At 42.2% G+C, this 144,179-nt stretch overlaps 1 protein-coding gene across 2 annotated transcripts; it reads left to right on the forward strand.

Annotated features, from left to right (window-relative positions):
* The first annotated feature begins 8,431 nt into the window (after positions 1-8,431).
* On the forward strand, positions 8,432-95,486 carry SFT2D1 (SFT2 domain containing 1). Of its 2 annotated transcripts, XM_033937294.1 has the most exons (9): positions 8,432-8,695; positions 43,973-44,059; positions 52,578-52,660; positions 65,642-65,723; positions 79,716-79,751; positions 82,099-82,157; positions 85,192-85,221; positions 86,711-86,767; positions 92,773-92,888. In XM_033937294.1, exons 1-8 carry the CDS (start codon positions 8,633-8,635, stop codon positions 86,721-86,723), a joined length of 453 nt encoding a protein of 150 aa, XP_033793185.1. In that variant the 5' UTR covers positions 8,432-8,632; the 3' UTR covers positions 86,724-86,767; positions 92,773-92,888. The 2 variants fall into 2 exon arrangements, with proteins under 2 accessions (XP_033793185.1, XP_033793184.1); XM_033937293.1 differs by lacking the exon at positions 86,711-86,767 and having other exon boundaries at positions 8,438-8,695; positions 92,773-95,486.
* Positions 95,487-144,179: the final 48,693 nt, after the last annotated feature.

Below are 144,179 nucleotides of genomic sequence, written 5' to 3' on the forward strand. Positions count from 1 at the left end.
TTTCAGTGTCCTCCACTCTGCCCAGCAAGTCTGCAAAGTCCTGCCTTATCTCTTTTACAGCCTCTTTTATTTTGCCTTTCACAGCCGCCACCTCTTCTTTAATTTCCGTAGCCCACAGTTTCAGGTCGGCTTTCGTAACTGCCGCCGCCGACCCTGCTCGCCGTAGCATCGGGGAAGCACCGCGCTCCGATTCTTCTTCCGACGCGCTGTCTCCCGACTCGCGCGCGGACAAGCCCGAGGTCCCGCGCACGTGGCGGAGGCCTCCCTGCTCACCTCCACGCTCCGACAATCTGCCGGGCTCCACTCGTTTTTTTGAAGGCATCACGCAAGCGCCCCGAGCTTCCCCCACACTCTTCCGACCTCGGGCACTCTGAATTCGGCGTCCCGCAACGGGAAAGTAATGCGCTCTGGAGGGGAGAGTCAGAGCAAAGTCTCTAACCCTCCATCTTGGATCGTGACGTCACCGGAAGTCCATATTCTCTTTTTTAGCTTTCTTTATCAATGCTTTGAATCTAACTTGCCAGTGCAACCAGCCGACTGGTAGTCCTGGCTGAGCCAGGAAGGAGCCAAACATCCTGCACTCAAACTTCTGAGTAAATCAGGGATGCAAACTCAAAAAATATAAAAGCAGGCTGACTTGCTAGGTTTCCCTAAGGGCTGATCCTGTTAGCAGCAGACTTCTGCTGTGCGAGTCTATGTCTTCTCCCAGGCAGAGTTCCCACCAAATGGGAACCTCTCGGCACCTAGCCTCCAAAGATACCCGATAACAATGCAGAGCAGAGTAGAAACGCTCCTGAGCAACTTGCTTGCAGAAAACAAACTGAGGGGGCAGGAGCAGCTCTCTGGGAAGGAGGTGGAGTTGAAAGCATGAATAACAACCCTAGCATTCAGGACCACTAGACAAACTGCACTAGAATTAACATTATAAGTTGCATGCCTATCTCCAAAATCTAAGCACACGTATTGCATTTATATTGGCTAAATGGCTGGTGTAAAGGGTCACACCTAAGTACATACAGTATGTGCGAACACATGTAGTTACACTAAATTTCCTTTATAGAATATACTTCAATTAGGCACCCATTTATAGAACTGCCCTCCTCATGGTAGTTTGTCTAATTCAACTGCCTGTATTGCTCATTGATGTAATGTATTTTAAAGAACATGAGATTGCTGCAAAAGCTGGAAAATTATGCCCAGATCCTCTCATTACAACTACTACATAAAGAAAACATTACCAGGATCTTTTTAATATGGATAAGAAAAACAAAGATGAAGGACCTAATTGCCCATGAGTCTTACCTAAGACTTTCCTTTCTCTGTGTTTTCTTTGATATAGTTCATTTGTGTTCTCACCACAGGTGTTACAGAGTCAATCTGTAGGGATTACTACCCATTCTTATCCATAATAATGTACAAATAGTTCCATTATTACAGTTTGCTTAGTTTAGTATTTTATGAAGTTGTAGAAATACTTTAAAGCACACTCTGTAGTCTCCCTAATCCTGTTTGTTACGGGCTGGTATACACCCATGTTTTTGGTATGAATAGTTACTCACATTGTTTTGCTGATATATCAATGAGTCCATGTGATGAAAACAATATTGTGTCTATGTCTTTTGATACTGTTGCCACTGCCAAGTTTTGATGTTTAATAACAGCTATGTTCCCCTTCTGTACATCCAATATGGTAGGAGAACACCAGATGGTGTGGTTCAGGATTAAGATAAGTGTGGAGAGGGTTCATTCTAAAGTGAAGGTTCTAGACTTCAACAAACTAACTTTGTGAAATTGGGGATTAACTCAAGGAGTTGTTAGCTAGATGGGAACATCTGGAAGAAGTAGGAAAGCAGGGAGGACAACTGAGAGGAGCTATCTTAAGGGTAACAAACCTTTTTGCATGTCAGATAGAATACTGTTTTTTAACTTTATGAGTGTTATACTTGTTTGATTGCATTACCTTCCTTTTATTATCGGTGTTCTTGTCTATGAGATATTAATTTATGTAAGCCGTTTTGACCTATTGCATTAAGTGGGGTATCAAATGAACTATGCTTTCCTGAACAGGTTTTGTACTGAAAAATAGAAATCCTCTGAATGGCCAAACACTGTTGAACTCACTTTGAGTTATAATTGTACGAAGCTCCTATTCATTTAACCCTTACTTCTGTAATCTTAGTGTTATCAGCCAGACTCTCTGGCTCTTGAACACTTTCTTTAATAGCATGAAGAATAAACACTTACAATTGGTGTTTTCATGGCAGTTCAACTTTGTCACAGAATCTTCTTACTCTACCAGCCCCTCTTATTCAAAAAGGAGCTGGGAATGTGTCTACACCTTGTGGAAATAGCACTGTTCTCCAGTCTTAGATATAAAACTAAGCTATGTTAGATTGTTAGAAATAAAGGATGAAAACTTGGTGGGAGAACAATGCTAAATTCAGGTTTTCATGCGATCAACAAATATGGCAACTGTTCTCTCTCAGACTGAAGAAGGGCGGGCTTAAGCTCTGTGGATGTAGCCTAGCTCTCTGGGAGAAGCAAAGCCCTCTGGGGATTTAAGTCCACAGAGCACACCTCACTTATACATCTTAACATAAACACTTAAATTTGTTCTTATACAAGAAACATTAGAGATATTTGAATCTGAAAAAGTGAAAATTTGCATAAATGCATAAAGCCATATTTTTTGGATGGTCATATCTTCAGCTTTACTTGACTGTAAAAGCTCATACTGCACATCTTGGAAGTACCTCATGGTACATGTCTGCTGGCAAAGTTGTACCCTCAGCTGCCTTACCTACCAGCAGCAGTATGGAGCCAAACTGTGCCAAAAATGTTCATTCGTGAATTTTTTTTGCATACTTTGTTGACCTGTAGAAATGGAAGCACGTTTGCAAAAGATTTCAAACTTGGCACAGAAGCTTGTCCCAAGCTGTTGTACCAAACTGCAAAATTTCAGACTCCTAGGTAGTTTCCTTCTGCCGCAGTGCTTAAGCAAAGTTTGCTTTGATAGAAGAGTGTTTTGGATTACAAGCATGTTTTCCAAACAAATGCTCGTAAACCAAGGTTTTAATGTACTTGAAAGGTATTAATAATAGAACCAAATCTTTTCCAGAGAAGAAAAAATGGTAAAACTAGATATCATAATTTGAGGTTACAGGGAGGAAGACTTAGGAGCAATGTTAGGAAATTCTTCTTCATGGAAAGGGTGGTAGATGCCTGGAATGCCCTCCCGAGGGAAGTGGTGGAGAGGAAAACGGTGATGGAATTCAAAAAAGCATGGGATAAAAATAGAGAATCTACAATTAGAAAATGAAGGATGTAAATTAAAGAACTAAGGCCGGTATTGGACAGACCTGCACAGTTTGTATCCCATATATTGTGATTCAGTGTAGGATGGGCTGGGGTGCGCATCAATGGGAACTCCACTAATATGGAACACGATGATGTTATTGGTTAGGCTTTACGGTAGTTATCCTGCAAACAGCGGGATGGTTGGTTAGGCTGGAGTGAGCTTGGACAGCAACATCAGCATTTGGAACGTATAAGTGATTCATCAAATTTCAAATAAACTTGAAACTTGACAATACCAGACTTTACAGTCTAAAGTCCAGAAATATCAAAGAAGAAACATGTTAATTTAATCATATATTTTTAATGGGTATAACTTATGGGCAGATTGGATGGACCGTTCAGTTCTTTATCTGCTGTCATTTACTATATATGTTACTATGCTACTATGTATTTATTCCAATCACTTTTAATAATACAAAAAATTGGATGTTGTGTAGTTTTGCATTGATTTCACACACAGCATATTAAGTCTCAACATAAAAGTAGGACTAGGAATTGCCTCTCTATTAGAAATAAGAAAAATTTTAGTGTGCCCGGTTTCTCATATGATTGAAGTGATATACTAGAAAATGGACAGTGGATGTATTCCTGTAAGATTTGGAGGAGAGTATTAAAAGACCCTATACACTGGGGCTGTAGCGTGATATGATTAATTTTGCTGGAGCTAAATTATAAATTTATTACCCGAGCCAAGAAATGATTGAATTTTGAATTTCTAACTTGGCTTTTGAGACTGATGATATCTGCCTTCAGACAGTGTTAAGTACACCTATTCAGGGGATGACAAAGAAATGGCCAGATACAGTTCACAATCTTCTCAGACTAATCAACAAAGCAATAGTGTGAAATACCTCTGGTCTGCAAGGACAATACTTGGTATTGAAAATCTAATCAGGCCCTACCTAGCTAGAACTTAAGCCACTCAGACAAAATTTAATCAGATGACATCATCCTCCTAAAAGCTGGAATTGAAATACTACTTAGTGATTGGATGCAATGCCAGAATCAGGGAGGAGACATAGCCCCCAAGTTCCTGCCTAGGGATTGGACAATTGCTCCTGGTGCCTCATTGGACCAAATTTCAATCCACTAACATCCATAAAACCAGAAGATTCATCCATGCTCTCTCTCTCTTCTCTTGGGGATCATCATGGGACATGTACCACAACTTACTGCAACATCACTTCTACATGCCATAGGCCCTCAGCTAATACCATGTGTTCCTGAAAAGCTCTCTTTTCCTCAGACCAGCGCTGGAATCATGTCTCTCTCTCTCTCTTCAGACCATCACTGAAACATGTGACTAGCTGTACCATGCGGTCTCCTCTGCAACTAAAGGTTTTTTCAACCAGCAGGGCCTGCATCATTGTGAGTAACTTCTGAACCCAGCTAAATTAATCATTCTGCTTTAGCAATATCTTGTCTTGTAGCACATTTTCCCTTGTTTAAAGATCCTATATGTAACTGCTCTACCTGCCTGATTTTATAATTCTGCTCTGTAAGGAGGGAGTGGAAAACACAAAAAAGGATCTCATATCTGGCAACTAAAATTCAATGCAAAGAAGTGCAGAGTAATGCATTTGGGGATTAGAAATCAGAAGGAGCCATATGTGCTGGGAGATGAGAGGCTGATATGCATGGATGGGGAGAGGAACCTTGGGGTGATAGAGTCTCTTTGCCTTCAAATCTTCAGACAATGTGACAAGGCAGTGGCTGTTGCCAGGATGCTGGGCTGCATAGAAAGAGGCATAGCTAGTAGAAGAAAGGTATTGATGCCCCTGTACAGATCATTAACCTTACATATAGGTCGCAATCTTTCTTACCTTCTCCTTTAGGCTTAGCCATGATTTCATGATTATGCTTTGTTACCCTCCAGATGTTTTTTCCCTAAATGTTTCTTTATTTTCTTTAAAGATTGCAGTTCATCCCCCCCCTCTCCTTTTGTATCGGTAATTATTTGTACGTATATACTGTATGATTATTTGTATAAAATTGTTTTATTTTTTCTCCTATTTTTAAATTGTCATACGTATTGAAGTACTTGACATTTCGTGTACAACACATTTTTAATAAACTTGAAACTTGATTGACGAGGCCCCACTTGGAGTATTGTGTTCAATTCTGGAGACCGTATCTGGCAAATGATATAAGAAGACTTGAAGCGATCCAGAGGAAGGCGATGAAAATGGTAGGTTTGCGCCAGAAAATGTATGAGAGACTTGAAGCCCTGAATATGTATACCCTAGAGGAGATATGATTCAGATGTTCAAATACTTGAAAGGTATTAACCTAGAACAAAATCTTTTCCAGAGAAAAGAAATTGGTAAAACCAGAGGGAATAATCTGAGGTTGAGGGGTAGACTCAAGAGTAATGTTAGGCAATTCTGTTTTACAGAACGGTTGGATGATGACTGGAATGTGCTCCCAAGGGAGGTGGCGGAGAGGAAAACGGTGACACAGTTAAAAAAAGCATGGGATGAACACAGAGGATCTCTAATCAGAAAATAATGGAATATATTGAAGAATTAAGGCTAGTACTGGACAGACTTGAATGGTCTGTGTCCCTTATATGGTCATTCAGTTTAAGATGGGCTAGGATGGTTTACATGAGCTAGAGTGAGCTTCGACAGAGACTCCAGTAGATGCACAATACTAGGCAGAACTCTGTGTTTCTAGCCCAGAAATATCTAAGAAAAAGAACAATTTAAATTAAATCAAATTATAGAGAATGTATGTTTGGGCAGACTGGATGGACCATTCAGATATTTATCTGCCGTCATTTTCTATGTTACTATATGACAGCAGATAAAAGACCTGTGTAGTCCATCCAACAGTCACATTCATTATCGAGGCAATATTGAACCAACAATCCAGTAGTACTTGCTACTTAAGTTCCCTACATGATGGCTTCCCCGCCCCTGAAATATACAGGACATGTAAGATCCTTTCAATTTTATTCTTCTCTCTCCTGTCTTCAAATACTTCCTCCCCTGTATCTAGAACCCAATTTCCTATGGCAGCACAAAACTAGATTTGACATACAGAAACATAGAAACATAGAAGATGACGGCAGATAAGGGCCATAGCCCATCAGGTCTGCCCACTCTACTGACCCACCCCCAAGCCTACTATCCTAGGGATCCCACTCCTGGTGACAGGTTCCCTTGGCTTAACCCTCTAAGGGATCCCACATGGGCATCCCATTTGCTCTTAAATTCTTGCACGCTGTTTGCCTCGATCACCTGCACCGGGAGCTCGTTCCAAGATCAACCACTCTCTCGGTGAAGAAATATTTCCTGGTGTTGCCATGACATTTCCCACCCCTGAGTTTGAGTGGATGCCCTCTTGTGGCTGAGGGTCCTTTGAGAAAGAGAATCTCTTCTTCCATCTCGATACGGCCGGTAATATACTTAAACGTTTCAATCATGTCTCCTCTCTCCCTACGTTCCTCGAGTACAGCCGCAAATTTTTCAGCCTTTCCTCGTACGATAGATCCTTTAGCTCCGAGACCATCCTGGTGGCCATCCGTTGCACCGACTCTACTCTCAGCACATCTTTTCGGTAGTGTGGCCTCCAGAATTGCACACAGTATTCCAAATGAGGCCTCACCATGGTTCTGTATAATGGCATTATGACTTCAGGCTTCCGGCTGATGAAACTCCTGCGGATGCAACCTAACAACTGTCTTGCCTTAGATGAAGCCTTCTCCACATGATCAGCAGTTGATGATCACTCCCAAGTCTCGTTCTGTTGAAGTTCTAGCTAAGGTCTCACCATTCAAGGTGTAAGTTCTGCACGGATTTCTGCTGCCGAGGTGCATGATCTTGCATTTCTTAGCGTTGAAGCCCAGCTGCCAGGTCGAGGACCAAAGCTCCAACAAATGTAGGTCCTGTGTCATACTATCGGGTGAATTGCCATCTCTCACTATATTGCATAGTTTGGCGTCGTCAGCGAATAACGTTACCTTATCTTGAAGCCCCTGAGTTAGGTCACCTATGAATATGTTGAAAAGGAGCGGGCCCAAGACTGAGCCCTGCGGTACTCCACTGGTCACCTCCGATATTTTAGAGAGGGTACCGTTAACCACCACCCTCTGAAGTCTACCAATCAGCCAGTCATTGACCCATGTAGTTAACTAGTGTTTCTCCCAGCCCCATTGATTTCATCTTGCTCAACAGCCTGCGATGTGGGACACTATCGAAAGCTTTGCTGAAGTCTAGGTATACGACGTCCATGGATTCTCCCAAGTCTAACTGTTTTGTTACCCAGTCAAAGAAGCTGATGAGATTGGATTGGCAGGACCTTTCTGGGGAGGGTGAGATTTTCATGTTTGGTGATGGGCAAGGAAAAGTATAAAGAATGGGGTAAAGGAAAATTCAGAAAGAGATATGGAGAAAGGGGGGATTTGGAATGGGAAAAGGGTGATAAACACAGATAGGAAAAGAGAAGAGAAATCAAAGAATAAAAATAAAGGAGACAGAAGGTCAATTATGGGAAACTAGGAGCAGAACTGAAGCCAAGGGAGGGAAAGACACCTCCCTAACCCCGTTGAACCCCCCCCCCCCAAAAAAAAAACCCCAAACCTACAAAAGCATTCTATTTCCTAACTTTATTTTCCCCTTCCAATACACCTTTTACCCACCTTATTCCCAATCCTTCATTTCCTTATGCTAGCTCCGAGACCTTTCGTCTCCTTGAGGCACACAAGAGATGTCACCCCACCTCAGTAAAAATATGGAATACAAAGTTTAGGAAATTACTTTTTAGTTTTATTACACAATAAATTTACTTTATTTCAAATGCTACATTATTCGAATTTTATGTCTAAATATCAAAAAGTCGGCTACGAAAGAATATAAACCCAGAGTTAAGAAAACAGATTCTTCCTATCTCTTTACGCCAATATCCTTAGAAAACCCCAGTCTGGCCAACACAGAACGAGCTCACAGGCGAGGAAACCTAGATTTAGAGTTTTCATGCTTTTAAGAGAACCTAAATGAAAGGATTAAATCTTGAATAGCCACCAACACTACGATAAGCGCGTGCCGAACACGTCACATCCGGTCACGAGATTCTCTCGCTGTTGCTTTTCTAACAATACTGGGACAAACTTTCTGTGCCGGACTTCCGCTCTGCGCGGTGGAGCGAGATTTCCTGTTTAAAGTTTCACTCGGTGGCAGCTGAGAAAACAGTCTACCGTTAAGAGAGGAGGGGACGGGCGAGAGTGCCTACGCAGCTCATTTGGTGGTAGCAGGCTGTGGGCGCGGTGCGCACCATGGACAAGCTTCGGAGGGTGCTAAGCGGTCATGAGGACGAGGAGCAGGGGCTGACAGCTCAGGTACTACCAGCCGCCACGCGCATCTGTCTTTCGCCTCGCGCTTGCGTGCTGCGGTCACCCGGTTGCAGCAGCCGGGGTAGGAGGGAGGATGCTTTTATAGCACGAGCCTGCACTTAGTTAGCTAGTGCTTTCCTCCGGGTCTGCTTCTTTTGGGAGATAGCGTGTTTTCTAGTTGAAGATGTAGAAACCAAAAAAATCGGAGAGCACATGATATTCTTTTCTAACGTCTTTGACTATACAGTATGTATGTATATATATATATATATATATATATATGTTTTTGAACGGCCCTCGTATATATATATATATATATATATGTTTTTGAACGGCCCTCGTATATATGTATGTATGTATATATATATATATATATATATATATATATATATATATAAGAGGGCTGTTCAAAAACGTATCAGACCTTTATTCATAAAAGATACTCGTATTCAGATACAACAATCTTATACTAAACTCCTTCAAAGCAGTCCCCTTGAGCTGCCACACACTTCTTCCAACGATTCTGCCACTGTCAGAAGCAGCGCTGGAACTTCTCTTTTGAGATTGCTTGCAACTGGTCCGTTGCATTCTGCATGATGTCTTCTCTTGATTGACATCTGGTCTCTTTCAGGGGCATTTTCACCTTGGGAAAAAGCCAGAAGTCACACGGAGCCATGTTGGGAGAGTAGGGAGCCTGAGGAATCACAGGTGTGTTGTGTTTGACAAGGAAGCTCCATATCAAATGTGAAGAATGGGCAGGTGTGTTATCGTGATGGAGCTGCCAATTGCCTGCTGCCCAAAGGTCGGGGCGTTTGTGTCTCAAAGCATTACGAAGGTGACACAAAACCTCTTGGTAGCACCCCTTGGTAATGGTGGTGCCATGTGGTGCATACTCGTGATGAACCACGCCACTGGAATCAAAGAAGACAATCAGCATGACTTTGACATTGCTGCGGACCTGCCTTGCTTTTTTTAGCCTCGGGGATATTGAATGCTTCCATTATGATGACATCAACTTGGTTTCTGGGTCATACCCATAAACCCATGATTCATCGGCAGTGATCACTGTGCTGAGGAAGTTGGGATCACAGTCTCCAGCATGTCCTGTGCGATCTCGGAGTTGTTTCTGCTCGATCGTTAGCAGCTTTGGCATGAACTTCGCTGAAATTCTCCTGAAGCTTAAATCCTCAGTCAAAATGGAATGAACGGATCCAACGTTGATGCTCGCCTCGTCTACAAGTTCTCTGATCGTGATTCAACGATCATGCATTACCAGAGTCCTCACTTGGTCAATGACGATCTGATTTCTGGATGTTTAAGGCCTAACAGAACATGCTTCACTCTCCACTGATGTGCGGCCATCTCTGAAGCAGTTGTACTACTCCTTTACCTATGTGGTGCCCATTGGTTCGTCCCTGAAGGCCTGTTGAATCTTGCGGATTGTTTCCACTTGGGAATCGCCAAGCTTTACACAAAATTTAATGCAGTAGTAGTGTTCAGCTTTTTCTGTCATTTTATCAAAAACAAAAATTGGATTTCGCTCACTTACACTTCCTCACTCGGCAGTCTGTCGGCGACTGACAGCTTCTGTAGGTGGGAAAAAAAATTCAAGTATGCGCATTAGGGTGCACATCTTGTTTACGCATGAAAAATTAAGGTCTGATACTTTTTGAACGGTCCTCGTATGCATTACAATATTATAACCTTTTGCTCTTATCTGATTTGAACAAAAGGGCCCATGCTTTGAAAGCTTGTCCAAAAAAGTATTATGTTAGGAAGACAAGGAATATCTTTGACTTGGAATACAATAAAATACTTGTATTCTGCTGCAAACCTTAAGGTTCTGTGCAGATAACAATAAAAAGGATTTAATAGTAGCCAGTTCCAGCGAAGTACAATAAAATGGTTCTTAACATTTTGTTTAAAAATGTACCGCCTTAAATTATGTGTTTTGTGTTACCCAAACATTCGCTTGGTTTGGATAAGTATTATTAAACAGGTGCAGTAGTAGCTGCATGTTGTAAGTTAATAGGACTGTTAAGTACGTTTTGAACTGAGTGGCCCAGTGGTTAGAACAGTGTATATTTCTTATTTTTGACTGGGAGAGTGGCAATCAAGGAGGAGGCAGTGTGAAAGGTTTCTTTAACGGTTAACCACTGTGTCTGAGTTTCAATGCTCATAAGCTGTAGTTTCTTCTATATAGAAGTGCCAGAACATTTGTGTGGCATCTTTATGGTGTTAAAGATATTCCTCTTCAGAAATTAGAGGAGTTAACTGGAATTTCTCTCCTTCATAATTCCAATTAATATTTTCAGGAGTGCTACAGATAAAAATAATTTTGTACAGAAGAAAAACAGTTCAAGTATGACTATTGTGTGCACCTATCCATATAGTTTCTGATACTCATCTATTGTATCTGAAAACTATGGATGGAAAATGTATTTCAAGTACTGTAACTGCGATAATATCTTAAATTGGCATCTGTGAGAGAACCTTCTTGTGACAGGCAGGTAATTTAGTGAAAGACTGAATTTTTGCTTTGTACATGGAAATATACAGATTTCTAGTAATAGTAAATGTTGGCAGATAAAGACCTGCATGGTCCATCCATTCTGCCCAATAAGGTGGTCAGAGTTGTATCTGGCACTCTGCACAGGTTCCACTTCTTATTTGTGCAAGAGAGAAAAAAAAAGTCCTCGGACTAGGATTTATTTATATACCACTTATATCCTAAGGTACTTTATCATATTTACCTATCTGTCCTGGTGGGCTCAAACTCTATTAGTGTATCTGGGGCAATGAGGGGATTAAGTGACTTGCCCAGGTCACAAGGAGCAGCGAGGGATTTGAACCCACAACCTTGGTGTGTTAAGGCTGAGTAACTCTAACTACTGCGCCACAAAGGAGAGGTGCTGCTTCTAGGTGACTTCAGTCTACTGGAAATTATCTGGAGCTTACCAGGTACAGCATCAGCTAAGTGCGGAGAAGTCCTAGTAATCTTACAAGGAACATTCCTTAGGCAACTAGTGGAGGATCTCAATAGGAGAAACTAGACTAGTTGTACTACTAACCAAAGGGCATGCTGCCACTGGACACAGTCAAGGAAAATTTAGTACGAGTATGTAGTGATATAGTCACAATCCTCCACATAATTTCGATTGAATTCCTCACTTTTAGCCACAGGAAATTGGAGGACTATGAATATATCACTACATACTCGTATTAAATTTTCCTTGACTGTGTCCAGTGACAGCATGCCCATTGGTTAGTAGTACAACTAGTCTAGTTTCTCCTATTGAGATCCTCCACTAGTTGCCTAAGGAATGTTCCTTGTAAGATTTCTAGGACTTCTCCATGCCTAGCTCACGATGCCCCTGTACATTTGCGTCTTTTGCACATGTTGGCATGTACATTTTACTATGCTAAAACAGTAAGTATTGTGTATGTACTCAAGTATAAACTGAGGTAAATTTTCCCCCTCAAGAAGAAGAAAAACTGTTAACTTGAATATAAACAAGCATTTCTTCCTCCACACCCCCTCCCTCAACTGCTGCAGTTACCACCATTTCTTCTTCCATAACCCCCCCCCCCACACACACACACAGTTACCAATATTTTACTGATAGTTCCTTCCTGCCTTCCTTTGGCTAATGCAGATAAAGTAAGTTTTGGGCAGGGTCAATGCAGGGCCTTAAGCTCAAGGCCCTGCACCAACCTTGCACTGGCCTAATGCATAATTTACTCCCCCCTCCCTTTTTTTTTTTTTTTTTACAAAATCATAGTTCAGTTTTTAGTTCCAGCTGTGGCGGTAACAGCTTCACTGTGGTCAACACTAAAAACCGCACTATAGTTTTGTAAATTGGGGGGGGGGGGAATTTGTAAGCAACTGCCAATAAAATGAATAAAATGCTGGTAACTGCAAGGAAGGAAGAAATGGCAGTAGCCATGGTGGCAGGAGGTGGAGCATAGAGTCAAATATAAACAGAGACCTCCATATTTGGGCCTTTTTTTTTTTGGCCTAAATTTTACTTTATATTTGAGTACATATGGTAGTTCAGGGGTAGTATCTTGAGGTTGGGGGGTAAGAACACTAGTCAGTCCTGAGTTTGTTGCATTACATACAGGTTTATTTCCATTTGATATACCACTATATGAAAATTCCAACATAGCATTTACGATAACTAGATGATAATGACTGAGAGAAAAGATGAGAAACAAAGAACGAGGAAAAAGTTGCAATTTTCTCTCTTCCTTTTTTTTTTTTTTAATGTAGAGTGTAAGTGATGCTGAAATTACGTTGTATCCCCAGACCTTCGGCTGGTTCTTTCCCTCTTTTGTGTGGTAGTACCAAAGACCTATCTATCATCCTTGGTCATAAAAAAACATTGTAAATAGCAAGTTCAGTTAAACAGAAATGTTATCTGTTACCAGTGTAGGGCTGTTTGTATTGGTGGGAGTTTTTACAGGCTGTAGATCATTATCTTGACAGGCACAGTCAGATGTTTTGGGATGATACTCAGAGGCAGTGTAGTTGAGAACAGGGAATGAGGAGCCCAGCAAATGCCTCACGGGCTCTTTACTTGCTTTTCTGTATGTGTCTGAGAAACCTGGGCAGTTGGTTTTGGTAAATTAGCTTATACTTGAAGGCATTCTGTCATAAAATTCATAATTGACCTAGACTTTCATTATGTGTCTGGCCATTCCTCCTTAATCAGTTATTTTGCTCACACCTTTTTTACTAGTAGCTCAAAGTAAGTTAAAGTACAGTGGCTTTTTTCTCCCAGAGGGAGGTCTCCTTTTACTAAGCTGCGTTAAGCGCAAATGCATGCCTAACACAGCTAATAATGGCATCTTGTGAGATGCACTCAGGTGTCCAGTGGTAACTTCAAAATAGTCGCTTATGTTTATTAAGAACTTTATATACTGCATAACAGCCCAAAAGGATCTAAATGCTTACTAACCACACACTAAAAAATGTTTCTATTTTTGAAGGGGGGCACCTCAGGGGCAGAGAGTAGGCATTCCTGTTCTAACCAGTTAGTGTAGGGATACTGCATGAGACCTTACACCTGCAAAATACATGGAAACGAGGGTGATAATACTCACGTGGATTAAAAACTGGTTGGTGGATAGGAAACAGAGAGTGGGGGTGAATGGAAATACTGGACTGGAAAAGTGTCACGAGTGGAGTGCCGCAGGGTTCAGTGCTCGGGTATGTGCTCTTCAACATATTTATAAACGACTTAGAAATTGGCACGATGATTAAATTGGCACGGTGATTAAATTTGCGGACGATACAAAATGATTCAGAGTAATGAGGACAAGGAAGGATTGCGAAGACCTACAAAGAGACATAAATACGCTCGAGGAATGGGCCGTACAACGAGAGGCTAGAGAAACTGGGCCTCTTCTCCCTTGAGAAGACTGAGGGGGGACATGATCAAAACATTCAAGATATTGAAGGGAATTGACTTAGTTGAGAAAGAGAGAGACTGTTCACCCTCTCCAAGGTGAAGAGAACGAGAGGGCACTTGCTAAAGTTAGAAGGTAAAAAATTCCGTACAAACGTAAGGAAGTTCTTCTTCACCCAGAGAGTGATAGAAATCTGGAACACTTTTCCAGAGGCTGTTATAGGGGAAAGCATCCTTCAGGGATTCAAGACAAGGTTGGATAAGTTCCTACTGGAACAGAACATACGCAAGTAAGACTAGACTCAAATAGGGCACTGGCCTTTGACTTAAGGGCCGCAGTGTGAGCGGACTGCTGGGCACGATGGACCACTGGTCTGACCCAACAGCGGCAATTCTTATGTGGTAATAAAAATTTTAAAAATGGTTGCATGCTTATGAAACATAGAGTCAGAGCCCAGTTGATAAATTAAGACTCTAGGAGTTAATGCCAGGGGCCCAGAAATAAAAGTGATCTTGGGCAAAGCACTGACCGAAACCAGCGACCAGCACTCTTTGGGGCCCAGCACCGGAACATACAGAGCACTGCTCCGATCCATAGGAAAAATCTGATAAAAAACCAATGGTGCCCATGGCCCAGCCGATAGATTCCTGACCTACTCCATTCAGTGAACGACCACGCAACGCAGACCGAATCTCACCAACCTGTCGGATAACCAGCAAGGCAAACCAGAGTCCGACTCCATATGATAAGTATAATTAACTATGAACCACAATCAACTTGCATGACCTTGCATGACATTGCATGACTATGTGAACTCTATATCACTATCTCAACCCTGATAAACTGAACCACAACCAGCTTGCATGACCTTGCATGACTTGGCATGACTTCGTGAACCTTATATCATTATTTCAACCTGTCATTATTTACGTGATTGTAAAAACCGCTTAGATAACCTTGATAGGCGGTATATAAAATCCTAATAAACTTGTAAACTTGTAAACTTGTAAACTTGTTAAGTCTGTAAAACCAGGAAAAAGACTGCACATCTCAACATGTTTAGACTGCATATCGTAACCTGTTTACACTAACCTGATAGGACTGTACATTGTAATCTGTTTACTTCAACCTGATAATTGTAATTGTAATTGTAACTTCTTTCTTATATACCGCTACGACTGTACATCTCAATTTGATAAGCCTGTACAATCCAGGTAAAAGACTGTTATATCTAAGAGGAATACTGTTCCCTCGCCACCCCGCAATCTACCACACTCCTTATACCAGCTCCCCCAAAACAACCACCTTGCAAACCTCCAAACACCATCATGACCTGGCCCACCTTTCACCAATGCACATCATTGCTCCTAATCTATCTAATCATCACCAAGATCTGCACAGCCGACCCAACATACTCTGCTCCTATCCCAGTCCACTACTCCCTACACCGCACAGTAAAATCCAAATTCCATACCCTCACACACCATACTCCATATGACGTCCCAGCTACAGGTCCCCCCACAGATACATCCCCGCCACCCATCCCAAATCCTCCTCCCCCCCATAGATCAACCAAGCATGGCACGAAAAAACAAAGAACACTAAAAAAGCTAGCCTACTCCCATTACTCTCCAACAGTCCACACTAACTACCAGAACCTACAAGGATTCTACCTAAACATCAGATCAATGAGAAACAAGTCCATTCTCATCAAAGACTGGCTATCTGAAACCAACTCTGACTTTGTACTATTCACGGAAACGTGGCTACTCTCAGACAAAGATATTATTATCAAAGACTGCCTCCCCCCAGGCTTCAAGATTCTATCCCTAGCTAGAACCTGGGGAAGGGGAGGAGGGCTAGCAATAATCTTTAAAGACCACCTAAACTGCACCGTACTCAATACCAAATCCTCTCCTAATTCAGAAATCAAGTTTCAAATTCAAGTTTATCAAGTTTATTCAAATTATTTGATTAAACGCTTTTTCAAATTACAAAGCGTTGTACAAAAGATAAAAAAATATGATTTTAAAGAAATCACTTATAAATACTAGCCATCTCTCTAACCTCAAACCCCTTTGCCTCCTCCCTAACAATCACCTTATTCTATATCCCACCAAAAAAATGGACCCTAGCCAAAGAAGACTTTGCAGAATTACTACTAACCAACTCTCTAACAAGTCCATACAACCTACTATGTGGGGACATCAACATCCACCTAGAGCAAACAAAACAACCAGATGTATCTGACTTCTGGTGCTAATCTCCCAACTAGGTTATTCCAAACCCCCACCCATCAAAACTCACCAAAAAGGACATCAGCTTGACCTGGTGACATTCTCCGCCAAAGAATCAACCAATCCCAAATTCCACTGGAAACAAGATAACTGGACAGACTCCCTATGGTCTGACCACAGACTATGTAGCTTCTCTATTGACTGCCAACAAAAAACCACCAAAAACAACAAAACAAGAAACAAAAAAACTCACAATACTAGAGGTAAAATCGACCCAATAGTATTCTGGTCCCACTATGAAACCATCACAAAACAAAACGAAGAAACAGCTCAACTTATGACTTCCTGGATCAAAGACAGCACAAACATTCTAAACGAAATAGCTCCCATAAAAACTCGCAGAATCAGAACTCCTAATCTGGAGGGATGGTTTGACTCAGAACTACTACTAGTAAAAAGGGACATTAGAAAATCTGAAAGACTTTGGATTAAATCTGGAACCCAGGAACACAGAGTGGCCTGGAGACTCAAATTAAAAAACTACAAATACCTCATCAAGGAAAAACGAAAAAATTTCTACACCCATAAAATTGGAAACGTCACAACTAACAGTAGCAACCTCTTTAAACTGGTCAACGACCTTTACAATCTTGAGACGCTCACTGATAATCATGAAGAATCCACACTAACCGCTAACACCCTAGCAGACTTCTTTAACAACAAGATACAGAAACTAAGGTTATCTATAACTGCCCCAGCCAATCCCCACGAGGACTTTCCAATACTCCCAGACACCGACATGTCTAAACCTGACCTCGGGTCCAGAACAGATCTAAGCTGGAACCAATTCAAAACTATAGACTGGCAAACCTTCAACAAATATTACAATAAGTACTCCAACTCCTTTTGCAGACTGGACACCTGTCCCCCAAACATTATGAAAACTGCGCCAATCCATTTCAAAGCCAATATGTTGGCATGGGTAAACCTTCTACTATCCACAGGTAGTTTCCCAACAGAGCAGGGCCACATCTCGATAACCCCATTAATAAAAAACACGAAAGAACCACCCAATGACCCATCCAATTACAGACCGATCGCTAGTATCCCACTATTCACCAAAATAGCAGAAGGGATGGTAAATGCCGAACTTACCACACACCTGGAAAAATTTAAAATCCTAAATGATAATCAATCAGGCTTCCGCTCCGATCACAGCACTGAAACCATTATAGCTTCTCTACTCGACACCTTCATACACTCTTCAGCCAGGGCTCTAGTGCCCTGATCGTCTAACTTGACCTCAGCAGTTCTTTCGACCTAGTCAACCACACCATTCTACTAGACTGCCTTGCTTACATTGGCATCTCCGGCCAAGTTCTCAACTGGTTTCATGGATTCCTACGAAACAGATCATACAGGGTGTTTAAGAACAACTCTCTTTCATATAGCTGGGACAACTCCTGCGGAGTTCCACAGGGCTCCCCCCTGTCCCCCACCTTATTTAATGTTTACCTTACCTCCCTAGGAAACCTCCTGCAAAGCCTCAAACTCAAATTCTTTATCTACGCGGATGACATCACAATAGTCATCCCGCTAACCAATTTCACACCAGAGTTCCTTACCTCACTCTCAAATATACTCACTCAGATAGAACGCTGGATGTTATCCTACAAACTAAAACTAAATCCCGACAAAACAAAATTCTTACTAGCTACCCCCAATGACAAAATCAAAGACACCACAATTCAAGTGAAAGGATCTACTTTCCCCCTCGAACAAACCTTAAAAATACTGGGAGTCACACTAGATAAACATTTATCCCTGGAGAAACACAAAGATATCACAGTCAGGAAATGCATCTCGGTGCTATGGAAACTCCGCACCGATCCAAGATGGCCGCGATGGAATGATTGTGGGTGAGACGCTCTCGGAATAGCTCCCTACTTTACCTTTCCGCAAAAATGCCGAAGAGAAGGGGTAGAAGCGCAGTCGGAGCCTCGCGGCATGCAGATACCCCTCCTACGGTGGCTATAGACGAGTTCCTGAGGCGCCTACAACGGGATCCAGTTTTGTCGGGGATTCGCCCGCTGGAAGTTCCGGCAACGAGTGAGGCGACAGTGAACTTCCCTGGGCTCGAGTCGACGCTGAGCCCCGACGTAAGATCCCCGCCTCCACAGCCCCAGAGAGCCAGCTCACCGAGGGACGACAGTCTAACCGAAGTGGTGGACTCTCTACCCCGGGAGGCTAATTTGAGCTTGGCTCCGGAAGTTCTTAATCTTGAGGCAGAAACAGCGGTGGAGCAGTCAGAAGAACAAGGCAAAGGAGAGATAAGCCCTGAGACTGGAGGAATTCAATCAATACAACCAGGTACATTTGCTTCAATAAGACCTACTAATATCACCCTGGATTCAATTTGGGACCTAGTTGCAAGCTTGGGACAGACTTTATCTCCACAAATATTAAATTTGGAAAAGAAAGTTTTGGAACAAAAGGAAGAATTTAAAGTTGTGAAAGAAGATACTTCATTATTGAAAACCAAAGTGGACACAATTGAGAAGGAATTATTAGAAGTAAAACAGGTACAGGGTACTTTAATCAGAGATAACACCAATTTAAGAAGGAAAGTTGAAAGTTTAGAAAATACTTCGCGTTTAAATAATCTTAGAATTTTGAATTTTCCTAAAACTTCAACGATATCCGCAAAAGAAATGTTGAAAAAATATTTGATTGAAATATTAAATATTCCTGAAGATATGCTTCCTCCTTTCCTACAAGTGTTTTACTTGCCAACAAAAATAAAAGAAGAATCTTCTCAGTTGGAACAAAATCAGAATTCCCCAATGGATGTAACAACAATTTTGGAAACTTCTCTTAAAGAAATAGTAAAACCTGCTACTCTTTTACTTACGGTGGTATTAACACCTGATAAAAATTGGTTACTGAAATTGTTTTTCAAAAATAGAGATAAAGAATTTCTTGGACATAAAATACAGATGTTCCCAGATGTGACAAAGGAAACCCAAAAACGTAGACGACAGTTTTTGCTTCTTAAACCAGGGGTGGCAGCAGTGGGGGGAGTTTTCTTTTTACGATATCCATGTAAATGTATTGTAAAATATAGATCCAATACATATATATTCTTTGAACCATCTCAGTTAACAGGTTTTCTCACCATGAAACGCCTTGAAGGGGGTCCAATAACATCAAGTTAATTTAGTAGTTAATCCTGTAACCACAATCAGGAAATCGCTATCTTATTGTTTAATTGGATGATTCCATTTTCCTCTTTTTTTTCACTCATTAACATTCTTGGATCTATAAATAATGGACTAAAGATTGATTAAGAAAACTATTTTCTTTGTATTTTATACCCTTTTATTATATATTGTAATGTCTTTCTCAATAATCTGAACAAGAAAGTTTTTTTTCTTGATGGTTTCCATGTTAAAATAAATAAAGAATTAAAAAAAAAAAAAAAAAGGAAACTCCGCACCATTAAAAAATACTTTGACGAGACCTCATTCCGCCTGCTAGTGCAATCCTCCATTCTTAGCATACTAGACTACTGCAATATTATTTACTTGAGCTCCACGAAGAAAACCACTAGAAGACTTAAAATGATCCAGAACACTGCGGTCCGCCTCATATTCGGCCTGAAAAAATGGGAACATGTCACCCCTTTCTACCACAAACTTCACTGGCTACCCTTTGAATCCAGAATCCTATTCAAATTCGCCTGCTTCTGTTATAAAACAGTATTTGGCCTATCCCCAAGCTACTTAAACCCTCACTTCTACCTGAATCGCATAAACAAGCACTCCCGCAGAATTCAGCTCTTCGCCTTCCCCTCCCTAAAACTATGTCACTTCAAAAGATTCCTTGATAAAACTTTCGCCTTCCAGGCTGCCAAACTGAACCCATGGCTAGCCCAAATTGTCCTTGAGGCCCCCACCTACCTCGAGTTTAGAAAATCTCTCAAAACTCACCTATTCCATGGACAAGACACCTAACACCCCTCTCCAATGAACAACAATCTCCTCCTGCTCCCTTCCACCTCTCTTTTCCCAACCTACCCACCTCCAACCCCCCCCTGACCTACACTCCCCCCTCTCTCTCTAACTTCAACTACCTCCTTGCTCCTAATATTGTTCAATTGTTTCGAACCACTTGTAATTTATTGCTTGCTTCTAATAGTGTTCAGTTGTTTTTAAAATACTTGTAATTTTTTTTGTTAATCAAATGTAAACCGCCTAGAACTCCTTGGGTATGGCGGTATACAAAAATAAAGTTATTATTATTATTAAAATAGGCCATTTTATGGCCATGGTAAAAATGGTCTTAGTGCATGGAAAAGATCTATGTAAGGGCCGTTAAAAGCCATTTTTTTGTTTACATTTGTGTAAAGAAACAAGTTGATACCAGAGATTACAAAGGGTGAATTGACTTATCCAAGTATACAATAATATAATAATAATAATAACTTTATTCTTCTATACCGCCACAGTCAAATGACTTCTAGGCGGTTCACATCGAAGAAGGCTTGACAATCAGCGAATTACAGAATGCAAGAAGTGAGGGTACAACTTATTACATAAGAAATAGATAAGAGGAAAATATGAATCTTAAGTATGTAGTATAGATATCTTGTATGCAACCCAAGGAATAAAGCTGGACAGTCTGCGAATTTTAGAATAGAGCTGGACAATAAGGCGAATTGCAGAATGAAGTGAAATACTGGATAAAGCGAATTACAGAATGCAAGTAGTGAGGGTACAACTTATTAACAGGAAATAGTTAAAAGGAAAATATGAATCTTAAGTATGTAATTTAGGTCTCATGTATGCAACCCAAGGAATAATGCTGGACAATCAGCGAATTGCAAGATGCAGAAAGTGAGGGAACAACATATTACACAGAAATTGACAGAGGGAAAATATAACTTTGTAAGTAGTGAGGCTTCTGTTTAGGAGATAAATTTGTCAAACAGTATGGTTTTAATTGCTCTCCGGAAGGCGCCGTAGGTCATTCTGGCTCCATTGATGTAATTACCCAACCAGGACTGCTGTTTACTTGCTTGGGACATGAAGGACCTGTCCAAAAAGGATTTGTATTTGCAGCCTGTGATCTTTGGGTATGTAAATATGTTACGGTTTCTGGTTGACCATGTGGGGTTGTGTAGTACGAAATATGATAGTAGATAAGAAGGCGCTAGTTCCCAGACCTGCTTGAAACAAGTACAGGCAAACTTGAACATTATTTGCACCTCCATTGGCAACCAGTGCAACCTTCTGTAGTAAGGGCTAATGTGGTCGTTTTTTCCTCAATCCGAAGATCAAGCAAACTCTAGTGTTTTGCACTATTCTTAATTTTTGTACTATTTTATTTGGGCAGTAGTCTGGAATTGATAGGATCAGAGACTGCACCAGTAATCTAAACGATGTAAGTCAGTGGTCTCAAACTCGCGGCCCGCCAGGTACTGTTTTGAGGCCCTCAGTATGTTACCATGTTTCTGGAACGCTGTAACCTCATACAAGCGCTTTCCTGCATCTGTACGCAATTGTGTGGTAGAGAGGACAATCGCGTACAGACGCAGGAAAGCGCTTGCTTGAGGTTACAGAAGTGAGGCGGGCAACGTTCCAGAACATAAGGTAACCATTGGAGGCAGTGCAGCTTGTGCGTGTGTACGTAATCTCGTGAACTCTCGCGAAATTCGGCACCTCTCCTGGCGGTGACTGCTTGATGTAAGATGGCGACTATGTCCGGTGCTGGAGGAGGTGAGAGCTGAAGGCGGTTTAGGACGCGATCACCAGACGCTTAAGGCACACGTTTTCCAGGCACAAGTTGAATATTGATTCTCCCCCTCTACAAAAAAACCTAGAGGACTACACCAAAATCGTGTCTCTTGCAGTTGATACTTTAGAATCTAAATCACAATTTTGCATGAGGTAAAACTCATTATAGTTTATAAATCTTTCCTTCTGATAATTTCAGCTATACACAGCTGAAAGCAGTGCAACATGCAGAAAGTGAAAAACTATCTAAACTTCACTTTCTGTGTATAGCTGAAATTATCAGAAGCAATTAAGGAAAGATTTATAAACTACAACGAGTTTTACCTTATGCAAAGTTGTCTTTTCGTTAATAAGACATTAACTATTTTTTCTGAGGCCCTCCAAGTACCTACAAATCCAAAATGTGACCCTGCAAAGGGTTTGAGTTTGAGACCGCTGATGTAAGTAGACTCAAGGAGAGTAAGTACCGGTAGAAGTTGAACCCTGGATTTTCTGATTTTCAGCTCATTGCTGTACTCACAAGACTGTTTCTGAGTAATATGCAGGGTTTAGCAAGGTTATATGTATGTTCTGGAACTTTCTAATAAAAAGAATAATTAAAAAAAGTACTGAATATATTTGTGGAAGGCATCTTCAATTTCAACAGCAGTCCATTTCCAAAAGAAATTATACAATGTGACACCTACCAAATGAGCCTTTTCTGGAGTAGACCTACACTCTGAAATACATTTCTGGAAAGGCATCGCTTAATCCAAGATTAACTCTTTCAGGAGGCAGGTGAAAATCTGGCTTTTCTCCCAAGCCTTTAATAGAAGAACCAACTAATTAGCCAGCAGGGCTGTGGAGGCGGTACATCCAACCCTGGACTGACTTTTTCTCTATTTTGCTTCTGTCTGGCTTCAACTCTGACTCCTACTAATATTAGACTTTCAATTTTTTGTTCTGGATCTAAAGTAGAGAATGACACGAGGAAAAAATCTGCTCCCGTCATCTGCTCCCCGGCCCACCATCCTCTGCACCGCCCCGTCACCGCCGTTCCCTTCACCGCCCCGTCACCGCTATCCCTTTCACCGCCCCTGCCATCCCATTCACCGACCCGTCACCGTCCCCGCAGCATCCATATAAGCCTCAGTACTGCGAAACGCCATGAAGACAGAAGAGAGTCCTGCCACTACTACTACTGCACTGAGAATCTGTTTCAGTGCCTCTGCCCTGTAGTAAAAACAGAACATAAAATAAATCAATTGACTTGTCCTCCCTTGCAATGACGTGTCCCCCATGTTCACCTATAGCTCGAATCAGGCCAATTGTACACACTAAAAATGCAGGAGGATCTGGAACATGAGCGCAGGCAGGCAGTGAAACAAAAACAGCAGACACCCGACCGATTGCAGCATTCCGCCATCTCCCTCCCTCCACTTCACCTTAGATGTAGAGTATGCCGGCTTTCTTTTTCGCCCAGCCGCATGCGCGGCTGCTCATTTGTTCAATAGTCTCCTCTGACGCAACCGGAAACAGGAAGTTGCAAGAGAGGAGAAAATTGAACAACTCGAGCAGCCGCGCATGCGCAGCTTTTTGAACGTGTGTGGCTGAGCGAAAAAGAAAGTCGGCATACTCTACATCAGTGTTTTTCAACCTTTTTACACCCGAGGACCGGCAGAAATAAAAGAATTATTTTGTAGACCGGCAAACTACTAGGACTAAAATTTTAAAACCCTGTTTCCACCCCATCTCCGCGAGCTCGGTCACCTCAGTAACTATAGAAAAATAGACAAATATAGTGCAAAATATAGACAGCAGATATAAATTCTCAAAACTGACACATTTTGATCACTAAATTGAAAATAAAATCATTTTTCCTACCTTTGCTGTCTGGTGATTGATTTCATGAGTCTCTGGTTGCGTTTCCTTCTGTCTGTGTATCCTTTCTTTCATTTCTTTCTTTCTGCACTCAGGCCCATGAATTGTCCCTTTCTATTCCCTTCCTATGTCCTTAGTGCCCCCGGTGCCTCCTTCCTATGTCTTTAGTGCCTCCTTCCTATGTCCTTAGTGCCCCCGGTGCCTCCTTCCCATGTGTTTAGTGCCCCCGGTGCCTCCTTCCCATGTCCTTAGTGCCCCCGGTGCCTCCTTCCCATGTCCTTAGTACCCCTAACTGTCTTTAGTGCCCCCAGTGCCTCCTTTCCATGTCTTTGTGTCCCAGTGCCTCCTTCCCATGTCCTTAGTGCCCCTTCCTGTCTTTAGTGCCCCCAGTGCCTCCTTACCATGTCTTTAATAATAATAATAATAATAACAGCTTATATACCGCAATACCGTGAAGTTCTATGCGGTTTACAAAAGATTAAGCAAAGGTACAAATTGACTGACTTCAAGAGGGGAAGAAGAAAGAGAAGTAATTAGACAGGAAATTCATTGTTGAGGAGAAAAGCGATCAAAAGGACAGTAGGTCGCTATTGAGAGGAAAGAGATAAGTGGATCAGTTGTCAAGATGTTTTAGGAACAGGTGTGTTTTTAGACGTTTCCTAAATACCTCATAAGTAGAGGGCGAAAGTAATTGTTCTAGGTCTTTACCCCATGATGCTGCTTGGTGTGAGAGAAGGAATTCATGGTGTTTTTTCAGTTTGCAACCTCTCACTGGGGGGGAAACGAAGTTGGAATGTGAACTTCTCTTGTGTCTGTTGGTTGAGAAGGAGAAAAGGTCAGTAATGTATTTGGGGGCAAGTCCGTGTAATGCTTTAAAGCAGAAACAGGCAAATTTGAACTTTACGCGTGCTTTCATCGGCAGCCAATGTAGCTGCCGGTAGTAGGGTGTCACGTGGTAAAATTTTTTTAGTCCAAAGATTAGTCTGACTGCCGCATTCTGAAACAGTTGTAGGCGTCACATATTTTTTTGGGAAATTGCCAAATAGGCGATGTTACAGTAGTCAAGCAGGCTTAGTACGAGGGATTGGACTAGGATTCTAAAAACCGATGTAACAAAATAAGCTTTAAGGGATCTGAGTTTCCAGAGAGTGAAAAATCCCTTTCTGATTAAGGAATCTACTTGGTCTTTCATGGTTAGGCATTGATCCAGAGTTACACCTAGTATCTTTATGGAGGGCTGGATAGGGTAACTAAGGTTATTGATACAGAGGGGTGATTTAATGTCAAGTGGATGTGGTGAAGCAATGAAAAAAGTCGTTTTATCTGAATTAAGTTTGAGCCTAAAGTTTGTCATCCATTGTTCCATCATGTTTATAGCTTCTGAAGCTTTGGGAATAGTTTCGGAGACAGAATTGGTGAATGGGATGATAATCGTTCTATCCCCAGCTGGGTTAGCTTCGTGCCCAGTGAGGACATGTAGACGTTAAAGAGCAATGGGGATAGTGGAGAGCCTTGGGGCACACCGGATGGATTGCTCCAGGTGTCGGAAAGCTCATAATTAAAACGAACCTGATAGGTGCGGGGTATAAGGAAGCCACGGAACCAGTTCAGCACCTTATCCCGGATACCAGTGGCATCTAGGCATTGCAGCAGTTTCATGTGGTCCACTAGATCAAAGGCAGAACTCATATCGAATTGCATTATCAGGGCATTAAGGCCTTTACTAAACAGTAGGTACAAATTGTCTAAGATAGCCGCAATTACTGTCTCCGTACTGAATAATGGCCTAAAACCAGATTGAGTTTCATGAAGGAGAGAGAATTGATCAAGATAACCCATCAGTTGGGTGTGAACCAATCCCTCCATAATTTTTATAATAAACGGAATGGAAGCTACCGGTCTATAGTTGGATATTAGGGCTGAGGATACTTTACGATTTTTTAGAATTGAGGTTATAATAATGTGACCATTATTAGAGAGGAACTTCCCATTGTTTAGGTTGTAAGCCAAGTATTGCATCAGTGATAATTTAAATTCTAAAGGTGCTGCTTTCATAATTTCTGGGGGGCATGAGTCCAGAATGCAATAGGATCTAGAGTATTTGTTATATAATCTGATATAATCATTCCACTCTAAATCCTGAAAGGAGCTCCAGATCATGTCTGCCGGTATATCATTTCCTTGGGTGTTCGCTATTTGATGATCACAAGAGTCGTTTGTTGAACAATGGATTCTAAGGTTCTTAATTTTAGAATCGAAGTACAGAGCTAAGTCATTTGCAGAGGGTAGTTTAATGTTGTGTGTGGGTGAGGTGTCAAATAAATTTGTGATCAGGTTGAATAGCTCTTTTGTATTGATTCCTTGTGAACCATTACAAGATGAGTTGATTTTAGTGGAGTAGAATACTTTACGTTTGTCTTTTAACATTTGTTTGTAGATTTTTATGTTAGCTCTCCAGTTGTTGCGGTCGGCTAGTTCTCCTGTTTTTTTTCCAAGTTCTTTCCAGTCGTCTAGCTAGTTGTTTCATTTTTAGAAGTTCGATGTCAAACCATTGGGCATCCCTCCTGCTGCGTTTGTATGGGTGGCTGCTAAACGTATCACATCAGGGAGATCCCTTGCCATGATAAGCTTAGCTGCTGCATCTACTTACAACCCGATTCTCTAACCGTCGTCTGTAACATGGACGTTGGTTAGAGAATCGGGTTCACTTTAGGTGGCCTTAGACCCGATTCTATATAGGACGCCCATCGGCTTCTGAGATTGGGCGTCCTATATAGAATCTGGGACTTTGTCTCCACCACCTCTACCAGAAGACTATTTCACACATCTACCACCCTTTCTGAAAAAACTGAATTTATTGTTGATTAGGTTAACCTGCTCCTGTTTTTGTATACACAGTAATCTCCATAAAAATATGTGGATTTCCTGTAATTTCATGCTTTCTATTTCAAATGTCTGCCTTGTCTCCAGTATGTGGGTGATTTTATAGTTGCATGCATAGGTAGTAAGTAAGTGTCTATATGTCTCTATGCAGACTTTGGATGTAGTTTTCCTAGGGTAATTTTCAGAGTGCAAATATGATCTACATGTTTTTTGGGGTGCACAAATTTTCTGGGTTCAATTAATGCACATAAACTTTAATTTTTAAAAGTATATGTATAAAGGCACATCCTGCTCTAACCCTTTTCTTAGCTGCTTAAAAAACAGTTTACCTGTGTAACAGGAAAGCATTTCTAATAAATTGTTTCTGAATGCATAGCTTTAGTGATGGAAATAGCTATGAAAATTACCCTCCCTATTATTCATTCTCTTACTGCTTTTTTTTTTTTTTTTCATCTTGCTACTCTTTATTACCGCTCAAAATTGTACCCCACATAATCAAGTACAGAAGCATAATTGCTTCTTGTGCTATTTATCAGGCCTTTCCTGCACACCAGATGTCTTGCTTTACATTCACCCTTTGGCTTTGTATTGTTAGTGAAGTTTGTGCTAGGCTGCACTTGGCATGCCTTGGGTCTGCAGTCACTGTAAGTAATGATGGCAATACATCTTAAACTGTAGGCATGGCTCTCGCTATAAAAAAGTGTAATTATGCTAGCTGTGATAACACAGAGAATGGACTATCTATTTAAAATTTTATTACTCTCCTTTTCTGAATTCAAGCTCAAAGCAAGTTATATATTTTGATATATTGTATTTCCTTGACCACACTGGATTACAGAGGGAAGGGATGGGGTTGTTGGTTTTTAAAAGTACTTAAGTAAAAAGTAAAAGTACTGGCTTCAAAAGAAGTAAAGTAAAAATAGAAAGACTTATCTAAAAAAATAATACTCAAGTCAAAGTAATAAAATATAGAACTATTTTTTTAAATTACAAATTAAAACATTTTCTTAACAAATTGGACATGTAATTATTTTAGTCCTTCTTATTTGATTTTTTTAAATCAAATGCTAAGTTAAGGCCCAACAGTACCTGTTGTTTAAAATGGTCATCAGTCATTACCTCTGGATTAAACAACCATCCAGGAGCACTGAACAAATGTTCACATACAGTAGCACTGGTTAGTAAAGCAAGGGGCTGATTCTACAAAAGGTGTCTGATTATAGGCGGTGGTAGGCATTCTACCACCATCTCACCAGCCAATCGGGACACAGGTTTTTTTTTGTTTTTTTTTTTTAATGGATGTGGCAAACAATACCTACTTTGTAGGCGTCTGTCTCGCACCTACGAAGGTGCATAGGGACACTTACGGACACCCAAGGCCGGCATGGGCATTTTTTCCACCAGAAGTGGCCTTGAGTGTCCGTAAGAGTCCCTATGCATCTCCGTAGGCCTGTAAAATGTTGCCTACATGTAAGGCGTCTGTTAGAAAAAAAAGACATGATTCTCTAAAAGATGCCGATGCGTGATTGACACACAATCGGTGGCTGCTTCTTAGGTGGCCACCGAGATTGGCGTCTTTTAGTGAATCAGGCCACAAGTATTTAATTCAGGAAAGAACAGGATATCCAGGAAAGTCTGCCACAGAATTTACACTGTTCATATTGGCAGATAGAATAGCTTTGCTCCTTGTTGGGTTGGTGTCTGCAGTGATGAAAATGAAGAAATGACTGTCCACATCCAACCTGGCTTTAACTGTGACTGCACTTTGGGCTTTTTTTTTTTTTTTTCCCCAACAGCTAATCCATTCCTAGCAATTTCTACCCAGGATCCTTGATCTGTGCAGTCACTTAGGATGTAATATTGCTGCTGCTATAAGTTCCTCTTTTATTTACCACTCTTCAAAGCGCTTCTTTATGCCACTTAGGCCTAGATTCACTAAAGTCAGCGATCGTCGCTATACCTGTTTTCACAGGTTTAGCGACGATTTCTGCTAACCAACACGATTCACACCCAGAGAGTGGTAGAAAACTGGAACACTCTTCCGGAGGCTGTTAAAGGGGAAAAGACCCTCTAGGGATTCAAGACAAAGTTAGACAAGTTCCTACTGAAACAGAATGTATACAGGTAAGGCTAGTCTCAGTTAGGGCACTGGTCTTTGACCTAAGGGCCGTCGCCTGAGCAGACTGCTGGGCACGATGGACCACTGGTCTGACCCAGCAGTGGCAATTCTTATGTTCTTATGACCCACCGTGTGTTTTTACCCCTCGATCGTCCATTTTCCGATCTGGCCATGCAAATCAGTAAAACCCCATGCAAACTAACCAAGCGATTGATTCACTTCCATTGCTTGGCTATTTAGCATTGGGTTGTTCCGATCTTAAAACCCGATTGCTGTAGACCTCTTGGTAACTGTGTTACTGACAGGTCTCCCTGATTTTTTTAATTTTTATTTTTTCCCAATGGCAGATATTTTGTGTGTATTACACATGCAAAATATCTGCCCCATAAAAAAAAAAAAAAAAAAAAAAAAAATCCCCCACCACTACCAATGGCCCTCCCCCAACAACCCCCAACAACCGTGCACTCCCCAACAACTAAAAAGATGGCAGGAGGGAGGACCACTCCCTCCTGCCAGGAAAGACCTTCCCCCCTGCTCTCCACCCCCCTGAAGAAAAAGGCAGGAGGGATGCTCACTCCCTTCTGCCATGAAGACTCCCGCCTGCTTCCCCCCCAAAAAATGGCAAGAAGAATGCCTCCTTCCTCTTGCCACCATAGTGCCCCCTCCCGGCCCCAGTGCCCGTACCTCTAAGTTGGGAGCAGAAGGTACCGAAAACACCTCCTGCTCCTCCTCTGCTTGCTATGCCACTGGGCCTTAGGCTCCTCCCCATGCATCATGTGCTGTAACGACCAGAGGAGGAGCAGGAAGTGTTTTCAGTACCTCCTGCTCCCAACTTTGAGGTACGGGCACCGGGGCCATGAGGGGGCACTGCGGTGGAAAGAGGGAGGGGGACATCCCTCTTGCCATTTTTGGGAGGGGAGCGGGCAGGCGGGTTGCCTTCGTGGTAGGAGGGAGTGGGCATCCTTCCTGCTGTTTTTTTGGGGATTTGTGGGTGCTAGCGCACAAAAGTGAGGACTTTTTTAATGGGACAGATGGTGTGCGTTTAAGTTGTGCAGGCTGCTTCTCTTGTCACTACTGTTGGGGCTCTGCGCATGTCTCAATTGCTCCCTGAGTGATTGAGTCGGTGGGTTTGCATGCAAATGATTTGCACCTCTGTGCAAATCATTTACATAAGAACATAAGAACATAAGAATTGCCATCTCTGGATCAGACCCATGGTCCATCGAGTCCGGCGATCCGCACACGCGGAGGCCCAGTCAGGTATACACCTGATTGTTCTAATCACCCATATCCCTCTATGCCTCTCATAAGGAGATGTGCATCTAATTTGCCTTTGAATCCTAGCACAGTGGATTCCTTAATAACCTCCTGTGGAAGAGCATTCCATGCGTCCACCACTCGCTGCGTAAAGCAGAACTTCCTGACATTTGTCCTGGACTTGTCACCCCTTAGCTTCAAACCATGTCCTCTTGTCCGTGTCACATTGGACAATGTAAATAATTTGTTTTTCTGCTCTATTTTATCGATGTCTTTCAGTATTTTGAACGTCTCTATCATGTCCCCTCGCAGCCTCCTCTTCTCAAGGGAGAACAATCCTAGTTTCTTGAGTCGTTCCTCATATTCCAATTTCTCCATACCTCTTATTAGTTTCGTTGCTCGTCTCTGCACCCTCTCCAGCAGTTTTATATCCTTCTTTAGGTTGGGAGACCAATGTTGTACACAGTATTCCAAGTGTGGTCTGACCATTGCTCTATAAAGCGGCATTATGACTTTCTCCGATCTACTCGTGAAACTTGATAGTGAATCAATCGCTGTTGGGAAATCAGCCAGAGAATTGGCCAACATTGATTGAGTCGCTATCTTTAGTGAATCTAGGCCTTAGTAATCTTCTTACTAATTGATGACAAGTATGAAATGCGGTGTTCTCAAATGCTTGGAGTTTTTCAGTCAGCAATATTGAGAGTGGGCACAAGGTAGGCCATGAATACTTTGGTTTTACATAAAGAATGTCCAAAGCTTGCATCTAGAGTTTCATTAGAGACATATTCTGTGATTAAATAAGATTTCTGAAAAATGAAACTTGTCAACATCTAAGTGTTTACAGACTGAATTCATGGCATCAGTTCCTTATTCTGGAATTAGTTACATCGTTCCATAGAGATGTAGATGGAGTTCCAGTAAATTGGGTTAGGAGTAACAAAATGAGGATCAAACGCTAATTAACAGAACAAATGAAAATGTTTTCCTTTTTTATTAGTTTTTGATTTCCTATGCCACTTGAATTTATTTCTGTTTATTTGTAATAATTATGATTAAGAATATGTAATATTGAAATGCCAATAAATATTTAAATAATAATAATTAAAAGAAGATTAGCGAGGTAAGAGAGAACCTAATCATTCTCTCCAAGAACAAGCAAGGGTGGTTATGTTTGACAGAGCTTGGGTCAGGGTACTGTAAATAAAGCTTAAGATAATTACTGAAGGCTTTATTGAGCATGTGCAGATGTTCTTTATCAGCATCATCAGAGAAGGCCACCTCAAGTGTGTTGTCTTCTGTTTTGTGTGTTTGTGGGGGGGTTGTTTTCAGATCCTATAGGTTGCTTTTTTATTTTTTGAAAAAAAATTTCATAATTCATCTGATTGCTACATCTTTACTTCTGTAGTAAGCCCTAATTAGATTTTTCATTGAATTTGCTAAGTTCTTAATTTTTGGTGTGACCATGACATGCACAGATATGGATGCATCAAGTGACAGGGACTATTTATTTATTTTCTTTTCTATTTGTAGCCACGTAGGCCTGGTTTCTGTAAACGGCGCCATTGTTGGCCACCTTAAAAGCAGCCGCCAGTTGCGTGTCAGTTACACACCAGCGCCATTTAGAGAATTGCACTTTTGGCAAAAGTAGGTGCTGGAAATGTAGGCCAGGGTTTTCAAGGCCTACGTTTCTGGTGCCTACCATTGATGTAAATTGCACCTATGTAGGTGCTTCACGACGCCTATACTATTTCCGGCGTTAGCCATGCATACAGTGACATTAGGCATCTTAAAGTGCATCAGAGGCATGATTCCGACCCCATTTTAATTTTTTTTAAAAGTCTGCTTTTAAATGGAATTTTGGACTTGGGTGCCTAAGTTAAGGCATCGTTTATAGAATATGGGCCTTATTAACTAAGCAGGTAACAATGAAAACATTCACAATAATAAAAAAAATCTCTAAGATAACATATTTAACTTGCTATCCTGAACCCCTGCTGCTTTTTCATCAAGAGATTATTTTGTTTTTGGAAATACTGTAATGTTAATATTTTAACATTTCAATGGCTGACATGAGCTGGCTGCACATGGTTTGTTTGGTTTTCTTTTTCTGTTTGTTTGTTTATAGCACCATTACTCTGTTCCACAAGTTTTACTCTGATTTTATTAATTTCACTTAAGTAAGCTCTTACTTGATTTCATACTTCTATTTGGTCTTACTTCTATTCTGTTGATCATTGCCTTGAAGGATTTTTCACAAATATATGAATGGTTTTTCAGGTTGGCACTCATGCTGTCAAAGGCACTGAACAGAATTAAAAAAAAAAAGAAGTTTGTTTTTCTTTTTTTTTTTTTTTTGAATAATTTTATTGAATATTATCGGTGATATACAAAAAGTAGTTCAAATACATATAAATTGAATAAAAAATAATGATGTATAAACAAAAGAAACCATAATTACATTCATTTGCATATAACAGATTAGTAAGAAGAATTCAGAGTATTTGAAACTGCTAAGAAAAGAAATAGAAAGGGTAGAGAAGCCGAGATGATGAAATAAAAGAAAAAAGAGAGATAAGGAAAGAGAGAGAGAGAAAGAGAGAGAGAGAGGGGCAGAATTGTCTACGAGGTAGAGTGAACATATGAATCTAAGAATGACCAAGGTGATTTATTTTGCACGAAATTTGTAGAGAAACTGGATATCATGTTCTTTTCATATGCATATGATTCGAATTTGTGGTACATGCTCAAAGAGTTCCACCAAAAGGTGTAGTCTAGTAGTGTGGATGACTTCCAATTTTTCAAAATGTGCATAAGAGCTGTCACAAACATGGTGTCAATGAGTTTAGGAGGACAGTTTGATAGTGCAAAACAAGGGTGTTGAGAACGAAGGATTATAATGTCCATGGAAATATCTTCTGAACATTTGGTAATAGATTTTATGGTGTCCCAGATATGAATCCAAAAGGAATGAACCATAGTGCAGTGAAGAAGCATGTGATCAAGAGTTCCAGGTTCTTTCAAACAGTTCCAACAAGTAGGATCTTGTTTCAGTTTCGCTTTCCACATTCGAAATGGAGTCCATATTGCATTCCACATAACAAAGAACATTGATTGTGAAACTCTTGAGGATAATAGAGGACGATTTGTAGATGACCATAAGAGTTCCCAGTCTATTTCAGAAAGTGTGGTCGTTAGGATAGAACCCCAATGGTTCATGGATTGAGGTGTAAAGGTGAAGGTGTGGTCTCTTAAGATACTATAAAAAAGAGATATCGCCTTACCTTTCAGTAGAGCTAAAGTAGACCAGTGATGAATGGTTTGTTGAGGTTTGTTTTTCTAATGTAATAATTTAGTACAATACAGAAGTGATACGCAAACTAGTTCTCTTTTCCTCCCCTCGCTTCTTACCCCTAGTCAGTTGTATTTTCAGAATATCTCTAATATGTAGGTATGAAAGGTTTTTGTATACCTCAGAGGCAGTGAAATTGTTTCACCTTCTATGAAAGGTGTTTGGTCATATTGTTTAAATTCTGTACTCTCTTTTTTTCATGCTGCATCAGGATAACTTGGAGCAGATAAGGTAAGGAGTCCTGTTGCTGAAAATGCCTGATTGAGCTCAACTGTTCTTCCTGTGTCACCACACAACACCACAGTTGTCAGTACAATTAGCTTTCATGTGCCAATGTTTGTTTAGTATGTTTGTGTGTTGGGAAGGGGCATAGCTGGGTGGGGTGCAAATGGAGCAGTAGCTCACCCCCCCCCCCCAAAAAAAAAAAACAACAACACCCAGCTTTTGAATAAAATGGTATCCTTCAGCATTGTACTGGTCCCTATTTTACAAAAGATCTGCTCCCCCTTAATTCAAAACCTGGCTACGCTTATGGGGAGGGCTGGTTGTCTGTCTTATTTTTGATGTTATTGTACACACATGTTTAAAACTAAATGAAGTTATTTTGTTACCTTAGTTTTAAAATGGTTCTGAAAAGTGCTTCTGTTATGTTTCTATTTATTTATCTGTTGGGCGGGGAAACAAGACATTCATTAATGCTTTTATAATAGCTACAATGGAAAGGACTATTTGAGTGGATCAGACAGCTTTTTTAACCATTTTAGTCGCTCTTCTCTGGACCCTTTCGAGTAGTACTGTGACCTTCATGTACGGCGACCAGTGCTGGACGCAGTTTTCCAGGTAGGGGTGTACCATGACCCGGTACATCGGCATGATAACCTTCTCCGATCTGTTTGTGATCCCATTCCTAGCATTCTGTTCACCCTTTTCGTCGCCGCCGTGCATTGCATGGACAGTTTCATCGATTTGTCGACCTGTACACCCAAGTCTCTATCCTGGGGGGGTCTCTCCGAGTACAGCACTGGACATCCTGTATTCATGTATAAGATTTTTGTTACTGACATGCACCACCTTACACTTATTCACATTAAACCTCATTTGCCATGTCGCGGCCCAATTCTCGAGTGTATTTATGTCACGTTGCAGGTATTCACAATCCTTCTGTGTTTTCACTACTCTGAATAACTTTGTATCGTCTGCAAATTTAATCACCTCGCTCGTCGTACCAATTTCCAGGTCATTTATAAATATGTTGAGCACGGATCCAAGCACCGAACCTTGCGGCACTCCACTCGTGACACTTTTCTAGTCCGAGTATTGTCCATTTACCCCCACTCTCTGTTTCCTATCCGCCAACCAGTTTTTAATCCACATGAGAACTATCTCCACATGGTTGGCAGGCTATATTGCCTTCTATTATGCTAAAGCTGGGCTGCAACTCAGGGGTCATGTGACAGCACACAAAGTCCGAGCTATGGTAGCTTCAGTTTCTCTCTTATGTTCTACCGTATTTTCACGCATATAACGCGCACGTTATACACGATTTTACAAACCGTGCATAACCTTGCGCGTTATACGCGTGAGCGCGTTGTACAAATTTTTTTTACATAGTTCCCACCCCCCAATGTCCGATTCACCCCCCCCCCCCCCGCAGGACCGCTCGCACGCACTCCCACCCGCACCCCCACCCTGAAGGACCGCTCGCACCCCGACAGCCTCCCGACCCCCCCCCCATCATGTAGACGCTCCTACCGGTGTCCTGCTGCTTCCTCTTGGCGGTCCCGGCCCTTCTGTGAGCCCTGCGCCTGCGCTGCTTCCTCTTCCGGCGGTCCCGCCCTTTCTCTGACGTCAGAGAAAGGGCAGGACCGCCGGAAGAGGAAGCAGCAGGACACAGGTAGGAGTGTCTACATGATGGGGGGGGTCGGGAGGCTGTCGGGGTGCGAGCGGTCCTTCGGGGTGGGGGTGCGAGCGGTCCTGCGGGGGGTGAATCGGATATCGGGGGTGGCATCAGGCTTTCAGGGTGGGGACAGGACTTCAAGGGGGAGAGGAGAGTCGGGGCGGGTGAAAGGAGAGTCGGGGTGGCCAGAAGAGAGTCGGGCGGCGACAGGCGAGTCGGGGCAGCATGCGCGGTATACGGGTGTGCGCGGTATACAAAATTTTTTAAACATATTTCGGTTTCCCGCACGCTATACCCGTGTGCGCGTTTTACAAGGGTGCGCGTTATCTACGTGAAAATACGGTACTCCTATTGATGAGATCTGTAAAGCTGCTACTTGGTCCTCAGTTCATACATTCATGTCTCACTACTGTCTGGAATCTTATTCCAGACAGGATGGTCACTTCGGCCAAGTAGTATTGCAAACTTTATTTTCTTAATGGCCAACATTCCCTCCATCCCATTGTAATAAGTTAGGGAGTCTCACATGTGAGAATATGTTGCCTGCTTGTCCTGGGAAAATCAGTTACTTACCATAACAGGTGTTATCCAGGGACAGCAGGCAGATATTCTCACAACCCACCCTCCTCCCCTGGTTGGTTTCTTAGCTTGCTTATGGAAGTGAGGAACCGTGAGCCTATGTCGGGTGGGAAGGCACTCGTGCTTGCACAGTGTGGACAGCCACAAAGTTTCTAAAAAGTTAGAGTGGTTACACACTTAAAGCTGTTCGTACCAGGCTCCGCGGATGCCATCACCCACATGTGAGATATCTGCCTGCTGTCCCTGGATAACACCTGTTACAGTAAGTAACTGTGTTTTAGCAGTCAGGAGTTGAAACATTTTTCATTGCTGATGTCACTAAAGCTGATAATCCTTCATTTATTCAACTTGTCAACCTGCAGCCTAGCCAATATGTTGCTTGCATGTATGACAATTATTGGCAGATTGGAAATATCGCTGAAATCTCCTTAGAACAAAATGATGTCTTAATTAACCTTTTTCATCCATTTCATCCTTTTTCAATCTATTCATTGGCCCATTGTAAAAGATACTGTTTTGGTTTCGAAATAACATATTTTTAAGGTTCTTGATGCTCCAATGACAACCTCAACAGGAAGGCAATATAACTACCATGTTTCCCTGAAAATAAGACAGTGTCTAATATAAATTTTGGGTTCAAAAAATGCACTATAACTTATTTTCGGGGGGTGTCTTATTTTTTTTCATGTACAATGATCATCTCTCCCTTCCTCTCCTCCACCCCAATTCTTCAGAATTGATGTCGGGGGAAAGGCTTGTGGGCCGGTGGTGTGCAATCGCTTCACGCACCTGGCCCTTCCCTTCCTAGAGTTGCGGCAGCAGCGGGGGTAATTAAATGGAGTGGGCGGTCAGCCTGCGTACCCCCTAGAGTACATGTACTGCAGGTTGAGAAACTGTGGCCTAATCTACTTGACATTTATTTTATTTCACTGAAGGGGGTTATTCAATTATTTTTTCTATTTTTCCTTTCCTTTGTTTTCTGCTTTACTGTACATTCGTTTTAGCACAAACAAATGATTTAGTATCTTAAAACTATTTCATATGAAGTACAACCATTAAACATAGACCACTCCAGCATTGGAAACCAGGCCAATTCCTAACTTCCCATGTCTTATTCAAAGTAAATTTTTATGTAGTCAGAGAAGCTCCCTGAGATGAGCATTATCAGTTCAGAACTCTGCCCTTCAATTTGATAGTGATTTCCAGGACATTCTCCAAGGTGATGGTAGTAATTGCAGCATACTTGTGCAAGGAAGGGACTCAAGTTCACCCTTATTTAGATAATTAGATTTTTCAAGCTGATTCTGAACAGGGTTCTCAGGTGGCCACAGCCTGAATAGTTTTGTTGTTGGGTTTTTTTTTGTTTTTTTTTGCAATATCTTGGCTGGGTCATGAACTTTGCTGAGTCATTTAGTTCCCTCTCAAGTACTCCAGTATCTTGGGGTCGTCTTCTTTTTTTTTTTTTTAATTCTTTATTTTCATTTTATAGTATTGACATAGTTATTAGTGAAAACAAAGAAATAGTACAATACCAGTACAAACTTTTAAGGTGAGACAATAATCAAATAATAGAAATTACATTAGAAAAAAACCCAAAAGAATTTATTTTCTCATCATAAAGGTAAAGCATTAAACCAAAATATAAAATTTACTGGATTGTTACATTAGACCTCAATTAAAGGGGGAGAGAGCAATACAATAGCTGAATCCTCTATTAAACAATACAAAGAAAATAAAAGATGGTAGCAAGGGAGAACCAGAACCTTATTAATGAGCTGACTTGAAACAGAGGTTCTCTCAAGTATTCTAAGTTTGCTCTTTAGCAGAAATAAATTTTGTCAACTGCTGAGGTTCAAAGAAAATAAATCTATTCCCTTGATAGGTCATTACACATTTACAGGGGAATCTGAGTACAAACGTCGCTCCTAACTGCAGAACCCTTGGCCTCAAATAAGAAATTGTTTTCTTCTCTTTTGGGTCATTCTTGACACGTCTGGATACATTCTCACTAATTTAGTCATAAATGGTACATCTTTAAACTTAAAAAACAATTTAAGCATCCAGTCCCTGTCAGAGTCGATGGCAAATTGTACAAGTAGCGTAGCAGTTGCCGGTATCTCTTCACCTGACCTCTCAAGGAAATTGGTCAAATCCAAACTATCAGCAGACAAATTCTGCTGGTTTGGTTTCTGAACAGCTGGTCTAGTTGGTAAGTAATATATTTTAGTGAGAGGTGGATAAGAGGTTTCGGGAACTTTCAAAACTTCTTTTAAATACTTTTTAAATGTATCCCGCACTAAAATAAGTGGTAATTTTGGAAAGTTGGTAATCCGAAGGTTATTTCTTCTAATCATATTTTCCAACATTTCGACCTTAAAATTAAGGTTTCCACTATCTCTTATCCAGACCGAAGCCTGGGATTCCACTGTCTTTATTCTAATTTCATGTCAATCCACTTTAGTTTCCACGCTGGATAGTCTATTTTTCAATTCCAAATTTTCAGACACAACAGAAGTGTAACGTGTAATAAGTTGCTGCATTTGAGTCCCCAAAGAGATTTGCAAACTAGATATTGCTTCCCAAATTGTCTCCATATTGAAAACCTTGGGCTTCTGCATAGGTATCAGTTCAGAACCCAGACCCTCTGATGAATTTAAAGTACCTGGAACTTCAGCTGGAAACAAATTCAATGTAAGGAAACCCTGAGGCAATTTCTGTTTCAATTCCTCCAAGTGCTCTGATATTTTAATTGGCTTCACAACTCCTCCTGCTGAGTCGACTCCCGAGCTCAGCCGGTCAGGAGAGGGAACACCCCGGGACATTCTCTCCTCCATCGACTGCTCAGACGCCCCAGTACGACTCGGAAGACTCCGCTCTTCCGGAGTTATCGATGTTGCCTCGAGGGAGAGCTGTAACGTTTCAGCAGGCGTGTCTCTCCCAGCCGAGGAAGCCTCCGGCTGTGTTCACGTCCCACGTTGGAGAAAGACGTCCATCGGGCCCGCTGCTGCTGGCAAAGGTTCGTCGGGAAAAACCCGAAGTTTAGATTTGCGTTTCACCATACCAAGATTAAAGGTAGCCCGGGAGCTTCCGTGGCGTCTTAGCTCCAGCTACCCGCGGCCATCTTCCTTAAGCCATTCCCCCGCAATTAGCCGGGGTCGTCTTCAACACTGGAGTAGAAGTGGTATTTCTCATTTAAGAAAATACATGGAATTATGGATCAATTTAGTGCCTTTTTGCAATGCAAATGCCAAGAGCTTGGGATTATTTTTAGCTTCTCAGCTTCTATAATGGGAGCTAAAACTGTGGTCAAGCGCACACGTGAGGTTGTTCTAATATGCACTCTCAGTAGGCAGCAGCTTGCTAGGCTATTCCACAAAATTTATTGGGAGGCATCATTTTTGAACTCTTGGACTGGATAGTTGTAATGACAAATGCCAAATCACAGTGTTGGGAAGCCTGTGGCCTAGGGAAATTGGTTCAGTACATGAGCACAGGACGTTGTGTTATGTATCAGTCATTTAGAAGTTAGGCAATTTGTTTAGCCCTACTTGTGCTTTCTACTTCCTAAACCGGAGAGTAGTGCTGCCCGATTCACGATTCGAATCGGGTCACCGATTCACTTTGGGTGAATTGATTCGAATCGATTTACAACATAAAAAAATTGGCTTCTCGATTCGGACCCTCGCCCCCTAAAGCAGGAGCGGCAGCGCTGCTCTTGCTGGACGGCCACTGCCGCACCTACTTTAGAGGGCGAGAAGGGAGGGTCAGTCGGGAAGTGCTGATGTCGGCTTTTCCCCCCTTGCATCCGGTTTCCCACCCTGGCCTCCCGCTTCTCCCTTGGCCTCCCCGCTCCGTTTACCTTATAGATGCAACCTGCAAAGAAGATCGCGGTTATATTGGCTTTGCAAACTGCTTTGACCTGTTTCCTTCGCGATCCTGCCTCTGACGTCAGAGGAGCGATTGATGCACTTGGCAATCCAGAAAAAAAGCGATGGGTTTAGCAATAAAAAAGCGACTGATTCAGACAAGTTGCTTACCTGTCTTACACAAGCATAATATCTGTCTCAAAAAAAAACAAAAACCCCGCCCCCTGCCAACGACCCTCTCTGACATCCCCCTGATGCACCGGAGACCAACGTCCCACCCTGTACCAGCAAAAATCAGTTGGAGGGATGCTTACTCCCTCCTGCCATGCTGAGCCCCCCCCCTTGCATGAGGAAAAAAAAATTGATGTGAACCCCCCCCCCCCTCCCCATGTAGCAGTGAAAATGGCAGGAAAGATGCCCACTTCCTCCTGCCATTGGAGGCGCACCCAAACTATACCCTACCTTCCCCCCCCCAAAAAAAAAAGGCAGGAGAGATGCCCACTCCCTCCTGCCACCAGAGGCTCCCATAAACCCCACCCCTCCCCATACCTTTCTCGGATGTTGGGAGCAGGAGGGATGCTCGCTCTCTCCTGCTCCAAGGCCCGCGAGCTAAAGAACTCTTAACCTGTTAAGTCATCTCTTAAATGAGAGGAGTTCCATCCCCTTTATCATTTTGGGCAATCTTCTATGAAACTTTCTAATTATTATATATATATGTATATATATATATATATATATCAGAATTATATACAGTATATGTAAGGTTTTTTTTTTTTTTAGATACAGTGACCAGAATTGAATGCAGTTCTCATTACATACGGTTTTCTTCCATAAATTTATGATTTGATCCTTGTATGTCAAGGAGGGGTCCAAAATAACCCCTAATGCTTTGGCTGGTTTTTCAACTTTAAGAGAAGCTCCAGATTCCAATGTTATCCATGTAGGGACCAAAGATAACTGATTGAAACTAAATACAAATAATCAAAAGTTTTATGGTTTAACAGTTTACAGGACAGAGCCCATCTTTCAAGTTTTCCAATACAATCTCTGATCTCAATATTCATTGCCGGAGAATGTGGTGAAATCAGTTTGCTTAGCAGGGTTTCAAAAAGGTTTGGATAAATTCCCAAAAGGGAAGTCCATAGGACATTATTGAGATGGCTTGGGGAAATCCACTGCTTATTCTTAGAATAAGCAGCATAAAATCCGTTGGATTACTTGGGATCTAGTAGGTACTTAGGACCTGGGTTGGCCATTGTTGGAAACAGGATTCTGGAGTTGTTGGACTTTGTTTGTCCCAGTATGACAATTCTTATGTTAAATAGAAGATCCCTGTGGAACTCCACAAAAAGAATTCCAACTTTTAGAGAAAATTCCATCCTTGATTTGTAAGAAATTCCGTAAACCGTTTTATAACTGATCCACACAAACCCAAATCGCTTAATCTACTTACCGGTAATAGTGAATGATCTACTGAATCAAACGCTGCATTAATATCAAATTGTAGTAATATAGATTGACCCAAATTCAGCCAATATTTTACTCTTGATGTTAGTTAACATTAACAATTCAGTGCTATGTTTAGGTCAGAAATCCAAATTGAGCTGGATGTAAACAAGAGAATTGTTCTGTATATTCTGATAGCTGCTTATTAGTAATTTAGTCAACAGAGGAATATTGGCTACTGGTCTAAAATTAGATGGTTGACAAAGATCACTGTTTATTTGGAATATGCGTAATAACAATGTTACCCATATAAATGGATGTTTATAGGGCATTTATTCATCCATTTATCTGGGGGTCACTACTGTAATTCTTTTTTTCAAATCAGCTTATCTGTTTTTACTGTTTAGTGGTCTATGTTAAGACCAAGTCATCCCTGGTGCATTGGATTAAGATGGCAATAGAAGCGGTATACTTTCTTAACCAAAAGTTAGTCCTATGAGGTCTCTGTCCTCATTTGATGAAAGCTGACGTAGCTATTTGGGCAGAAGCCAGAGTATTGTATCCAGAGGATATTTGTAGGGCTGCGACTTGATCATTACTGCATTTGTTTATCGGGCATTATAAGGTTGATGTTTGGACCAAAAGGGGCAGGTCTATTTTGGAGAAAGCTTAGGGCTAGATTCACTAAACCTCGATTGTGTCTCCGATCCGTTCCAGATTGCATGCAGACCGACGAATTCACAGAAGGCCTGCATGCAAATGGGGATGATCGTTGACATGCCCCCCACTCACTGCATGGATAGCTACAGAGCGATCCTGGAGCCTGCGCAGACCCTGACAGGAGAAAAAGTCTCCTGTCACTGCTGTCAGGGCTTCTGCTGACTTTTAAATTTTTTTTTTTTTTTTAAATCGGGCAGATAGTTTGTGTATATTACACACACAAAATAGCTGCTCAGTTAAAAAATAAAAAAGCCCCCCTAAGTGCCTCCTCCCTCCTCACACCCTTAAAAAAATGCCCCCCCCCCACCGGTCAATGCCCCACAAAAAGCAGGAGGGATGCTAACTCCGTTCTGCTACCACCTGATGCTGCTCTTCCCGCCCGTGGCGAATATGGCAGGAGGGATGCAAGCTCCCTCCTGCCCTGCCACCAACTGAGTCACCCCCTGGCCCACCGCATAACCCCCGACCGGACTGACCCACCCTTGTTCATGCCGGGCCTGGCCCGACCCGACACCTCCCCTGTACCTAAAAGTTGGGAGCAGGAGGGGCACTCAATACCTTCCTGCTCCTTAGGTCTTCAGCGCTGCTGTCTTCTGGAGCAGGAGGAACCGAAAAATCCTCCTGCTCCTGCGCACCCGAATGTGGGCCTTAGGCCCCGCCCCAGTGCACATGTGATGCATGGGGAGGAGCCTAAGGCCCTGATTGGCTCAGGTGCCTCAGGCTCCTCCATTGGTAAGGGGCTCCTCTGCTGGTAAGGGGCATAATGTACGAGTCTGGACTGGTCTAGCAGGGTTCAAGGAAATTAAGTTATCAGGTAGGAATAAAATTCACCATGTCTGTTTTCAAATGGAAAGCGTATGCTTAAACTGGCAAGCAGAGGTAAATTGAAAGTAACTAGATTAGCCAAAGCCCTTGATCTCTCTTGGTGAGAATAGGGCTCCTTTTACAAAGCTGCAGTACTGATTAGCGTCATGCTGAATGTAAAGAAGCCCATACTAATCCCATGGACTTTTTCCGCTTTCAGTGCACCACTAATTGGTAGCACAGCTTTGTAAAAGGAGTTTATAGTATTGAATGCCAGGACCCTCGTAAAACGATAAATCATACATATACAGTGGTACCTCGGTTTACGAGTGCACCGGTTTGCGAGTGTTTTGCAAGACGAGCAAAACATTTGCAAATTTGGTGCCTCGTAAACCAAGATTGCCTCGCTGTACGAGCGCCCCCCCCCCCCCCGAGAACCGGCACCCTCCCCCCCGCCGCCATCAGGCACCCCCCGCCGCCACCTGAAATCCCCCATCCCACCCAAACCCTCTTCTTACTTCCCTCCGCATCGGCATCGCCGGCATCAGCATGTCCTGTGCCCGAAAATCTTCTTCCTGTGCCGGGCCTTGAGCTTGCGCGCATGCTCAAGGCCCGGCACAGGAAGCAGATCGGGCACAGGACATGCTGATGCCGGCGATGCCGATGCGGAGGGAAGTAAGAAGAGGGTTCGGGTGGGTTGGGGGATCTCAGATGGCGGCAGGGGGGTGCATGATGGCGGCGGGGGGTGCCGGATCGCGGGGGGGAGGGTGCCCATTTGCGGGCGGGGGGCCTTCGGGGGGAGCAATGCCAGTTCTCAGGGGGGGGCGGGGGGAGAAGGTTTGGGGTGGGAACATATCAAAGCAAGTTTCCCTTACTTCCTATGGAGAAACTTGCTTTGATATACGAGCATTTTGGATTACGAGCATGCTCCTGGAACGGATTATGCTCGTAATCCAAGGTACCACTGTATTTCACTCTGGTCATAGGAAGAATTTGTTTGAGCCATATCCTATCAAACCATTTTATTCTAACTTTTTTTTCTCTTTCCTTTTTAAGGTCCTGGATTCTTCAACACTCAGTTTCGGTACACGAGTAAAATGGTTTGCCATATGTTTTGTTTCTGGAGTTGTATGTTCTATTCTCGTAAGTGTTTTTATATTTTTCTTTGGCTATCCTACCATTTCCCCCTGAAAATAAGACAGTGTCCTATATTAATTTTGGGCCCCAAAAATGCACTAGGGCTTATTTTCGGGGTAGGTTTTATTTTTTTCATGTACAATGATCCTCTCCCTTCTTCTCCTTTACCCCAATTTTTCCTCTATCCTTTCTCTCCCCCACATGTGCAGCATCTTTCCTCCCCTCTCACTCATCCCCTTGTGCTTTCCCTCTGCAGCATCTTTCTATCCCTCCCTCCCTCCCTCCTGTGTAGCAGAACCCTTGCACAGCTTCTATCCCTTCCTCCCTCCCTCCCCTCATGTAGCAGAACCCTTACATAGCCAGCCTCCCTCCCATCCGAACCCTGCCGACCGTGAGACCTACATACCTCCCTCCAAAGAGCAGCATCGGCAGCACTCTAAACAGGCTGCTTCACGGCTTATCCCGCCGGGGCCTTCCATGTGCCGTGTTGCTGATGACTATCAGTAATGCGGCAGAGGGAATACCCCAGTGAGTGACGGCAGTGAAGCAGCCTGTTTAAAGTGCTGCCGATGCTGCTCTTTGGAGGGAGGTATGAAGGTCTCACAGTCGGAGGGTTGGTGGGGGTTCAGATGGGAGGAATAATGGAAGGGTCAGCGGGGCGGTGGGAAGCGCTGCTGCCAGCAAATCCAGGTACATTTAGGTTAGGCTTCCGGGGACTAGGGCTTGTTTTTGGGGTAGGGCATATATTAAGACCTACCACGAAATTCATGCTAGGACTTATTTTCAGGTTAGGTCTTATTTTGGGGGAAACATGGTAATAGATGTATGAGCAAATGATCTTCATGAATATAAGCTGTATTATGTTTTTACGTGAATGTGACTTCCCTGAGTTGTTTCAGATGGGTGGGGATAAACTGGCTCAGCAATGATTCAAATTCAACTGAGCTAAAAAAAAAAAATAAAGTCCCCAATGTTTGTTGGAAACTTCCCCCTGGGGACACTTGGCCTAGACCCTCCGAGATCCATGAGGCAGGAGCAATGCCCACTTGCTCCTGTCTCTCCTCCACACTATCATCTTCAAAATGGAGGCACCTGGGATGCACTGCAGTGTCACTGCCATATAAGGGTATTGGGAGGGGGGCAGATTTCACTAGACAACAGAGATTAGTTTTTTAGTTCAGCTGTGTTTTTTTTTTTTATTGTTGTTTTTTTTTTGGGGGGGGGGGGCAGAAGCAAGAGTCCCACTAAACACCAGGAAGGGGAGAGGCAGTCATATCTGGTAGGGAAGTGGGTTGAGTGGATGTGCTAAACACCAAAGACCCTTTTTTAATATTTGTAGTTCAGGCAGTTCTTAGCACCAGCATGGCACAGTGTGTACAGGCTATAGCAGCCTATGGGAGAAATCATGAAGGGAGGGGGGTTCTCCAAAGTAATTTTTGAAGATTCCCTGGGCTAGGGACATAGTCCCCCACCGCCATAAACCCTTTCCCTGGATTTTTTTGTTATAAAATTTGCTATTGCAATGGCCACCTTGGATTTCCCAATTTTAATTTAAGTCTCTTTCTGTCTCAAAACACCTTGATTTAGCTCAAAATCAAGGCTGTGATAACCTGGATTCATGCCAGATTTGAACTGGAAGGCCGGCCAAGGATCATCCTTATTCCATGTGCCGTTCAGCACATGAGGGGTCAAAAGCCATCAGCTGAGCCCCTGTAGTCCCTCTGGGATTATGGGGACACAGATGGCTTGTTTTCCAGGTTAAAAAACCTAGACTGATCTGGGGAAGCTGGTATTTGCATCCCCAGCAAAGCACACCCACACCCATGTCGCTTATGGATGGGATCGATTATGTAGCAGATGTTCTATATGATCTATTCAGGGTTTCAAGCAAAGTTTATGCACATGTTATCTCTGTCTGCAGAATGCTTTGCATCGGGCAGTGGGCAGGAGATTCAGCTTCTAAAGCTACATTGAGCAAATTACCTTTCAAAGGTCAGTTGCTCTTTGGAAAGGGGTTGCACGATTTTATGGCCAATGTGGCAGATCAGAAACTAAAGTCTTTGCCAGAAGGCAGACCAAAGGCCCTTAGGTTGGGGTAATTTTCATGGCTCTAGGCACTTTCACCAATACTCTAGAGCAGTGGTTCCCAAACCTGTCCTGGGGGACCCCCAGCCAGTCAGGTTTTCAAGATATCCCTAATGAATATGCATGAGAGAGATTTGCATATAATGGAAGTGACAGGTATGCAAATCTCTCTCATGCATATTCATTAGGGATATCTTGAAAACCTGACTGGCTGGGGGGTCCCCCAGGACAGGTTTGGGAACCACTGCTCTAGAGGTTGCTCGACCCAGAGGCATTTTCAAGGTTTGAGACAAAGATTTGGGGGCACTGGTCCCAAGGATCCAGCTGTACAGTAGCCTCCCCCCCCCAAAAAAAGAAAAAAAGCAGTTATGATGCCAGGTTGGTAACTATAACTCCATAGATAGGTAGGAGATTGTTGGCTTATTGGGAGGCTTGGAAGCAAATCTTCTCAGACCGCTAGGTGCTGGAAATTATTCGGGAGGGATTGAAGCTTGACTTTTTTGTCCCCTCCAAGACTTTGTTATGAATTCTTCAGCAGGAAAACCAGAGAAAGCAGTCAGAGTCCAAGCAACAGTAAAGTGGCTCCTAGATCTAGGAACTATCCCAGATGAAGAATTGGGCTTAGAGGAGACTCAGAAGATTGGAGGCCAAACCTCAATCTGAAATTGGTCGTTGCCTTGGTGGCACCAGGGGAATTTCTTGTCTCTCTAGCTTTGACAGAGGCCTATCTACTAGATGTGCCCATTTTTTCCAGACCACAGGAATTTTTTTTTTTAAGGTTCCACATTCTGAAACAGTACTCCAGTTCTCAGCCCGTCTGTTTGGACTTGCAATGGCGTTGCACACCTTCACCAAGGTTATGGTCGTTGTAGCAGCACACCTGCACAAGGCAAGGATTCAGGGGCATCCTTACTTCGATAATTGGCTGAAAAGAGCTCCGTCCAAATCTGATGGAAGGAGAGTGGTAGAACAAGTAGTCCAGCTCCTGCAGAATCTGGGCTGGGTCATAAACTTCTGCAAGGGTTGCCTGGAATCAACACAGTCCCTGGAGTATCTGGGCATCCATTTCAACATGTGGAGAAACAGAGTATTTCCCCCCAAAACCTGCGGGGCATAGCTCACATACCAAATCATGGCGATTCGGGAAAAGCCAGCACTTTGCAGTAATTACAGGTCCTGGTCCATGATAGCAAGAGTGCATTTATGCCCTCTTCAGAATGCACTTTTTATCCTATTGGACTCTATAGACAGGTTCGCTGCAGATGCATCTAGTTTTGTCAAGCGAAATGCACCACAGCCTGAACTGTCACACTGGACTGGCTGAGGTAGCCATGGTATCCAGATCTGGTGAGTCTCAGGTTACCCTGTCATTTGGGACTACTCTCACAGGGTCCAGTCACCCTGGAGGATCTAGTGCACTTTGATTTTACGGCATGGCTCTTGAGCAAGTAACCTTAGTGCAAAAAGGCTATTCGGAAGTCGTCATTGCCACTCTCCTCTTAAGAAGTAGACTATTAGAGCAGTTTATATGAAAGCCTGAAAGAGCTTTCAGGGCTGCTGTTCACAGAGGAATGCAGTCCCTCTTCAAAGCTCCTATTTACATATAAATCCCTGGGTTATAGATAAGTCCCTCTGTTTTCTCACCATGTATGTTCCCTCTTTTGAAACTTAGTAAGTCCCCATGAGTTGTAGACAGATTCCTTTCTGTCTTTGAAACTAAGTGTGTATGTTTTTCTGTAACCTCTCCTGAGCTTTCTGGTAGGACGGGATATAAATTGAAATAAATAAATTTTAGCTTCCCTTCAGGAGGGGCTCAAAGGGCCTTGTCGTTGGCTCTCTCAAAATACAGATAGTGCAGTGGACTCAAACTCAAACCCTTTGTAGGGCTACATTTTGGATTTGTAGGTACTTGGGGAGGGCTGCAGAAAAAATAGTTAATGTCTTATTAAAGAAATGACAATTTTGCATGAGGTAAAACTCTTTATAGTTTATAAATCTTTCCTTTAACAGTTAAAGGAAAGATTTATAAACTATAACGAGTTTTACCTCATGCAAAATTGTCATTTCTTTAATAAGACATTAATTATTTTTTTGCGGCCCTCGCAGCTAAAATTTAACTGACACATTTCAATCACTATATTGAAAATAAAATAATTTTCCCTACCTTTGTTTTCTGGTGACTTTATTTTTCTATGCTTTTAACTGTTTCCAGGGCCTTCTTGTCCATTGATTGTTTTTCTCTCCGTCTTCACTTTCTGCCTTCCATCCATTTTTGGCATTAACGTAACATTCAGTTTTTCCACATTTCAGCTTTCTTCTCGAAATCTACTTTTCCATGTCATACTTTCCCTTCCTCTCTCTCTCTCTCTCTCCTTCCCTCCCTATTTCTATGGTCTGACATCTCTCTCCTTCCCCCCAGTATAACATTTCTCTTTCCCTTCCTCCTTTCTGCACCCTGCAGTCCATCTCCCTTCCTCCTTTATGGCCCCCCTCCTCCTATATAACCCCCTCCCAGTCCAACATTTCTCCCTCTTTTCCACCACTCCAACATTTTTTCTCTCTTCCTCCTGCATGCTTCTCCTCTGGTCCTCCTTTCCTCCCCCAACCAACATCTATCTCTATCTCTCTCTCTCTCTCTCTCCCTCCCTCTCCTTGTTACACTGGAGAAGGGGGGGAGAGAGAGACTCTCCATCTCTCTCTCGCCCCTTCCCCAATGTAACATTTGTCTTCCCTCCTTTTTGTCCTCCCCATCCATCTTGCCCTCTCCATGAGTCTAACAATTTCTCTCTCTGTCCTTGCCTCTTCCCTCAGTGGCATCCCTTATTCCCACCCCCCAACTCAACTTGCTCTCTCCCCATGTACCATCTCACCCTCCCCTCCAGTGTGTAGCACCTTTCCTTTCCCTCCCTTTCTGCCAGGTCCAGCAGCATCTCTTCTCCCTTCCTTTTACCTCCCCCCTGTCCAGCAGTACCCCTGCTCCCCTTGTCCTGCAGTACCTATTCTCCCTTCCCTGCTCCCCCTGTCCGGCAGTCTGTATGCGATCTCGCACACTGGGCAGGAAGAGGGGCTCCAGCATCAGCTGACTTGAAAACTTCCTGCTGCCATCACGTATGCTAGAACTCTTGCCTTTGTCTTGTCTCCGTACCCCTGGACCAACAGCGGCAGGCTAGAGAAAGTAGCTAATGAGTCCCGGCACATACGCAAAGACAGGAGTCCCAGCTCTACTGAGGCTCCTCTTTGATGAATTTATGAAAAGTCTCCACTGAGTAGGATTATGTTTCGTGCCATAGAAGTGCATTAACTCATTTATTATTGCAGTAAACCAAGGAATCGTTCTGTAAGAATAAAGGAACTATTTCTTTTTCTCTGTGTCTGTACCATGAGTAATGTGTTCTTTAAGCCGGGAGCCAAGTAGTTCTGCAGATTCCATAGGCAAATTCAAATCACATACAAGATCATTAAATGCACTCTGAGAGAACCGTTGTGGAGTAAATTTCCCTTCAACAATACTCATTACCTACTGTTACATCAATAAATCTTTTGAAGTAAAATTGTGAAAAAACTAAGAACAGTTCAGGAATCAGCATAAAAAAGTGAGGTAATATCGCATATTAGTTATCAGTCATCTGAAATCATGCAGACTAGAAACAATGTAACTGATACAAAAACTTTACAAGAATGTTATTTGTGACACCTGTAAAATAAAAAGAAATGAATAAATACAGTATACCTACCTTTGGCCCACCCAGTATTATGGCCGTGTTTTTTGCCTTGCTTTGTCTCGAGAAGACATATTTGTTACTTTTAGTCTTTCATGTTCCCCCCCCCCCCCTCAAAAAAGAAAAAAGTCGGTGTTTCGTCCTTGCCCAAACTGTGGCAGAATTTTCATACACATTCCAGGTGTCAGCTTTGTTTGGGTTCAGACCATGCTCAAAAGACTATACTGGAATGTCTCCTAGAGAAAGAAGAGATTGTCTGAACCAAAATACTAAGCAATTGAAGTTGGAAAATCCTCCTACAAAAGAAAAATCAGAATGCTCTGGACAGTTATCAGCAATCTCTGTGCATACAAGTCATATCTTCCATAGAGCAGCCTTCAGCTTCTGGATGCAGTGATTTCCACATTCCTTAGCAACAGCAGCAGATGAATCCAGAGACTAGTGGGATAGGACACATCTATCAGCAGGCAGAGATAGATAAACTGATTAACAGGAGGTCCTATTGGCTGGCACTCCTCCTGATTCTCCAGTATGATCTATCTCCCAGCAGAGGAGGGTCGCTATTCAACTAGCTCCTGGATTCTGGCTGTGTCTGGAACATTGTTTTCTCCTGTTGAGGTTTTCTCTTCAGTGAGCTGACATTGGTATTTCTCCTGTTGAGGTTTCTCTTCAGTGAGACTGCCATTCTGTTTCTCCTGTTGAGGTTTTTCCTCAGTGAGCTGGCAGTGTTATTTCTCCTGTTGAGATTTTCTCTTCAGTGAGACAGGGGTGTCCGGCTGAACGGTGCCGGCTTTAGGGGTTACACCTGGACCCCCCCAGGTCCCTGCCTCACCCTCCCTCCATTAATTGAGGGTCTGACTGGGTCTCCGTTTTTTTTTTTTTTTTCTTCTTTCCCATCATTGTTTAAAAATAAAACAGAAAAAAAAAAAAACAACAACAAAAAAAAACAGAAAAGAGACCTCAGTTCTTCAATTCTGGCCTGTTTGTGCTGTAAACCAGTTCTCACCGGCTTCAACCGGCACTATTCAGCAGCTTGAGAGTGGCTTTGTCTGTTGGTGTTTGCAATGCAGGTTCGGCGTCCTGTGAGTACTGCATCTGTTATTTTGTGTTTTGTGCAATTAGGTTTCAGTTCGGGCCGTACTAATGTTTGGTATTTCCAGTGTGTGATTATGTTTTTTGGCGGGCTCCGGTTTTGTGTTTTGCAAGCCGTTGCATGCCTCCCATTTTTCCCACTGGCCTTGGGGGGGGGGGGAGGGGTGGGTGGGAACGTATCAAGCGAGTTTCCCTTAGTTCCTATGGGGAAACTCGCTTCGATATACGAGTATTTTGGTTTACGAGCATGCTTCTGGAACGAATTATGCTCATAAACCAAGGTACCACTGTATACAGTATATATCTGGGTGGGGGAGGGTTTTTTTTTTTTTGTTTGGTTTTTTTTTTTCATTGCTTCACCACATCCACTTGACATTAAATCACCCCTCTGTATCAATAACCTTAGTTACCCTATCCAGCCCTCCATAAAGATACTAGGTGTAACTCTGGATCAATGCCTAACCATGAAAGACCAAGTAGATTCCTTAATCAGAAAAGGATTTTTCACTCTCTGGAAACTCAGATCCCTTTAAAGCTTATTTTGTTGCATCAGTTTTTAGAATCCTAGTCCAATCCCTCGTACTAAGCCTGCTTGACTACTGTAACATCGCCTATTTGGCAATTTCCCAAAAAAATATGCGACGCCTACAACTGTTGCAGAATGCGGCAGTCAGACTAATCTTTGGACTAAAAAAATTTGACCACGTGACACCCTACTACCGGCAGCTACATTGGCTGCCGATGAAGGCACGCGTAAAGTTCAAATTTGCCTGTTTCTGCTTTAAAGCATTACACGGACTTACCCCCAAATACATTACTGACCTTTTCTCCTTCTCAACCAACAGACACAAGAGAAGTTCACATTCCAACTTCGTTTCCCCCCCAGTGAGAGGTTGCAAACTGAAAAAACACCATGAATTCCTTCTCTCACACCAAGCAGCATCATGGGGTAAAGACCTAGAACAATTACTTTCGCCCTCTACTTATGAGGAATTTAGGAAACGTCTAAAAACACACCTGTTCCTAAAACATCTTGACAACTGATCCACTTATCTCTTTCCTCTCAATAGCGACCTACTGTCCTTTTGATCACTTTTCTCCTCAACAATGAATTTCCTGTCTAATTACTTCTCTTTCCTCTTCCCCTCTTGAAGTACCAATTTGTAACTTTGCTTAATCTTTTGTAAACCGCATAGAACTTCACGGTATTGCGGTATATAAGCTGTTATTATTATTATTAAGAAAATATTTTATAATGAGGTGTTGCTGGAAATGATTCTCAAGACTTCGTAGAAGGTAGTAGTAATGGTGTCTCCTCCAGCTGCTGTTTTCATGGATGTCTGCTGACTCAGCTGAAATATGATTATACAGGTTAAAATCATCATTTGCTTTGCAAAGCTATTTGATCCCTTGTAGGATTAGAGCCATCATATTTGAAATGCTCAGGTGAATCCACAAAAAAATACCACATTTTGCAGTGAGCAGAAGACAATTTAAGGAAGTTGAAAATAGGCATTGCTAGTAATATGTTAGTTTGTTGTCTGTTGCATCTTAAAACTGAAGCATGTATTTTGTCAGAAGAGTCCGTTGTGTGCTATTTAACCATTCAAACTTTTTCTTTTGTGTAGGGAACAGGATTACTCTTCCTTCCAAATGGCACAAAAATGTTTGCACTGTTTTACACTCTAGGAAATATTGCTGCATTAGCTAGGTAAGTATACCTTTCCCATAATTCAGAAGTCATCTGGAATTTTTTTGCTTCCAGATACTGACTTCACTTGCTTACTCAAGTGCAATATTGCAACTAATAAACAGGAAAGAGATTTAAGAATAATTATCAGAACTGATGCTCTCCTACACACACACTTAATAATAATAATAACTTTATTTATTCTATACCGCCATAATCTTGCGACTTCGAGGCGGTTTACAGTGAAGGAGAGCTGTACAGTCAGCGAATTACAGTGTGAGAACAGGTAGAAAGTCATTGAGTAATCAGTGTTTACAAGTTACAAATAGGTTACAGTATAAACTTGAACATTTTACATAAAAGGGGCTGGATGGTCAGCGAATTACAGAATACTGACTACTGATGGTGAGGAAGACACTGAATAGTCAAGAGAAGAGCAGAATACATTTGAGAAAAAGCGTAGAATCAGCATAAAGAGAAAAGTTTTAGGATGGGGGGACTTGTCTGGCTGGGAAATAAATCTATTGAATAGGGCGGTCTTGATGTCTTTCCGAAAGGCGCCATAGGTCTGCCTGGCTTTGTCACTGAAGTTGTCTAACCAGGTTTGCTGTCTGCCAGCTTGGAACTTGAAAGGCATAGGAAAGCCTAATGTGTGTCTGGTTATACGTATAATGAATAAATATCACAGGTAAGAAAAGGGAAGTAATATTACCCTTATACAGGTCACCTGTGGAATCCTGTCTGGAGAATTGGGTTGAGTTTTTGTAAACACATTGAAACTCTGGGAACAGTACAGAGAAGGGCTACCGTTTATAAGGAAGACAAAAAGAAAGGGATGTGGTGGTAATATTTAAACATCCAGCAGGCATCGAGGTCCAAGAAGGTTGCATTTTTCAATTTATTTATTTTTAATCTGTATTAGGTTTTCAAGACTAATACAAAGTGCAGGAAATTATACAAACATTAATAATCAAAATAAGCACTTATAGTCAATCAATAACAATGCAGAAAAAATATCCCCCCCCCTCTTCAAATACATTCAATCAAGGAATAAACAAAAGAGATATCCTCCCCTCCCTCCTACCCTGTCCTGGATGTGCATGGAAATAAACAAAAATTAAAGACAAAAGACAGCTATATTGAAGTAATAAAAGACGTCAACGGGCTCCAAACCAGTTTAAATAAATTGCTATGCCCCAACCTATCAGCATTCATTTTCTCATACCTATAGCTTGAGCATAAACTCGCCCACCAAAAAGAAAAATTAATGCGATCGTAATTTTTCCAATTGTGAGTTACCATTTGCATGGCTATCGCTGTCATAATTAGGAAAAGCCGGCATTTATAGCGGTCCATGGGGGGGCTTAATATGCAGTAATGTTCCACATATGACTACCTTATATGTCAATGGAATTGTTGATTCCAGTATAATATTAATCTGTCCCCATTTTGACTTCCAAAAGTTGAGTATCAGCGGATAATAGAACAACAGATAATCCAATGTCTAGATGACAGTGCCAGCATCTAACGTTTGCAAATGAACTTGGGTCCAAAAAATCCTATGCAACAAGAAAAACCAGGTTTGTTTCATAGATGCTCTCGCTGTACATCTCATCCTCCAAGTCTAAATTTGTGGCCATTGAGACGCAGAAATATACTGCTTTATCTCAATGCTCCAAATGTCTCTAAGACTAGTGTTTGGTTTTTTTATTCAGGAATTCAGATATTAATTTATACCACCGGGCAGCCTGATGCCCTAATAAATTTGTCTGGAAGCATAGGGCCTGCTAGCTGTAATGATTTTTTAGATTTCGCCAATCAGGGAGCCCATTCTGAATGGCCTGCTTCAGCTGCAACCAGTGTTCCCGCTAAGCTCCGCTGGCCAGCGCTCGCGCACAAAATATTACATCGCAGCGCAAAGTTTCTCTTCACAGCGCACACACGCGTCGGTAAGGTAAGGGGACGCATTGGGGGGATTGCACTTCCCCACAATTGCCATGCTTCGGTTCCTCTTCTTCCTTCCTTCCTCCCCCCCCCCCCCCCGCGGGACCCTGCGGCACCATCAACTCTTACTCCCTCTAATGTCGGCCCTGCAGCTCCAGACTTCCTCGCACCTTCTCCCCTCCCCCTTTGGATCGCTATTATTTTAAATGTTATAGCCGCGGAGCTGTATCCATCAGTGCAGATGTCTAACCTCGGCCTGCCCCGGAACTCTTACTGCAACAGTGACTTCCTGTTCCTGCCTAGACGGGCGGCTGCTGCAGTAAGAGTTCCGGGGCAGGCCGAGGTTAGACATCTCCACTGATGGATACAGCTCCGCGGCTATAACATTTAAAATAATAGCGATCCAAAGGGGGAGGGGAGAAGGTGCGAGGAAGTCTGGAGCTGCAGGGCCGACATTAGAGGGAGTAAGAGTTGATGGTGCCGCAGGGTCCCGCGGGGGGGGGGGGAGGAAGGAAGGAAGAAGAGGAACCGAAGCATGGCAATTGTGGGGAAGTGCAGAGCTGCAGGGAAGAGTGTTGCGGTACCCAGCTGGAGGGAGAAGGAAGATGAGGGAGGGAATTAAAGGAGATGCCAGGGCTTGGAGCGTAGGAGGAAGGTATGCCAGTCTAAGGGAAAAGGAAGGGGGAGATGTGAGAGCATGGAGGGGGAGCGAAAGATGGAAGAAAAGGAAAGGAGAGAGATGCCAGAGAATCAGGGAAGGGGAGATACCAGACTATGAGGAGAGGTGTGGGAGAGGGAAGGCGAGGAGAGAGATGCCAGACCAATGGGGTGAAAGGAGAGATGGAAGGGGGAGGCATACAGTTTCTGGAAGGGGCATAGAAGGAGAGAAGATGCCATATAGGGGAAGAGAGACGGCAGACAGTGGATGGAAGGAAGAGAGTTACAAGAAGATGAGGAAAGGAGAAACCACAGAAGACAAAGGTAGAAAAAAATTTCTATTTATTTATTGCTTTAGGAGACATGTGTCACTGTTTCTGTGAAGCATTGTATGCAGAGTCCAGCTGGTTCAATTTAACCTTTGTCTATGTATTTTTATTTTATCCCCCCTTTTACAAAACTGTGAAGCGTTTTTAGCACCAGCCTTGGTGGTAGCAGCTCTGATGCTCAGAATTTTATGAGCATCAGAGCTGTTACCTCCGTAGCTAAAATCCACACTACAGTTTTGTAAAAGAGGGAGGGGTTAGTTTGTGATTACATATTCCTTACTAGGCGAAGGTGTTTTCTGTGTTCTGTGTGTTCGAAAGACATGGTTTTCTGTTAGGATTGACGGTGTAGGATTGATCTGTGCTGGTCTGGCTTGTTTAGTTTTACAATGGGTGTATTGATGTACTGCTCACTGCAATATGTAAGATGCTGCCTTTTCCTAGGTACTCATGTGTGACGTGTGGTTTGTTACTAAAAATCATGTTTTTCTTACAGATGGGGGGGGGTGCCAAAAAATGATGGGCCCCGGATGTTACATATGCTAGGTACGCCACTGTATGTAAAGATACCAGAAAGCTGGCGTAGCAAAAACTTCTAAGTTTTGAGTATTTAACCCTCCCACAATCTCACGGGCACTCGTTTCAAGTTTATTGAGATTTTGATTTAAACGCAATATCAAATATTTTCAATGCGTATAACAAAAATAAATTTGGGGAAATAAATAAAACCATTTGAACCAGTGTTCCCGCTAAGCTGCGCTGGCGTGCGCTGGCGCACAAAATATTACATCGCAGCGCACACGTTTCTCGTCACAGCGCACGATCGGAAGAGGCGTACGGCAGATGGCAGGGCGGCGAGAGGAGAATCGGGCGAGTTGGCTCATAACTTGCTGGCGCCCGATATTTTTGGCTCACGGTGAAAAAAGTTTGCTCACAACACCCGCCCGCTTAGAGGGAACACTGGCTGCAACCACCTATAATTTTGAGACTTTGAAATACCAAATGATTGTTGCAGTCGTGAAAAATCAAGCATTTTCCCATTTGATAGAACATCATCTAATATAGAAACATAGAAAATGACGGCAGAAAAGGGCCATAGCCCATCAAATCTGCCCACTCCAACAACCCTCCCCTAGTCTACACTCTATCACTCGTCCCCAAGCTGCCCTCCTCTATGCTACCCTCGTAGGGATCCGACGTGGGCATCCCATTTATTCTTAAAATCTTGTATGCTGCTGGCCATGATCACCTGCTCCGGGAGCTCGTTCCAATGGTCCACCACTCTTTCAGTGAAGAAGTACTTCCTGGTATCCCCATGAAATTCCCCCCCCCTGATTTTCAGCGGATGTCCCCTTGTGGACGAAGGTCCTTTTAGAAGGAAAATGTCGTCTTCCACCTCTATTCGACCAGTGATGTACTTAAACGTCTCTATCATATCTCCCCTCTCCCTACATTCCTCAAGAGAGTATAGCTGCAACTTGTGCAGCCTGTCTTCATACGAGAGATCCTTGAGCCCCAGGATCATCCTGGTGGCCATTCGCTGAACCGACTCAACTCTCAGCACATCCTTACGGTAGTGCAGCCTCCAGAATTGCACACAGTACTCCAGATGAGGTCTCACCATGCTTCTGTACAACGGCATAATGACCTCTGGCTTCCGGCTAACAAAGCCTCTACGGATACATCCCAGCATTTGTCTAGCCTTAGATGAAGCCTTCTCCACTTGATTGGCTGATTTCATGTCTCCACTAATGATTACCCCCAAATCCCGCTCTGCTGTAGTCCTGGACAAGGTTTCACCATTCAGTGTGTATGTCTTACACGGATTATTGTTACCAAGGTGCATGACCTTGCATTTTTTCGCATTAAAGCCCAGCTGCCAGGTTGTGGACCAATGTTCCAGTAAAAGCAGGTCCTGCCTCATGCTGTCGGACAAATCATTTTTACTTGCGGTGTCACTCACAGTGTTACATAATTTGGCATCATCGGCGAATAATGCTATTTTACCTTTAAGCCCCTGAGTCATGTCTCCTATAAATATGTTGAAAAGGATCGGGCCCAAGACTGATCCCTGCGGCACTCCACTGGTCACCCTCGATGTTTCAGAGAGGGTACCGTTAACCAACACCCTCTGAAGTCTCCCGCTTAGCCAGTCGCTGACCCATGCAGTTAGTGTATCACCTAATCCCATTGATTTCATCTTGCTCAGTAATCTACGGTGGGGGACGCTGTCAAAAGCTTTGCTGAAGTCCAAGTACACGACGTCTAGGGACTCTCCCAGGTCCAGCCTCCTAGTTACCCAGTCAAAGAAGCTGATAAGATTGGATTGGCATGACCTACCCTTGGTGAAACCGTGTTGGTGGGGGTTGCGTAGGTTCTCCTCATCAAGGATCGTGTCTAGTTTGTGTTTGACTAGTGTTTCCATGAGCTTACTCACAATCGAAGTGAGACTCACTGGTCTGTAATTTGCAGCTTCTGCCTTGCAACCCTTTTTGTGCAGAGGAACGTCGTTAGCTGTTTTCCAGTCCAATGGGACTTTTCCCGTACTGAGAGAGAGATTGAAGAGTACGGCTAACGGTTCCGCCAGGACGTCACACAGCTCTCTGAGCACCCTTGGGTGCAGATTGTCCAGTCCCATGGCTTTGTTCACCTTGAGTTTTGATAGTTCGTCGTATACGTCACTGGGTGTAAACTCGTGGTTCTGAAATGGGTCTCCCGAGTTATGCTTCACCTTTAACTTTGGACCTGACCCTGGCGCCTCGCAGGTGAAGACTGAGCAGAAGTACTTATTTAGTAGTTCGGCTTTATCTGTGTTCGATTCTGCATAATTTCCGTCAGGTTTTCTGAGGCATACTATTCCATCTGTGTTTCTTTTTCTATCACTAATATACCTGAAGAAAGATTTGTCCCCCTTTTTAATGTTATTCGCTAAGTTTTCTTCTACTCGGAGCTTGGCTTCTTTGACTGCCAGTTTGACCGCTGACGACTTAGTCATATATTTTATTTTAGCCTCTTTACCCTTCGTGCATTTGTAGTGAATGAATGCTCGTTTCTTGTCTTTAACGAGGTCAGATATCTCTGAGGTGAACCATTGAGGTCTGTTTTTTCTTCGCCGTTTACTCACGGATTTTATGTAACGGTCTGTTGCTGCGTGTAGGGTTGATTTCAAGGTTGACCACATAGCCTCCACATCGTTGGTCACTGCTTTGTGACGCAGTGCTTGATGGACAAAATCTCCCATGCCTTTAAAGTCAGTATCTCGAAAGCTGAGAACTTTTGTTGTCGTGTTAGATCTAGTGAACCCTTTCTTGAGGTTGAACCATATCATGTTGTGGTCGCTGGAGGCTAGTTTGTCGCCCACTGATACCTCCGAGACACTTCCTCCGTTGGTGAGTACCAGATCTAGTATCGCCTGGGCCCTGGTAGGCTCCAACACCAATTGTTTGAGTTGTGCTCCCCTTATGGAGGACAATAGCCTTTTAGTTCCGCTGGTAGATGCTGAAAGTGTGTTCCAGTCTGCATCGGGCATATTGTACGTATACCTGCCTGAAGTCCCTGGACTGAGCCTGGCCTGGATTGGCTACTGTGAGAAAGGGCTACTGGGCTTGATGGACCACTGGTCTGACCCAGTAAGGCTATTCTTATGTTCTTATCTCAGTGGACAAGTGCAGCCAGGCAGTGTGAGTAAGCCAGGAGTTTTGTGTATGATATCTGGTAAAGCAGTGGTCTCAAAATTGCGGCCCAGGGGCCACATGCGGCCTGCCAGGTACCATTTTGAGGCCCTCGGTATGTTTATCATAATCACAAAAGTAAAATAAAACAGTTTCTTGATCACATGTCTCTTTAGCTATAAATGACAATATTATTATTAAAATTTAGCCAAAAGGAAAGATTTATAAACTATGAAGAGTTTTACCTCATGCTAAATTGTCATTTCTTTAATAAGACATTAACTATTTTTTCTGCGGCCCTCCAAGTACCTACAAATCCAAAATGTGGCCCTGCAAAGGATTTGAGTTTGAGACCACTGTGGTAAAGGATCTGAAAGCATGCAGAAGTCTACAACTTCAGCAGGCTTGTCATTGGTAAAAAATACAATGATTCTTCAAGTCCTGAAGAAATAAAAATATTAATTTGGTTACCTGATGAAGTTGCTACTGTTTGCTGCACATATAACCACACCCTGAATAATATCTCTGTTCTACTGCTTGAGCCAAGAAAACTATGCTTATACAGTGTTGTAAATGAGAAGCAGGCATTGTCTTCTGTGTATTCTCTAATATAAGTATTAGGACTGTACGGACTAAACTTAAGTTCAACGGTGAGCATTTTCAGTTGAGAAAGTAATTTGCTACCTAAATACAGTACTCCCCGCGAATGCTGAAAAACCGCGACTACGGTTTTTAGCGGGGGAGATAGGAGAGGGCAGCCGGAGCGCCAGCGAGTGAAAGAAATCCCTCGTGGTATGCTCCGACCGCCTCTTCCTGCACTAAAGTCGGGCCTCACCAATCAGGAGCTGCTTTGACACGCAGCTCCTGATTGGTGAGGCCCGACTTTAGTGCAGGAAGAGGCGGTCGGAGCATACCGCGAGTGATTTCCTTCACTTGCCGGCACTCCGGCTGCCCAGTCATTCGCAGTCGGAAAATCCGCGAATGACCGGGGGAACACTGTACTGCAAATTAACTGTGGTGCCAAACTTCTGTTTTTGGCAGGCAGTCTTAAATGGAAGTTGGCTCACATTTCACCTCTTGTCTTATTTGACACTAAAATATAATTTCCTTTTAGTTATCACAGTTTGGGAAGTATACTTTAGGAGGCATTTGTTGCTTTTTTTTTGTGTGTGTAACCTTTTTTAAATTTGATTTCTCAGAGCTTTGTTGTAGTTATTTCAAGCCTCTCCACAGAATGATCTCTTTTATATCATGTTAAAACTCTTCACATCCTAGAACATGCTTACTATAAAGTCTTTTTTTTTCCTAACAATATTTTTATTTATATTTTTAATTGTAAACTATTAGTGCTCAGAAAAGGCTGCCTTCTCAGCAGCAAGTGCTCATTTTTCACACAAATGTGATGACTCATTGCACTAATGCATTATAAAATAGGCTAATCAAAAAAATGGTGTTAAGCATTAATTTTTTTCTGGTTGTACTTATCTTCTGTTTAATGTTCCAAACTGAAGCGATTCTCTTATCTTCTGCGATGATTTTCAGAGTGAATAACTCACTTATGGGACTTCTTTTTTCCTCCATAGCCACAGTTGCACCATCTATATAGCATGTTTGTTTATGCCCCAATTTGAAGAAAAGTCCCATAAGTGAGTCATGAAAATTGTTATGATGAACAAAAAATATTTAAGGTTGTAGAAAATACATAATTTATTGTTATTTTTAGAGTTATCCCCTGAGGAAGCCAGTAAGGCAAAACCGGGATCTCAGTTGGGAAATTATTTGATGGGTTTGCTGAGCCAGAAATACAAATTGAAAAAAAACTGTTATTCACCCTGAAAATCATTGCAGAAGATAAGAGAATTACCTCAGTTTGGAACATTAAACAGAAGATAAGTACAAACAGAAGGAATTAATGCTTAACATATTTTTTGAATAGACTATTTTATAATGCATTAGTTATGATGATTGAGAAGGGGTGATCATCACATTTGTGTGAAAAATGAGCATTTGCTGCTAAGGCAGCCTTTTCTGAGCACTAAGGCCTGGATTATGCAAAGTGCGTTCCGATTGTAGGCAGCTGTAGGCGTCCTACAACTGTCTAATCAGCCAATCGGGACGCACGTTTAAAAAAAAAAAATGCTCCCCAGGCAGGCCGCCTATATTGAAGGCGCCTCTGGGAGCCTAGGGAGTCATGCAAGACCACCTAAGCTCGTCCAAGGCTGGGCGGTAGCCTTAGGCGAACCTAGGCGGCCCTACACATCTCCCTAATAGAGCAGGAGATGCTTACAATGTAGGCCAGCAAAATGCTGTTCTACATTGTAAGTAGACATGGCCGCTATACGTTTTGTGGCAAAGGATCTCCCTGCTGTGATAGGTATAGCGGCCGCGGCTGCCTTTCATTGTCCCCCCCCCCGGACGATCACCGGCAGGAGGGTGCCCAACCCCTCCCACCAGAAGGCCGCCCACCCCCATGATCGCCAGCAGGAGGGTGCCTAAACCCTCTTCCTGGAAGAAGACCCCCCCACCCCCCGATCGCTGGCAGGAGGGTGCCCAACCTCTCCTGCCAGAAGACGACCCCCGCAAGATCGCCGGCAGGAGGGTCCCCAACCCCTCCTCCAGGAAGACGCCCCCACCTCTGAAGGCCCACCCACTAACACCCCCCTCTCCGTACCCCCCCACTAACTTTTCATCACCCCCACTAACCTTTCAACGGCTGGACAGATGGGTCTTCCTACCGGCTGGCCGTCAGGCCCGCCCCTTTCTGGCCCATCCCTGATAAGCCTAAGGCTCTAGACCCGGCCGGCCAACGTTGAAAGGTTAGATGGGGGAGGGGTGTTAGCAGGGGTGGATCCCGAGGGGGGTGTTGGGCACCCTCCTGCCGGCAATCATTGGGGGGATCAGGCGGCCGCTATACCTATCGAGGGATCTAAGTGTAGTGTCCGCATGTACATTAACCCGGTTCTGTAACCGGCTTCTGTAACATGGACGTTGGTTACAGAATTGGGTTTATTTTAGGCGGGCGTAGGTCTGATTCTGTATAGGACTTTTTATAGTGAGCATGTTCTATAGTGAGGGGTTTAAAAAATGTTTGGATAATTTCCTAAAAGAGAAGTCTATAGGCCATTATTGAGAGAGCTAGGGGAAATCCACTGCTTAATCTTAGGATAAGCAGCATAAAATTTGTTTACTACTTGGGATCTAGCTAGGTACTTGGGACCTGGGTTGGCCACTGTTAGAAACAGGATACTGGGTTTGATGGACCTTCTGTTTGTTCCAGTATATAATAATAATAATAATTTTATTTCTTGTATACCGCCCTGCCATTAGTTCCAGGTGGTTCACAACAGTAGATAAATACATTTCTATAGGCAGAATTATACATCAATTCTTATGTTCTTAATGACTGCTGCAAGAATGTATGAAAAGGAGGAGACTCCATTCTACAATATACACAGGCAGAAACTCACTGAGAATACACCATACAACAATTATTCACACAGTTCTTCTCACCCCAACTCGTATTACCCTCACACCAGTACTGACAGAATTATTTTTTCCATTTGTAGAATAACAGGACTATGGTACATACTTCTGTAAATTGTCAAATCTGAACCACAGCTGTAGTAATGCACTTATGATTTTTTTATACCTCACCCCAAAATGACCTTTTCTTTCAAAATTTTTTTAAAAAAAGTTTCATTTGTTTTAGCCACAGTATATAAAGTGGGACATTTTTCTCTTTCCAACACAAGATAGACTTTTTAATCACATTTTACTGTAGTGATTGATGGACAAACTGACCTTCCCAGTATTGTGACCGGGCAAGGCCCGGACTGGATCAGACTTGAGCACTGACCCGGATCATCCAAACCTCAGCTGAGGTATGGAGGGTAGCATTTTTATTTGCATACCATAAATGACAATGCAAAACTGTCCAGTATGAACTTTATTGTGCTACTCTGTACTATGTTTTCTTGAGGTGGTAACCAAAATCCCTCAGTATTCCCAAGAATGCTAAAATCAAAACACTTCTTAATTCCACACAGCTTGTTGGATCGCAGTGCTTATTATTATTATGGCTCAAAACAGTATTGCAGTCAACAGTAGCATGCCTCTGAAGTAGCTCCCTGGGGTGAAACTATAACTCGCACCCCAGGGTATGGGATTCTTCCTAACACTTTTAGATCTGGGTTTGACAGATCCCCTGCCCAACAATCCCAACTAGTTGACAGCACAAAAAGAAAACTTTCAGAGGTGATTGAGGGGTACAGATAGAAGTAGAGGTAGGTTATAAAAATGGTCAGGAACTACTTCACAGGTCATAGACCTGATGGGCCGCCGTGAGAGCGGACCGCTAGGCGCAATGGTCTGACCCAGTGGAGGCAACTTTTTATGTTCTTAGGTCAGTTTCACCAGGACTGTGCTCTGCAAGATTCCAATCCAAAAATAGCCTTTCACTTTCAACACAAAAACCTGCAACCTGCCTGCGCTGCTTGGCAAGGCTGCGTACAGTTCAACTGTGACTACCCCAAATTTGTAGCATTGACTTTTAACTTTTCCACTCCAAAACTTTGTGAAACAGTACTTTGCTTTCACAGGATTCATTGCATTTCCATGTCATCCACAACTCTTAATTCATCAGGTTCAATTTCCATTTCTTCAATAGTCAGTTCTTCTGGGGATAGGAGTAGAGGTAGGTTATAGAAATAGTCAGGGACCACTGCTCAGGCAATGGCCCTGATGGGCCGCCGCGGGAGTGGACCGCTGGGCGAGATGGACCTCTGGTCTGCCTCAGCGGAGGCAACTTCTTATGTTCTTATTTCAACTTCATTAGAATTAGCCTCAAAAGAACTATTAGAAGCCTCACTCCTGAGGTCTCTTACCTGATTTTCCTGTGAACTGTTTCTTGCCTTTTGATCCTTAGGTGCTGAGGTCTGCTCCCTTCAGAGGTTTCAGTTACTCTGAGGGTTTGTGGCTGGAAGACACACCCTTTTTATTACTCTGGGATGATTACCTCCAGATCCAGCTGAGATCCTAGATTTTTCTGCTCCTGAGCTCTAGTAGTTACCATGCTGATTAGCCCTAATTACAGCTGGGCTAGCTGCAGGAACTAATTCAGTCCTGAGTTTGTCTTTTGCCTGCCTGGTGCCTGCTGGGACTTGTAGTTTCTTTTCCCTGGCTGTTCCTAGGTTATTATTAGGCAATGATAACCTGGTCACTGCAGTGCTGCCCTTCTAGATTTTTTTCCAAAGAACTTGCACATACAAACTGTATTTCAAATATGTAATGTATATCTTGTGCAATTCACAAAAGAAGATATAGCAGTATTAGAAAAGGGGCAATAAAAATGATAAAAGGGAATGGGATAACCTTCCATGAGGAAAAAATAAAGCGGTTAGGGCTCTTCAGCCTTGAGAAGAGATGGCTCAGGGGAATTGTGGTAGAAGTCTATAAAATACATATATTCAGATTTGGTTTCTTTTCTCTTTTTAATGGCTTTAATGACATCAATAAAAAGATATGTTAAAAACTATGCAAATTATTACAAATGATTGATTGATTGAGATTTAGAAGGGAGATTAAGTGTTGTCCATTCTTTAGGCAGGCAGTTTTCAAAAGCCACTTACCTGGATAGGAGTTTTTAAAAAAAAAATTTGTGAAAATTACATGCCTTCTCCTTTATGTGGTAGCCTAGAGGTGGATGTAGCAGTGAATGTAGCAACACACACATCTGCATTTTTTCAAATTACATATTGTCTTAAAAAGGGAAAAGGTATTTGCAGATAGAGCAGGTGTCGGTCTCTGTGGATACAAAGACCGACACCTGAATTTTCAAGTAACCAGAAAAAAAATCTAAGAAATACTGTAATACTTTAAATAAAAATGAAAATAAAATCAGTTTCTGGTGGAAATTTAACGCCACACCTGAGTACGCCTATGCTTTACCTACCCCACGTTTGGTAGTTTATCTGGAACAATTTATGATATGGCATAGTATGGGGTATAGTATTAGGCCTATTTTTAATAGTAACTCAAGCAACTAGAAACTACATTTATTGGGCATCTATCAAACCCTATGGGTGCCGATTAACTGAGAGTCTACTGTACTTTTTCTTAGAAAATTGCTTAGGGATTATGTACATATTTTGTGAGTACTGGCATAATTTTGGAAAAAAAATGCCTTCAAGAGGATTTCATGCCAGATGACTGAAACAAATACTGTTTCTCTTGTAATAGCATGAGGATTTTTTTCTGGAATCTCCTTTTGTGGCTGAGAGAACAGGCATATAAACTGTGTGAGAGATTTGCTTATCTAAGAAGCTTTACAGATTATATAATAAAGAATTTGTTTAATTGTTCTTGTTGGTTTGTCTTACTGGCTTTCCCTGTTTTCTCTTTGTTAGCACTTGTTTTCTGATGGGTCCTTTGAAGCAACTGAAGAAAATGTTTGAGCCGACAAGACTGATTGCTACAGTGGTTATGCTGGTAATTTGTCATTTGCATGCATTATCTTTGTGCATATTTCCTTCTTTGCAGAAACTCCTTTACATATAGTATTGAGTTCTTCCTAATAGACCAAATATGGGTTCTACTGTTTTAGCTGCTTTCAAGTAGATTTGTCTGTGAAAAGCAGGAACAGAAAAATTTATACGTATATACATTGAGAGCCATTTTCAGAAAGGACATCTAAGTCTGTTTTTGGTGTTTCCCACAAGGCGTCCAAATTTAGAGGCTCAGAAGCATCCATTTTCGAAAGGTGAACCACTAGGCCCAAATTCTGTAACCAGCACCTAAAGTTAGGCACCTATTTCGGAGGTGTCCAATTGGATAGGTGCCTATCTAAATTGAACAACAAGCTCAATTAAGCTTTTAAATCAACACTAATTGAAACATAGGCACCTATCGAGAAAAGCGTGATTCTGTAACAAGGTGCCTCTAAAAATTTAGGCGGCCTTCAAAAAAATAGGTGCTATGCATGTTAGGCGTGGCTACGTGTTAGGCCCCTTCTTACAGAATCGCTGCTCTTAAGTGAGCTTAAGCACTTGCATGGGCGCCTAACTTTTAGTTCTGCCTAGAGCTGGCCTATTTACTGGGCACCTCCAAAATAGGTGCTACTCAGCGTGATTCACTAAAAAGCATCCAATTATGCTTGAATCGTGCTGAACGGTGCCTATATCGGCACCTAACTTTGGGGCAGTTCTTATAGAATTTGTCCCTAGATGTCCAAATATAATTTTTTTTTTTTTTTAAATCACCTACTTAGACATCTTGGCTGACAGGACGTCTAAAGGACATCCAACCTTAGGACACCTAACTTTATACCCAATTGTAATGGACTGGCCACATAGACATCCTAACAGAGCAGTGGCTCTGCTGTGAACTTCACATAAAGAATGCCAGATATACAGCAGTTGGAACCCAAGCACAGTACTGGGTAGAGCTTTGGATTCTTGCCCAGAAATAGCTAAGAAGAAGAAAAAATTAAAATTAAAAAAACCCTTATAATATATGGAGAGCCTCCAAAACACCCCCTAAACCTACTATACCCTCCTGTGTACCATACCAATAGCCCTTACAGCTGTAGATGGCACCTATATGGCAGTAGAGTAGGGTTTTGGTGGTCTCCAACTTTCTACCATAAATGTAGTGGTTAGATTGGCTTATGGGCCTGGGTTCTCCTCTGTGGTTCACTAGCCCACCCACCAGGTTACTTAACACACCTCTGTGATGTTCTACTAGGCTTTCCTATACCAAGTGCTGCTGTTCTAGAGACAGGTATGTACTATTTCCTTCAGATCTTTGTGGGGTGGGAAGGGGTTGGTGACCACTGGGAAAGTGTGTGTGTGTGTGAGGGGGGAGGGTCATTACTTAATCTCCCTAGTGGTCATCTGGTAAGTTTGGGTACCTTTGTGCCACTTAGACACTTCTAAAACAGATTTAGCCCAAAACGTCTAAGTTCCATCTAGGACATCCTGGGAAAGGTTTGATTATTGCTGCAAGATATCCAAAGCAGCCCATAACATGCCTATAGCACACCTCTTATAGCACTGGATTTATAGCAGGCAAAATGCCTCGCTAGACGTCCAGAAAGCTTTGAAAATCGGTACTTGGACACCCCAGTAATTAGGACAACCAAGTGTCAACTTATGACGGTTTTTGGACGTCTTCAGTTTTTTGACTTTGAGCCCCAATGTATAGGGTTATCCGTAAGACTACGGTAAAAATTCAGCCTTATCAAAACATGTCTTCAGAAGTCTGAATATGTTCAACCTCATGTAGATAAGATATGGTTAAAATATGAAGTAGTTTGGAACAGATTTAGAGGTAACTCATGGTCCTACAATATCCTCATAATGTGGCTGGCTATTCATAACAATGTGGTAATGTGGTTAGAAGCTGTTACTTAATATTGGTTGGCTATTAAATAACTATTCTTTGAAGCTGCTGTTATTGTCAACAACAGTTTAATTGTTACTTGAATAATATCAAGCTAGTACAAAGCTAATGCAAAGCAGAGAGTTAATTTAATGATAAATAAGCAGTTGAAAACCAAGTTGATGTCACATTTTAGGATAAAAACTAAAAAATAAGAATTTCAAAGACTAGAAGCAGTGCTGAAGTATGGCTGCTAGGAAAAGGCCCTCTGAACTGTCCAGTTCACATCTGCCAATCAATGGGGATGTTCTTCTATTGATGATGTACTTACACACTGACAAAAAGGCAGTTCATCAGGCCATGTTCAAGGTCTTGGAAATTCAGCTGTGTGCATGAATACCACATCAGCAAATAGACTCAGGGATTTGCATAGTGATGAAGCTTTATGATTAAGATGAAAACCTAAACGAGAAATGGCACAGATGCAACGAACATGATCTGGTGAATCAAGAAGCCTTCAAAGAACAACTCATCCATCTGCAGTGACCCGGTTATCCTTGCCTAATAATAACCATCGAAGAATACAGACAATTTCTAATCATGCAGAGGCAAGATGTTTCATCATGCAGCATGGCTGGCATTGACACTGTACTTGCAATGAAGAAGGATAGAAAAAGAGTGTGAGAAGAATGATTGATTGATTTAGTAAGTTTTGCATCCAAAGTAAGGGCAGAAAATGTCATTGTTAATAGTCCTGCACAGCCAACTGCTACTTCTCTCCCTCTGCCTAATGGATCTGATTCCATGAATATTGCTAAAGTTGACTTGACAGTTGTTCAAATTCAGATGCTGATTTTGAAGTCAGCAGAGCACCTTCTTCCAGTTCTTGGTCAAAACGACCAAAGGTGAACATCCTTGGTTATCCTGAAATTGCCAGAGCATTATTAGATCATGTTAATTGGCCATGATGTAAATGAAATAACATTGTCAAGAAGCGCATCCCGCGTTCACACTGCAGGAACCATGAGGAGGCAGCCACTCTGAAGGATAAATTCCATGACAAAACAACAGAAACTCCATTACTGCTGTATTTGAATGGAAAACTCCTGGACATTACTGGAAGTAAAGAAATGGTCAACAGAATTGCAGTACTTGTCAATAGCAACAGAAAAGAGAGGTTACTTGGAGTTTTAAAGATTGGCTGAAGCCTGTCTCACAGTGGAGTGGAGTCTTTGGACACAAGTGCTTGATACCACTGTGAGTAATTCAGGCCTGAAGAATGGTGCATGCATCTTCATTCAATCATCAGCAGGACAAGAGTTAGCATAGCTTGCCTGTCAACATGGTGTCGTCACCCAACTGTTTGGAGTTAGCGGAGGATCAAATGTTGCAACATTGAAAAGATTTCAGCAAAATTGGCCATACATAGACCATGGTTCGTATAAGGTTGCTGCGGACGATATGTTTGATGCAGACATATCAGTCCTTTGGAAAGAAATTGCAACATTCTGAAGAACAGCCTTGAATGCATCACATCCAAAAGAAGACAACAAGGGGCTTCTTAAGCTCTGTTTAATTTTTCTTGGCAGCTGCCCAGATGCAGATAAAGTGAAGCCATTATTTTGAGCATCTGGGGCATTCCACTATGTACGGTGAGTAATGAAAGCCATCTACAGTATTAAGATATTTCTGTTCCATCGGCAGTTCTCTCTTACTGCCAAAGAAAGGCAGGGGATGAAAGAACCAATTCTTTGTTAGTTTCAACTACATCCGCTACTGGCTTGAAGCACCTTTTCCTGTAAAAGCATCACTCAATGACTTGCTTCTACTTTCTGAACTCCAGAAATATCTGAACAAGGCTGTTGCCAGTGCTGTGTCAACATTAACCAAAATTCCATACACAACCCCTCATTCAATAATATCATTCCTACCAGTGAGAGAGTATTTTTTGGGACTATCAGAATGTGAGTATTTATCCAATCTGTTTCAGGCACATGGGATCTTTTAGAGAGAGGAAGAGATAATGGTTACTGCAGATGGGCAGACTGGATGGACCATTTGGCCTTCATCTGCCATCATGTTTCTATGGAGAACACTCGCTTAGCTCCTCATTGGTCAATTTTATATATATTTCTCTTTAGCAATCCATTCTCAAACTCATTAATGTGTTACAAAAATAGTCCATATATCTTCCACTTAGCTTCTATTTTTTTGAAACACGTGTAAGGGCATAATCAAAACATACAGTATGTTTAAGTCCGATTGGAACATATAGCGCTAGACACCCAAAGTTGGCAGTGGGAAAATGTCTATTCTCGAAAAATACATATAAAATATTTTTGGCGGAAAATTGTCTAAATGGACGTCCAGGCGGTTGTTCGTCCAGACCGCCAGTATGTCTATCTTTATATCACTTTTTTTTTTCTTTTTTATTCATTTATTAAATCATAAGTTGTAACACTCGTTCTAGTTCACTATCAAAGTAGATCGCTTCTTAACCTTAGAAAGCGAATCTTCAAGAATCGCTGTTAAGTCTTGCAGATTTTTCTCAACAATCCCATTCTGGATTGAAAGTGCCCCATACTTTTTATCTTTAGCAAGTGGCAAAAAGTAAGCTTTATTTATAAGTGGAATACTTTCTTGAGGAAAATTCAAATTCTTGAGTAGAAATTTCTTAAATACTTTGACTGGGGACATAGACATGATTTTTGGGCAATTTAAAACTTAAGATTTAATCGCCTATTAAAGTTCTCTATTTGCTTAATCTTTTGTGACACAAAATTCAGATCTTTAATAACTGTTGATATTAATTCTTTCAATGTAACAGTTTCTGATTGAATCTTTTCTATGCAATAACATAACATAACATAATAGCAAATTTCTAGACCATATAACCTTTAGTTCAATATGTTTAACAAAAGATTATGCTATGGGAAAATGCAGAGATAATGTGAGGTGCAGAAATTTAGCAGTCAAAAATTTGGAGAAAAGAAAAGTCTTCAAAAGTTTTATGTAATGTTTATAAGATATAGATCTAATCAGTAATGGACAGAAATCTTTGTCATAAGAAACAGCTTGATAGGGAAGACAATGCCTATGATGTTTCTTACTTTTATAGCCCTTTGCTGAAGGAAACGTAAATAGGGCATGAGATTTTCTACTCCTCTCATGTGTCACGATAACAAATCTATCAACAAGATATGATGGGGCAACACCAAGAGCAACTTTATAATATAAACATCCCAACTTAAAAATCATCCAGGCCTCCACTGCGAGCCAATGCAACTCACGATAATAAGGAGTTACATGATCGTACTTCAAGCCATAAATAATTCTTACAGTTATATTTTGAACCTAGGTCAATCTAGCCAAATTTTTCTTAGTACTTGTCAAATATTCAATATTACAGTAATTTACAATACTCCACCTAGGTTGAGCTCCAGGGTCTCCTCTTCTTCTCGCCCGGGGCTCGACTCAAAGCTCCGTGCCTCCGCAGCGGGTTCCAACCTCTGATTCTCTGGCCAAGGATTGGTAGCCATCTGCCACTCTAAGATTTGTGGATGCGTCGGCTGAATTGGGGAAGAGGAAAGAGCCGGCGACATCGTGGCTCTGACCATTCCCTTCCTCTTAGAATGTGGCATTTCCAACAGGCAAATAGTCAGGTAATTCCTCTAAAGAAATTAAACCATAATCGAAGTATTGTTCCGTATTGCCATCAAGCACCGTCCGCCATCTTGACTTCTCTCCCCTTAATACCACATTTTCGACCAAAATTTTATCCAAGTCCCAAATGCCCAGAACAAATGTAGGAGGGGCCAGCATTGTGATGGGACTGGCTACCCAGACATGGCAACAGAGCAGTGGGGGCACCTTACAGGGCACTACTGTGAACTTTACAAAAAGCGTGCTCATTTCCACTCTACATCTATTAAGGACATTTTCAAGGTGGCTACTTGGTCCTCAGTGCATACCTTTACTTCTCACTACTGTTTGGAACAAAACTCCAGAAGAGACAGTCAGTTTGGATAAATAGTTATGCAGAATCTTTTTACTTCCTGAGCGGCAACTTGCCTAATTCTGTTTTCAGGATTAATGTATTGTGTACAAATCTTGTTTGTCTTATTTTATGTATGTTACTATTTGTAAAGCCACCTAGGAATAGGCAGTTGAGAAATATAAATAAAAACTTTCCCTCCAACCCTCTTGGGTTTCGCTAGGCTCATGATTATGCAAGGTCTGACAATTAAGTTCATGAAGTTGCCACCATGCTCTTACGATGGCAGCACTGTACAAATAGCTCAGTAAAGTTTCATAACCTTGGTATATCAGTATCTCACAGATGTGTTCGTGTTGACGTGGTGTCTTGCTGAGTGACATTCATTATTGTTGCATTTTTTTGCCGTCATGAGAATGTCAGCAAATTTGAATTAGAGCACTGAACAAACATTAAATTTCTTGTTAAACTTGGCAAGAGTGGAAGTGAAATCATGGACGTGTTGATAAACCATGAAAAAAACCAGCAGTATACAAATGGATTAAAAAATTTTCTGAGGGGAGAGAATGTATCACTGATGAAAAGAGGTCAGGGCAGCCAGTAATGAGCAGAACTAACAAAAACATTGCACAAATTTGTCGAATTGTGCATCAAAACTGTCAGCTGACTTTGAGAAGCATAGCAGACCAAGTAAACATTGTTAGAGAAACAGGAAAATCTTAACTGAAAATCTTGGCATGAGAAAGGTGTGTACAAAAATGGTCCCTCAAGGCTCTTGCATCACGGCAATGCACCAGCTCACAGGGCACTGTCTGTGAGGGAATTTTTAGCCAGTAAACAAATAACCTTATTGGAACAACCTCCCTATTCACCTGATCTGGCCCCCAATGACTTTTTTCTTTACCTGAAGATAAAGGAAATATTGAAAGGAAGACATTTTTATGACATTCAGGACATCAAGGATAATACGATGACAGCTCCGATGGCCATTTCGGAAAGAGTTCCACAATTGTTTTGAAGGGTGGACTAGGTGCTGGCATCAGTGCATAGTTTCCCAAGGGGAGTACTTCAAAGGTGACCCTAATGATATTCAGCAATGAGGTATGTAGGATGAGTTCATGAACTTAATTGTCAGTCCTTGTATATCTATTATCCTTGTCCAGAGTCATGATCCTGACAGCTTGGGAGTCCCACATGTGAGAATGTTATGCCTGTTTGTTCTAAGAGAAAGCAAAGATACTTACCTGTAGTAAGTGTTCTCCGAGGATAGCAGGTATATATTCTCACAATCTGTCCACCTCTCCTAGTAGCTTCTTATATTTGTTACTGAACTGATGGTCCCTTGAGCCAATGTCAGGTGGGAAGGCACCGGCATGCGGCAGTTTGGGCACTACCTAAAGATTTAAAGTTGAAACACTTACGGCCACTCAATTAAGTACTTGGTATACAAATCAGAAAGACAATAAGTACTTATTGAAAAAAATATCTCCAAATACTGGACACTATCATGCTTTTGAAAAACTGTTTTCTTATAGATACTTATTTGTCTGGATCTTCAGAATGCAATTGGGCATAGAATACTTCAGATTTTTAAGGTCTCCATCAATCCATTTTTTATTGTTTTTTTTAATAAATTATTTTATACTTTTCAAATTTTTCATTTCTTTTTTTCTTCTTACAAAGCTTGCTATTAAAATAGCTACTTAGTTTATGCTTATGTTTCGAGGGAACTAAAACATCTGAGGAGGCTGTTATCTGTTTCTGGCGAACCATACATGTCGGAAGAGGTGGTGCAATTGAAGAATTATAACGTATTTGAATGAAAATACAAGCATAAGCTAAGTAGCTATTTTAATAGCAAGTTTTGTAAGAAGAAAAAAGAAATATGAAAAATTTAAAAAGTATAAAATAATTTATCAAAAAAATCAATAAAAAATGAATTAATGGAGACCTTAGCAATTGGAAGTATTCCATGCCTGATTGCATCCTGAAGATCCAGATAAATAAGTATCTATAAGAAAACAGTTTTTTCAAAAGCATAATAGTGTCTAGTATTTGGAGATATTTTTGCAATAAGTACTTATTGTCTTTCTAAAGATTTAAAGTAACAGTGCACTTTGTAGTATCATTACCAATTTCTGTAGATGACATCATCTACTTGTGAGAAAATGTCTTCTGTCCTTGGAGAATACCTGTTTATAGGTAAATATTTTGCTGTTTCTTTGCATCATCACCCTTGAAAACCATTTCTGGTACAGTTAGATCTCTCCCAAATATAACTAGTTGGGAACTTAGGGGCTCATAATTGAAACAGAAATACATCTAAAAAACGGCCTAAATCGGCACTTAGACGATCAGTGAGACAAGTCATCCAAGTGTCGATAATCGAACCGGGTTTTAGATGTATCTAAAAATGACTTGGGCCTTCACAGTGCTGCAGTACTCCCAGAGCTAAAAGGGGTGTTTTAGGAGGAGTGGTGAGGGTGGGACATGGGACGTCCTAGATTTAGTCATACTGCATGTATAACCGAAAGTTTTACAACACTACCTAGACGGACGTTGTGACTTAGGCCATCTAAAACCAGGTCTAAGTTCACAGAAGGTATCCAAAGTGACCAGATAACCACTGCAGACACAAAGTACAGACCCTCCACACACTGCCCCAGTAATCACTGACCCCACCCCCATAAAAATTGTAATAACTCTACATTTCTGCCTCCAGAACATCAGCACCTGGCAGCCTGTAATAGGAAAGCCTAGTAGAGCTGCACAGCGGTGACTTAAGTGGTCTTGGGGGGTGGTTAGTGAACCATGGAGAGGAGAACCCAGGCCCATAAGCCATTCTAATCGCTGCATTCATGATGAAACATGTGTACCCCCCAAAACCCCCCAAACCCTTTTGTACTGCCATATAAGTGGCACCTGCAGTCATAAGGGCTATTGGGGTGGTAGATAGGTGGGTCTAGTAGGTTCTGGGGGGTGTTTTGGGGGGCTCACCATGACCTATAAGGGAGTTGTGGTGAGATGTTTATGTGGCATCCTTTTTGTGAAGTTCACAGCAAGTGCCTTGTAAGGTACCCCACTATGGTGCCATGTCTGGGTGTCCAGTCCCTCACTCTGGCCCCTCCCACACCCAAAAGTTCTTTTTCTAGGCATTTTTGAGTTGGACAAATTTTTGGTCGAAAGTGGGGTATAAAGATGGACGACTTAGCTGTCTGGACGATCAGACAGTTGGACGTACAGTTAGACGATTTTCGGAAAAAAAAATATGTTGGATGTATTTTTCGAAAATGGACCTTTTCCCATGTCCAACTTTGGGCAACTAGCGATTTAGGCCCAAAACAGACTTAGATGTTTCTTTTGATTATGCCCCTCTACGTGTTATGCTGAAGGTGAGTCCAAATGGCATCCAAATGGATTTTTAAGAAAAGACCACCAAATGTCTCTAAAAATGATTCAGCCAAATTACTGTGAAGTACTCAGAACCTTAATGATAGAGAAAACATAACCGGGACATGCTCCTATATGCGCCTTAGTCTTTATAGCACTTTATAGTACTGTTGTGCTACTTTACTAAAACAAATTTTCATTATTTGATGAACTCATTAAAAGCAGCAGTTATCTTGAATTTGTTAATACATGGGTTCTGATGCATTTCACCAGAATGGCTTCCTCAGAGAACCCAACATGATTTTTTTCTGAGTTGTTTTGATCTCCCTACAAAAACATAAAAAATGTGCATTAAGTCGCAGTACCTTAAATCCACTTATTTCAAAAACATTTTGATGCTACTGAAGGTTACCTCATGTGCTTGTAATCATTCTTCCTCAATGCCTTTAATCTATGAGCTCAACACCCCCTTTGTTTAAACCTCATTGACCATTCTATGATTCATTCCCCCTGTGTACAGGGAGTGGGGAAAGAGAGAGAGATCCAGGGTGCATCTCTCCCTCCTACTGTTACATCCAACATTTCTCATCCCCTGGATCACGTGCAGCATTTTTAACCACTGCCCATCAGCCCCATGCCCGACATTTCTCCTTCTATCACCCATCTCCATCACCATGCCACACCTCTCCCTCCATCCATTCCTTCCCTTTGCATCACCTTCAATCTGTCCTTCTGTTCCCTCTTCACCGCCATATCCAACATTTCTTCCTCTCATCTCCCTCGGCCTAAAGAAAGGGACCACATAACCCCCTACTACCAAAAACTCCACTGGTTGCCCCTGGAGGCAAGAGTATTGTTCAAATTTGCCTGTCTCTGTTTCAAATCCATTCTCGGTTTAGCCCCTCTGTACCTGGTCTCCCACTTCAAACTAGACTGTTCCACCAGGCCTACACGCAGAATACGCATGTTCAGCCACCCTACAATAAAAACCTGCCGATACAAAAGATTCCTTGACAGAACGCTTGCCTTCCAAGCAAGTCTACAGAACGACTGGCTAAGCAGCACCATCATGCACTCCTCATCCTACCTCAACATCAGAAAACTAATTAAAACCAACCTGTTCAACCAATTTGTGACCAAGAATTCCTAAAGTCTTCACTGCTTATCCCACACTTATTACCTACCTTCTTTGTAAATCACCTCGATCTACTTCCTATTGACCAAGAAGTCCCAAAGCTTTCACTGCTTACCCCACACTGAACGACCTGCTCTTCCTATTGTAAATCACCTCGACTTACTCTTATTGTAAACCCCCCCTACAATGTTACCTGACTCTGTACAAACATTCATGTACTCAAAGACTTCATTGGGTTTTTTCGCTGTTTGTCCAGCTCTTCTTTATTGTAAACTGCCTCGAACTACCTTGGCTTTGGTGGTATATAAACAATAAATTATTATTATTATTATCCTTCTCTTCCCCACAGCTCTCTCTCCCTCTTCCCCTCCCCCCCTCTCTCTCCTTCTTTCCTCTCCCCTTCTCTCCTTAACCCTCCCCCCTCTCTCTCATCCCTATTCCCTTCCCCCTCTCTCTCTTTCTTCCCCTCCCCCTTTCTCTCTCTCCCCTTCTTCCTTCCCTTCTCTCTCCCCCTCTTCCCTTCTCTCTCTCTACCTCCCCCTTCTCTCTCTCTTCCCCCCTTGTGTCCCAAGTTAGTGCCCCTTCCTCCCTCCCTGCCTTCCAGCCTTTGTACCAAATTTGTGCTCCTCCCATGTCCCAACGCTCCTTCCCTCCCTTTGTCCCATGTTCATGCCCCCTCCCTTACTTGCTCTCTTCAGGACCACCCAGCTGGGCTGCTCCTTCCTTCCTTCAGCCACACTTATTCTTTGCAGGGTTGCAGGCAGCAGCTCTTGCATGCTGCACAAAATTCAGTTAAAACAAAACCTTTAGTGCCAAACTGAATGTTTTGACCATTTATTTATCTTTATCAATGGGTGTTGCCATTAACTCCCCCTTTTATCAACCCTAACTCAACTTGATAAAAGGGGGAGGGGCAAATGAATACCTTCACAGAAATTTTTTAAAGAATATTTCTCTAAGTTAATACTCAAAGTTGGGATTTTGAAAAACAGCTTCTGTTTTAAAATGTAATCCTTTTTTTATTTGTTGTATGTAACCCTGGTTCTTGCAAATTAGTCACTTGGATAACAGTCTCATTCCTGGCAGAGCATATCCAGGCCAGGCCACACAAAGTCAATTACAGTTCAGTGCCTAGGCCAGGGAAGGAACTTTCTCTGATAGGCCAAAGTGTTGGTTTCCCCCTATCCCCACCCCTTTGTTGTTTTTTTTTCCCTCTTCTAAGCTCTTTCTCCCATTATGGAAAAATGAGTCACATTAGGCATAACACATGGGAGTCAAAGTTGACACTTCACTAAACAATTAACTCAAGGATTGGATGTGTAATTAAAACAAAAACAACTTGAGAGTTCCATAAGGTTAAATATAAACAATTCTCAAAAATAATGTAATCCCTTGTTTTGCTTCTCCATTCGTAGGGAAACAAAAAGCAGTTTAAAACCCTGTAACAGTAGCATCTCTGCCTAGTACCAAACAAAGTGGATGAATAATTCGGTTCTATCACAGGGCCCCACCACCTTTTCCCTTCTTGGACTCTCAAGGGGATCAGAACACTATCTGTCCTGCTGGTCTCACTTGGCTTCATATACTGCTCTCTCTCCCCCTGGGGTGTCCTTTTACCTCCTGGGCAGTCTACTTGCACTCATGTCATCTCACCTCCCCTGCCATGAGGTGCACAGCTTCTGTCACTACCCTGTTCTGCAGCAGAAGCACCTTTTGTGTACTCTCTTTCCACCTTAGGCTTGTGTTATGCCTAACTGACCATTTATTTTTTTCATCAAAAGGGGACATCTATTAATTGTCAGTCCTGCCCTAGCTCCGCCCCAATCCGGCCCCCAATTTCTTCCATTCATTTTTCATGTACACATAATATCTTATTAATTCATAATGGTAACTATAAAATTTAAAAAAATTACAAAGCACACTATACGCAGAGAAAATGTTAATTATCATTTATATTTGGGGAGGGGGGGTTCAAAGATGTCAAGGCAGATGACTTTAAAATATGCAATGTCACCTTAGTAACTATAGAAAAATAGACATATATAGTGCAAAATATAGACAGCAGATATAAATTCTCAAAACTGACACATTTTGATCATTAAATTGAAAATAAAATCATTTTTCTTACCTTTGCTGTCTAGTGATTTCATGAGTCTCTGGTTGCGTTTCCTTCTGACTGTGCATCATTTCTTTCATTTCTTTCTTTCTTTCTTTCTTTCTGCACTCAGGCCCAACAATTGTTCCTTTCTATTCCCTCCCTCCTTCCTTCCCATGTCCTTAGTGCCCCCAGTGCCTCCTTCCCATGTCCTTAGTGCCCCCAGTGCCTCCTTCCCATGTTCTTAGTGCCCCAGTGCCTCCTTCCCATGTCCTTAGTGCCCCTTTCTATGTCCTTAGTGCCCCCAGTGCCTCCTTCCCATGTCCCCCTTACTGCCTTCCAGACTTTGTCCCCTCCCCACCCCCGAAGCCAGCCTGCCTACCTGTCGACCTCCCTCCCTCCCTGCTGCGCCAAAGCCAGCCTGTTTGCCTGCTTACCTCCTTCCCTCCCTGCCGTGGAAAAAAAAAATCTTCCCTCCTTCCTTTCCCCCGGTCCACCACCGCTGCTTTCTTACCTCCCTGCTGCTGCTAATCGCCGACAAGAAGTCTTCTTTCCGACGTCAATTCTGACATCGGAGAGGACGTTGTAGGGGAGCCAGGCAGCGATTGGCTGGCCCAGAATGTCCTCTCCGATGTCAGAATTGATGTTGGAAAAAAGACTTCTTGTCGGCGATTAGCAGCAGTAGCAGGGAGGTAAGACAGCAGCAGGGGGAAAGGAAAGCTTTTTTTTTTCTTTTGCGCGGGAGGGAGGGGGCAGAAAGCGATCGCCTGTCCCATTGTCCCCGCGCACAGCTTCGGGTGGTGGGGATTTCCTAGGGGGTTACATGTATTTATTGCAAATTTTTAATATATCCAAGAAGAAAATCTTGTTAGAAAACCAGCGGAGATTGATATGGTATATTTCAAGAAAACAGAATGGCAAGAGGAAGAATTCCCCAAAAAATAAATAAATCTTCTACTGCTTACTCAGTTCACAATTTGAATTTAGTCCTTTTTTAACACTGAAGTACAGAAATTTGAGGCTTGTCTTCTGATTCTCCCTGATCCTCCTATGTTTTTTCCAAGATACGAGTGTGGCCCCTGATGTGAAAGAACCAAGGGTGTGGTGTGACTTTTATGTATTCCTGAGTTCATGTAAGCACCCATACAGGCCTGTTTACTAAGCAGTTTCCTCAGACACACACAACTTTTGTTTTTCTTGGTAATACAAAGACTGGTGGTTAGTGAGGAAATGGTCACAAAATATATCACATAGCCTTGTATATTATTGGTTCATTCACTTTCTGGTGACATTTATGAATCAATAGGTTCTGACTGGGAGGGGGAAGAGATTGAATGAATGACTAGAAATATATTTCAGAAAAAGTCTTAATAGACACAAAATATTGTTTTCATGTTTGCAGGCTGTTTTGAAAACTGCACTGTGCATAGTTCTCATATACATAAAATGTTCTATATATTGATTTTATTTTTTCTGTTTTTCTTTAAGTTATGTATGGTGTGTACTCTGTGTGCTGCACTATGGGTAAGAAATACTGATTCCTACATTTTAAGGTTTTTGATAGGTATATTTCCATCTGTAGAATGACTTCCATATCCAGATTGTCAGCTGCCTTTTTGAAATATGTTTTGTTTTTGCTTTTTACTTTATATTTTTGAAAATACTAGCAGTAAAAAAAAAAATTAGCAAATATCTCCAAAACAGTCAAATAGTACCATAAATCATAGATGGACAAATGGATTGCAAGCACAAAACAGACTTGTGAAATATCAACACCAAAGGTAGTTTTAATGACCTCAAAAGTTCTCAGCACCCTTATTATATAATGTTAATTTCTTTTACAAAGCAAACAAAAATCTCTTTAGTAGTAATCTATTTCCCAGAATCTACCCTCTCCTTTTACTAGCTTTTAAAAGATATTTTATGGTCTGTGTTTTCTTTGGACCCTATCTTTCTTTCCTTTACCTGGAGTCTTTTGTTTCACAGTCCCTTCAAGTTTTTAGAACTTTTGAGCTAGTGCCAAGGGATCTGCTCTTGTATTTGCCTTTTGATCTTTTATTCTTGGCTTGCTTATAATTTTCTGCTTTGAGGAAAGCTGCTAAGATGTTCACTCTTGGTTAATATATGTAAGACGCTAAAAGGATCGGCGGCAAAGATTAAGAGTTCTCTCAGGGTTTCTGCAGCTGGCATTGTGCTTGTTGCAGGTTTCTTTGGTACAAACTTAGATTGTAAGTCCTCCAGGGACAATAAAATATTTATTGTAACTTGTCTTACGCTACTACTGGAAAAAATGTGAGTTGCATCTCAGGGAAAATTAGTTCCTCTTCTCAAGATACTGGTAGTCTTCTCCTTAGAAGCTGAGCAGCATAGCTCTTCTGGGCCCTTCTGGATCTCATTTTGCATGTCAGAATATTGAATATATGTGTAGCTGCAGGCATTTGCTTCAGTTAAACCCTGGCCATTTTTGTCTTTGTACCTGAGACTATCTGCAGACTCCTTCTCTTTCGGGATCATTGGAAAATACCTCCTTTCTCTTTTCCTTTCCTTAATGCAGTACCATGCTGTGAAGTGCAGTGGCCTAAACAACACTTGTTACTCCACTCAATGGTTGAGTTAACCCAAGACAGAAAACTGCCTTTTGTTATTCTGTCCATTTTTTTCTATCAGTACCTCACAAGTAATGACAGTTCTCCCAAGTTCTCTGGAAAGTAATGGGTAGCATAGTACAATAAACTAGTGGAGCCACTAGAGGTCTCCACTTACTCAATTGATAAAACATCAAAAGACTCTACTTTTGACATTTTTTCTGGGTCCTTTTTGGGGAATAAAGGTTATTTAAAATAAATGTTAGTACCATTGGAGACCAAGAGGGAGGGAGGGAGTGTGGAATATAGGGGCCGTTTTCTAAGGTGCGCTAATGGGTTTAGTGTGGCCTTTAAGTGGGTATTTCTTACACACCAAGTCTATTTATGCAAAGCCTTAAAAAATCCTTTGAGAGTCGGAGCATTTATCACACTGGCTCATGCTAACGTAGCTTAATAAAAGGGGATGGGGGGGGGGGGGGGTTAAGCAACTAACACAGCTTAGTAAAAGGGCCCTGTAACTTGAAATATAAAAATGTTATTTCTTGTTTCATCCTGGCTACTTTTTTGACTTGTCTTGGAGATTAATCAGAGAGTAGTTTGTTAATGGGAGTTCACCCATTGGACATTTAGGAGGAAATTCTATAAGAGGCACCTTAAATAGATTCCTAACTTAATTAGTAAATTGACTTCAATTATCAACTTTAACAAGCTCATAATTGGGGAAAAAAAATTTGCGAAATAGGCACCTTTCCTGTTAGGCACAATTCTACAAAAGATAGGCACCTAGCAGCACCTGATACCAAAGTAGGCATGCTTAGGGGTGGAAAAAGACTTAAGCGCCTCTATGTGCAATTCTCTAAAGGACTTAGGCATCTATTATGTAGGCCTTTAAAACCCTGGCCTATGTTACAGACGCCTAAGTTTTAAGTTAGGTATCACTAAGCATGATTCTGTAATAGGCGCCTATCTTTTTTAGGCTCCAATTCAGAATCTGGCCCTTAGTGGGTTATTTGGGTGGGAAACTTGCTAGTCAATCAGAAATTACCTTTTTTTATATTTATTTTTAAAATTTTCTTTACCAGTTGATTTTTTTTTCTCCAGCTAACATAGAAGCATAAAAATGAAGGCAGATGAAGACAATATGGCCTATTCAGTTTGCCCATCCATACCATCTGCTCTTCCTCTTTTCCATTAGAAATCCTGTGTACTTGTCCCATGCTTTCTTGAATTCAAATTCTGTCTAAAAATTGAAATAATTGACTGCCTTTATTTTGGGATTATTTCAGTGGGGAAAGAAAGCCTTGGCCGTCATATTCTGCATATTTCAGTTCATAGCAATGACATGGTAAGTCCTGAAAGCACGTTTAACATAATTGTGAAATGTCTTGGGATATTGGGTGTGATATATCATTCCTACTTAGCTAGGAATGACATGAGTGGCTTTGCGTTGTTTATTCTAGTGATTTATGCCTTTTCAGAAGCCATGTAAAATAGGAGGAAATCTGTTTGGTCCAAGATCTTAATATAATAATACTGTCATCTATTTTGGAGGGAATGTTCACTTCTGTGGCATGGGATAGGGTGGAGAAATGAGGAGAGAATGACAAAGAATGCAACCCTTCACACAGTAACAGCACTGAGAGGCTAGCCATAGGGCGCACACGTGCTGGGTTCCAATGTCTTTGAGGGAGCCACTGGTAGGCTTTAAAGATCAGAGGACTCCGTTCCATATAATAGAGAGAAAATTCACAGAATTTAAGGAACCTCATAGATTTACCCCCCTCTAGAGCTGGTCTGTGAAATACATTAAAACATTCAAGAGACACAATCCCTGCTCAGTAGAGCTTACAATCTAATCAAGCAGACAAACAGGACAAATAGGGAGTTTCTGAGGCATGGGTATTTTACAAGCAAGTGGGGATTAAGAGTTAAAAGCAACCTCAAAAATGTGCGCTTTTAGCCTGGATTTGAATACTGCTAGGGATGGAGCTTGATGTGTTGTCTCAGGCAGTCTGTTCCAAGTGTATGGTGCAGCAAGAGAGAAGGAACGTAGTCTAGAGTTGGCAGTGGAGGAAAAAGGTACAGATAACAGAGACTTGATTGATGAATGATGTTCCCGGGGAGGAGTATGTAGAGAGATAAGAGAGGAGAGATATTGAGGAGCTGCAGAATAAATGCACTTGTAAGTCAATAAGAGGAGTTTGAACTGTGTGCATAAATGGATAGGGAGCCAACAAAGTGACTTTAGGATAGTGGTCTCAAAATCGCAGCCCGCCAGATACTATTTTGAGGCCCTCGGTATGTTTATGGTAATCACAAAAGTAAAATAAAACAGTTTCTCGATCATATGTCTCTTTAGCTATAAATTATTATTATTAAGACTTAGCCAAAAGGAAAGATTTATAAACTATAAAGTTTTACCTCATGCAAAATTGTCATTTCTTTAATAAGACATTAACTATTTTTTCTGCGGCCCTCCAAGTACCTACAAATCCAAAATGTGGCCCTGCAAAGGGTTTGAGTTTGAGACCACTGCTTTAGGGTAATGTGAGCATAGCGACACTGGCAGAATTTTGAACAGAATGAAAGGGAGAGAGATGTTTACTTGGAAGACCTGTGAGATGCAAGTTGCAGTAGTCTAGACAAGAGGTGATAAGGGTATGGATAAGGGTTTTGGTAGTGTGCTCAGAAAGGAAAAGTCAGATTAAGAACATAAGAATTGCCGCTGATGGGTCAGACCAGTGGTCCATCGTGCCCAGCAGTCCGGTTTTGGCAGTCTGTTGGATTTGTGTAGAGAAAGAGAGAGAGAAGTTAGATAACCCTGAGGTTGTGAGCAGAAAAGACAGGGAGGATGAGAGTGTTATCCACTTAGATAGAGAGAGGAGGGGATAGGAAAGGTAGGTTTAGGTGGAAGGATAAATAGCTCAGTCTTGGCCATGTTCAGTTTTAAGTGGTGGTGGTGGTGGTACATCCAGGCAGCAATGTCAGTCAGGCAGGCTGAGATTCGGGCCTGGATTCCTGTAGAGAGGTAGATTTGGGTGTCATAAGCATAGAGGTGATATTGAAAACCATGGGAGGCGATAAGAGCACCAAGGGGAATGAGTATAGATGAGGTCTTAGGACAAAGCCATGGGGTACCCCAACTGATAGTGGGATAGCAATGGAGGAAAATCTACACTGCAAACACTAAAGGTGCAATATGAGAGATAAGAGAACCAAGAAAGAACAGAATCCTGAAATCCAAGTGAAGACAGTGTATCAAGGAGAAGGTAGTGGTCTACAAAAGTAGCAGATAGATCAAGAAGGATGAGAATAGAATAGAGGACTTTGGATCTGGCTAGGAATAGGTTATTGGAGACTTGGCAGTTTCTGTAGAGTACAGGGGGGTGAAAGCCTGATTGGAGTGGGTCAAGAATAGCTAGGGATGACAGAAAAGTCAAGGCAACAGCGATGAACAGCACATTTAAGTAACTTGGATAAAAAGGGGAGGATAGTTGGAAGGACAAGTAGGGTCTAGTGAAGGTTTTTTGAGGAGTGATGTAATTATGGCATGTTTGAAGACATCAGGGACAGTTGCAGTAGAAAGTGATAGACTGAGGATATGACAGATGGGACAGTAGGAGAGAGAATGTTATGTTAATCAGGTTTTCTATTCCACCTTTACCTATTCAGTTCAAGGTCGGATTACATTACAAGATGTTGGTTCAGTTACCCAGGAAGTTACAATGGACAGTTAACACAGACATTCAATAGGGTTGCTAGTATAGATAGATCAGTACAACTATTAATACAGTTAGGTCATAGTTCCAAGTAAGTCATCGGCTCATTGTTATGTCCTAGGGATTGCATAAAGCAGTTTAGAAATGGGCTTTTACAATTACCATTTCAGTTACTTCAGGATTGGCTCTCTATCTTGGTACAGAAATGCTGATCTGATCTGTCAGAGGAGCAAATAGTTAGTTTGGAGGAGGAAAGAAAATATAATTTCCTCTTCAATGATTTTAGGAAAGGAAGAAAAGATGGCAGGGACTTTTTAGAAACATAAGGTAAATGATATCGGTGTATGTAATTTTCTCCCACTTTAGCTGTGTAGCTTTTAGCAAGCTCAAATGAGAAATAAAGTATGAGAGAATCCCTTCTAGGAGCACATGTAATGTACATACACACATATATCCTTGTTTATTCTCCTGTGAGTTTATTCATGTGAGTGTAATATGGACGAATAGTTTCGTCTTTTAAAGCTTAATTATATTTTTGTTGTGGACTTCACAACAGGCTGCATAATGAAGATATGAGAATAAAGTTTTGAGTGTTAGAAATCTGATAAGCAATCAAATCAAATTTTTTTAAACTTGAAACTTGTTTTCTTTCTTTTTCAGGTATAGTTTGTCATACATTCCCTATGCAAGGTGAGTTTAACTACATTTTAATGTTAAATCAGTATTGTTTCTTAGATAACTATGCAGGAAATGTGACAGTCTCATCTCTTAAAATTTACTCAAAAGTAAAACAAATATCCTGAAACAAATTCAGCAGAAAAAAATGAATAAAAAAAATCTTGTCTAAACAAATACCTTATTATACAATTTTGCCTTCATTAGCACCCAGTTATTAAATATAGACAATGTATTTTCTCAAAATTATAAGTCGTATAACTTTTGTAGTGTTCTGAGCTTGCTATAGCTTCTCTAATTGTGAAGGATCTGGAAACATATAATCCTTCCCTTGATATTTCACCAAGACACTCTAGGAAATTTCAAGAAAGTCTGTAAATCATCTGGGACCTCAGAAATACTGTACTGTACCAACTGTTTCCTGAAGAAATTTATGAAAACTTTATCCCTATCTTTACTACAAAGGTAACCATTAAGGTGCCCTTGGATGTTTCCAGTATAGTGGTTAAATCTGTCACTAATACATCTTCAGTGACTCCCCCTGAAATATTTATTAAATTTTAAATACAAACAAAATAGTAAAAAAATCATTTCAAATACAAGAAGAAAACCAAAAGTTAGAGTTAATATATAATAAACATTATCACTAAAAACAAATTACCCAATTCCTCCCCTTTTTTCCCCATTTTAGAACTTTAATTACATATTAAATAATATGCGACTGCGAGTGTGTGGTGTTAATGTATCTAAATAAGGTTGCCAAATAGTAAAAAACTGTCTTCCCTGTCTAGTGTCCCATTCTGATAATTGCATACTTTCCATTGTTAAAATGTGTAACATTCTAGAACTCTATGTTGGTCTTAAAGGTCCAATCCAAAGATAAAATATGACTTTAAGATTGTTCTTTGAAGAAAGCCTTTTAGGCCTCTTGGAATAGGACGCTTAAGCTGGATATCAAATGTACTATAAACATATTGCTATAGAATGCTTAATGACCATATTTTAAATGCATTTAAATGTGATTAGTACTAATGGTTTCAGAAACATCGCTGGAACCATTGGAGCATTCAGTGCACAATAATGTACTTGCTAGTGTGGCATTAACTGCCTTTAATTCTGGCATTAGTTTTTGAACATCAACCCATGAGTGTGGGTGGGGGATGTCTTCTAAGGGGAGGGGATTAGTTTGTATATTCTGAATCTTTTCTTCAAAAGAGAAAGTACGCACAGGCCATAAAATTAAAATTAGTGCTTCTTTATTGTTTGTTTAAATGAGTGTCCCATGCTAGGTTTTTTTTTAGTTTTCCATTTGACGTTTCCTGCCGCTGTACCTGATCCCAGCTCTAACCATCCTTGTGGGTACCGGTAGAACATGTCGCATTTTCCAGGGGTGGGGTGGAAGCAAATTATGTGGACCTTTCAGGTGCATCTGCACAAGCATCTTTCCTGGACCTGCTTCACTACTTCTCAATTGCTTTTCTCAGTTGGTCTTATTTATCTCTAGGGGTTTTGAATAAGATACAAATGAAGACTCCCTCAGTCCACAGAAACAGAAAACCAGGTGCCTTGGCTGTAATCATTAACGGTCATATTTTTGTTTAAGAGGCGATAGGATGATTTACTACATTCAGACTCTGCATGACAACAATTGTAGTAAACATTTTTTTTCCGTTACTTGCATAAACATTGTTCTTGCCAGTGTCTCTTGCCTTTAGACTTGAAACGGGATCTTTTGTTCCAGTTGTTTAGGGAATAGATGTTGCAATAATAAATTGTACTGGACAAACAAATCAGTTGTGATGCTCTTGAAAGGAGCACTTTGTTCAGCATCACATTTCATTCTCACTAAGGCATCTACAAGGTTCTAGGGTATAAGCCAACTGATTTACAAAGCAGAAAGTTAACGTGTGTGTGTTTTCCCATGCAAATATTTTTCCTTTCAGCCGTGTTATGCTGCCAGGAGATGAGGTTTTGCTACAGGTTTGGAAAGTACCTTTGTAAATGTTTGTGTACTGTGGAAATAAAGTTTCTGCAGATACTTCAATTTTTTATAAATGACTTTCTAACAGAGTTGGCAGTGTGTAGAAGCATATAAATATAGATAAGACAAAGGACTCTGTGCAACCATAGCACTCTTTGCTAAGGTTCTAATTGTTTGATTCCTATATATGTCAGTAACACTGCTGTAGTGATAGCTCTTGATTTTCTTATTTTTCAAAATTCTGTGGCACATTTGCATAGTTGTGTATATTAAGTATATTTCTACTGCAATGTGTCTAATAGTCCTGAACACTAGGGTGATCCATCTGAACCCGCAAGTTGTTTGCAGAAGGATCTTGCACATCATTTAACTCCACCTCCTTCCCAGTGGGCTCACTTCTACTCTCTCAGTTTTTTCTTCTGCAAGCAAGTTGAGGAGTCTTTTTAATGTGCTCTGCAGTTTTTTATTTTTGTATTTTTAATTCATATCCAAGATTTGAGGCTTGGTACCCGGAGTTCCCTCTAGTTTGGGACCTCCTGAGGATGCAGACTCACAGGGCAGAAGCCTGCTGCTAGCAGGCTCAACCCTTGTGAATACCTGTCAAGCCAGCTTTCTTTAATATTTTTGGAGCTTGGGGTCCGTTCCCTATGTAGCTAGCTCGCATCCCTGAGTCATGGGAAACTTGAGCATAGGCTGTTTGGCTCTGTTCTGGCTCGCCAGGACTTAATTGTAGGCTGGTTGTGTGATCCTCTCCCCGTTGCAGCACAAGGAGTTGAGGGGGGTTAAGGCTCAGTCTGATATCGGTCCATCTGCCAGCCCGAAGACCACATTTTTGGGAAAAATTTGAGGCAAAGGTCTTCTACAGTTTTTCAGCTGCAGATCTGAGCTGAAGCAGGCAGGCATCGTATGGCACAGTAAGTAAGGTAGCCTATAGGGATAATTGGGGGAGGGGGGGTCTGAATTCTGGGGGTTTTGCAAGTTCCTGGGGCCAGGGATAGGGCCCCCCACCTCTAAAATACCCCTTTTGAGGTTTTTTGTCATGCCAAAGTCACTGCTACAGTGGACATCTTGAATTTCCTTTTTTTCTAAAGCCTCTATTTGCCTCAATCTGCTTCAATCTTTTTTCTTTTTAAATCCACAGGGATGGACACCTCAGGCCTTTCTACCCCAAGTTTGTGCTGGCAGCAACAACAACCCCCAGATGGTCTTAACTGGAGTGAATTATGTGCCAGATGCTCTATATGACATGATCAGAGTCATGAGCAAGGTTTCTGCCTATTCTTTTGCCGCCCACAAAATGCTCTGGATCAGACAGTGGGCAGATTTTGTTTCTAATTCTACGCTGAGCAGGCTTCCCTTTCAGAGTCAGATGCTTTTTAGAAAGGGTTTGGATGACCTGATGACTAGTTGCCCTAAAGGGTTTGGATGACTGTTGCCTTAAAGCCTTACCGGACAACAGAACCTGAGCCTCAAGAAGCTCAGGGTGCGTGAATTTCCAAGACTTTCGAAGATTACAGCCATACTAGGGAGGCCAGGTGACCCAAAGTTCTTTTCAGGGGTCAAGACAGAGACTTGGTAGTGGCAGAAGGTAGCAGGCCTCTGGTTCTCGCTCCTCTCCAGCCACCAGATAAGCTCATTGATGCCAGGTCAGTGGCTGGGCCTCCCCAGATAGGGGGAAGGTTATTGGTTTGCTGGAGAATCTGGGCACAGATAGGCACAGATCGCTGGGTCCTGGAGGCCATTTGAGAGGGTTACAAGATCAAATTCTGTTTCCCACTGCTGGACCTTTTTGTAGATTCCCCAGTCATTTGGCCAGAAAGAGCCCTCAGGGTCCATTTAATGGTAAAGAGACTTCTGGATATTTGTGCTATAGAACCCGTCCCAGAAGAAGACTCAGGCTCAGGCAGATACTTCCATATACTTCATAGTGCTCAAGAAAGGCTCAGAAAATTGGAGACTAATTCTGGATCTCAAGTCTGTCAGGGCAGCGCTAAAAATGGCTTGGTTCTGCATGGAGACCGTCTACTCCGTCATTGCAGCAATAGCGTGAGGGGAATTTCTGACCTCACTAGATTTGATGGAAGCCTATCTTCACATTCCCATTTTTCTGGCTTACAGGTACTTAAGGTTCCACATTCTGGAACAGCATTTCCAGTTCTCAGCCATACCTTTTGGTCGGCAAAGGCGCCATGCACCTTTACCAAAGTGATGGTGGTAGTAACAGCACATCTCCGCAAGACAGGGATCCAAGTGCACCCATATTTGGATGATTGGCTGATCAAAGCTCCATCCAGAGAAGAAGGTGAGCAAGCAGTAAAGCAGGTGGTGTGGCTGATGCAGGACTTGGGATGGATAGTCAATTTCAAGAAGAGTCATTTGGAACCCACCCAACAGTTGAAGTATCTGGGAGTTTGATTCAACACAGCAGCGAGCCATGCTTTTCTTCCAAAGTCATGCAGACAGAAGCTCACGAATCAGGTATCGGAGCTCTTATTAAGGCCAGCTCCGACAACATGGCAATACCTCCTGGTTCTGGAGTCAATGGCAGCAACCATAGAGGTGGTGCCCTGAGCAAAGGCACATTTGAGGCCCCTTCAGGGCTCTCTCCTATCCTGATGGTATTCTCAGTCGCATATGCTTCAGATGGAAGTGCAGCGCAGCCTGAGGTGGTGGCAGCAGGCAGTTTCTATCTTGAAGGGCATGCTGCTTCACATATCTTCTTGTTTGATCTGATGACAGATGACAGCCTTTACAGTTGGGGAGATCATTGCAACAGGTGCTTGATCTAGGGCCATTGGTCCCTGTTTCAGAGAAAGTGATCTATAAATAAATTCCTTGGAACTTTGAACTATTCACCTGAAGTTGCAGACCTGGTCACTGGAAGGCAAGGCAGTCGGGGTCTTCTTGGACAATTCATCAGCCAGTAACTTAACATTTGTCAAACAGCAAGAAGCACCCCATTAAGTCTAGAAGCTCAACTTCTGCTCCAGTGGGCAGAAGCTCATTTGCAGGCATGTAGCGGGAATGGAGAATATTCAGGCCGACTGTCTCAGCCAGCAGACGCTGGACCCAGGGGAATGATCACTTTTTCCACAAGTGTTCAACTGCATTGTTCAGAGGTGGGCCTCCTGCTGATGGATGTGATGGCTTCGGCAGTAAACGCAAAAGTGGAGTATTTTCACAGCCGAAGATGGAAGCCCAGAGGTGTTGGGAGATAGGGTTCTTGTATGTCTTCCCCTTTGGCCCATGCTAGGTTGAGTCATTCACAGAACTGGGGTTTGTAGGTGGCGCCAGATTGGATTTTCAGGCTATAGTATGCAGACCCAGTTCATCTACAGAGAGAAGGCGGCTTCGGACTTTCAATCCAGGTAGATCATCTAACTCAGGGTCTGGTGCCTGTAGAGAATCCGGAACACTTTGGTCTTACGGTATGGCTCTTGAGTGGGCTGCCCTAACAAGCAAGGGATACTTGGAGTTATTCCCACTCTGCTTTGATCGAAGATGCCTCTGACTGTTGCAGCCTATGTTAAGGCCTAGAAGACATTTTAGCACTGGTATGCTAAGGACAATGTAGAGCCCTTACAAGCCCCAATCATGACAATCCTGGCATTTTTGCAAGAGGGAGTTGTCGATAGGATCTCTGAAATTACAGATTTCAGGCCTTTCATATCTCCGAGCCCGGGGAGAAAAGATTTCTCTGGCTTCGTATCTGGATGTGTCAAAATTCTTTTAAAGGGGCTCTCCTGTTGCATCCTCCAGTGCAGCTTCATCTTGCAGGGACTCAGCAAAGCTCCATAAGAGCCCTTACAGGAGGCTTCACTAATAGATCTTATGATTAAGACAGTGTTCTTGGTGGCGATTGCAACTACAAGAAGAGTCTTTGAATTATAAGCTCTCTCTTGCAGGGAGCTGTTCCTAAGCTGGTGTTTAACTTTTTGGCTGTTTGGTGAACTTCTAATGGAGAATATTGTGGCTGTTGGAAGCTTTTTGAGAATCCCTGAAGAAACCAAATGTGTTGATGAAACAAGTGCTTGTTGGAGGCTTTGGCTCTGCTGTGGACTTGATTGGACTTGACTGTATGCTGTGGGAGTTCTTGCCTGCCACTGAAAAAAGAAGTACCGGTAGTAGCAATTCATACTGGTAGAGTTCCTTCAGTTCTGTCCTCTGGTGCCAGAGCTAAGTATTTTGCTTCCTTGTTCAGCAATGTTGCATTTAGAACTTTATATTTCATATATTTATTCATAAAAAGTTTAAAAAGTTCTTAAAAATATATACTGTGCACAGTAGTGGGGTTTTCCCTTTCAGATCTTTATATATACTGTGCACAGTAGTGGGGTTTTCCCTTTCAGATCTTTTTACATTGTATTGCGGGTGTGTTTTTTGCCTATGATAAGAAAAGAATGCCCGCTGTGAATCATCAATGATTGCTGCATATTTAAAAAATGTTTTTGAGGCTTTTTCTCCACCTGTTTTTGAATTTCAATGTTGGATCTTAGAGAGGTAGCCCACTGCTGGCGATTGACATTTTTTGGAATCGTTTGGGTTTTTACTGTTGCTACTCTTTTTTTGATCTTGAGAGTTGTTTAAATAACCTACATAATATAAATGTGCATGGGTCAAGTCTCTTTAATTTGAATGGAAACTCTGCAATGAGAGGGCATAGAATGAAGTTAAGAGGTAATAGGCTCCAGAGTAATCTGAGAAAATACTTTTTTACAGAAAGGGTGGTAGATGCGTGGAACAGCCTCCCGGAAGAGGTGGTGGAAACAGAGACACTGTCTGAATTCAATAGGGCTAGGCATGTGGGATCTCTCAGAGAGAGAAAGATAATGGCTACTGTGGATTGTCAGACTAATTGGGCCATTTGGCCTTTATCTGCCATCATGTTTCTATCTTGACCATTTGACCCTGATTTTAAGGCCTAATTAAGACTTGAAAGTATGATATAGTAAGTCAGTCAGTAAATTTCGTTATGCTTAGTTTTGGGGTGCTTGCCTTTTGCGTGCAGTCTAAATGTTTAGGTGGCCATATGAACCTAATGTGCACTCATAAATGCACAGCTGTAGTACAGGCAGTCTCCGAGTTAAGAACGAGTTATGTTTTTAAAGATGTTCTTAAGTCAAATTTGTATGTAACTCAGAACTTGTAGATTTTAAGATTCTTGTTGCTTAATTCTACTCCCAGCTGACAAAAGGACCAACTGTCCCTATCAGTGTTCCCTCTAAGGTACGGCATGCACAACCACACACTGTTCTTAATGTGGCCATGAATCATTCCTGAATCTGCTACAGGAGAAGTAAGTGTATGCGTCTATGCCACCCGAAATACTGCTCAGTGAAATCAAATGAAGCCGCAACTGCGTTCTTAAGTACGATTCATACTTAAATTGGGTGTCTGTAACTCGGGGACTGCCTGTACTGAGTTAGTTCATCATCCACAGATTTGACTCTTGTTTCTACTTATTGCTAGAGGAAGCAAGGATGCTTCTGTAGTACTTATTGATTCAATTGTTGATAGAAAAGCATTAAGATTTTATTATAGTTACTAACTTTCTTTTCTTTTTTAACCACCTTCCTTCCCTAAAGGGATGCTGTAATGAAGTGCTGCACTTCCTGCCTTGGTTAAGAAGCCCCTGATGGAGATCACTGTGACGGCGAGGGACAAAATATACATTTTTATTTTCCCAAAATGTTTGCTCAGGAAAGGCTATTATAATTTCTAAGCAAGGAGATCACTGGGTGACTGCTTTTTATATTCTGTTCAAGGTGAAATATGAACAGATTTTACAAATAACTTTTTTTTTTTTTTTTTTAAGATCTCTGAATTCCAGCACTGGTGCAGTGTGTGTTTCCAAAGACCAAGATTTACTTTTTATTATTGTGCTGGTTAGAAGTAAAGTTTGGAGCATATTCTTAAATAGCACTACATGGGCTGCTCTGGATGTTTGCACTTGTATGATGTGGGGAGAGATTGCCATGAATGGGTTTGAAAGGACCACGCTTTGAATGCTTAGAAAATATTGCTAAAGATAGCCTTCTGAAGACGTGCTTTATTATAATATTAGGGGGCAGTGGGTTGACTGCACTGGACATGAGTGAAATTTCACAGGACTTATGTAACATTGGACAAAGGCAGACATTATTATATGTAAAATATACAAATCATTGTCATTCTAAAATAAATTCTACAATTATACAGTTGGTATACTGTTCTGTTGCAACTTGGGGAAAGATTGCTTATTGTATATATGAAAATGATAGATTACGTATTGAAAGCTGGTTGAAAAGATGGTCATACTTCCTGCACTTAGTACTTTTCTACATATGAAGGATGGGATCTAGACTGTTATCTCCTTGAGCCAATAATCTTTCAGTACTGAGGCAAACAGAGCTGAACCTAGTTCAGATGTAGCCTTCTACTGTGCCAGTGTTTTGAGGCTCTTCTAGCAATCTAGTCCTGCTTCTTAACTTGTTCTTATCCCTTAACACCATCGGTTAGTGTACCATTTGTAAATATAAGACCACAGTGCAGCATTTAACAAATTCAGTATCTTAATAATAAATTTCTTAAAAAACCCACGGCAGTTGTATTCTTAAGGTATTGCCAAACTAAGACCCAACTCTGGAATGTAATACCAAATATAGTGATGGTATAGAAAATATACAGGGCTCCTTTTACAAAGCCTCAGTGATTCCCGTGCAGCGAATCTTGGCGCAACTCATTCAGTTCCTATGAGCTGTCTCGCATTTGCCACACCGGGATTCACTACCACAGCTTTTTAAAAGGAGCCCAAAATTACCAGCAGACTGATCCCTCTGTTGACTTGCAAGAGTTCTGAGAGGAAACAAAGATTTGGTAATATTTTTTTATTCTATCCAGACACAGCTCTATGCTACTGGTATTTTTTCCCCAGAGCTCTGGCTAACCCTTTATCATTTTGGAGAAAAAGTTGTTTTTCAAATAAAATTAACCATAAGCCCAGGTCTTCTTTTGATATTGCATCATTCCTTCTCCATTGCCACATGTCGATTTATGGTGGCATGGCAAGATAAGACTGTGCCTTTTCTACCCTAAGCAAGAATGCCCCTGTGGTTTTGGATCTGCAGGCCAGAACAAGAGCTATTGTAACCCAACTGGCAAATCTGCCCTTTAGCGTAGGATAGAGTAAATGTCAGTCATCATTCAGAAACCAGAGAAAGACCACACAAGAAAAGAGGAAACATCAGCTAAACAACCTTTTATTTAGCACAGTTATCCAGCCCAGAAAAAAACAAACCCAAGAAAACAGGCAGTCCCTCTCACCATATTATGACATTTCTCTTGTATATATGGCAAACAAAACAGAACTGCAGATCTGTACAAGACGTAGGCAAAATTTATTGTGACAAAATAATTATATGCAAACCCTTTTACCGATCAAGGGACCCGACACGGTCCGTGTTTCGGACAAACCTTCGTCAGGGGTCCATGGTAAAAAAGGGGAATAACAAAAAAATGTCACAAAAAATTGTGTAGAGTAGCAGCAAAGTATAAGCGACGTCAAAATTCGCCACTGCAATGAGCCGTCGCAGAAAAAGTATATATGGTCAGTGTTTTGAAACCAAGACATAAAAAGACTGCAGGCAACGTTTTTTTTGTGGTTTTTTTTTTACAATAAACAATTTGTTGCGCACAAATTGACCAACTAATGTTTTGAAAGCCATTGCAAATTTCTGAACAAACTTGTATTGCTAAACTGAGTACCTATTGATTGTATCATATTTTTAAAAAAATATATTTAATTTGTGAACTGCTTTAGGGCCCCCATTTTGTGCAATAAGATGATATATATTCTTTGGGCGGTGGGGGAATCTCCCAGCCTGTAATATTGACCTGCAACAACTACAACTCCATTCTGGTTTCAGTTATTTTTGCTGGTCTCACCCAGGTAGCTGGATGAGCAGAAGCTCAGAACTTGTATCCTTGGATTCTCTACCTGATCATAGCAGATTTATTGGAGAATACAGCTTGTACAAGGGTAATACAGATGTGATACCACCATAGTAGAGTATGAAAGGAGGAGCAAGAGCTTTCAGGAAAGATTGATAACAGACTAGAGAGAAAGCAGGAAGAAATACTTTAGAAACAGTAAGTTCTTTAATATTTCTTACAGTAAGAATATTTTTGTTTTAAACGATCTATGTTTTATTTTTAGTTTTATATTTCATTTATGCATGTATATTTGTGCCCTGCCTAGAACTGTAGGTTGTGTAGCTTATAAATGTTTAAATAAATAAATAAACAGCTCTTTTAAATTTAATCTCCTTGTGAACTCAGTATGAGCTAGATGGACTAAAGTTAGTGATCGTCACCAAACCTGATTTCACAGCTTTAGCGATGATCACTTTTACCAACCCGATGCACAAAATGGCCCATTGTGTGTTTTTCTCCTCGATTGGCCATTTTCTGATCCTGCCATGCAAATTAGTTAAAAACCCCATGCAAAGTAGCCAAGCGATCGATGCACTAAGATCGTTTGGCTATTCCCCTCCCACTGGGGTTTTAGCGATCGGTAAAATCGACTGGTCTAGGCCTATCGGGAAATGTCTTACTGACAAGTCTGCCTGGTTTTGGGGGGAGGGGATCATTTTTTTCAATTGCACAGATATTCTGCGTGGGTTACACATTAGAGAATGACACGGTGACAAAATTCATCACCGTTCCCGTCCCCGTGGATAACCGCGGGAAACCATCTTCATGTCATTCTTTAAGGAGAGAGGGAAGAATCAGAGTATAATTGGGCACAACCACTGACCTGCAAGCTTTGCTTTGAAGAATGCTGGTGTAGAAGGACTGAGGTTGAAATAGACACTAGAAAATGACATGGGATTATTTCCCGCGGTTATCTGCAGGGACGGGAACGGTGATGAATTTTGTCACCGTGTCATTCTCTATTACACATGCAAAATATCTGTCCCATGGAAAAAAGTCCTCCACTGCTGATGACTGCCATCCTCGATAACCCCCAACAAACGCAGCATGAGAAAAAATTGGCAGGAGCGTGCCTTCTCCCTCCTGCCACGCAGAACACTCCCACACCATTCCCCCTGTGCCAGGCACACCTGAGCCACTGCCCCCCCCCAAATCCAAACACAGGAGGGATGCCCCCTCTCCCCCACCCGGACCTCCCATCCACTTTTTTAAAAAGTTGGAAGCAGGCTGCCCGCTCTGAGGCTCCTGCTTTGAGCTTGCCAGTCCTAAATGACAGGCCTTCTCCTCCCCTGATTAGTTCAGGTGCCTAAGGTGAGGGGTCTTGAGTCAATCAGGCCTTAAGCACCTCCCTCTGTATCCAAGATATTGAGGGAGGTGCCTAAGGTCCTGATTGGCTTGACCAGTCAGGGCTTTAGGCTCCTCCCTCAGTATCCTGGATACAGAGAGAGGTGCCTAAGGCCAGATTAGCTCAGACGCCTTTGGCCCCTCCCTGTGCATCCCAATTATAGACAGTGGTAGGCATCCTACTGCTGTCTAATGAGCCAATCAGGATGCATGTTTTCTAAAAACAAACAAACCCAGAGGCAGGCTGCCTACACTATAAGTGTCTCTTGTGGGTGCAGAGAGGCGCTTAGGGACACTTAAGCTCCCCCGAGGCTGGGCATGGGTTTGCCCAGAAGTGGCCATAGGCAAGCTTAAGTAGCCCTAGGCATCTGAATGTAGGCCAATAAAAAGCTGGTCTACAATTCAGATAGATGCGGCTGCTGAGCTGATCACCACAAGGAAATCTCCCTGCTGCGATCATCTGAGTGACTGGCAGGTAACCCACCCCTGCAAAGTTGGTTGACAGGAGGGACGCCCACTTCTTCCCGCTGCCACACTCTAATCCCCCCCCCCCCCCCACACACACACACATACACACACAATTGGCAGGAGGGATGTCAGTTTTTGGAAATTTAGCTATCTGTATTTTGTACATACATTGCCTTCGTTTTCTCTGGTGTTGCACTGTATGAAGACTGGTTTCTTTGTGGTTTTTTCTATTTTTATTTTGTGGTCACTTGTTCTATAGTGGGTGAAGGTCTGTGATCTGCTAGTGTGAAAAAGGCACGGTTTTCTTCTGTTCTAATCTGGTTTGTGTAGATTTCGAGTAGGTTTATTTTTGCTCACTTCCATTCAGTTCTTTGCTTAGAAGAAAAAGGTTTGCTCAGGTCCTTACAGCTTAATTTCGCCTGGGGTACCCTTCCCTGCCTCTTTTCCAAGACGTTCAGGGTCTTCTGGGCTCTGGCTGGCTAGCAGGCATAAAGAGATGAGGGGAGCCCCGCCCTTAGTCTCGGAGGGGGGAGGGGCATGATGGTACTGCGAGCTTAGGCAGCAGCTGTCTTGGTCGCGCTCTAGCCTGACGCCGCGAGAGCCACGCGCTGCTACATTAGTACATGGGAGGAAGGGACGAGAAGGCGCAGCCAGCGCGCACTGTGCGGAGCACAGCCACATCTCTACCCCCCATGCCGCAGCCCCGGGAAAGCCGCAGGCTGCGACAACCGCCAACACCCCTCTCCCGCTCTTGGCCCTCAAGCCCACCGAAGCGACAAGTGGCGGCGTCCCTGCCCCGAAGAGCCGCAAACCCACCGTGCCGCGCTCCGCCACCGCGCTGCCTACAGTCCCAGCCCGTCGCCCGCCTGCCCGCCCCGGAGCCGGCGAGGCGCTTCTCGCTCACGCTCACCCCGGAGGCGGCGCTGCTCATCCAGAAGCGAAGGCAGCAGCAGCAGCAGCAGTTCCCGCCTGGCTCCCTCCCGGGCGTCCCGGACCTCAGCTCTCTGCTCAAAGTGTCGCTGCTCAACGAGCACCACCGCTACGACGGCGAGGAATACGAAGAAGAGGAAGCGCCCGACCGCAGAGCGCTGCAGAAATGCAGCGAGTGGCTGCGCGGCGTGGAGCGCGCGGCCCGAGCCGGGGCGGGGGACAGGCTGCGCGCGCTGCCTCACCTCGGCAGCCTCTGAACCACGCGCTCTCCCCTCCTCCCCCGCGCTCTCTGCACCTTCTTTTCAGGGGCTAAGTTTCATGGGGGCGGCGAATTTTGGTATGTCTTAACTATTCCCCCCCACTTTTTTTGTTCTTTGGCAAATCCATCTACAGACTGTAAATCAGAACTTGGGCAGTCTAATGTTATCCTTTCTGGTTAGCGCTTTCTGGTTGTCTGGGAAACGAAGATGCGCCACCGCTACACCAAAAATGGAGTTTGTTTTCTTTAAATAAAATGGCTTTTGGCCTGCGCTGAGACTGGTAGAGACAAAAAGAATCATTTGTCAAATCTGCTATTTTTTTTTTTTTTTTTTTTAGTTTTCTGCTTTTATATTGATCTCTGAATGGGAGCAACGGCATCAAAAGAGCCAGACTTTGACATTTTCCGTTTGTAAACCGAACCTTTTTTTTCTTTATTTGGTGATTGAACTCTGTGTCAAACAGATGACGTCAAAACGGAACAATGTGTCTGAGCAAGTTGCATCTGGAACAGTCTGTTCTGTATAATCGGTTTAACTTAATAGGGGAGCTATTGAAATGCTGTAATTGTTGCTGTCAGTTCTGTTGGTGCAATTCGTCGAGGAGATGGCTAAAATAAACCTAGAGATCCTATTGAAAGGTGTAATGGAAAGTATTTAGGTATTGACCTTTTTTTGCGTCAGAAAACGGACCACTTAGGTTCATTAATATGCAAGCAAGATGTGCCTATTTCGTGACTGTCTTTGTAACTATAGACCACTGAAGCAAAGGATTGACCTTTCTGGAATCTTTGCAGAGGGAGACTCCGGCAATAAAATAAAAAAGGGAGGGAGAGACTCTCGAAGAAATCCTAACCTATTCGAATGAATTGTCTTTTCCCCCAAATGTGTCAGTTTCCAGAAAAAGGGTGTTTTGTTTGTTTGGAACACTGTTTTTTATTCTTGACCAGAACATGTTTGGAATTTGTGTAGAATAGCTCTGGTCGAAAAGGATCCCAAACAGCAAAGGGTAACTAGCAGAAAGAAAAATGCAACTTGGTCACAGGACTGAAAAACAATGTAATGGGTGGGGAGTGCTTAATAGCTGTTTGTTTAACAGGTTTGTTTTAAATATGAGTGCTAGTACATAACTAAAGATCAGTTTTTGTATTTTGTTTATAAATCAAAAATATTTATTTTCTTTAATAAATTATTCATTTCTGCAGAGCTGTGGCTTGTGGACAGTAGCTAGACTTACAAGTTGTAAGAGGTATCTATAGGAAACAAGGAAATATACATCAGACTTCAGAAGCTTGGACTCTTGAGCAGTAGTTTACACAAAATACAGATGGCTCAATATTGCTTTCTAAATTGCTGAAAAGTTGGAACTTTACTTATGGGATTCTTTAAAGATCTTTAAAAAAAAGTTGAAAAGAATTTTGGAAGTCAGTAATGGAATCCCTTGGCAAAGGTTTTTAAAAAAACCCCAAACCACCCTCTTTTAGTGCAAAAATTGATTTTTTAATTATTGCTTACTCTCTCTCTGAGGGCTGGTGTAATCTAATCTAATTAAAATTTATAAATTGCTCTTATTCAAAACAGGTTCAAGGTGTAAGGGTACTGTGTGTCCTAGGGGGGGTCCATTACTAAACACTGTGGCCCTCTTTTACTAAGGTGCACTAACCGATTAGTGCACACTAGAGGTCTGCACAGGAACGGGGATTGCGGAAATCCCCCCTTAACCCATGGGACTCCCACGGGGACCCCCTCTAGCTCACAGGATTCCCACGGGGATGGAAGGCTTTGGAAGCAGGGTTCATCCATATAATATAATGGACACGTCAGCCTTAGTAAAAGAGGGGGTTTATAAGTGAATTACCTGAACAGGATACAAAAAAAGGGTTCCACCAAAGAGATTCCACAAGGAAAACAGCAGCACAAACACAAAAGAAACTGTGGAATTGATGAACCTGTCAGAAGTAATTGCTGCTTTTTATGGGGACGGGCGGGGATGGAGAGGATCCTGGCGGGGACAGAGAGGATCCTGGTGGAGATGGGTGGGATTTCTGTCCCCAGGCAACTCTAGTGCACACCAAGTGCTAACGTGTGCATGTTAGTCTATGGACGTATTAGCATTTAGTGTGCGCTAATTCGATTAGTGTGCGCTAATTCGATTAGCGCACGCTAATCGGTTAGCACACCTTAGTAAAAGAGGGGGAATGAGCCCACTGAGACAGATAGGGAAAATACATAGTGTACCTGTTCACTGTATACCACTTAGAATCCCCTTATACATATGCGGTATATAAATTAATGATAAAAAGTGGTCTTAAGGTGCCCCTTATATGAGTCTTTCTTGCACACTAAGGCCACTTTTCCCATGGCCGGAAAACGGCTGATTTTTCTATTTTCTGAATTAAAGCCACATTAGCGCACAGCCATTTAAAAAATTAGCATGCGAGTCCCTACTCACTCCTATTTGGTAGGCGGTAAGGGCTGGATTCTGCAACTAGGGCTGGATTCTGCAACTGGCGCTGGTATTGGCCGGTACCTCCAAAACCGGCACCAGTCGTGTGTCAATCATGCACCAGCGCTGGTGGCAGAATCATGGGCCAGGAGTTTGAAGACCTACATTTCCGGCACCTATACTTGCTTTGAATCATGGCTATGGAGATGCCTAAGGATGTCATTTCCGGCATTAGCCACACCTTCTTCAACCATAGGCACGTCCATAGCCGTGATTAGGGCGCCGGTTTGGGAGGCACTGGCAGGCAGCTAATTTTTTTTTTTATTTTCAGGGCTTTTAAAGTAGTTTTGTTCACTTAAGTGAGATGGCGTTTTGGCGCTGTTTGTAGAATCATCCCCTAAGGGCCCCCATATTAACTGATTCATGCTGTCACACCTACTCCCTGCCCTCAAACATATCCGCTATGCGTATACTAAGTTCATATTTTACCACAGGACACCAGAGAGCATCCCATAGCAAGCTGCGGTAAGCACACACTAGTGTTTACCGCTTGGTAAAAGGGCCCCTAGGTGAATTTTCACCCTTGCACCTTGCCATTTCATTAACTCCTAGGCCCCTTAGCACCATTTCTAAGGCTGATGATTAACCCACACAGCCATTTTACAAAACCACAGCACAGTTTTTAGCGCCGGCCATGGCAGTAATATCTCCGATGCTCATAGAATTCCTATGAGCATCGGAGCTGTCACTGCCGCGACCAGTGCTAAAAAAATGCACTATGGTTTTGAAAAGGAGGAGTAAGCTAAAATCATCATCCCAATGCTACCCCTCCCAGTATAGTCCTGTAAAAGTGCAAAATTGGATATGACAAACTTTCTTTTGTGTTCATACAGTTCTGTGCAAAAGTTTAGTCACCCCTGGTCAATGTGTTTCCCTGAATCCATAACTGAACAGATGCTGACAGTATCTTTATTAGCACTTGATATATTGCCAGCTGGCCTATAAGGCATATAGGTGGTTTACATAAAAAACAACATACCATATTTTTCGCTCCAAAAGACGCACTTTTTCCACCCCAAGCTTTGCGCTTCCTGCCTGGTCCCGTGCCGCTCCGTAATTCTCGCACCAGATGCACTTACGTGTAGAGGAGGAAAAACCAAGGAAAAAATTTGGAACCCAATTTTTTTCCTTGGTTTTTCCTCCTCTACAGGGAGGTGCATCTTATGGCCGGGTGCATCTTATAGAATGAAAAATACAGTATAAAATAATCATATAATGACACAGAGTACAATTTAAAACACTACATATAAAACAATGTGTACCTTTAAAACAACAGAAAAAAAGCAAAACAAAATAGAACAAATTCAAGATTCACACAAATTTTAACCTACCATGAAGAGTCTCAAATACAAAGTATTTATCACATAAATGCTTGATGTGATAAATGCTTTGCATAGGCATCGAAATGGGGGGACACAGGGGCCATGGCCTCCCCAAAAATTGCCCATCCTGTAGGTCAGGGGGTACGCAGGCTGACTGCCGCCACTGCTGCTCCCCGCCCACCTGCACTGACAACGCTACTAAGGGAAGGGCCAGGCGCATGCAGCAAATGCACACCGCCCCACAAACCTTCCCCCAACATCAATTTTGACATTGGAGAGAAGGTCTGGGCCAGCCAATCGCTGCTTGGCTGGCCCAGACCTTCTCTCCCGACATCAGAATTGACGTCTGGGAAAGGCTTGTGGGCTGGCAACGCTGCACGCACCTGGCCCTTCTTGGATTTGCTGTAGTGGTGAGTAGTGGCAGACCGGGGGGGGGGGGGGAAGAATCGGGCAGGTTGGCCAGGCTTCAGCACGGGAGGGAGGCAGGCTGGCTTCGGCGGCAGACCGGGGGGGGGGGGAAGGAAGAATCGGTGGCGGGTAGGCCAGGCTTTGGTGCGGCAGGGAAGGAGGCAAGCAGGCTTCGGGGGAGGGGGTGGGACAAAGGCTGGAAGGCAGTGATGGAGGAAGGAAGGAGAGCAAGAGAGACTCAGAGAAGGGGGGGTTGTAAGCAGAAGAAAGACAGAGAGAAAGGCTTGGACCAAAGGGAAAAGACAGGAGGCAGATGCTGGACAATGGGAAGTGCAAACATAGGGGGAGAGACCCTGAGGAAGAACAGAGAGATGGAAGATCATAACAGAGGAGGGAGAGAAAGGAAGACCTGGAACAAAGGTGGTGCTAGGTACAAAGGAGAACTGACATTGGATCTGGGGAGGGAGAACAGAAGGAAAAGAGATAGAGTCCTGGACCCAAAGGGATGGGGCTAGATTGTGAAAGAAATGTTGGATAAGAAAGAAAGAAAGATATATTAAATGCACAGTCTAGAAGGAAATGCAACCAAGGTAGGAAAAATGATTTTATTTTCAATTTAGTGATCAAAATGTGTCAGTTTTGAGAATTTATATCTGTTGTCTATATTTTGCACTCTCTTTTTCTATAGTTGTTACTGAAGTGACATTGTATATTTTAAAGTCATCTGCCTTAACTTCTTTGAAAACCCCCCAAATATAAATGATAATTTAACATTTTCTCTGTGTACAGTGTGCTTTGTGTTTTTAAAATTTTGTGGTTACCATTATGTACTAATAAGATTATATTGTATGTATATGAAAAATGGATGGAAGAAATTGTATTACTAAACTAAAATTTAATTTTATAGACCAGGTCTTCAGCCAAAAAGGTGCTCAACTCTGTTTACAATAATGTAAGTATAGTACATAAATATAGAAGAATGTAATCTAGAATGGCTTAGTTTCCAAAGTGTTTAGTAAACAAGAAAGTTTTCAAAGCTTTCTGAAATAAAAGGAAGGGGCCTAGACTTCTAAGTGAAAGTGGTAACTCATTCCAGAGCTCAGTTAGTTTGAAAATGAAAGAGTGGCTAAACCTCTTGAAAGTTTTATTTTTACCCCTAAGGGTACTCTGTATCAATTGAAGTCTCTGCAGACTGATCTTTGAGAGACCCAGGTACATTGAGTTGCAATAATCCAACCTTGACAAAATAATTGACTGAACCAATACAGAGACGTGTTGTTGATGAAAGAGGGCTCTCACTCTTCTCAGGATACGGAGGCTAAAGAAACAGTTTTTAACCAAGAGAATTTAGCTGATCCTTAAATGTAAGAGATGAATCAATAATACCCAATATTAGTGAGGAAAACTCAATTTTCAGAGATTCTCCTGAGTCTAAGGTCACAGCTGAGGGAATCTAACTTTGGACCGATCCATAAAAGTTTGGTTTTAGCAGCATTCAATTTCATCTGGACCATCACCGCCCAGGACCGAAGCTTAGCAATGCAATGGATAATATTAACAAGATCTGAGTTGACCTCAAGTAATATGAAGATGTCATCAGCGTATGTTAAATTCCCGAATATTCAAGTCATAGTATTTCAAAGTACTCATGTAGATGTTAAATAAGTTTGGAGACAATGGGGAGCCCTGGGGAACATCACAAAGGGCTCTCCAAGATTTTGAATTAGATCCGTCCATATTAACTGAATAAGAACGGGAGGATAGAAATTTATCGAACTAGTCTAAGACAAGTCTGGTCAAGGCCATTGTCTGAGAGCAGATAATGCAGAATATTATGATTGACTATGTCAAAAGCTGCAGACAAATCGAACTTAAGTATGATAGCATGTTTCTTACAAGATTGTAACTGCTGTATCTTAGAAAGAGAGACCAAAAGGGTTTCTGTGCTGAAATTCAGGCGGAACTTAAGCTGGAAAGGTAAAAGGATGGAAAACTTCTCCAAGTAACTTGAGAGTTGGCTGGCAATAATTGATTCCATAAGTTTAGTTAGAAGAGGTATATTTGCAATCAGTCTATAGTGGGAAGTGACAGTTGGATCAAGGTCTGTTTTTTCAAGAGAGGGGTAAAGCTAATTATACCCATGTCATGTGAGAAATATCCTGTTTCTAAAACATAATTTAGTAATGTAGTCAACCAATTGATTGCTTGAGGGAATATTAGCAAAAAGATAAGAGGGAAAGGGATCAAGGGTACATTTACATCTCATCAATTTTGCGTATAGTTTTTGAGACTTGGGACTCAGATACCAAGTCAAATGAGTGCCAGAAACGATCTGCTGACGTCAGCATTAAACTACCCTTGAAATTGGAGAAAAGTCCACTGTAGAGAAAGAATTCCTAATGGTAACGATTTTATCTTAAAAAAAAAAGAAGCAAGAGAATTTGCAGAAGGTGGTGAAACCTGAAGAGATTTAAGGTCATGACTTGTTCCGCTGCCTATGCTTTGTATTTGAGACTCTTCATAGTGGATTAAAATTTGTGTGAATCCTGAACGTTCACTTGTCCCACTTTTGGGGTTTTTTTTCATTGTTTTGTCTTGTCTGCTTGTATCTTTAAAACAAAGCGTGTAAAGGGGCAGATATAATTAAAAGTGTATATGGTAAGAAGTTAAACATGTTATTTGCATATTTTAATGAATAGTTACTGTTAATTTTCAATGTTTTAGCACTGAATACAACAGGTGCATAAGTTTGAATGCCATATCAGAACTCTAAATGCCTCCTTTGGCAGAAATATAAGCTTTCAAGTATTTCCTGTGGTCGGCTGTCTTTTTGTTGTTGCATTTTAAAGTTTTTTTCCTCTCACATTTCTTGTAGACATTAACATAGTTTTTGGTGGGCATGGCCCCTTCCCCAAATTTGCATATCCTAATGCTGAATTGGTCCTTACACTCTGCTTGTTCCAATCCTCCAAATAAGTAGGCAAACTACACAAAGGATGTGCACACAAATTAATTGAGTAACAAGCCCTTAACTAGCAATAATTGCGTGCTAACAACCAAATATTGAAGGCATTCATTAAAATTTGCACGCTATTCTCTAAAACAGTGAATCGCAAACTGGGGGCAGTGGTGAGATTCCAGGTGCGCCTCAAGAGACATCCTGTATGCAAGTCAGCCAGTGCCGGCACTTTTCCTCCTTTCGGTTATGTAGAAATTTCAGGGTTAGCAGATAGAGGCCGGGATTCCCAAAACCTGGCACTTTGTCTGGGTTTTGGAATTCCTGAAGCTCAGGGCACACATCTGGAGGGCCTCCATGCATGCACAGACATCGAAGCGTGATGTCATCGCATCAGTGTTCACATGTGTGCAGAGGCCCTCCGGACGCGTACCTTAGTGTAGTGTTCCAAGGCAGAAAAAAGTTTGCAAGACACTGCTGTAAAAGAATGGTGCCTAACTCTACTAGCGTGTAACTTGAAAGGGAGTGTCACCGTGGGTGTGTCGGAGGCATTCTGAAAAGCTGAGCATGTAGTTACAGAATATGGCCTCAGCGCGCCTGACTTGGGTGGCAGCATTTACATCAGATTTCAGTAGGCATAACTTTGGTGCCTGAACTAAGGGTCCAATTTTGAGCACCATCTACTGGATGTGGTCCCATATAGTGTATCCATTCTGCCCATCTATACCAACTACTAAGCTCTACAGCCCTTTCCTCCCCCTCATGTGGGTTTCATGCATCTGTAAAGAAACATTTCCTTAGATTACTCCTCAGTCTGCCTGCCTTCACTTTCAGATTTGTGCTGAACTGTGTGGTTGCTGCTGCTGGAACACATCACCATGGAAATGAAGTAATCCAAGAAGAATTACTGTTTGCTATGAAAGGCATTTAGCTGTTTTTCTGCTAGCAAAGGCCTAGGCCCTAGGGGGTCCGTTACATCCTGGCGTGAACTTCATGGATGGAAGTTGCTGTGGATAAACCTGAGAATATCTTGTATTGATAGTACTACAGTGTGTTCTCGCTATTCATAGGTTTAATATTCACAATTTTACATATCTTTGGGTGTGTGAATCGTGACCATTCTTTGCCATTCAGCCGCTGGTTTGCGTGTATGCGGACCTGCGCATTTAAAAATTGCCCTTCTTTGCTTTCACTTTTGCTTCGGAAAATGGCCACTAATCATACAGGGAGCTGCAAGCAACTAATGCAAAAAGAAAGAAACATGTGATGTGTCTTAGTGACAAAATTAATTTGTTAGACAGGCTTCATTCAATTACCAGTTTCCCAATCAAAAAAAAGTCTCAAGTTGTAGGGGATACAACAAAAAAATACATTGATTGGTGTCATAGCCTATTAAACATTTACGTGGAAATTTAAGAAACAAGGGAGCACCTATGGCCAATACTTTAGATTTAAGCTGAAGAAATGCTTTTCTTCTCATCTGAGTTGAGCAGTAGACATCAGGAAATAAAATTATGGCCTGATTATAAAGTAATATATTCTTCTTAAAAAAAATATGCTTTTAAGATTTACAATTTCTGCTCTTTATTCTGCAAAATAACTAGTAAAGTAGCCTGCTTTGTAATGATTTCCTGTGGTGATTTCAAAAACTGGGAAATATCCAGGCTATCAGGAGAATATATTACATCTATATCCCCCTCTTTAATCTCCTCACTACTGCTAGAGAAATAGGGAGATTAGAGTCAACATGCTTTAACTGTGCCATATATTCTATTGCTTATTCACACCCTTTTTATATTCTTTGACTGAATATCTGAGTGTCTCTATCATGAATGTCCTTTGTCCAGCACCCAATCATGTATAAGCAAAAGTATTTAAATATTATTATTATTTATTTAAATTTATTAACTGCCTTTTCATGAAAAATTCACCCAAAGCAGTTTTACAATGCATTGAATAGTAAGCAGATACTCGAGTATTTTTCCTATCTGTCAAGGCAGGCTTCCCTCTTACTGGACTCTAGGAGTGCCTAGAGTCACTGAGAGCAGGCTGGGATTGAACTCACAACCTCAGGTTGCTGAGGCAACAGCTTTAACCACTAGGCCCTCCAATGGGTGTGCCTACGTGTTATGACACATAGTAGTACTTAGATGGCATTAAGCATGATTCTATAAGAATTGCGTAGCACTTATAGAATCGTGCTTAGCACTGCACTAGTCGGTGCCAATTTTCTAAGTGCCATGTACAGAATTTGGACCAGACTGAACATAAAACAACTGAGCATACAATGAGGTACTTCAGGCCCACTATCCAATTCCAGTGGGCATCCTTTCCCAGGGGTAAAAAGCATGCTAATGAATTGATTGGAGCTTAAGCCTCAGGGTACCTGAGGCTTATCCTGGGGTCTTGCACCCAATAGGGAAAAGCCCAGTGTATCTTATGCATGGCCCCAGTGATTAGAAGTACCTATTGTCCTGTGAAACAAACTGCGAGCGACATCATGTCAGATCTTAGCTTGGGAAAATGCCACTTCAAAGGAAACTGGAACAGGTTTATGGCCACACTAAAAGTTTGGGAAGGGAAAAGTGTTATCCTCCACTGTGACCAATAGACAGAAACTGTATAAAAACCCTTGGTCATCTCAAAAGCTAGCTGGGAATTCCTGAGTCTTTCCCTCTGATGACTTGACAGAACTTCCCAGTGAATGAAACTCTGCATGTCTGTATCTCTCTGGGTGGGTATGACTGAAGACTGATTTTTCTCTTTCCCTTTTCTGAGAATGTGTGTGTGTGTGTTTTAGAGTTAGTAATCCTATCCCTAAGCTTGCTTCTTCTACCTTACTTCCTGCCATTTCTTTTTGGACAGAATGTTTCTGTCAGCTGAGCATCTTTACCTTCTGCTAGCAACTGATAGAAAAACACTCAGTCATCACTGAAAAAACATTTTCTCCTGTCCTATTTTCTCTTTGTCCCTTTGTTAGGGTAGGCACAGCATAATGGAGCCCTGCCATAGAAATTCACTGTCACATATACAAATATATTCCTCTGTGCCTAGCTTATATATTTCTTGAGCAAGTATATCTCTTCCATGATCTGTGGTTATTCTGCCACCTGTAACTCACATGTTAGATTATAAGTTTTTCTTTGTTTGTATACCTTTTATATGCTATCATATATTATGTCTGAATGGGTGTGATATCTTGTGCTTCTGAATAAATGATCAGAGAGTAAGGTTATGGCTATTATTGTCTATCCACAGATTTGTGTGATAGGATGGATGCTTGCATCTTTGGGCACTGGGAGAACTGTAGTGGTTATAAGGTGGATCCCTGAATGGCCCTTGGCCACAGGGACCACCTTACATTCTCCACTTAATTTATAGAGTCTAGATTTAAATTTTCACATGCTTTGTGGATGTACAGCACTTTAAAAACACATAAAGATTGTTTTATAAAATCTGCCTGCTCACGCCCCTCAGTTAGAAAACCTGTTAGTATATCTGGCCCTTAGAGAGAATTTAGCAGATAGTGGTAACAGTGCCATGCCTTGATAGAAGACATAGCTTAAATAGATAAACTCTGCACCATGTTTGTTTTCTTTGTGCTTATTCCATTTAGTTTATATTTGATTGGGACCCAGACAAGAGCGGGTCACATTCTATTTACTGTTGGTCTCAAACACAGTGGCCCCCTTTTACTTTCACCTTTTCAGAACGCCAGGGGTTTATTCAAGAGTACCTCACTCCTGAGCATTGTGCATTATTACAATGAGTGTTCCCTGAGGAGATGTCTCCTACACGCCAAAACTTGGAACACGTTCTCCTTGCCTTTTGTAAGACTGCCCCTTTTATCAAGCCATGTTAGGGTATTTTATCACTGGTAACTAAAAGCTCAGTCACTCAGTATTTGGGCCAGTATTTGGTATCCTTGAATTTTGCATTCAGTCCTCATAGAAGCAGAAACTTTCTTGGTATATTGAAAATCATCAGAAACAAACATATTAAACACAGATTATCTATTGATTTGTTTTAGTATTTCATTAATCAACTATTTCAAAATATCAATGCGTACCTCCTAAAAACAAGGAAATTTTAAAGATTTTATGACAAATCTTCTGGCTGAGATTTTAATGTATCCACTACACATTTAGTAAATATTTCTTGGACCCTCAGAGATGAATGTCTCAATACGTTATCAATGAGAACATTTCTTCACTAATCACTTCCTCAGTCCATTTTTAATGTTATTTATCTTATTCATTTTATAAATTTAATATTGCCTTATCTAAATAGCAGCAAGGGGTTTAGATGGTCCGCTGACATGAAATCATGTTTTGCCTAAAAAGGATTTTTTAAGACGGGTTTCCCCTAGAGATAAAACAGAATAAGCTTCTTCAGCAAGAAAACCCTTCTATAAATACAATCAAAGAAAACTCATACAGTATATTAAAAGGACAAAGTCCCTCCAAGGACATACCTCTTAGCAGAATATCACAGCAGTGTATATATTAGAATTTTAACATGGCTGCAGCGTTTTTTCATTTATCAGATGCCGGGGGCATGTGATATTGTAGTATAGACCAGTGGTTCCCCACCCTATCCTGTGGGACCACCAGCCAGTCATGTTTTCAGGATAGGATTGCATGCCTGTCACCTCCATTATATGCAAATCTCTCTCATGCATATTCATTAGGGCTATCCCAACCCAACTGTTGGGAACCACTGGTGTAGACCAATTATCTTAAACATTTAGATTAACATCATCCATTCAGCTTCTTTATTTAATCCACAGGGCTTGCTTTTACATAGCTTGAAAATCCAAAATTGCTCTCTGAAGTTTAGTTTACGTTGTATATCACCCCTCATCCTCCCACTTTCCACAAATTCAATAATACGCCATCTTATATCCAAAGCATTATGATGTTTAGAATGCAAATGATGAACCAACAGAGCTTCAATAGATGAGTATTAATCTTTGATTTGTGCTCAGTCAAATGAATTTTAATAGGTTTGCTACTCCTTCCCACATAGACTTTATCACAAGGACAAAGAATAGCATAGATCACATTTTTAGTATTACACAGTACAGTGGTTCCCAAAATGATGTTTTTTTCCTGTCTGAGGGTCACTCCAAGATGGTCCAATCAATGCTTTTTCACACCATTGGCAAGAACCGTAGGTAATCTGAGACCCGTAATAGTCCGGTTCCTTGCTGGCTTCTTAAATTTAACCATTTCCCCAATATTCCTCCCTCTGGTATAGGTCATTATGGGATGTTCAGAGAAGCAATCATGCAATTGCAGCACATTCCAATGAGAATGGACACTTGCTGAAATCTGAGAGGAAATCTCTGAGAATGGTATTACAGTACACAGACCTACGATAATATAGAAGTAAAGGACGTTGAGCAAGCATAGTATGCCTTCAAGTAGGCGTTCCTTACTATTTTCCGAGGGTATCCATGGTCAAGAAATTGTTGCAACAAATCTTGAGTATGTAGAGCAAAACTATCATCTGTAGAACAGATTCTCCATACTGTATTTGTAAAACTGACTCACAGGCAAACTTCTTTAAACCATATGGATGAAAGCTATGGAATTTGTTATGCTCCACTTCCTTACAAAATAAACATGTTTCAAAGTGATCATATTTCCATTCAATATGTATATCTTAAAAAATAATTTTGGAAGTATGATAAGTTAGAGAACTGAGGGTCAGGATAGACACATGATACTTATGAGGAAAATATTAGATAAACGCACCTCCCGGCACCCAGGATTTCCACAGAAGTGTTAATGGCATTAGCTGAAGTGGTTCTTACTTGTAATTATTTTTAGTTTGAACGCGAGTACTTCCAACAAACTCATGGTGTAGCTAAGGGTGCCTCGGTGGCCCCTTCCAAAGCTACTCTTTATATGGCTGAATTTAAAGAATCACATGTCTATCCTGACCCTCAGTTCCAACTGATAAAGATGTGGAAGAGATACCTAGATAATATATTTTTCATCTGGACTGGATCAGAAACCCAATTGCTACAATTTGGAGAATGGATAAATATGCTTGATCCCAATCTGAAATTTTCTCTAAGGAAGGGAGGGAAAGAAAGATGCTGCTGCACAGGCTGGGGAGGTGGGAAGAGAGGTGCCCACCCAAAATTGGCTGTATGATTCTGTATAGTGCAACCAAAGATGAGCACACAAATCTATACATATTGCCAATCTGCGTGTGCAACTTAATTGTTTAATAAGTTATTCATTTCCAATAATTGGACCACCAGGGATTCCAGCGGCAGAGGAGGTACGATGGACAAGGCAGGGAAGGGGGACAGGGTGGAGAGCCTGAGAGGGAGGGAAGGGGTCTGTGTGCAGTGCCTGGCAGGGAGGGGGCTGGGTGCAGTGCCTGACAGGAGGGAGCTGGGTGTAGAGCTTCATAGGGGATGGAGGGAAGGGGGCTCGTTACAGAGCCTGACGGGAGGGAGGGGTTGCTGGGTGCAGATCCTGGTAGAGCAGGGCACTTTAATATTAAGCCATCTGACATATTCAAGTGAACCATTTTTCCTCCTTTTTGGGAGGGAAATTGGGCATCTCGACTTATATTTGAGTATATACAGTATGGAACACTCTTACGGAGGCTGTTATAGGGGAAAACACCCTCGAGGGATTCAAGACAAAATTAGACAAGTTCCTGCTGAACCAGAATGTACACAGGTAAGGCTAGTCTCAGTTAGGGCACTGGTCTTTGACCTAAGGGCCGCCGTGTGAGCGGGCTGCTGGGCACGATGGACCACTGGTCTGATCCAGCAGCGGCAATTCTTATGTTCTTATGATTTTATAGGCTTCAAATATAGAATATGGCCCAGTGTACACTCTAAAAACAATGCACTTTAATATTGGCAAATGAAATTCATTGCAAAAAATAATCTATTCCTATGAATATTGCACTGGGTCCTAAAACACCAGTATACCTACTACAGATAGAACATGTAAGACAGCTTTTGATCCCTACACAGAAACTTCATACAAATAGAAAATCACACCTCAGTCACACACAAAATACAGAGACCCTCATTTTGAGGGAATCTGTGGGACCATTAGGTCATCAAGGAACAAAAGGGGCACTGAGGGAGGATAAAGCCATAGCGGAGAGACTGAATGTATTCTTTGCTTCAATCTTTATGGAAGAAGATTGAAGAAATCTACCTGAACCAGAAATGGTTTTCAAAGGTGACAATGTGGAGGAACTGAAAGAAATAGTAAACCTGGAAGATGTACTGAGTCAAATTGACAAAGAGTGATAAATCACCTGGTCTGGATGGTATACACCTGAGGGTACTGAAAGAACTCAAACATGATATTGCTGATCTGCAGTTAAGGCTCCTTTTACTAAGCTGTGGTAGCATTTTAAGTGCGCGCTGAAGATTAGCGTGCGTTAACCCCCGCGCTATGTAGAAAAACTAACACCAGCTCTATGGAGGCGTTAGCATCTAGTGCACGCAGCATTGTACCGCAAACTAAGCGTGCGCTAAAACCGCTAGCGCAGCTTAGTAAAAGGATCCCTTAGTGATCTGTAACCTGTCATTAAAATCATCAATAGTACTGGCATCCGATCCCAGCAAGAATATTACATTACATTACATTACATTACATTACAGATTTCTATTCCGCTTGTGCCTTGCGGTTCTAAGCGGATTACAATTTAAGAGACTGGACAAATTCAGGAATATTACAGTACATAGAATCAGGAATATATCAAGTTACAATTGTTAGTCTGGAAGTTTCCAGGAGAAATTTGGAGCACGTAGTAGATAAATCGTAGGTTGATGAAGTGAGTTGTACAATGTTTAGGTATATTTATGGAGGGGTGTTCGTGTGTGTAATTTCTAGTGCTATGTTGAGGTTAAGATGAAGGAAAGTGTTTTTTGAAGAGATGAGTTTTGATTTCTTTTCGGAATTCTTTTATGTCTATTGATTTGATCAGTAGATTGGAAATGGTAGTGTCAATTCTTGCTGCCTGAGTGGCTAAAAGGCTGTCGTATAGTTTCTTACGTCGTGTACCTTTGAGAGGAGGGTAAGTGAATAGGTTTTGTGTTCTCCTTAGTCTGTGTGAGCGATTACGGTGTAGTCTTTTGTTTAGGTAGCTGGGTGCCGTTCCGTGTGTTACTTTGTATAGTAGACAGTAGAATTTGAACTGGGATCTTGCTTTTATTGGTAGCCAGTGTGAGTCAAGGTAAGCATTTGTGATGTGGTCAGATTTGCTGAGGGAGTAGATGAGTCTGAGGGCTGTGTTCTGAACTGTCTGTAATTGTTTTATCATGTAGTTTGGGCATGATAGGTAAAGGCTGTTGCAGTAATCTACTATGCTTAGTACTAGGGATTGTACTACTATCTTGTATTGATCCTTGATGAAGAATTTTCTTATTTTTCGTAGATTACGCATTGTGAAGAATACAATTTAAATTCTACTACCTACTATTTAAGACTTTATACTGAGACAGTCCAAACTACCTGAATAACCGCCTCATCCACAACAACATAACCAGACATAGGAAAACTCACACCCCATTCTCATACCCCCGAATTAAGGAGGTCAAACGGAAAAAACTATATGATGGCCTCCTGGCCACTCAAGCAGCCAAACTAGACAACCAAATCGCCAATCTACTGACGGCATCCCTCAACTACAAGACTTTTAGAAAAGAAATAAAGACCATATTCTTCAAGAAAACTCTGAAAAAAGAAATAATACCGCAAGTCTCAAACTCCACCTCTCACTAAAGCCAACTACCCCAAACAAATAACCTTACCCATTTCTTACTCTTTTTGAAAATGACCAATTTTTTTTTTTTGTAAGTTTTTGTTGTAATACATCTTGGATAATTCTTTTGTAATCCGCCTTGAACTTCAAGGTAATGGCAGAATAGAAATCCCTAATGTAATGTACTTGAAGATTGGAGGGTGGCGAATGTAAAGTCGATTTTTTAAAAGGGTTCCAGGGGTGATCCAACAGATTACAGACTAGTAAACCTGACTTCAGTGCCGAGCAAATTGGTGGAAACAGTTATAAAAAATTTAATTGTGGAACACGTAGATGCAACATAGCGTAGTGGACAGTGCAACCGAGGCAGGACCTACTTTTACTAGAAAAATGGTCAAATACTTGGCAACAGTTTTAACGCCAAAAAGTGTAAGGTTATGCACCTTGGTAGCGGTAACCCCTGCAAAACATACACCCTGAATGGTGAAACCTTAACAAGAACTGTCGCCGAACGGGACCTGGGTGTAATCATTAGTGAAGATATGAAGACTACCAATCAAGTGGAGAAAGCTTCAACCAAGGCTAGACAAATGCTGGGTTGCATCCAAAGAAGTTTTGTCAGCCAAAAGCCTGAAGTTATAATGCCATTGTACAGGTCCATGGTGAGTCCTCATCTGGAGTACTGTGTTCAGTTTTGGAGGCCACATTATCAAAAGGATGTGAAGAGAATGGAATCGGTTCAGCGAATGGCCACTAAGATGGTCTCATAACTCAAGGATCTCCCATATGAAGAACGTCTAAGCAGGCTGCAGTTATATTCTCTCGAGGAACGCAGAGAGAGGGGAGACATGATAGAGACATTCAAATATCTTACAGGCTGAGCTGAGGTGGAGGAACATATCTTTTTCCTTACAGATCCCACGGCAACAAGAGGGCATTCGCTCAAACTCAAGGGTGGGAGACTTCATGGCGACATCAGGAAGTACTTCTTCACCGAAACGGTGGTTGATCGTTGGAATAGTATACCACGCCAGGTAGTCAAACCATGCAACATACTCGACTTCAAGAGACGATGGGATAAACATGTGGGTTCGTTCCGGTGAAATGCTTAGGGGAGGGTTCTTTGAGTGGGCAGACTTGTTGGGCCATCGGCCCTTTTCTGCCGTCATACTCTATGTAATCTATGTAAACATGATTTAATGAGACGGGGTCAGCATGGGATCAGCCGAGGGAGATCTTGCCTCACCAATTTGCTTGACTTCTTTGTAGGTGTGAATAACCATGTGAATAAAGGTGAGCCGGTTGATGTAGTGTATTTAGATTTTCAGAAAGCTTTTGATAAAGTTCCTCATGAGATGCTCCTGAGAAAATTAAAGAGTCATGGGATAGGTGGCAAAGTTCAGTTGTGGATTAGGAATTGGTTATTGGACAGAAAAGAGAGATTAGGGTTAAATGGCCATTTTTCTTAATAGAGGAGGGTGAGTAGTGGAATGCTGCAGGGATCTGTACTGGGCTTATGCTATTGAATATATATATATAAATGATCTGGAAATTGGAACAAAAAGTGAGTTGATTAAGTTTGCAGATTACACTAAACTATTCAAAGTTGTTAAAACACATGTGGACAGTGAAGACCATATGAAAGACCATATGAAATTAGTATTGGCCTCCAAATGGCATATGAAATTTAATGTGGACAAATGAAAAGTGATGCATAGTGGGAAGAGTAATCCACATCATAGTTACCAGATGGTGGTGTAGAACAGATACAAGTGAATCAATTTTTTACTCTATGAAAAATTACAAAAACTAGGGGACACTCAATGAAGTTACATGAAAATACCTTTAAAACCAATAGGAGGAAATATTTTTTCACTCGGAGAATAGTTAAGTTTTAGAACTCTTTGCCAGAGGATGTGGTAACAGCAGGTAATGTAAATGGGTTTTTAAAAGATTTGGATGAGTTCTCGGAGGAAAAGTCCATAGTCTGTTATTGACACCGACGTGGGGAAGCCACTACTTGCCCTGGGATCATTAGCATGGAATTTTGCTACAATTTGGGTTTCTGTCAGGTAAGTGTGACCTGGATTGGCTGTGGTGAAAACATGATTGTCGGTTAGATGGACCATTGGTCTGACTCAGTATAGCTATTATTATGTAAGCATTATTGTGACATAAATAATAATTACAGGTACAGTAATTATGTTTGTTCAAGACATCTGTCAGCATGGGCAATTATCTCTAGATAATCCTCTGCCATGGTTACTATCAATTAATCAAGGAAGTTGAAAGGAATGGAAAATCCTTAGCAGACTAGCTATTGTCTCAAATTCTGGCACCCAGGCAGGGCCTGGGGACAAACACTTAGTTACCTTGATGGACAGCACGTACTACAGTATTCTGAAATTGCTGTCAACTTTTTTTTTTCATAAACTATATTAGGCTTCTAGCTCTTCCTTTTTAATTATTTTTTTAAAAATGTATTCTATATTTCAAGGAATCAGAAGCAGCATTCTGTATCCGCAGTATCCTAATTTCCTTCTAACCTGTTTGGTTATTAAAGTGTATGGGACCAAAGCACACAGAGATTGTTCCCATCTGTCCACTCTGCATGCCCAAAGAGTAAGAGCTAGTTTGTTGCCAAGGAAACGTGTGGAAACAGCAACTCTTTTTTTTGCTGCTCACTGGGAATCCATACGTCATGCTAAATGCTAGGAAATGTAAGAATTAACATTGAAACACTCCTTAGGAGAAAAGAGAATGTCCCTTGCTAGTTCTTGTAGTGCTGGCAAAGTTTTTATGCTATCAGCCCTTCAGTTTGTCAATGGTTAATTGATACCAGAAGTTTACAGACAGATCCCAGCCTGGCTGAGTGATTTATGGTGTTCAGAATTGGACATTTTATGAAAGTAAGTATATTGTAGAAGGGCTGCTTTACTGTTTACATAACATTACCATGGTAACTGAATAAATATAGTCTTTCACCAGTAATTACAGAGGTGTAACACACACACACACACACCAAACAAATCTTTGGATGCAGAAGACAAAGATTTCCCTAGGATGTCCTTTGCTTGAGTGAATCCAAAACAGAACACCTCCCATCGGGTTCCCCAAATATTTATTGAACCATGTATTTGTTGCAGTGTGTGAGAGAGAAAGATGAACCAGTGTGACCTATTCCCAGAAACAATAATGCAACAACTCAGGCTAAATTAAAATCTTTGGTAGCCTGAGTGATAAGCTCAGCCTGTAAACAGAAGGCAGTATCCTGCAGTTGGCAACATAAGGCTAACATGACACAAAGAAGACTAAGAGGCTCATTTTCAAAGCACTTAGACACACAAAGTACCATAGTAACCTATGGTATTTTGAGGGGCATTTTCGATAGAACTTATAAGTCTAAGATTGGACATTTGGGTAGGACATCTTCAAACCCAGGAGAAAAAATGTCCATTTTCAAAGCTGCCGGACATATATCTTATTTTTTAAAATGACCTAGGTATAAGTTTTGGTCCTTAGGACGTCTACCTTTTTTGGCCATTTTCAAAAATAAAAACATCTATGTGAAAAACACACAAGAAGTTTTGTAGATGTACCCAACCACCTTTGCCTCACCAGGGCAGAGAAATTCCCATCAGCAGAGCCAGTTTTGGGGATTCCCCTTGCCAAGATCAGCTGGAGCCCTACACCCCTCCCATGGCTCCCCTCCCCAACATCACCCACATATCCCTCCCCACCCACATTTCTGCCCCCATCACTAGACACCACCGACATCAGACAACACCCCCCCCCACACACACACATCACCCGACTTCAGGCAACACCCCCCCCCCCCCACACACACACACACACATCAGCGGACACCACCTGATTTTAGATAACATCTTTCCCATACATCAGCGGACCGTAGGATACTCCCACTGCATGTGGAAATGGTCTGTGGAAATGGTCCACCCTATCTTCATCTTTTACCCTTTGCACACGACTGCTGCTGCAATGAAATTCAGCATGACACTGGGCCATTAAACACAAGTCCAATTCAAGCAGTGCAGCATCTTGCCCCTCCTTTCTCCCATTCCCTTCCCTCCCTCCTCCCATTCCCTCCCCTCCCTCCTCCCATTCCCTCCCCTCCCTCCTCCAAACACAAATTTCATGTTAAGGCGATGTTGGGGAGATGCAGCAGTGCATGAGTGCAGCAGACCTGTGCTTAATGGCCTTGCACCATGCTGGGAGTACACTACTTGTAACCATTAACTTACTATGACCCAACTACTTGAAACATAATCCCAACTATGAACTTAATAGGTAAAAGGCAGAATAGAAAACCTGATTAACATAACATATAACATTGTGCTGCTGTCCTTGTCCCTAAGTTTTACCATCCTAAGTGGATGCCTAGTCTGTCTACTGGCAGGGATGTCTTTTTAAGAAAAAACGCACACGATAGACAATACTGATACAAACACATGTGCTCCATATACATACACACACAAACAGGTAATATTGATTCAAATACATGCACATGAATGTACACATACTCGCAAGTAATATAAATACATAAACACAGAAAGGATGGAAAGAATTGAATACATATATATTGCTATACTGGGTTCTTGATCCAGTTTCTTAATGCTTTTCCCACTTGTTTAAGATAATATTTAGAAATAAAACAAACAAAGGAAATAAGATAATATCTTTTTTATTGAACTAACTCAATGCATTTTATGATGCACAAGATCATAATTTTATTATGATTGTTTGGAATGTATTATAAAGATATGATGATTCTCCTGATCTTCCTTAGTCATGTGTTAAAAAACAAAAAACAAAAAAAACTTACCCCCTCTTCTATGAAACTGCGCTAGCAGTTTTTAGCGCAGAGCCGTGCTGAATGGCCCGCGCTGCTCCCAATGCTCATAGAGTTCCTATGAGCATCGGAAGCAGTGCAGGCCATTCAGCGCGGCTCTCTGCGCTAAAAACTGTTAGCGCAGTTTCATAGAAGAGGGGGCTAGCTTCTTCATTATAAGAAGAATCATAAACCAATAGAATCTGAAATTTGACACTACTCTGGATTAAAACTTGGCCTAACAGTAGACAATATGTAGCTACTATGAAAGCTGTCTCACATTCAGTTATTCAGGGTAGGCCTGGTACTACCACTAGGCAAACAAGGCAGTCACCTAGGGTGCTAGAATTTGAAGGGGGGAGGCAGATAAAGAGCAAGCAGAGAAGGCAGGTGCAGCAGTATGGCTGGTAGAGATAGCTAGATCCTTCCAGGTAGAGGCGATTGAGGGGGCAGCCGAAATCCATACTTCGCTTCCCATCGTGCTTCTTCCTCCTCTTTAAGCTCAGTACCATGAGCACATCCTTGTGTGTTGACATGGCCATACTTACCGATTCATTCCTTGTGAATATTCTCAAAATTAGACTGTCTCGGGCCTTAGTCTTTACTCTCAACCTTCAAAAACAGCCAACATATCAGGTTATTTTTACATAGTAGCATGGTAAATGACAGCAGTTAAAAACCCGAATGGTCCATCCTGTCTGTCCAACTGTACACACAACTACCCTTTTTCTTAGATATTTCTGGACAAGAAACCCAGAGCTCTACCTGGTAATGTGCTTATGTTCTATCTACTGGAGTCTTCGTCAAAGCTCACTCCCATCTAAACCATCCCAGCCATTGAAGTCCTCCCCAGCCAATCCTCAAATGTTTGGTCATATATGCGACACAGACTGTGCAAGTCTGCTCAGTACTGGCCTTAGTTCTTCAATATATAATCATTATTTTCTGATTAGAGATCCTCTGTGTTCATCCCATGAATTGTGTTAACTTTGTCACCTTTTCCTCTCCACCACCTCCCTCAGGAGTGTATTCCAGGCATCAACCACCCTCTCCGTAAAGAATAATTTTCTAACGTTACTCTTGAGTATACTTCCCCTCAACCTCAAATTATACCCTCTGGAAAAGATTTTGTTCTATGTTAATATCTTTCAAGTATTTGAATGTCTGAATCATATCTCCCCTGTCCCTCCTTTCCTCTAGGACAGTGGTTTCAAACTCGCGGCCCGCCAGATACTATTTTGAGGCCCTCGATATGTTTAACATAATCACAAAAGTAAAATAAACAGTTTCTTGATCATATGTCTCTTTAACTATAAATTACAATATGTTTATTAGGACTTAGCTAAAAGGAAAGATTTATAAACTAAAAAAAGTTTTACCTCATGCAAAATTGTCATTTAATAAGACAGTAACTATTTTTTCTGAGGTCCTCCAAGTAACTACAAATCCACATTGTGGCCCTGCAAATGGTTTGAGTTTGAGACCACTGCTCTAGGGTGTACATATTCAGGGCTTCCAGTCTCTCCTCATACGTCTTTTGGTGCAAACCTCCTACCATTTTCGTCGCCTTTCTCTGGACCACTTCAATTCTTCTTATGTCCTTTGCCTGATACGGTCTCCAAAATTGAACAATTTGATAGTAATCTATCATTGGAACTTCATGTTAATTTACTGATAAAAAAATATTTGGGGTTATTCTGGAAGTTGAGGCGAATTCGAAAGTATTTTGATCAACGTTATTTTTGACTATTAGTCCAATATTTGTTTTTGGCAATGACTGATTATTGTAACATCATTTATTTGGATCGCCCAAAGTCTATTTTACGTAAATTGTAAACTCTACATAATACTGCAATTTGATTGATTTTTGGATTGAAAAAAGGAGATAGAATTACACCATATTTGATGAAACTCCATTGGCTTCCTGTAGAAAATATAAACAGGGAAAGGACTTGTATATAGAGAAGTCTATAGCAGTACCCTCAGAAACCTGAGCTGTTAAATCATTGACGATTTCTGGTAACAGCTTATGCAGGTGAAAGATATCATTCACTGGGTTCTGCTTTTTATCAATAATAATAGAACGCTAGTGTGCGCATGCGCTCTTGAAAAATCGTGAGTCCTGGCGCCGTGAGGTGTGCTTCTGTGGCAGTATTCTAATTGACACCTCATGGCGCTTGCAGGGGCTAGAGGTGCGCGCGGTGGCTGAAGGCGTGCGACTGTGGAGTTTTGCCAGCGCGGTCGTCTTCAGGAGCATTTGGCGGTTTGTGGACCGGCAGGAGAGTGGCAGTGGCGGTTTCAAGCGGCAGCGCAGGCATTTTCTCTCCTGTTAGAGAAGAGTGTCGGTTCCGGGGTGTGCAGCCGCTGTTACAAAGTAAAAAAAAAAAAAATACGGCTCAGGGAAGTGGAGGGGGAGAGGGAAAGGGGGCTACTTTGGAGGGAGGGGTGTGCTGGGAGCCGACAGAGAGAAGGGGGCCAGAAGAGACAGAGAAATACAGGCAGGGGGCCAGGCAGAGAGAGAGAGAGACAGAAAGAAAGACAGGGGTCAGGCAGAAAGACAGAGAGACATAAAAACAGGGGGCCAGGCAGAAAGACAGAGAGACAGACAAACAAAAAAATGGGGGCCAGGGAGAGAGACAGCCAGAAAGATAAATAGGGGGTCAGACAGAAAGACAGACAGAAAAAAAGACAGCCATCCATACAGTGGCCAAGGAAAGAGAGAGAGACAAAAAGAAAGGCAGGGGTCAGGCAGAAAGATAGAGAGACAGAAAAACAGGGGGCCAGGCAGAGAGACAGAGAGAAAGAAAAACAGGGAGCCAGGCAGAGAGACAGACAAACCAAAACTGGGGGCCAGGGAGACAGACAGGGGGCCAGGCAGAGAGACAGCCAAAAAGATAAACAGGGGGCCAGGCAGAAAGACAGACAGAAAGAAAGACAGCCATCCACACAGCGGCCAAGGAAAGAGAGAGAGAGAAATAAAGAAAGAATGACAGACAGACAGTGGGCCAGAAAGACAGACAGCCAGCAGCCAAGGACAGAGAGAGAGAGAAAGAAAAAAACCAGACAGATAGACAGAGGCCAAGGAGACAGAGAGAAAGAATGACAGACAGAGGGCCAGAGAGACAGTCAGAAAGGGAGAAAGACAGACAGAAGGAAAGACAAACAGACAAGGGGTCAGAGAGACAGATAGAAAGAAAGAATGACAGACAGACAGACAGGATGCCAGAAAGACAGACAGACAGAAAAACAGACAGCCAGCAGCCAAAGAGAGAGAGAGAGAGAGAAAAAAAAATACAGAGACAGACAGCGGCCAAGGAGAGAGAGAGAAAGAAAAAAAAGACATACAGAAGGCCAGCGGCCAAGGAGAAAGAGAGAAAGAATGATATACAGACAGGGGGACAAAGAGACAGACAGAAAGGGAGAGAGATAGAGAGGCAGGCTGCCTATACTGGAGGTGCCACCAGGAGCCTAGGGACACGCAAGCTACGGAGCTAAGGCTAAGCATGGGCGTGGCTTGGCCTGGAAGTAGCCTTAGGCAGGCAACCTTAGGCAGTAGCCTTAGGCACCTATGCGGCTGTAGGTGTCTCTGTAGGCCCATGGTAGATGCGTACAATGTAGAAACATAGAAACAGAAAAAAGCAGCAGAAAAGGGTTATAGCCCACCAAGTCTGCCCATTCCAAGTATCCCCTCCCCTGAATTTACTCCCTTAAACATCCCACGTGAGTATCCCATTTTCTCTTAAAATCCGTCACGCTGCTGGCCTTTATCACCTGGAGTGGGAGTCTGTTCCAATGATCCACTACTCTTTCGGTGAAGAAGTACTTCCTGGAGTCGCCATGAAACTTCCCTCCCCTGATTTTCAGCGGATGCCCTCTGGTGGTCGAGGGTCCCATGAGCCAGAAGATATCATCTTCTGACTCGATGCGTCCCGTGATGTACTTATATGTTTCAATCATATCTCCCCGTTCTCTTCTTTCCTCAAGTGAGTACAGCCGCAATTTTTAAAATCTTTCTTCATATGTGAGATCCTTGAGCCCCAAGACCATCCTGGTGGCCGTTCGCTGAACCGACTCGATCCTCAGCACGTCCTTTCGGTAGTGTGGTCTCCAAAACTGAACACAGTACTCCATGTGAGGCCTCACCATGGCTCTGTACAACGGCATCATAACTTCAGGTCTCCTGCTGACGAAACCTCTGCGGTTACACCCCATCATTTGTCTTGCCCTGGAGGAAGCCTTCTCCACTTGATTGGCAACCTTCATGTCCTCACTAATGATCACCCCTAGGTCACGTTCCACCGTGGTCCTAACCAAGGTCTCACCATTTAGTACATAAGTTCTACGCGGGTTTCTCTTACCCAGGTGCATTATCTTGCATTTTTTAGCATTGAAGCCTAGCTGCCAAGTAGTTGACCATTGTTCCAGCAACAGTAGGTCGTGTGTCATATTATCAGGTAATAAGTTTTTGCCTACTATGTTGCAAAGTTTGGCGGCGTCGGCCTACATCATAAGCGGCCGCGGCCACTGAGCTTATCATGGCAAGGGATCTCCCTATCATGATAAGTTTAGCAGCCATGGCTGCGGCCACCCGTTCCCCCCTTACATTGATGGTAGGAGGGATGTCCAATCCCTCCTGACGAAACCCTCCCCCATGAATGATCACGGCAGGAGGGATACCCAGTTCCTCCTGCCGAAACCTGCAGTGAACTCCCCCAACGATCGCAGCAGGAGAGATGCTCAATCTCTCCTGCCAATACCCACCGCGCCCCCCTGAATGATCGCGGCAGGAGGGATGCACAATCTCTCCTGCTGGAACCCTCCTTTTATATCACCGGCAGGAGGGATGCCCAATCCTTCCTGCCGGAACCCCCCCCCCCCCCCCCCCCCGAATGATCATAGCAGAAGGGATGCCCAGTCTCTCCTGACGACACCCGTGAACTCCCCCCAATGATTGCAGCAGGAGAGATGCCCAATCCCTCCTAACAGAACCCCCCCTGAACAATCACCAGCAGGAGGGATGCCCAATTCCTCCTGCCAGAACCCCCCACTTCCCCGAATGATCACCAGCAGAAGGGATGCACAATCCCTCCTGCTGCCACCCCACCTCTCAAATGATCACGGCAAGAGGGATGCCCAGTCCCTCCTGACACACCCCTCCACCCCCAATGATTATGGCAGGAGGGATGCCTCCCGAAAGTTTGGTCCTTCCACCTGGACCCCCCATCAGGACCCCCCTTAAACCACCAAGCCACCCCCACCAGGACCCCCCCAGAGCCACTTTGTCCGAGTTTTGTAAAGCTTCTGACGTCGAGACGGCATCTGTGAATGCACAGATGCAACACGGTGATGTCACTGCGATGTCATCGAGTCACTTCCGCGCATGCGCAGATGCCGTCCCGATGCACAAACAGGTTAAAGGGGTGGGATGAGGGTAGAACTAGGGGGAGCCTAGGGGCGTGGCCATGGGTCCAGATTTTCCTTTGAGAAAATCTGGTAACCCTAACTGGTCACAATGTACAAAGCTCCAACAGTGTAGTTGCTGATTAATAAGACCAGAACATTGCCCTTTCCGCTTTTAAAGGGAACAAAGCAGGAATGCCTTCTATCTCCTCTAATGTTCTTGTTATCTTTGGCGCCACTGGTCATCAAAATTTAGAGCTCCACAGACCTAAGGAGCATATTAGTGTGTGGACAGGAATGAAGGATTATTATGTTTGCAGATGACATGCTGCTCTTCATTGGGGATGCTAAATCTCATGATCCCAGACTTATTTCCTCGATTCAACAGTTTGGCTCCTTTTCAGGCCTTTGCTTAAATTTTGAGAAGTCAAAAGCATTACCGGTGTCAAAAGTATGTGCATCTGCTGCATTGTCTAATTTCCCCCTCTGGTGGGCAAAAAGAGAGCTGAAATATCTTGGAGTTTTTGTTAGCTCTGATTGGTCCCAAGTATACTAGCATAATATTACTACAGCTAACAGTTTAAGTTTGTGAATAACTTTCATTAGAATGAATAACTTGGACAACAGTCATTTTTAGGTTTTTTATGATTGAAATGAAGTCCTGGCAGGTAACAGTTTGTAATGGATGTGATGTATTGTGTATTTACTGCAGGTGTTTGTTAAGCTTGTGAAATATTTGATGGGTTTGTTTTTACGTGTAATTCATTTAGGTTTAAGTGGAGTATAGATTTCTTAAAACAAATAAATAAAATAATATTGACTGGGATGAGAGAATACTGCAAAAAATGGAGTGAAATCTCCCTTTCTTGGGATTGCCCTAGTGAAAATTGTATGGGATATAGGAGTTTAGGGAGCAGAACCAATGTTGCCACTTTCAATCAAAAACAAAGACTTGCAAAGTTTTAGGCCCACAATAGGCTCTTGTATCTGGAGGGGCCAAAGAACAAAAATCAGCTACAAGAAGCTGACGCAAAGTAAGGGGCAGGGCCAGGGCATGATCTGCCGGATCTTCACTTATACAATGTAGCAACACTTATAAGATGGATTCATAAATAACACACTGGGAGTGATAGACATACGATCCGAGGTCTGTTTGACAGCTGGACATGACTCTACCTTGCATTGGCATATCTTTCTCTAGGAGTCTGGCAGTCAACCATTGATGGAAGGGACACAGTGTAGCTTGACTCTCTCAACAGGGTCTGGGGTTGACAAAGGATACATATTGGGGATGATAAGAATAACTGGGCATTTATCCCTATAGGAAATAACCCTAAATTCCCCTCTGGGGTTGCAGGGGGGTGGGGGGGCAGTTAGAAGGGAGGAACAATTCATAAAGGTTAAATATCTGGGGCACTGTATAGAGGTAGTTTCCAGAGGTATATTTCCCACATTTGAGAAATTTAGGGATGGTTGGGTGCTCCAAAACAACAATTTTTCATCTATCTACAACTTAGACATTGGGGCTTATTTTCAAAAAAGATAAAAGTGTCCAAAAAGTGGCATAAAGGGGAAGATGGACATTTTACTCATCAAGCCCTTCCAATTTGCTATTTTCGAAAACCGTTTTCTAAACCGATTTCTATGCTATCTGCAGTTTGTCTAAATCTCTAGGAAGCATGTTAGAGGCGTGGTGTGGGTGGGACTAGGGTGGGCTTATGACTTGGATCTACACTATTACAGCACCAGGGCATAATGTGGACGTTTCTGGCAAGACCAGTGTAACAATGAATTTGTACCAAATAGGTGCCCAAACAAACCAGATAACCATTGGAAGAATGTAAGCATGATCTCACCACACTTCTCCAGTGGCTACTGACCCCCTCCAACCCCCCCCCCCCCCAAAGATGCAAGTGAAACAGTATATACCTGCATGTATGACAGCTTCAGATGTTATGGGCAGTCCTATTAGAATACTTGAGTACCTGATTGTAAAACCGCTTAGATGATCTTGATAGGCGGTTATATATATTTTTAAAACCCAACCCTAATAATAATCAGCAAATTGGTGTCTGGAATAGTCTGGATATCATTGGAGTGGACTGCAGAGAAGGGGACCCAGGCCCACATCTCACTCTAACTACTATATTTGTGGTGGAAAGTGTGAGCCCACCAGAACCTACTGGATCATCATATAGGTGACTCCTGCAGGCATAAGGGCTATTGTTGTGGTGTACAATTGAGTCCAGTAGGTTTTGGTTGGGTTCTGGAGGGCTTACCACACAATATAAGGAGGTTACGGTGAGTTGTGTATCTGGGATTTTTTATGTGAAGTTCACTGCAGTGCTCCCTACGGTGCCCCACTGCTCTTCTGGGATGTCTATGCTGGCCCCTCCTACATCCCAAAGGCTTGTTTTGTGCATTTTTCTTCTGAACGTGTTTATTTTTTCCAAAATGGTTCAAAAAGATAGACGTACCTATGAAAAATGTCCATTTTTGAAAAAAACAAGATAGACATTTAGCATGTTTGGTACTGGATTTTTGTGCGCCTTCTGCAAGATGTCCAAATTTGGATTTGGGCATCATATCGAAAATGGCACACATTATTACTTGAGTGTATGAAGGTACCTCAAGGAGGACATTTTTTTAAAAAAATGATGGTTTTTTTTTTTTTCATCTCCCAATGTCAGCAAACTCAGTTTCTATTTACATGGTGAGTGGGAAGAACTAGTGGTACAGCACAGGGGACTAGGTGGATATGATGCAGGGGGGCCAGGTGGGGTGAGAAGGATCCCCATTGAGTTGGTCTGCACAGTGCCCTGCAATCACTAAGACTGGCCCTGGGTGCTGCTGAAAATGCCCCCAATCTATGTGTACACTTTGGTCATTTTAGTGGACATCACTGGACATCCCATTTAAAAACTGATCCAAGATACATGCCCAGGTAGCAAGGGAGAGACTCAACAAAAATATTTCCTGACAGATGATCTCTCCGCTGCATCATAACACCCCTTCCCTGCAGCTGTGGCGGCAAACAGGAATGGCAGCAACACTACTCCTGCAGCAGGAAAGATGTCCACACTCTCCCGCTGCACAAATCCTTGCCATGATTTGACCCAACCCAACTCCCCCCCTGAAGCGGGGGAGATGCCCACTCTCCCCTGCTGGCAAGTAAACAACCCCATGCGCTGTCATGCACCCCCTCCCAGCGGGGGAGATGCTCACTCTCCCCCACTGGCAAGTAAACCACCCTGTGCCGTCTTGCGCCCCCCAGTGGGGGAGATACCCACTCTCCCCTGCTGGCAAGTAAACGACCCCCCACACCCTCTTGCACCCCCCAGTAGGGGAGATGCCCATTCTCCCCCGTTGGCAAGTAAACCACCCCCTCCCCCTTACCTCAAAATCCAAGAGCTGGAGGAACGCAAATCCACACCTCACAGCTGCCTGCATCAACTAAGGGAATTCCCCTCCCCAGTGCATGGGAGGAGCCTTATACAACCTGGGCCAATCAGACCCTCAGGCCCCTCCCCGGTGCATCCCAAGATGCACCAGAGAGGGGAATTCCCTTAGTTGACGCAGGCAGCTGGTAGGTGTGGATCTGCATCCCTCCAGCTCTTGGATTTTGAGGTTAGGGGGAGTAGGAGTGGTTTGCTTGCCAGCGGGGGAGAGTGGGGTGCAAGATGGCATGGGTGTCATTTACTTGCCATGGGGAGAGTAGGCATCTCCCCCCTGGGGGGAAGGGTGCAAGATGGCGGTGGGGGGTGGTTTACTTGCCAGCGGGGGAGAGTGGCATCTCCCCCACTGCAGAGGGGGGTTGGGTCAGGTCACGGCAGGGATTTGTGCAGCAGGAGAATGTGGGCTTCTTTCCCGCTATAGGGGGGTGTCACTGCCATTCATGTTTGCCACTGCTGCTGCACAGTGGAAGCGGGAGAGTGCAGGCATCTCTCCTGCTGTTGCTGTGTTTTTGTTATGGGTTTTGTTTTTTCTTACGGCGGGTTGACAGTATTTTTCTGCACATGTGCCCATCAGCGATGAGCACATGCAAATTCGGAAATCTTTACTGCTGTCCGCCGACCTCATTTATATGCACAATTTTTAAAGAATGTCTCGGGTTTTTTAATTCGGTATCTAAACGGCTGCGTTAGGAGACCGTCACTTTTTAACACGGGTTTTTGAAAATCCTGCCCTCAAACCCTAATCTTTTGCACTGTGGCCTGAGGCTAACATATTACTAAGGAGTTTGTTTCACAATGATAAATATTCCTGCTTTATGTAGGTTGTCTAATTAGTTTCAGTGCCTTTTCCAGATGCAGAATCCTTATGCAAAAATTCTGGTAGAGAACATGGGGATAGTGTTAGTTTATAGATTTTTAATTAAACTAGCAAGGCAGCCATGTTAGTCCACTTTTAATGGTAATATATAGAAATAAAACAATACATAAATAAAATAAAGTGATACTCTTTTTATTGAATTAAAATGTGTTTGTATAATTAGCCTTTGAGGGCAAACTTTCTTCTTCAGATCAGAACTCTGAAAAAAAAATCATTTCTGATCTGAACAAGAAGGGTTACCTTCGAAAGGTAATTTAAAAAAAATGTATTGTTAGTTCAATAAAAAAGGTATCACTCTATTTCATTTATGCTTAGTTTTACTTCTATATATTACTCATAGATTTAAAGAAATCTCCTCCCTTATGTTTCCAGGGTAGTTAAAACTAGGCATAATCCTTTATAAAGCTGTGAATGCATATTGATTAATTTGGAAATAACACCCCCCTCCCCCGCCAAAAAAACCGCATAATAGCAAAATAAAAGCTGAAAAGAAGCCAGATAAAAATTTCCCCTTGCTATCAGTCTCATCTTCTGTTTGAGCCTACATCTTTTGTTTCAAAAGGCCCCATATTTGGAGTGCCTCTGTCTCTACAGATCATTGTTAAGGATACTTCTCAAAGGATACTTTAGTAGCAGACACTATTCATATGTGAAAAGTATGCCCTCTGTGTCTGGACCCAAATCCACAAACCAGAAAATCAAAGAGAAACCCCTTTACACCTTTTGCTGGCTGCATCCTTGGCCTTTATTTAACTCAAAGCAACTTCCTTGGAATAATTTCCTTTTCTAAGGAAGCATTTCTCCATATCTACAGGAAATGCTGCAAGGAAATATGGTTGCATCTTTCAGCACTGCTTTTATCCCTTATTTACAGAGGATTTTCCCCAGTAAAAATCACAAATTGGTTTTCTACTTGCTTTGTTTATCCCAGCCCTTTTAGCTAGAATCAATCCTTTTTTCAAGTGTGAAAATAATTGGAACAGACACAGAAATAATCTAGAGGAATTCAGGGTAAGCAAATATTCGGTTTTAATCCTTGTTCTTAGATCTGCACATAAATCTCTTCATAAATAATAATAATAATTTTTATTCTTATATACCGCTAAACCATTAGTTCAAGGCAATTTACAACAAGAAAGGGCTGTACAAACAGTGAATTACATACATGAGCATATCAAATATTTCTCTGAAAATACAAAATTGGCAATTAAGTCACATATTTATCAAACAAGCAAGTTTTAAGAATTTTTCTGAATAAATAATAAGACTGAGCTTGGGGAATAAGAGCGTTCCAACATGAATTCATTGCAATAGCCTGAAATGCAAAAGTTTTTCCTAAAAATCTCTTATAACAGCATGTTTTTACCGATGGAAACATAAACCAATGGGTTTTTCGTGTATTCTTATTTGAATTATAAAATTCAAAATGGGAAGAGAGGTAGGTTGGTGTCAATCCAAATAAAAATTTAAAACAGATACAGCCAAATTTAAACAAAATTCTAGCCTCAAAGGGCTTACATTGTCACATTTTTAAGGCCAAAAATCAAAAGGACTGCTGTATTCTAAGTCTGTTAAGAATTATTTTTATGAGATCCCAGGAAAACAATATTACAATAGTCCAAAACAGATAGAATTGATGACTGAACCAGTAACCTAAAAGAGATTAAATCAAAATATTTTTTAATGGTACAGAGCTTTCATAGTACTGAAAAGCATTTTTTAATCAGTCGATCAGTATGGTCGTTAAAAGATAACGAACGATCTAACGTAAAGCCTAATATTTTGATCGTAGTGGCTATTGAATAATTTTGACCATTTAAATAGAGAATGCTTTCATTGATTTTATCATTAGAGCTGGCAAGAAAAAACTTTGGTTTTTCTGGATTAAGCTTCAGTTTAAATTTAATGGCCCATTGTTCTATTTGTGCCAAAATGAATGAGATCTGATTTTTTACTTCAGATGTAAATGATGTTAAAGGAATAAGTATTGCTAAGTCGGCATAAATGTAAAATTTGACTTGCAAGCTGTGTAGTAAATTTCCCAATGATACTAGATAAATATTAAATAGCGTTGGCAAAAGTGGCAAATCTTAAGGTACACCACACGGATTACTCCACGAAGATGAATATTCACCGGCACTAAATATTTGATAAGATCTATTTTTTAGAAAACCTTGGAACCAATTCCACACATTTCCCGAGATTCCAGTTAAGCCCAGGCAATTTAATAGAATTTCATGGTCTACCAAGTCTACTTAAATCCATCTGAAGAATCAATGCACTAGTCCCCAGTCTAAACAGGCCATAAAGATGATTAATCAATGAGGCCAATAAAGTTTCTGTGCTGAATCCTGAGCGGAATCCTGATTGATAACTATGGAGGACTTTGAATTTGTCCAAATAGTTTACTTGTTCAACATTTACTAATCCTTCCATAAGCTTCGTAAATAGCGGGATGGTGGCAATAGGTCTGAAATTTGAATTGCAAGTAATAGACTCTTCAGGATTTTTTACGATAGGAGTAACCAAAAGTTGGCCTATTTCCTTCTTGAACAATCCTACTTTCAATGCGGAAGCAATCCATTTAAAAAGGTTAGATTTCAAAGTGAAAGAAGCATTCTTCATTATATTAGATGGACATATATCCAGATGACAGTTGGATTTGGCATATTTAGTGAATAACTTACAGAAAATTGTCCAATCTGTGGAATTAAGTTTATTAGGATTTTATATACCTCCTATCAAGGTTATCTAAGCAGTTTTTTACAATCAGGTACTCAAGCATTTTCCCTCTCTGTCCCGGTGGGCTCACAATCTATCTAACGTATCTAATCTATCTAACATATCTAATTAAATTGTTCCCAAGTCATATCTGCCCTAGCCCCATCATATAAGTACCTAATTTCATTTTAGTTTGATACATTGTAAACCGCTTAAGTCAGTAAAATGCAGGCGCGGTATATCAAATCTTAAATAAACATAAACATATCTTGATCTATATTTGGTAAGGAGCTAAAATATGCTCTCAAATTGCGAATTTTAGTTTTAAAGAACTCAGCAAGAGCTTCCAATGAAGGTGGACTGTCCGATTTGGGAGTGGGATCGTATTTGATACTACTACCTTCTGTGGTTACAGTCAAAATAGTTTACATACTATATACAGGTACTTATTTTGTATCTGGGGCAGTGGAGGGTTAAGTCACTTGCTCAGAGTCATAAGGACCTGCAGTGGGAACTGGACCTGATTTCCAGGCCACTGCACTAACCACGAGGGGTCAGATTCTCAGAACTATAATCTGCCTTTAACGTGTTCGCACTGCTCGCTAAACCGGTTCCAGCCAATATAGCGTGCTTTTATTTTAGCGTTGGATTCTTAAATTGGCTTACTGTGGTCTTTTCCAAGTTTTCTAGCAGTTGCTGTTATTACCATGCAAATGTAGTACGAGGTCATTAATATTAAAATGAGTACTCCAAGCGATTTTCTATAATCGCTGTGATTCTCTAACCTCGTGCTATATTTATGGCCAAAATTTGCCGACAAGTCTGAGCTGTTATTGTGTTACTTTCTGTACAGTGCCTGAATGCTGATTGGCTCAAGCCCTGACAGGAAATTACGACTTGACAGCTCAGACCTGTCAGAAAATTTTGCCAACATCAAGCAACCCCCCGACACCTTCCCCCGGTAGTGGAAGAGATGCCCACTCCCTCCTGCCGCTAAGCAATGCCCCCTTGCAACAGGAGAGATGCCCACTCTCTCCTGCCACCAGCCACCCACCATGACACCCCCCCCCCCCGGCAGTAGGAGAGATGAACACTCCCTCTCACCGTCGCTGCCAAGCAATGCCTCCCATGATACTCCCAGCAGTGGGAGAGATGCCCACTCCCTCCTGCTGCCAAGGAATGCCCCCTTGCAACAGGAGAGATGCCCACTCTCTCCTGCCGCCAAACACCCACCATGACCCCCCCTCGGCAGTAGGAGAGATGAACACACCCTCTCACCGCCGCTGCCAAGCAATGCCTCCCATGAGACCCCCAGCAGTGGGAGAGATGCCCACTCCCTCCTGCCACCACACAACCCCCCTTGCCACCTCTATGTCACTGAAGACCCTCCTCCCCCTCCACTTTACCTTGTTTACAATGGCTGCCCGGAGGGATGCCTACTCCCTCTGGCCAGCAGGCCTGCCTCTTCAAAATCCCTGGTGCATCCTGGGAAGTGCTGGGGAAGGCCTAAATCTCTGATTAATTCTATCTCTGAAACTATTCCTAAAGCTTCAGAAGCCATAAATGTGATGGAGCACTGGATGACAACCTTTAGGCTCAAACTTAATTCAGAAAAGACAACTTTCTTTGTTGCTTCGCCACATCCGCTTGACACCAAATCACCACTATGTATCAATAATCTTAATTACCCTATCCAACCTACCATAAAGATACTAGGTGTAACTTTGGATCAGTGCCTAACCATGAGAGACCAGGTGGACTCTTTGATCAGAAAGGGATTTTTCACTCTCTGGAAACTCAGATCCATTAAAGCTTATTTCGATACAGCGGCATTCAGAACTCTAGTCCAATCCCTCGTACTGAGTCTACTTGACTACTGCAACATCGCCTATTTAGCAATTTCCCAAAAGAACATGCAGCGTTTACAATTGATGCAAAATGCAGCGGTCAAACTGATCTTTGGGCTGAGGAAGTTTGACCACATGACACCCTTCTACCGACAGCTGCATTGGCTGCCAATGGAGGCGCGCGTAAAGTTTAAATTTGCCTGCTTCTGCTTCAAAGCACTACACGGACTTGCCCCTAAATATATAACTGACCTTTTCGTCTTCTCAGCCAACAGACACAAGAGAAGCTCACATTCCAACTTTGTTTCCCCCCCAGTGAGAGGTTGTAAACTGAAAAAACACCATGAACATCTTCTCTCGCACCAAGCAGCATCATGGGGTAAAGACCTACAACAATTGCTTTCGCCCACTACTTATGAGGAATTTAGGAAACGTCTGAAAACACATCTGTTCCTAAAGTATCTAGACAACTGATCCTCTCTTCTCTCTCCCCTCTATAGCGATTAACTTGTTCTATTGATCACTCTCTCCTCAAAAATGGATTTCCTGTCCTATTAACCCTCTTTCTTCCTCCCCTCTTAAAGTCAATCAATTTGTACCTTTGCTTAATCTTTGTAAACCGCATAGAACTTCACGGTATTGCGGTATATAAGCTGTTGTTATTATTATTATTATTATTATTAGCTAAGCTTGTTTAAGGGCTCTCCTATGGGAGGGGCCTTAGGTGTCTGGGCCAGAGGCCCCTACCCAGATGCATTGAGGAGGGATCTAAGGCTCTGATTGGGGGAGGGGCATATCTCCCACTGCCGGGAGGGGTGTCGGGTTGCTTGATGTCAGCAGTGTGAGGGAGTGGGCATCTCCACCACTGCAGGGGGGAGGGTGTTGGGGGTGGGCATTGCTTGGTGGCATGAGGGAGTGGGCATCTCTCCCACTGCTGGGAATCAAGCAAAACTCGCCAATCATCATTAATAATACTTTCCTTCAAGAAGTCACCAAGATCAAAATATTAGAAGTCATCCTAGACCAGTCGTTCCCAACCCTATCCTGAAGGACCACCAGCTAGTCGGGTTTTCAGGACAGCACTAATGAATATGCATGAGAGAAATTTGCATATAATGGAGGTGACAGGCATGCAAATCTGCCCCATGCATATTCATTAGGGCTTTCCTGAAAACCTGACTGGCTGGTGGTCCTCCAGGACAGGGTTGGGAACCAGTGTCCTAGACCAAAAACTCAATTATTATGAACGAATTAGCGCAGTAGTTAGGAGTTGTTTTCATAGACTGCATATGATTAGATCATTAGCCTCGTTTCTTGATACAGCCTCCTTGAATATCTTAATTCATTCACTGGTAATATCCAAGTTGGATTATTGCAATTCTTATACAAAGGAATTGCTCTAAAAGAATTATAACAATTACAAATAATTCAAAACACCGTGATAAAAATAATCACTAATAGGAAAAAAATTTGATCATGTAACACCTTTCATTCAGAAAGCACATTGGTTACTTATAATACATAATATTACATACAAGATAGCTTTATTAACCTTCAAAATATTAACAGCTAAAGCACCAATATTTCTAGAAAGATATCTTATTCCATATACTCTCATAAGAACCTTAAGATCAGAGGACAAAAATCTTCTTTCTATTCCATCTTTGAGAATCATATATATATATATATATATATATATATATATATACAATGGGATACTATTTTTACAGTTACAGCTCTACAAATATGGAACTCATTACCAGCTTATATTAGGGAAGAAAAGATCCTTAATAGATTCAAAGGAACACTAAAATGTTGGCTGTACAAAGATGCATTTGAAACTTGAAACTTTCATGAGCCTAGCTTATTTTTAATGGATAAGATATAACCCTCCCCTTTCTGTTTTACCTTTTTTGGCCTTCTTTTCTTTGATTAATTTGTAGTTCCATCCGTTTTCTTTCTGTACTTGTCTGTTTTTGTCCACGTCTTATTGCAATTTAATGTAGTCAGTTTTTCCTATTTTTAAAAATTGTACATCGCTTTGAATTATGAAATTGCGATTTAATCAAATTTTTAATGAAACTTGAAACTTGAGCCTCAGGCCCCTCCCTGAGGGGAAGGCCCGGCATTTTGAAGAGTCAGGCCAGCTGGCCAGAGAGAGTAGGCATCCCTCTGGCCAGCCTTCTAAAGTAAGATAAGGGGGAGTAGGTGGGAGTCATCTGAGGCACAGGGGGGAGGGGAGAATGTGGGCATCTCTCCCACTACTGAAGGGTGTTGGGAGGGTGTTGGTTGGTGGTGGGAGAAATTGGGCATCTCTCCCATTGTTTTAGGGTTTTTTTTTGCATTTATTCTGCGCATGTGCCTATCACTATCACCAGCAATGCGCACATGTAGATTTAATGAGTCTTTGCTACTCTCCTCCAATATCATTTGCATGAGCTTTTTTTTTTTTTTAAATGACTCGCTTTTTTAAAATCTCTACTGTAATGGCTGTGACTGCAGCCTGTTGGGTTTTATGTGTTATTGGGTTTTTTTTTAGAATCTAGGTCAGACATGGGCAAACTATGGCCCGCGGGCCATATCCGGCCCTTTAGCTTTTTAATCTGGCCTGTGGCTGCAGGAAGGGACTGGCCAGTGTCGGCACTCGTCAGCCTGTGAGTGAGGCCTGCAGAGAGACCGTGGGAAAGAGAGCACACAAACAAGCGAAGATGGCCTTCCGTGGCTCTACCTGTCGGACCCTCTGCCATCATGGACTGCACGCTGAGCGCCAAGGACAAGGCAACCGAGGTGAGGAGCAAGATGATCAACCGGATCCTGAGTGAGGATGGCGAAAAGGTGACCCACGAGGTCATGCTCCTGCTGCTGAGTAAGAGACATCTGCCTTGGTGCTCTCGAAGACTTCTCCCTCCCTCGTTCCCTCGTGAGGGTGATGCCAACGTTCTCCTCGCACCTCTGCCGCCAATGGTGACACAGAAAATGTGGCTCTTTGTGCAGCTGAGTATTCCTCCACATGTCCTTTTGTTCGCTCACTGCAGCGCCAGAAAGTTTGCCAGAGCCTCCAACTCGTCCCTTCCTTCAGGCTGGCCCTGGCTAGCAAACGGGCCCTTAGTAACCAATCCAGGTCACAATATCAAAAAATGTAATTAAAAAAATCAAGTCCTTATGTATTATATGCCTGGCCTTGACAAATCTATCATGCCTTTCTCTAGTCAATAATTTTCCTCTTTGGTGGAGTTGTTCAATTACTCATGATCTTTATTATTCAAGCTATTGTATTATTTTTTAGACATGGTCTCTGAGTATTGTTTGTAAGTTTATTTTATATGTTGTTGTTTTAAAATTATGTATGTAAATTATGTAAACCGTTTAGTTTTAAACGGTATAGAAATTTTAAAAAAATAAATAAATAAATTAATTAATTCATCCCTCTTTCTGTGCAGCTAAACTATTGTTCGGACACCATAATAAATGAAAACCATGCAGTCAAGTACTCTTGCTAGAACAGTGCAGTGACAGAGTCTACTATGTGGAATGACTGGTTTTGTCAGAAGGAAATTGCAGGGAATCATTGATTTTAGGGAATCAGATAGTTCTTTTTTATTTTTTCACCAATAGATGTCACTGTGGTTATATTAAAATTGAAGTTTCTAGAGCCCAAGGGAATAACGCCTATGACCATTTGGAATATTTGTGGTGTTAAGTTTTTCAAAAGAAAGTTTACAATCACAGTAAACAGTGTGCAACATTTGCTATAACTCAACAGGGGCTGTGAAAAATATAACACATAACTTGTGGGGGGGTGTTTTCCAAAAGTTTTTTTTCTGCATTACATATGTAGTTAACCGGTATTGAATGGTTGCAATTATTATATGATTCTGAGGTTGGTGCTATTATTTACAACTTTTATAAGAAATTAAAAATAACATACTAACTTTAAAAAGATTCATTTTTGCAAGCTTAGCAGTGAAGAGTTTACTTTATCCAGTGGTGTACTGAGGAAGGAGAATACCTAGGGTTGCCAGATTTTCCTTTTGGAAAATCTGGACCCCCCTAGTCCCGCCCCCAGGCCTGCCTAGTTACGCCCACCCCACCCTAATCCTGCCCCCAAGACCACCCTAGTCCCGCCCCCCACTGCCTGCTCTTGTTGAGCAGGGAGGAAGTCCGTGCATGCGTGGTTGCTATGTGATGATGTCCCGCACTCATGTGCACATGTGACATTATTGCGTAACGGCCATGCATGCGCGGACTTCCTCCCTGCCCGACACAGCTTTTCAAAGCCCAGACAAAGAGCCGGGTTTTTAAAAGCCATCCAGACCCCCGAACATGTCCTCAAAAGGAGGACATGTCCGGGAAATCCGGACGTCTGGTAACCCTAAGCAGACTGCCCCGGCTGCTATCTTGGCGGGGCGCCAGCATCTCTCCTCCTCTCTGCCCACCCACCTCTTCACTAGCAGCCAGCAGCCTGTCCTACCTGCTGCTAGTGTCAACCTTGACTCTCCTTCTGACATCACTTCCTAGTTGTAGGACCAGGAAGTGACATCAGAGGGAGAGCAAAGGCCAGAGTGAGGAGTAGGTAGGAGATGCTTCTCGCTGCTGGCAAAGATTTCAAGAGGTTTGCAGGGGGGGGGGTTTATACAGCAGGCGCAGTGGGGATGAGTGAAGGGGGTTGCATGGTGGGGACCAGTGCAGGAGCACACATTGGGTGTCTCCTTCCCTCGCTACGCTGCTGACCTTATTATCAAGGGGGTAAATATTCAGTTGTGGGTGAGCATTTTGTAACTGCTGCTGGTATTATTTCTGGATATTCAATGCTGGGCTATGTCTGGCATTATGTGGTGTTGGCTAATACAGTGTTCTTCAACCACCGGTCCATGGACCAGTGCCGGTCCACAGAAATTTCCTGCCGGTCCACAGGGCCAGCACGTGCATCAGGCCCAAAACAGTGTTCTTCAACCGCCGGTCCACGGTGCGATCGATGTGGCATTATCTTCGAGCCAGCTCCCTCTTCCTAACTGATTCAGTGCACAAAGCCACAGGCAGTGGCTCCTACGGGCATCCTGCGCCTGAACCGGAAGCCTTCTCTCTGATGTTGCAACGTCAGAGGAAAGGCTTCCAGATGAGGCACGGGAAGTGCAAGGTGCAATTAGTACTATTATGGGGGCGGGGTCTGGGGTGGAGATTGGGTAGAGATGGGCGGGGTCTGGACCACAACTTAGCCCCATGTTCTTCAACCGCCAGTCCATGGACCGATGCCGGTCCACAGAATAATTCTTTTATTTCTGCCGGTCCATAGGTGTAAAAAGGTTGAAAAACATTGGGCTAATACACAGCTGGTTAAGTCACTATTTATGGGTTGCCACATAAAGACAGGATTGTGTTTTATGTGGTCCTATTTATGGAGTTACCCTGGCTAGTTAAGTGCCAACTTCACCTTTGGAATGCCCCTAAAATAGCCAGTTTTCACTTGGGGAGCTAACCACTAATTTTTAGCACTGATTTTAGTGGATAGACCCAAACATGTGATTTAACCAGTCAGAGGCTGTTTCTAGCTGATTAAATCATTTTGAATATTGACCAGAAGATGTTCAGATATGAAGCCATTGCACATTACTGGTTAGGCAGAACCAGGAGAGAAATCACCTTTTTCTTTCATTCCTGAAAATATACAGCTTTTGCAGGCAGTAATTCTAATGCCTAATGAAACAAACTTGAAGGGAAACAGGAAAAAAAGGGCAACAAACAGGTTTATGGTCTTAGCAGCAGGAATCTGTGGCTACAAATTGCTGAGTAAATGAAATAGCCTGTTGTTTCCTAAGCCTGGATTGTGTGTGTTGTGTCAAAGCACTGGAGGTGGGGCAAGAACATCAGGCAGTGTGAGGGACGCCTGCTGGGCCCTAATTGGTGTCCACTGTTGTTAATGGCTTCCTGTGGCTGGATATTTACTTGTCATTCATTTCATGCTTTGTTTCCCAGATACTGGAAAAAAAATACTTAACAAAACCACTTTCCTCCCTGTTCCTGTCCTGGATAGCAGCTGGCACATTCATGACCTGAAATATTTTGGCTCCATCCCAAAGTCCACAAGTTACCTGCTTTGATATATTAATTATGACTCAGGTTTTTTTTTGTTGTTGTTGTTTTTTTACTAGGATCCCTATATGTGACCATCTCTGGGAAAAGGTGACTCAAGTCTCATATCCAAAATGCTGAGCATGGCTGATTTTTCATGTCATGGGTATATAAGCTATCCAAAAAAGTAAAATGATTAAAGGATGGGGTTTGAACAGTTGTATTACAAATCATTTGCTCTAACAGAATTCATTAAAATATCATTTTTTGTTTCTAGTGACTTGAGTCACCTTTTATCCAGAGATGGTCACATATATACAATAGTTACCTGTCAATATAGTTAGTATAAAAATATATGTGATATTTCCACTGCATGGACCCACCTTTTGCCCAGCTCCAATCCCAATTCAGTCCCTGCTTTTATGATTTTTAACTTCTTTCTGAACACTAACTGCAAAGTGAACATGGATAAAAATATTATCTATGTTGCCTTTTAAAAAAAATTCTATTTGCTAGTTGTATACCACAGTATGCAAAGGAAACAGTAGAACAAAACACAGAATCACCAGATAAAGAACTTGACAGGAAGAAGAAAAACTGCTTAACTTAAAGAAGAAGAACTTCGCTTCATATTGAAAACCAAAAACTAAGGCATGCTAGCTGATTTAGCTAAATATTAGCACACGCTAAATCGGCTAGCGAGCCTTAGTAAAATGACCCCTAACAATTATTCTTTCCCTTTTTTCTTCAAAGACTCAAGAGACATATCTGTTTCTTTCAAAAGAAACCAAACACATTAAAAAAAGACATGAGCTCCCAAAGCCTATATGTTGATCTTCACTGAACTGCTGTACTTTATAAACCATCAGGGAATATTTGAAATCTCTGGCCATACAAGGGAAATTTGTTTAACCTTAAAATAAGCAGATAGTAAGTTTCCCTTAACACATTCTGATGTTAAAGTGGTCAAGAGATCAGGTGGGTAAGTCCTCTTGGGAAGTTTCTATAAAAAATCACTCTTCTTTGGGGTTTCTTGTGATTTATGGTTTATTAAAGTTTGATATACTCAGAGCTTTTTTGAAGAGATACTCAGGGGTACTGATAGCTTTTTCATTGCCAAAAATAGACCCCCTCAGTATTAATAAAGGAGCTCAGATCTTGCACACTCAGGCCCAGATTCTATAATTTCATAATTATCCAAAATCTCCAAATAAAAATTCAAACTTATATGTAACAACTCAGGCAAAGCGTTCCATAATATTGACTCAGCTACTGGAAATAATGTTATCCACCCACCTACAGACCTGGCCTCTAGCAATTCACTGGCCACTAGCAATCCAGGGACCATCAAACAATGCATTCCCAGAAATCTTAACTCTCATCCAGGAGTATACCATGGGAGGAGGGGGATGTCTGAATTTGCAGGAGAGTGTTCCGGAGGGATCTGACTTAGTGAAGGAGGGTTTTTTGTTTTTTTTTGAGGGGGTCCTGAACATGCACAGAAGGGTGTTCAGGGGGTCTAAATCAGCAGGGGGTATTCTGTGGGGTTGAATCAGCATGGAGCATGATAACAAAATTGACAGAAGCACTTATGTAAGACCCATATGAGCAGCCAGCATCAGTTTAGTCAGATATGTATATTCAGTGCAGGTACCTGGACATGGCCTGGCATAGAATATCTGGAGATGGCCAGTGTTAGAAACACACTGCCCTCTTGAATATTGACTGGCATATTTCCTTATGTAGTCATTTGTTCCTCCACTTTGTTTTCTAATTTATGACATCATGCAGAATTTGAAAGCACAATATAAAGATTTTTGTAGAAGCATGCTGCAAATATACTGTTTTATCTTTTGAACAAACATTTAATCCCGGAACCTAACTTTACTGCAGGCTTGCCGTTCCAAAATTCCAGTGGCCTTTCATGACAGCCTGTTACTGAGACCGTTGAAGTGCTTATTCAGGGATTTACTCCCTAATTGAAAGCAAAATCCTAATTCTAGTGCCTTATTGCTGATTGTGGGGAATGTAGATTTCTCTCCAGGACGGGACAATGCAGTATTTCGTCATTGGAAGGCCCAGGCTATAGCTGGATTGTTGGCGCGCTGGTGTCTCGCGCGTGATTATCCCGTCACCCTAATTTTAGGCATCTTTTATAAAATCTGGGTCTTCATGCATACAGATGTCCAAACAATTCCACAAGCTGGAGAGTGTGACACAGTCTCAGCACCCTGAGGTTGTGGGTTCAAACCCATGCTGTTCCTTGTGACCCTGGGCAAGTCACTTATTCCCCCCATTGTCCCAGATACATTAGATAGATTGTGAGGCCACCGGGACATACAGGGAAAAATGTTTGAGTACCTGAATAAATTCATGTAAAACTATTCTGAGCTCCCCTGGGAGAACAGTATAGAAAATTGAATAAATAAATAAAGACTGTGATTGATAGGGGCTGAAGAAGTCATGTTGGATATAGAAAAGGGGGGGATGATATATGTATTTGTCATAAAATATAATTTGATAGAATTTAAGTGCTGTTAAAGTGTAAAATGTCTGTATATTATGTTGCACTTATTTTTGGCTATAAAATGAATAAAGATATTAAAAAAACAAAACACAAAAAGAAGTCATGAAAAATACCAGAGCAAAAAAAGCAAGCATTCTAAAGCCTATGAAAGGGTTAATCTGGTCCTTCACAAATTGGAGCAGTGCATTCCAGTCATTTTTGCTTTTACAAAGATCATTTTTGTCGGGTGATGTAGCATTCTGAACTGTTGAGCTGGAAGAGTTGAAGAAGATGGAAAGCAAAGATGACTCCTGTTTACTTCACCTCCCACCCTCTTTCAGATATGCACAGTCCCCCTGTGCCTTGTGAGATGAGTGGGGGAGGGCTATGTCCTTCACACCTTGGTGCAATTTGCACATCCCTCTCCAAACCTGCTAGACGTGACAGCATTTTTTGGGGCTGGTCTCTCAGACTGCTGGAGATGGTTGAAGGTATAATTTGATGTTTGCATTCTTTCCTACAGTACTGCATAATCTGGAGAGTTGTCAAAGGCAGTCATAGGGACTTAGGGCTAGATTCACAAAGCAAACCAATCGTGTACTGATCAGTTTGCGACCCCTTTGCCACCAGATTTCCCTCGGGCCCCTTTCACTAACCTCTCCTGCGATCCGCTTCGAATGCAAATGAGGAGAAATGCATGCAAAGTAGGCAGGGACGCGATTCACAACACATAATTCTTGATCCGACTGGGCTGGCCGATCAACTGAAGAAGCGACTGCTGGGGACCAGTCGAAAACGTCTTTCTGACTCTGGAAGCCCTGCTCTCTGCCCTGTTCGCCGGCCTCTCCTGCCTGCTCTCCGCATCGCCGCCCTGGTTCTCCTGCCCTCACTTCCCCGAATCTCTCCTGCCCTTCCCCACCCTGTAAGCCCGTGGTTTTAACCCGCAGATTAAACGAGCTCGCAGGGCTAAAAATAAAAAAGTTTTTAAAGTTAAAAAAAAAAAAAAAAAACCCGGCTCCAATGGGCATACGCAGACCATCTACATGCGTGGGGATCGCAGAAAAGCAATCCATGCCAGCAGATGCATATTTTAGCTTCCAGAATTCGTCAGATAAGTTGGTGAATCTAGACCTTAATGCTTTCATCATTCAACTTTTATTCTAATTTTATTTATTTTAAATTTATTCCAATTCTAAATATTATCAGTTCTGCTCAAATATAATAAACAATATATAAAGAGTAAACAGTGCATTTTTTCCTAGCAAAAAAGGTGCCAGTACTCAAATACCAGGCCATTCTTCAGAAGTGGGGTGATCACTGAGGAACCCATCCAGTAGCATAGTAAGGAGGGGTGTGGGGGTTACAGACCGCCCTGGGCACCAAGTCAGTGGGAGCGCTGGCACTTCTCAGATCTGCCCCACCACGCCACGCCATCCCTCCCCTAACCCAGTACCTCAGTATTATTTTCACTAGCTTGAGCAACTTCTGCCTGTTGCTCGTGTCAACCTAGTTTGCCGCTGAATTACTTCCGGGCCACAGGGCCAGGAATTGATATCAGAGGGAAATCCAACATTGGCGCGAGGAGCATGCTGCAGAAGCCAATTGCACTGGCGGAGATTAAAAGGTATGGGGAGGGAGAATTCGCAGGAGCCAGTCAAAAACCACTCAGCACCGAGCATGTGCGCCAAAGCACGCTTGTGCTTGTTGTTACTGACTGTCAGAAGAAAACTCATCCTGCGGCTGTCGCCACCCACTGGGTTAGCAGCAGGCAGGAGCGTGGAGGCTATGGCCTCTGTGGCCACCCACATTCCAATGCCTATGTTAGCATCCTTCTAGCTTTTGCTGTCACCTTTTCAAACTGTTTGGCCACCTTAAGATCATCATATACAATCATACCCAAGGCTTGCTCTTCTGTCATGCACATAAGTTTTTCACCCCCTAAACTGTACCATTCCTTCGGGTTTTTGCAGCCCATATTCTTGCATTTCTTAGCATTAAATTTTAGCTGCCAAATTTCATACCATTCTAAGTCTTTCTTCATAATATTCCCCACACCATCAGGGTGTCTATTCTATTGCAGATTTTGGTATCATCCGCAAAGAGGCAAATCTTACCTGATAGCCCTCCAGCAATATCGTTTATACAAATGTTAAAAAGAACAGGCCCAAAAACAGAACCTTGAGGCACACCACTGGTAACATCCCTTTCCTCAGAGCGATATATATTAACCACTATCCTCTGTCGTCTTCCAGTCAACCAGTTCTTGACCCAGCCCATCACTTTGGAGCCTATCCCAAGGGCACTCAGTTTATTTATTAGACGTCTGTGTGGAACACTGTCAAAATCTTTGCTAAA

The sequence above is a fragment of the Geotrypetes seraphini genome, chromosome 3, assembly GCF_902459505.1.
Source record: "Geotrypetes seraphini chromosome 3, aGeoSer1.1, whole genome shotgun sequence".
NCBI classification, from domain to species: domain Eukaryota; kingdom Metazoa; phylum Chordata; class Amphibia; order Gymnophiona; family Dermophiidae; genus Geotrypetes; species Geotrypetes seraphini.

Bases quoted from the DNA above. Each gene is read 5' to 3' on its own strand.
- SFT2D1 (XM_033937293.1), top strand. From the start codon at position 8,633: ATGGACAAGCTTCGGAGGGTGCTAAGCGGTCATGAGGACGAGGAGCAG. The intron at 52,661-65,641 runs GTAAGTATACCT...TCTCTTTGTTAG, and splicing joins AATATTGCTGCATTAGCTAG to CACTTGTTTTCTGATGGGTC. The intron at 82,158-85,191 runs GTAAGTCCTGAA...TTTCTTTTTCAG, and splicing joins CAGTTCATAGCAATGACATG to GTATAGTTTGTCATACATTC.